General features: G+C 52.2%; 7 protein-coding genes across 9 annotated transcripts; 3 read left to right on the forward strand and 4 right to left on the reverse strand.

Moving 5' to 3' along the window:
* Positions 1-6130: 6130 nt before the first annotated feature.
* DEF8 (differentially expressed in FDCP 8 homolog) lies at positions 6131-15029 on the forward strand. 3 transcript variants are annotated; one of them, XM_065899579.1, is made up of 11 exons: positions 6131-6260; positions 6900-6997; positions 8348-8497; positions 9431-9572; positions 10874-11038; positions 11608-11735; positions 11864-11977; positions 12848-12928; positions 13483-13623; positions 13726-13835; positions 14927-15029. In XM_065899579.1, exons 1-11 carry the CDS (start codon positions 6137-6139, stop codon positions 15027-15029), a joined length of 1356 nt encoding a protein of 451 aa, XP_065755651.1. In that variant the 5' UTR covers positions 6131-6136. The 3 variants fall into 3 exon arrangements, with proteins under 3 accessions (XP_065755651.1, XP_065755650.1, XP_065755649.1); XM_065899578.1 differs by having other exon boundaries at positions 6137-6260; positions 13534-13623; XM_065899577.1 differs by having other exon boundaries at positions 6137-6260; positions 8378-8497.
* A 5527-nt stretch (positions 15030-20556) lies between these two features.
* Positions 20557-22188, reverse strand: LOC136140358 (tigger transposable element-derived protein 1-like). Its single transcript, XM_065898427.1, has one exon. The coding sequence runs from the start codon at positions 22186-22188 to the stop codon at positions 20557-20559; it is 1632 nt and encodes a 543-aa protein (XP_065754499.1).
* A 628-nt stretch (positions 22189-22816) lies between these two features.
* Positions 22817-42033, forward strand: LOC136140359 (mitochondrial inner membrane m-AAA protease component AFG3L1-like). The gene is given in 15 exon segments (XM_065898428.1): positions 22817-23503; positions 29989-30017; positions 30019-30049; positions 30616-30740; positions 31424-31694; positions 33844-33981; positions 34168-34312; positions 34315-34344; positions 35652-35759; positions 36382-36507; positions 39682-39792; positions 40723-40838; positions 41259-41456; positions 41538-41732; positions 41818-42033. Coding segments are annotated over 15 exon segments (2526 nt in total).
* Positions 42034-44926: 2893 nt separating this feature from the next.
* DBNDD1 (dysbindin domain containing 1) lies at positions 44927-51913 on the reverse strand. The gene is made up of 4 exons (XM_065899580.1): positions 51883-51913; positions 46120-46266; positions 45816-45956; positions 44927-45084 (listed from the first exon to the last, which is right to left on the reverse strand). Exons 1-4 carry the CDS (start codon positions 51911-51913, stop codon positions 44927-44929), a joined length of 477 nt encoding a protein of 158 aa, XP_065755652.1.
* Positions 51914-58273: 6360 nt separating this feature from the next.
* On the forward strand, positions 58274-70620 carry GAS8 (growth arrest specific 8). Its single transcript, XM_065899576.1, has 10 exons — positions 58274-58288; positions 60372-60569; positions 60854-61060; positions 62565-62619; positions 63249-63454; positions 63944-64111; positions 64453-64539; positions 66326-66535; positions 68128-68193; positions 70480-70620. Exons 1-10 carry the CDS (start codon positions 58274-58276, stop codon positions 70618-70620), a joined length of 1353 nt encoding a protein of 450 aa, XP_065755648.1.
* Positions 70621-71071: 451 nt separating this feature from the next.
* Positions 71072-97075, reverse strand: PRDM7 (PR/SET domain 7). The gene is made up of 23 exons (XM_065898429.1): positions 97007-97075; positions 96473-96596; positions 96042-96149; positions 94173-94222; positions 92195-92351; positions 91454-91555; positions 90967-91238; positions 90468-90535; positions 89145-89341; positions 86573-87433; positions 85162-85700; positions 84294-84386; positions 84128-84188; positions 80533-80685; positions 79432-79489; positions 76834-76915; positions 73541-73714; positions 73018-73199; positions 72164-72270; positions 71827-71941; positions 71614-71749; positions 71261-71521; positions 71072-71161 (listed from the first exon to the last, which is right to left on the reverse strand). The coding sequence occupies exons 1-23, from the start codon at positions 97073-97075 to the stop codon at positions 71072-71074; spliced, it is 4059 nt and encodes a 1352-aa protein (XP_065754501.1).
* LOC136141398 (large ribosomal subunit protein eL39-like) lies at positions 95641-95796 on the reverse strand. Its single transcript, XM_065899581.1, has one exon. The coding sequence runs from the start codon at positions 95794-95796 to the stop codon at positions 95641-95643; it is 156 nt and encodes a 51-aa protein (XP_065755653.1).
* Positions 97076-136140: the final 39065 nt, after the last annotated feature.

Consider the following 136140-nt stretch of genomic DNA (forward strand, 5'->3'; position numbering starts at 1 on the left):
CCCTTACAAGATCAGGAAGGAACCTTATCTTTTTTAAAAAATAGATTTTAGGGCTTCCCTGGTGGCGCAGCGGTTGAGAATCTGCCTGCCAATGCAGGGGACACGGGTTTGATCCCTGGTTTGGGAGGATCCCACATGCCGCCGAGCAACTAGGCCAGTGAGCCACAACTACCGAGCCCGCGCGTCTGGAGCCTGTGCTCCGCAACAAGAGAGGCCGCGATAGTGAGAGGCCCGCGCACTGCGATGAAGAGTGGTCCCAGCTTGCCACAACTAGAGATGAGCCCTTGCACAGAAACGAAGACCCAACACAGCAAAAATTAATTAATTAATTAATAAACTCCTACCCCCGACATCTTTAAAAAAAAAGATTTAAAAATATTTATTTATTTATTTAGGCTGTGCCGGGTCTTGGTTGTGGCATGAGGACTCCTAGTTGAGGCATGTGGGATCTAGTTCCCTGACCACGGATGGAGCGGGAGCCCCCTGCACCGGGAGCGCAGTCTTACCCACTGGACCACCACGGAAATCCCGGAACCCTATCTTTTAAGCAGCTGTCGTGGATGCCAGGAGAATGCTGCTCTTTGTGGTTAGGCAGGCGTTTCTGCCGATGGGGAGGTTTGATCGATGCGTAAATGCAGATACAGATGCACAGCGGGGCGAGAGCAGGCCAAAGGGCAGAGAAAATTTTTATGTTTAAAATTTTCTTGTCTTGCCATAAAACATGAATTTTATTTCACACCACCTTGAAGAGCTGGGACGAAGTGTCTGTCACCCATTTCCTGGAGCGGGAGGTGGAGGCCTCCGGGCGGGGGGCGGGACGCGCAGACTCCGCCTGTGCTGTGAGCCTCCGGGCCGCAGGAGGCAGCAGCGGGCGGGGCGGATACAGTGTATCGAGGGCGGCGGTGGATACGATGTAACGAGGCCGGCCGGCCGCACACAATGTAGCGAGGGCTGCGGCGGTCAGGTGAGGGGCGGAGCGGGCGCGGGCGGGGGTCCGGGTGGAGGAGACGAGGACGCTCGGGCCGCCGCGACCCGGAGCTCGGAGAGACCCCTCTCCCGACGCGGACCCCGCGGCGCAGGGGGCGAGGGACCCGCCCGAGGCCCCGGCCCGGGCGCAGAGCGGGATTCGGACCCGCGGGTCCTCACCTGGGGGCAGAGGGATTTGGAGACCTCAGCCGCGCCACCCACCCGAGCAGGGTTCGGCGGGGAAGGCGTCCCCCGGCAGATGATACCGTCACTGCTTCCGGCCGTCGACACTCTCTGTCTGTAGGATCCGTGAGGCCCGAGGGGTCGCCGTGGCTGTGCCGCCCTGCGCTGGGGCTGGACCACTCTGAGCCTCAGTTTTCTCATCTATGAAACGGGCGGAAGTGGTGGAAGAGACCTGCCCCTGTGCGGAGCCAGTTAGCGAGGGTCCCCAGAGTGTATGTTGTTGTTGTTGTGGGTGAAGGTGGGGGAGGCCCGTTTGGGGGCGGCGTCTCCCAGACGCCGGGGTGGCTGCCGCTAAGCTTCAGCCGCAGACAGTCCTTCAAGGGACAGTAACTGTGCCCCTGCGGGGTCCTGGCAGGCCTCCTTCCAGGTGTGAGCAGTTAGGATGTACCTTCGGCCCTGCGCCCTCCGGGGAGAAGTGCAGGGGCCTCTGGTGGCAGCCGGGGTGATAACAGGTCCTCTTGGTAGCCGTGCCTCCCCGAGAACAGGAGAGGCTGTCTCGGGCACATCTGAGCTTCAGCCCCATGTTCCTCGGGGCCCTGAGACGTCTTGGGCTTTGTTCTGAGCTTTCCTTTCATTGCAAAGACGTGGAGTCCGCAGCCCCCGTGAGAGGAGGTCTCTGGAGGAGGGTAGACAGTGCAGTAGCGGGTTTCGTGCATGCCTCTCAGTGCCCACCTTCCTGCGTGCTCCTCTCTGAGGCCAAGCCTGAATTCCGGGTGCAGAGCTCTCTGGGAGGTGAACCTGGTGGGGCGGTGAGGGTTGCTGTCACTTTCCTCAAAGTCAGCTGCCGCGCACTACATCTGCCAGGCAGGCCCCTGTGTCGGGACATCATCTGTCTGCCCTCGGCAGCTCCCCTCCCACACCCCCAAATACGATTCTCCAACTTGGCTGGAGAGAAACTGGGGCTGAGAGAAGTCAGGTGACCCCATCATTCACTCACCTGCAGCCTCTCTGCCAGGCTTGAGACTGGCACTGCCCATAAGGGGGTTAATGAGAGATGCTTTTTCCAGGAGAGCCTGTAGCCCAAGGAGGGCTGCTGGGAAGAGTGGAGGCGTTCCTGCCTTTGAGCTCCTCCGGCCATATTTTATTTTATTTATTTATTTCTTTTTCTAGGTAGGGCCTGAGAACCTGTGCTTTTTATTTATTTATCTTTTAAATTGAAGTACAGTTGATTTACAACGTTCTTTAAGTTTCTGGTGTACAGCAAAGTGATTCAGTTAAATATATAGATATAGATAGATAGATTCTGCTTCATATTCTTTTCCATTATGGTTTATTACAGGATGTGGAATCTAGTTCCCTGTGCTATACAGTAGGACCTTGTTGTTTATCCATTCTATATAGAATAGTTTGCATCTGCTAACCCCAAACGCTCAATCCAACCCCCCACTCCTTCCCCCTTGGCAACCACAAGTCTGTTCTCTATGTGAGTCTGTTTCTGTTTCATAGATAAGTTCATTTGTGTCATAGTTTAGATTCCATATATAAGTGATATCATCTGGTATTTGTCTTTCTCTTTCTGACTTATTTCACTTAGTGTGATAATCTCTAGGTCCATCCATGTTGCTACAAATGGCATTATTTCATTCTTTTTTTTTTGAGATTTAAAAGTGATTTCTTTATTTCCAGTTCCTACTGATTTCATTTCTCACATACACTCTTTAAGAAATAAAGGACGAAGTAGGAAATTAAAGTACATTAATAAAGACACAGCAGTGTTTACAACACACACCCATGTCATCACATCCTCTTGTTAAGTGCTGTATGTTTCCCATGCTCAGGCCTCACTGGACAAATTCCGTTTGTCTAAAACAGTAAACTGTCACCCTGTGGTCCAATAGATGGGTGAAAAAAAATACTTTTGCAATTCCCTGGGGACAGGACAGGGTTATACACTGGTTGAGCCACAGTATCCAGGCTGCACAGGTAAAGAGAGAAAGGGTGGGGTTGGGTGGGATGCCAGAAACCAGAGAGGTGAGGTGAAGGGATTACAGGAAATACCTCCTGAGGGAGGGAGTCTCCACTTTCAGACTTTTTAATTGGCGTAAAATTGCTTTACAATGTTGTGCTAGTTTCTGCTGTACAATGATGTGAATCAGCTGTATGTATACCTATATCCCCTCCCTCTCGGACCTCCCTTCCACCTCCCCCCTGCGTCCTACCCATGTAGGTCATCACAGAGCACTGAACTGAGCTCCCTGTGCTATACTGCAGGTTCCCACTAGCTATCTGTTTTACACACAGTAGTGTGTTTATGTCAAACCTAATCTCCCAATTCATCCTACCATTCCCTTCCCCTCCCCGTGTCCACACATCCATTCTGTATGTCTGCATCTCTATTCCTGCCCTACAAATAGGTTCATCTGTACCATTTTTCTAGATTCCACATATATGCGTTAATATACAATATTTCTTTTTCTCTTTCTGGCTTACTTTGCTCTGTATGACACACTCTAGGTCCATCCACATCTCTACAAATGACCCAATTTCACTCCTTTTTATGGCTAATATTCCATTACATATATGTACCACATCTTCTTTATCCATTCATCTGTCAGTGGGCATTTAGGTTGTTTCCGTGTGTTGGCTTCCGTGCATAGTGCCGCTGTGAACATAGGGATGCATGTATCTTTTTTTTGTGTGTGTGTGCTACGCGGGCCTCTCACTGCCGTGGCCTCTCCCTTTGCGGAGCACAGGCTCCGGACGCGCAGGCCCAGTGGCCATGGCTCATGGGCCCAGCCGCTCCTTTGCACGCGCGATCCCCCCAGACCGGGGCATGAACCCGCGCCCCCCGCATCGGCAGGCCCCAACCACCGCGCCACCAGGGAAGCCCGCCTCTGGCCATCTTTTAAAACGCTGGGAGGTTTCTGGGGTGAGACCCCAGGGGTGGCTCCTGATCCTCCAGTCTCTTGGGGGTGGGCTGATCATCAAGTGATGTCAGAGACAGTTTGCTCTGCAGCGACTGTGGGTTACAGGCTTTACTGTCACGCACAAGTGCTTAATCCTCACCCCCCTCCCACCCCGCCCCAGGAGGCAGGCATGCTCCCTTATTTATGGGCAAGAAAATGCTCTTCACTGGGCAAGGCAGCATTACATCAGGCCTGTCTGATTCTTAATAGTAACAGTGATAACGATAGGTTGCAGCTGGTGTTTATTTCTGGCCAAGGTAGTCAGAAGTTTGTACTGACTAATTTAATCTTGAACTCCGCCCAGTGGGTACTGTTATCATCCCCACTTGAAACATGAGAACTCAAAAGCACAGAAAGCCTTAGGCATTTGCCCAAGGTCACACAGCTGGAGCTGACAGCTGGGACTTGAATAGGGCCAATTTGTCTGCAGACCACAAGGCTGTTAGGGTGATCAGTCAGGATCTGTGTTGGCTGCAAGACAGAACTCCTCCCAGTAACAGTAGTTTAAACAGAAGTTTCTTTCTGTCTCACCTGAGTGAAGCCTGGCAGTGAGCAACTCAGGGCTTCCTCATCACTCTGGAAGAAGGGGTTAGTGAATATGGATCTCACTTGTTAGTGACAACTGGGTCTCCCCTGCGCTCTGGGGGCTTCCTAGGGCACTGTGGCCCAAGCTTGCCATCTTGGGTGGTGCTGGGCATCAGGGCCTGACCACCCTGTGTGAGCTGCCCAGAGACATCAGGTCATAAGGGAGACTGTGACTTGGGCCCATGGCATCTGTGTCCTGCCCTGTTTCGACCTAGGGGCAGCTAGTCAATGGGTGCCAGGTTCTACCAGGCTGGAGCTTCTCCACATCCCACCACAGAGACCAGAGAGGCAGGCGAGGTCCCTGGGCTGTGAGAGAGTCCCTGCCCAGGTGCAGGGCAGCAGGGGGCGGGGTGGGGTGGCCCTGGGCCATGCACTCTGGCTCAGTTCTCCTTTCATGGGGCGGAGGGCAGATAGGAGTCAGAGGATTGCCTTGTATAATAAATTATTTCAGACGGTAACCAGGTATAAGGAAAGCATAACCAACATCCATGCCCTTACTACAGAGTTTTAACAAACATCTGTCCAACCTTCTGTGAACTCATTTGGCCCTGAAGCAGAGAGAGGCTAAGGGATGTGGACCCGCTAGTTAAGTGGGGGGACCTGGGAGGCAAACCCCACCAAAGTCCCTTCCTCTGTCTCAGGAGCATCAGCCCTGTGTGTTCGCGGTTTGCTGAGCTCTGCGCAGGGGAAAGCAGTGCCAGGCTGTGGACCAGGCACTTCCTGCCTGTTTCCTTGGGTCCCGAGGTGTGGGGCTGGGCATGGGCTCTGGCCACATGGGGCATCAGTGCAGCGCCAGCCTGGGCCACACGGTGACTACACAGCGTTCGTGGGCTCTCCCTATGGGGCACCGGGAGGTGGGCCCTGCCAAGGCCACGCTGCAGGTGGCAGAGCAGGCCTGAGCCCTGGCATCGGCACTGACCCTTCTGCTGGGTGGGGGTGGGGGGGCGGGGAGGGCGGGTTCTGCATCCTCTGACTGGAAAGGAGCACCTTGGGTCCAGGGCCAGAAGGGAGGAACTGAGTCCCGGCAGGTGTGATCCTGGGAGCCGCACAGCTTTGGCGCCTCGGTGGACAGGGAGGGCGTGGCTCTACCAGGGCAAGTGAGGCAGGCGGGATCACAGGGGCCCGTGCTGGAGGTCTGACTGGGCACGCCCTTCTGGCCCTGCCTGCGCCATCAGCAGCTTGGACATCACTGCTCTTTGTGAGGGGGCTCCAGCAGTGGGTGCCGGGGTGAGGGGGCTCGGCTGGTTTGGGGAGGGTCTGAAGGGGGTGGCCGTGGTGTGGGGATGTTTGGCCTGGACCCTGCTGGGGAAGGGAGAGGGGCCAGGCCTCCCCTCCGAAGCTCCAGGCACTCAGAAAGGGGAGGGGACCGCAGCGAGCCCGGGAGCCGGACGCCCACCTCTGTCCCGCCCGGCCCGCCCGCCCACAGGTGGGGTGCTATGGAATATGACGAGAAGCTCGCCCGGTTCCGGCAGGTCCACCTCAATCCTTTCAACAAGCAGCTTGGGCCCTGGCAGCATGAACAGGGGCCTGGCAAGGAGGCCCTGCAGGTCGCTTCTGAAGGTGGGTGCTGGGGGCTGCTGTGCGGGTGGTCTGACCCCGTCACACCGGCCCCCCCTCTACAGGGTTCCTCCCGTGGACACGCGGGGGCCCCCCTCTTCTCTGCAGCACAACCCGCTTTCCATCTGTTGCATCCCCTGGGGAATGAACACTCCCCAGGGCAGGGATGTGTGCCTGTCTTGTCACTGCTGTGTCCCAGGGCCCAGCGCACAGCGGGTGCTCACTGGGAGAACGCTTGGGGCGTGAACTCAGCGCCAAGATCTGGAGGGTGAGAGGTCAGCAGGACGTGAGCCCCGAGACTGCGGATGGAGCCAGCGGGGTGCTGGGGGCCCCGGGGGTGTGTGTGTGCAGAGGTGGCCGGTGTCTACACGGGGTTTCACGTGTTCTGGTGTGTAGTGCTCCGGCGGCCCTTCTCGAGCCCGCAGATGTACACACGAGGCGTGGGCCTTAGAAATCGGCATGTTTCTGTAGTATTTACTGGTTTTGCATGGCACTCTCCTGTCTGCACAAGGATTCGGGTTCCTTTGCAAGTGCAAACAGGGCCGATGCCAGGGCAGGGCCCTGCTTCCCTCGCCTCCCGTGGGCTCCACGACTTCCTCCTGGGGGTGGCAGGCTGACTCGTCTCTCTGCCGCCCTCCCCAGAGGCCCTGCCCGAGCTGCCCCCGGGAGAGCCAGAGTTCCGCTGTCCTGAGCGTGTGATGGATCTAGGCCTGTCCGAGGACCACTTCGCCCGCCCTGTGGTAAGGTTCAGGGTCTGCGGGCGGGGAGGGGGACAAGGTGAGCCCCCAGAGCGCGAGGACCCGGCCATGTCCACCTCAGCAGGGGCTCCTGGGCCTGGAATCTGAGGCCCATGTGACACCTGGCTCCCACCCGCAAAACGTGTTTGCGGGCCTGTGGGGACGGGCTGGACCTGGGGTTGGGAGCCTGGGCTGCTGTTCTGAGCGCTGTTCCCTCCCCTCCCGGGTCCTGTGAAGCAAATGTGAGAGTCAATTCCACCTGCGGTCCCAGGGAGTCCTATAGTCATGCTGTAGGGTGAGGGAGAGGACGGGACCCTCACCCTGCCCACACCCGCTGCCCACTCAGCTAGGCAGGGCCACTCTTGTCTGTGCTATATTTTGTTCCATGGAAATCTTGCTGTTTCTTGTTTTTTTTTTTTTGTTGTTTGTTTGTTTTCTAATAAAAGGGCTCTAATAATTTTTTTTTAAAGTTTGAAAATCTTCCTGTTTTATGCAAACTATCTCCAACTTTTGAGAGAAACGTTATAGTAACATTCAAATATGATTCTTAAAAAATTCACCTGGAGACCCCAGTTCTCGTCTGCTGTTCACTTTTGTTGTTCATGTGGCCTTTGCGCTTTGCTGCTGCAGGTACCTATTTCATTTATGTGCTTTGTATCTTTATTATACCATTTCTGAGCCCCTCCTATGGGCCACACACTGGTTTCCAAGAGAGGTGTCACCTCCTCTTTGCCTGGAGGCTCAGTGTACTGGGGGGAGGAGCACGGCTCCTGAGGGCAGTGACACTGCTTTCCTGGGACAGGATCAGCCCCAGCTCTGAGCCCCGGCCTGTCTCCCTGCCCCTGAGTCTAGGGGCTTTGTTGGGCCCCGCCCCCGGTCCACCTGTGAGGTGCTGGGCCAGGGGCGGGTGGGTGCCCGGGGTGTCTATGAGCTTGGTGACCGAACCAGAGGCCACTTCCTCTCCTTGTCGACAGACGAGTGTCATTTCCCGGCTTTCCTCCAAGAGGAAGTTCTGTAGAAGTAAGTGAAATAGCATAGCCAGAAAAGCGATTGGATTTCTAAAAGAGGGAAGTGTGTTTCGAAAAACATCCTGAATTAGGTCTCCAGAGGCCCGTGGGTGGACAGGTCCAGAGAGGGGCAGGTGGTGTGGTGCGGCTCCTGCCTCTGCTGCCCGGGTTCCCGGGCCTTGAGCAGGTCCTCGGCCACCTGGGCCACCTGGGCGAGCAGGGCCAGGGAGGTCTTCTCTGGGCCCAACTGCCTATGAGGCTGGGCCTGGCCAAAAAGGAGAGCACGCAGGGGGCATCTGACCGTCACTGTCCCCAAACCCGCCACCTCCCGCCTCCACCCGAGCAGGGCCTGTTCCTGGCCTCTGACATCCAGCAGCTGCGGCAGGCCATCCAGGAGTGCAAGCAGGTGATCCTGGAGCTGCCGGAGCACTCGGAGAAGCAGAAGGACGCCGTGGTGAGGCTTATCCACCTCCGGCTGAAGCTCCAGGAGCTGAAGGTGGGTGCCGGCCGCCGCCCTCCAGGCAGCTGGAGCTGGGCTGGGGCACGCGCGTCCGGAGGCCGGGCCGCCTCTGGGGCAGCGGGGCTGAGGTTCCACCCTCCGCACCCGACTGGCCGAAGCTCCCCAGGCAGGCGGGAGAGAGATGGGCCGTCACCCCAGGTGCAGCATGTGTCTCTACTAGTCTGATGGTGATCACAGTCCTGAGTCATGTGTCCACCCACTGGAGCGAGTGGGTCAGTTAATCCCACCTTGAACCACGTGACCCAGAGCAGGGGCTGGTTTGCCGAAGGTGACAACAGAAGGGCTCATGGATCCTGGAAGCCAAACACCACAGGGGTCCATCATGTAGTCCTTGAGTCTGTGCCCTGTTTGGCTGGGGCCCCGCCGCATCCCTGCACTGGTTCCTGAGTCCCTGGGAATATAGAAAGTGGAATGTTCATTAGAATATAGGTAAGGCTATGGCACGAGCTAAGACACCCCCAGATACAGTGGCTTAAAGGAATTGGTTGTGTAGTTTTACTCATGTGGAAATGTTGTAGGTGGCCCAGGGCCCCTCTGGCAGCTCTTGGTATCGGAGACCTCAGGTCCTCCTTTTTCGGTGCTCTGCCAGTCCCTGGCAAGTCCACGACAGCCCCCCGCTGCCTCTGGGTCTGCACCCAGCCAGCAAAAACAGTGTGGGAAGGGCAGCGAAGGCCCTTTCACCCCTGCTCACGTGCCGCCGGGGCAGCACCTAGGTACAAAGGTAGTCTGTAATCTGGGTGGTCCCGGCCTGACCAATCACTGTGTTCTATTGTAAGGGAAGGGCTGTGGCACTGGGGTAAATTTCACAACCTCTGTTACACGTGGTTACCTGGGAGACGCAGTCAAGGGGCTCGTGTGACGGGAAAAGAGCTGCTGCCTGGCTCACCTGTGACCCCTCCCCGGCCCCAGGACCCCAGTGAGGATGAGCCCAACATCCGAGTCCTTCTCGAGCACCGATTCTACAAGGAGAAGAGCAAGAGTGTGAAGCAAACCTGTGACAAGTGTCACACCGTCATCTGGGGGCTCATTCAGACCTGGTACACCTGCACAGGTGGGCCGAGACCAGACTGCTCCTTCTGGCCTGGCACTCCAGGCCCCAGGGGAGGGGGAATTCTCTGCTGTGTTTTCGGTATTTACTGAGCCCTGTGGCGTGGGGGGGATGGGAGGTAGAGCAAGGGATGAAAGACCCAAATACCTGCCTTCACCAGGCTCACATCCACTAGCCATGCGTGGCTATTCGAATTTCAATTAATTAAGGTAAATAACTAGTTGCTCAGTGGTACCACGCACATTCCAAGTACACAATAGCCACATGAGGCTGGTGGCCAGCCATTGGACAGTGCAGACAGGACGTTTCCATCATTGCAGAAAATTGCATTGGAGGTGATGTCCTGGATGAGAAATCACATAAATGAATGAAATGGTATGTTAGACAATGGTGTGTTATGTAAGCAGCGACAAGGGGCTGCTCTGGGTGCCTTTTCACTTCTCACCTGGGCAGAGTGAGGTTGCCACGTGTGCGAAAAAGAATAAGGAAAGGGACTAGTATGTGTTGGGGAGGGGAATGGGTGCCACGTTAGGGTGAAATGAAAAGGCATGATGTGACACTTAATAAAAGACTTGGAGGTTGGGGGCAAACCAGGAGTATATCTAGGAAGGAACATTTCTTCAGGGGAGCTGTCTGTGCAAAGGCCCTGTGGTCAGTGTGTGTCCAGTGTCTTCGAGGAGGAGCAGAGAGCAGTGTGGCTGGAGCACTGTGTCAGGGAGGAGGCATGGTAGAGGTGGGCTCAGAGGTGGCTAGAGCCTTTTGCGTAAGTGCGCTGGGGCCACGGGTGAGTGCAGGACGTACTTAGGTTTTAACTCCGGCTGCTGAGCTGAGCGTGGCCTGAAGGAGGGAAAGTGATGGACTGTGACCAGGGTGGGGCATTCGGATGAGAAGGGGCCAAGTGCAGCCCTAGCTGAAGGACTGGGATGACGTCTCAGTAGGTGGAAAGATGGAGCCACTGAAACCTGAGCTGGGAAGACTGGGGTGGGATTGGTAAGGAAGAGCTGGATTCCACCCAGACAGCTTGGGTTTGAGCCCTTTACGCACCCAGATGGGAATGGCAGGTAGGCCCCTGGCCCTTTGAGTATGGAGTTGGGGGGAAAGGTCTGCACGTACCTTCAGGGCAAGACTTGGGTGGGGACTGAAGGGACCTTTGACATTTGGGAACCTGCCTTGGTGCCTGGAGAGGCTCTTGCGTTGGTCTGGGAATCGGAGTACAGGCCCCTGGGGGTCCCGGCAGCTGAAGGTCAGCCTGGGCTGCAGGGTGACCACCCTTCTAAGAGGCACGTTGTCGGGCCCCCAACCAGGGTGTTATTACCGCTGTCACAGCAAGTGTTTGAACCTCATCTCCAAGCCCTGCGTGCGGTCCAAAGTCAGCCACCAGGCCGAGTATGAGCTGAACATCTGCCCCGAGGCAGGGCTGGACAGCCAGGATTACCGCTGTGCTGAGTGCCGGGCACCCATCTCTCTGCGTGAGTGCCCCGGGGGAGAGCAGGGCACAGGGCGGAGGGGAGCTGCCTGGGCCAGGAGCCCTGCCGACAGCTGTATGAGAAACTTGGGTGCGTGCGATGGCTAAGGGTAGCGTGACTCCGGGGCACGAGTCCTGCTCCTTTCCTGGGGGAGCGACAAGGGGCTGCTCTGGGTGCCTTTTCACTTCCCACCCGGGCAGAGTGAGGTTGCCACGTGTGTCCCCTAGGAGTCCCTGCGGGGCTGGGCTGCACTCAGCCTCCCATGTGTGGCCCCATCGTCACAGAAAACCCACCTCGATGGGGAAATCCCGCAGCAGTCGCTCACAGGCTGTGTATCGGGCCTTCTTCCCAGAAACATACTGCCTCTGGCAGTCGCCTGGCGGGAGTCCTACTATTGTCCCATTTTTTTTACTGGTGAGAAACAGGGAAGCAGGGTGGCCTAGAAGACGATGAGTCGGGTGTGGAAGGTGGAACCCTTGGCCCCTCTGGTTCTCGTCCTGTGTGCCGTGGGCGCAGCTGGGGGAGGGACCTCGCAGGTCTCCCAGACTTTGTAATGCTTTCCCTCTCCACAGGGGGTGTGCCCAGCGAGGCCCGGCAGTGCGACTACACCGGCCAGTACTACTGCAGCCACTGCCACTGGAACGACCTGGCCGTCATCCCAGCGCGTGTGGTGCACAACTGGGACTTCGAGCCGCGCAAGGTGGGCGGGGAGCGCAGCGAGGTGGAGCGAGGGGCACGGCCCTGGGGTACAGCCCCCGCTGGCTGGAGATTGGGTGGGGAGGGGGCGTGGCCTGGGGCGTGGCGCCGGAAGTGTCCCCCCCCCCGCAGGTGTCCCGCGGCAGCATGCGCTACCTGGCGCTGATGGTGTCGAGGCCCGTGCTCCGGCTCCGGGAGATCAACCCTCTGCTGTTCAACTATGTGGAGGAGCTGGTGGAGATCCGGGTGAGGCTGGGGAGGGGGCGGGCGTGGGGCGACCCTGCTCCCCCTGGGGTGTGGTGGATCGGAGAGATGCCGCCTGCTTAGCTGGGCCCCGCCCCTGTCCTTTAAGTTAAAGTCGCTAAAGCAACTGTCCAGCCACAATATGAAATACAACACAGGGATCAGAGGCAATCTGAATTTTTCTAGTAGCCACATTAGAAAAAAATTAGAAGCAGGTGAAGTTCATTTCAGTGATGTAGTTTATCTAACCCAACCTATCGGTGTACATTATGGAGATACACTGCACTGTTACTCTTTCTTGCACTAGTCTTTGCGTCCCAGTGTGTATTCTCCACTTAACCACGTCTGTGCGCTCAGGTGCTGGACGCACCTGAGAGTGGTGGGGCCACTCTCTTTGCCATTCAGCAGGAGGCCGGGGTGGGGCACGGGCAGGTGAGGGTGCCTCAGGCTGGTGCTGAGAGGGGTGGGGCTTGAAGGGGAGCGGGCTGAGGCACGGCAGGCCGAGCTGCCGAGATCCCGGGCTGAGGAGGGGTTTGACTGGTCAGTCTCCATCGATGGAGGCAAGCTCAGATGCGCCTGAGGTATGTGTGCACGTGTGGAGCTGGGCTCGGGGGAGAGACTGCGGACGAAGGAACCTCAGGGTCCTCCTGCCTGGCCAAGAAGCTGTGTCTTGAAAACTTGAGCTTGGCTGGAGCGCTCAGATCCGGGGCTGTGCTGGGGGACGGGAAGGTACCTCCTGTCCCCTACTGACCCAGAGCGTAAGGTGACATGAGTTCCTACAGAGCCAGAGCAGGGCCAGCCCCTCCCCCACAGACACACCAGGCACAGCCCATGCCCCCACCAGGGATGCCCACCGGCCCCTCTCGTCCACAGAAGCTGCGCCAGGATATCTTGCTCATGAAGCCGTATTTCATCACCTGCAGGGAGGCCATGGCGGCACGCCTGCTCCTGCAGGTCAGCCCGCCTGCCCCGGGGGTGGGGGGAGGGGATCTGTCGGGGAGGGTGGGGGGGAACAGACCAGGGCCGTGGGGGGATGGCTTGATGCCTTGCGTGTGTTGTGCTGTTAGCAGAAGGTCTCCACACTGTCACCGGGAACACTAGGTCTGCCGTAAACAAACAGGCATTGTACCCACAAAAACCTGCTCTGATTCCATCCCCGTGAGGGGCGCTGAGAGGAGCGGGTCTCATCCTGCAGCCTTCATGGGAGTCTCCATGGAGTGGACCAGGCACGGGCCAGCCCAGGAAGGGCTGACCACGAAACACTTTTCAAGGCTTACCTGTTTATTTGTTCTACAAATACTCACTGGGTGCCTGCTGCCGGCAGACAGTGTCTGGATCCTGGGGGGCAGGGAGCAGAGCAGTGCCCTTCGGGTGGGCAGAAAAGAAAAGTAGGAAGCAGCGTGGCGGGGGTTGGCGAGGTGTGTGGATGAGATACAGTGGGGAAGGGGGCCCAGCTGCAGCGCGAGGGTGCTGGCCCGCCACCGGGGTCACGCTGGCTGGGCCTGCAGCTCCAGCACCGGCAGCACTTCGTGGAGAGCGACGAGATGTACTCCGTGCAGGACCTGCTGGACGCGCGCACGGGCCGCCTGGGCTGCTCGCTGGCGGACACCCACACGCTGTTCGCCAAGCACATCAAGCTGGACTGCGAGGTGGGCCCCCCCGCGGGCCAGGTGGGGAGGGCGGGAGGGGGGCTCTGGTGGACGTGCCCCCCACCCTGGGAGCGGGCACTGACCATCCCGCCTCGCCGCCAGCGGTGCCAGGCCAAGGGCTTTGTGTGTGAGCTCTGCAGAGAGGGTGACGTGCTCTTCCCCTTCGACAGCCACACGTCGGTGTGCGCCGACTGCTCCGCCGTCTTCCACAGGTTGGTGCTTGAGACCCTGACCCCCGACCCCTACGCTGACCCCCAACCCTCTCCGATAGACACGGGGAGAGGGAGGGAGGGAGACACTGGGGCTTGATCTTCGCCGCCGGGTTTCCGATCTCTTTCCCTTGATCCTGAGATGTGGACTTAGACCCTGATGGTGAGACTCAGCTGAAGTTCCGCTGGGAAGAAGCCCCCGTGGGCTGGGGAGGGGTGCGCAGCCCAGACCCCGCGGGTGCGCACGTATCCGGCTGGCTTCCCTCCTCCACCGGGACTGAGGTTTAGCTGAGGCCAGGGCTTCCTAAACTTCTTAGCTCGTGTGATTTTTTTTCAAACGTTCCCTAGACCACGAGAAATACCTAACATTTTTGTGTATTAAGTACTTAGGTTCAAACAACTTAAGCATTTATGTCCTAAAGACTTGTGGATGTTTGGAAGAAAGATATTTGAATTCGTCAAGCACAGTTACCAATAGGCGTGCGCCTGCTGGGTCCACACAGCTTCTCACACTGGGCTCAGATGGGACCCCGCCACCCGTTTCAGTCCACACTGGTTTTTCCTGGCACTTGGTGTTCCTCAGAGCCACCGCCGACCTCATAGGTCTGCAGAGCTGGGATTGCGGTTGCAGTGACTGTAGCAGAAGCTGTTGTTAAAACCGTGAGCTCCCTCGAGCTAGCAGTTTGCATGGTGTCTGTCCTGTCAAATACCGCTACGCCCCCTTCAAACATTTAAACTGCCGTGGGGACCGTGTGCACCTCCACAGAGCCCTGAGTGGAGGCTCTGCACGGCAGTGGGGACAGGTCGGGGGTCACTGAGCTCTGAGCAGAACCCTCCCTGTCACAGGGCCACAGGCAATAGGTGAGGAGCCGTTAGGAAGGGCCCGCACACAGGGACAGGACAGCAGGCCTGGCAGGCACACCTGGGTGCATCCTTCTGCACTGACCCTCTGGGAGAAACTCTGCTTCAGTTTCCCCGTCTGTCTGGGGGGATACTGGGACCTGACTTAAGGAGCTTGTGAAGACTTGGTGGTAGATGTCTACGTGCAGGGAGCCATGCCCCTTCCCGGGCTGACCCTGTCTCCCTGCCCCCAGGGACTGCTACTACGACAATTCCACCACGTGCCCTAGGTGTGCCCGCCTTACCTTGCGGAAGCAGTCACTCTTCCAGGAGCCTGGTCCAGACGTGGACGCCTAGAGCAACGGAACCCCTCGTGGGCCTGTCTGGGGCCCGCCCTGCCGGTCGTTGCCGAAGTCAAGGTGTTTCTTGTGCTCTGGAGACCCTAGGCTACAGCCCCTGGACCTCTCCTCAGCACCTCGGGGACGATGGTAAGCTCTGGGGGATGACTGGCCTCGTGGGGCATCACAAGGACCATCATCCCCTAGCGCTTACCGGGACTTGGGGCAGCCACGCCTGGCTGTTTTCCGGCTGCTGTGTGGGCCAGGATGTGCACCTCCTCCCCAAACTGCAGAGCTTTAAGGGGAGGGGAGTGGGAGAGGGATTCTTCTCATCTCCCCTTGGCCAAGAGCCCCCCACACCCTTGGGACCAAGGCTGCTGGGCCTGGGCCACCCTGGAAATCCTGGAGGGCTTCCGGGGAGTGGCCGACAAGACTGAGGATGCCAGCTGCACACACTCAGCCTTGGCCTGAGTTTTATCTGCGGTGGATGGTTTGGGTTCTACGTGGAGGCTCCCTCCCCCAGCCCCTTGTCTCTCTGGGGACCTCTGGTTGTCCCTGGCTGGGGCTGTTCATAACTATCTCCCAAGGGCCCTGCCCCTGCCTCCCACCAGGGTTCTCTCTCTGGGTCCTCCTCTGGCGGGCCAGTCCAAGGGTTACTGGCTTTTTCTACACAACGTGGAAGGAAGGGGCCATCTAGCTGTCACCGCTGGGTGGACTGGCCGCCGCTCCTGCCTTGGCCCAGCCCAGCTTACCCTGGTGTTCCAAGCTGGGGGGCTGGGGGTCCCACCCAGAGAGGCTGCCCTGCTTCCAGGTGTGGAGCAGGGACCGTGCCCCCGGGGGAGGTCAGGGTTAGGTGAGAGGGCTGGTGACAGTAGGCCTGGGACCCAGTGTGCCGAGGAGCCGCGTCCTGCCACCGCGGTGCCTGCCTGCAGAGGCCTCGGACACTCCGACCGGGGGCCTTCTGTTTGGAGGCCTGAGGTCTTTGCTCCAGCAGAGGGAGCCCGGGATGCAGGACTGACCCCCAGCTATCCAGCGGGGGAGCTGCGTTTGCTGGGACCCTTGGGAGACCCTGCCGTCCAGGGGAAGGCCCGTGGGAGGAGGACGTCTCAGGACACGGCTGCGCAGTTCTGCCCCCCTCCCTGCCCTGGAGTGTGCTGACTATTGACGCACAGGTGGGCGGTGGGCAGGGGGCACAGCCACCGGGGCGTCCATCACCTTTGGGAAGCCCGAGCAGAGGCTCGGCCAGCAGAAAGGAAAGGCCAGCCTAGTTAGCTGGTGGGCTGACGTGGGCGGTGGGTCAAGACAGCGCCACCCCCTCCTCACCCCGCTGCACCCCAGGGAAGCCCTGTCCGGTGGCTTTAGGCGATCCCCTCCTTCAGTGCTGAGCACAGTGGGAGGCTGGCCCCCATCGGGACCCCTTTCTTCTCGGGGTTGAGCGGGGGTTAAAGGCTAAGTGCCCTCTTCCTACACCCCAGACCTGCACACGTCTCACCGCAGCATCGCATTTCTGTCATAAGGATGTTGGCTGTCCCCGAATTTACCGTGTCATCAGCAGGCTATTCCAGCTACTATCACTGTGTCCACAAGAAACGTTAGTAGCTGCCATTTGTTGGGCAAAGTTGGCTTTTTTTTTTTTTTTTTTAAACTACCCCCGTTACCTCTGCCCCATCTGCCCCTTCTGGATGACACATTCTTTAAGCAGAATCGTGTGTGGGTCTTTCTGGGTCCAGCTCATGGCAGCAAGAACCCACCAAGGAACCAGTGAGCACGGGCAGGCCCTCCCAGGAGAGCTGTGTAATGGGCTGCAACCCGTCTCACTAAATCTGTGTTCTCCAGACCGTGGTGTGTGCGCTGAACTGGGGACAGGGCAGGGTTTGCTTGACATATGAATCAAACACCGGTTTAGCCACAGCCCACAGCCCTCCCCATCCAGCGGGGTCGTCTGTAATCTGGGCATCGTGCCTAGGCCTCAGTGTGCTGGCCCCTCTAAGAGGCACTAAAACACATCCCTGGTGGGGCTGTTTGGGTGCCAGGAAGCGCCGGGCACAGCCTGGCACACGGAGAATGCTCAGTGAGTAGAAGCTACGTCTTCTCTGCATAACCCTCCCGGTGGAAAGACTGTCTTCGTTAACGCACTGTGAGTAGTGCAGGCCCCAGGTCCAGCTCCTGGGAGCCTCTCGCGTCTTCACAAGCTGGACCCACTGACGGGGCCCTTGGACTTCAGGAGAACCCTACACCCCCTCCCAAATTACATTCAAACCTCTGTGTATGTACATTGCTCTAGAGATACGAGCCCTGGTTTTGACCAGGATCTCAGAGAAAACATCAGGAATGGGCTTGAGAAGGTGCCTTTGTCCAGCTACATCCAGACAGGCTGGTACACAGCAGCCCTATGGCCGAGGAGACCTGAGAGCTCGATGGGGGCACAGGCAGAGGGTGGGGGAAAGGCGTGTGAGGGGGTCCATGGGCCTGGTGCTGGCACCCCCAGCTTCAAACAGGTAAGGCTGCACGTGGGCATCACAGGACGCAGCCTCCACCCACCCCCTTCAGGTATAAGAGTACTTCCTTTTAACCTTTTAATTTTGACAAATTTAGGTTTACAGAAGTGTTGCAGAAACACTCCCAGGTACCCATCTCCTGGATTCCATAAATGTTAACATTTGCCCCATTTGCTTCATCCTTTGTCCACGCTCTTGTGAACCGTGTGGCAGTTAAGGTGCCCCTTTGCCTCTAAGTAACTCGTGTGTTACTCCCAAACAAGGACGCTGCCTTCCACGGCTGCAGTGTGGTCATAACATCAGGAAGTTGACATTGATTTGGGACCATAAAACCTACAACAAATCGTATTCAGATTTTGCCATTCAGTTGCCATGTCGTTTTAGCTTTTAATCTGGAAGGGTTCATGACACTGACATTGAAAAGCACAGGCTAGGGACGTCCCTGGTGGCGCAGTGGTTAAGAATCTGCCTGCCAATGCAGGGGACATGGGTTTGAGCCCTGGTCCGGGAAGCTCCCACATGCTGCGGAGCAACGAAGCCCATGCGCCACAACTACTGAGCCTGTGCTCTAGAGCCCGCGAGCCACAAGTACTGAGCCTGCGAGCCACAACTGCTGCTACTGTGGCAGCACAACAACTGAAGCCTGCGCGCCTAGAGCCCCTGCTCTGCAACAAGAGAAGCCACCGCATTGAGAAGCCCGCGCGCCGCGAGGAAGAGGAGCCCCCGCTCACCACAACTAGAGAAAGCCCACGTGCAGCGATGAAGACCCAACGCAGCCAAATAAATTAATTAAAAAAAAAAAAAGGAAAAGCACAGGCTAATTATTCTGAAGACTTTCCTTCAGTGTGGGTTTTTCTGATTGGATTTGGGCTTTGCACTTTTGGTGGGATTTTCACAGAAGTGATGCTGTGTCTGTAGTGTGTCATCTGTCCTACTCCTGGAGATGCTTTGGTCCCTCTGTCTCCTGTGTCCTTTTGACATGTTCCTGGCATTCTTTAGGCATTTGCTTCCTTTCCAGCGTAGCAAGGTATTCCAGGCTTATTCTGTAATTTCCCCAGTCCCAGCCCTGGAACCAGTCATGTTTCTGAGGAGCCCCAGAACCTTCTGGTGGAGCATGGCACTCAGGAAACAAGATGTGGTTGTTGGTTACACTCATGGCTGGGGTAGGAAATGGTAGCGCATGTCCATTTCCTTACTGGTCTATAAACATATTAAAAACCATGAGTTTACACTGATACTTCCAATTTCAAAACAACACAAGAGTCATTCTTCCCCTTTTTCATATTTGCAATTCCCTTGCTTGACAGTGAGACACCCGGCTCCATTATCCATAATATACTTATTTGCTCAATCCTAGAGTACACACAAAGCACCTTCGGCATTGCTCACCTATGCTGGTGAAAAACAAGGCTACTAACAAGCGTTTAATATTTGTTTAGGTTCTATTTTGTCTCTAGTCTGAGGGCATATAGTCAGAATAAGGTGTTTAAATTTTACTTGGGTGTTTCTCCCCCTTCGTTGTGGATACCCAATTCACGTGCAACACGGTTCCGTTCGTATACTCCACTGTTTTATTTCCCTACCCTTGTTTACTTTTGTTTGTGCAATATGTTAACATGGTTCCCCAATCAGAACTTCCCAAAAGGTACAACAGTTACATCCCCCCCCCCCCCCCCCCGCATAACCAATCTCTTTAGTCTCCGGTTTCTCCTTCCTGTGTTTCTTTTCGTACAAGAGTAAGATACGTGTGTATTTTATTTTCCCTTCTTTCTTCCACAAAAGGTAGCACACTCTACTCTTGCACGTTGCTTTTTTTCAATTAATAATATATCCTGGAAACCACATCAGCTGAGTTCTTCCTTATTCTACTATTATGGTAGCTATCACCATTTACAACTGTCTTACATTCCACCGTGTAGAAGTGCCATTTTATATGTGACTATTTCACTCGAGACTCTTCAGGCTGTTCCGTAGCTCCTGCAGTTACAAACAAGGCTGCAACAAATAATCTGTGCACATATATTTTCTTTTGTTGTCAGTGTATCTTTAGGGTATAATCCTAAAAGTGGGATTGCTAAATCAAAAGAAATATATTTTTCACTAGTGTTCAATGCCCCTTGGTAAGGGATGTGCAAACCTGCACTCTCACCAGCAATGAATGAGGGTGCCAGTAACGCCAGAGCCACACCAAGAGAATGTGCAGTCACACTTTTTGATCACTGCCGATCTGAATGAGAAATGGTATCTGTATAGCTTTCATTTGCATTTCTCTTGAGGTCAAGCTTATGTTTCAGGATCTAGTTTACTTATTTATGAATTCCGTTTTGCCCACTTTTCTATTGGATTTTTGGTATTCTCAATCTTTAACAGTCCTTCACTGATCAGGGATATTAGCCCATTATCTGTGAGAAATTTTCTTCCAGTGTGTCATCTGCCTTTGACCTTGTTTGTATTTTATCCTCATAGAAAAGTTTTGTTTTGTTACCTTTTCATATGGTTAAACTGATTAATCTTAAATTTCCTCTGGATTTTGAGTCCTAGAAAATCTTCCCAACACCCATGTCAAAGACATTCATCCATGTGTTTTGTAGTACTTGCATGGTTTCAATTTTTCCACTTAGATCCCTCATCTGTTTATTCTTGTGTATGCTGTGAGTTATGAATTAACTATCTTTTGCCAAATTTTAACCAGCTGTCCTGCACTATTAAAAAAAAAGCCTATCTGTATCTATTTCTGGACTTTCTATTGTATTCTACAGGTCTGAATACCTCCCTGATTCAATCAGAGAGCTTTTATAGTGTGCTTTAATGTCTACTGGAGATAGTCTCCTTGTAGTTTGTTTTAAATAACTTTTCCTGGATTTTCTTTCATTCAATCTTCTTAAAGCACATATTTAGGTAAAATTTTAATGCCAAAATTGATGCTCTTAAGTGTCAAAATGAAAATACCAGAAGCAGGGTTTCCAGGGATGTTAAACACCTGAAAGCAGAGGCTTGGCTGGGCCTCACCCAGGTCACCCTGTCACGTCTGGTCACGCACCGAGTCGCCTAGGAGAGCTGCTTTGAGCGCCACTCCTTCTCACTGTACAGGTCCCTGTAGCAGCTTATTGCATCGTTGATTGCTCTCGAAACTTTCAGGTTCCACGCATCATCAGGGCTGTTACTGGTAAGGACCTGCAAGCCGGCCTCGAAATGTGAGAAGGCTGCTGACAGCTCCCGTGTGGTTAGTTGGCGCAGGGCAGGTGCAGCCTCTTCACCCTCCTCCTCCTCTCCTGCCGGTTCCTGCTCCAGCTGCACCAGCTCCTCATTTGAGAGACCCTCCTCGTGGGACTGCAGCAGCTGGTCCACGTCAGCTTCTCCCACCTCTCCGAGGGCCACACTCTTGGCAAGGGTCACAATATTTTGTTGAAGCTGGGCAATGTTGTCTGTTTGGGAAACACTCTGGAACTGAACACACTCGGGCCAAATCTTCTTCCACACACTGTTCATTGTTGCTGGCCTGAGCTCCTCCCAAGCTATTGCAATGTTGTCCACGGCATCCATGATGCTGTACTTTCTCCAAAACTCCCTGATCTCAGCTGTATCGTCCCCATCTGTTGCTTCTAGGATGTGCTCAAAAGTCCTTCTCAGGTAATGAGCTTTGAAGGTAGAGGCCACACCTTGACCCATGGGCTGGATGGAGTCAGCTGTATTGTCATGAAGATATTCCACTCTTACATTATCAGACAGATCGCTCAAATTTACTGGGTGGCATGGCGCATTGTCTAAGATGAGCAGTGCTTTGTTGGTGAGATTATTTTGGGCACAGTATTTTTCAATGGCAGGGCAAAAAAAGTATGTGAACCACTCATGAAAGATGCTCCTGGTTGCCCAGGCCTTTTTATTGGAGCGCCAAATCACAGGCAAATTGGGCTTGGAGTACCCCTCCAGAGCCTTGGGGTTTTCTGAGTGGTACACCAATAAGGGCTTCAACTTAAAGTCCCCAGCTGCATTGCCGCCAAGCAGCAGCATCAAGCGGTCTTTGGATGATTTAAACCCGGGCTCAGCTTTCTCTTCTACCGAAATAAACGTTCTTTCAGGCATTCTTTTCCAATAAAGCCCTGTCTCATCTACATTAAACACTTGCTGGGGGGTGTACTCACCTTCCTGGATGATGCTTTTCAGGATTTCTGGATATACATCCTCCTTACCAGGAGCCGCGCTGCTCATCTTGAAGTGGGGCAAACAGTGGCGTTCCTTGAATCTCACAAACCACCCTTTACTTGCACTGAACTTTGCTGTTTGAGAGCGCTCCCCTCGTTCACGCTGTAAGTCATCAAACAAACTCTTAGCCTTCTCCTGAATAACGGTGACGCTCAGGGGCACGTTTCGCTGGCTCTGGTCTTCAAGCCACACACGCAACAACCGCTCCATCGTCTCCATGACTGCACTTCGGTGGCGAGTCAAACGGGAGGCTCTCAACGGAGTAGCTATTTGTGAACTCGCTTTGATTTTTTCTTTGTTATCTCGGATTGTCGCCACTGTAGAGACAGCAAGGCCTAAGGCCTTTGCGACCTGGCTGAGCTTTTCACCCACTTCAAACCGTCTTAACACTTCTAATTTCATGTCGAGGGTAATTGCTTTCCGTTCCCTCTTGGCTCTCGGGATGGCCGTCGCATTTCGGGGCCTTTTCCCAGGCATCTTTGCCTCCGGAATGTACTAAAAGAACAGCAGTCCCAGGTGCGAGAAAGCCTGTGGTTATTCTATGCCCCCTTGCAGAACTTGGGGACGAGAAAGTGGGGCTTCGAGGAGGCGCAGGCTGCCGTCCCTGGGGACGTGGAAGGGTCAGCACAGGCCGGCCCACGACACTGCCCAGTTTCAGGCCGGTTCATTCTGGGCTCCAGGGTGCCCAGCGTGGCCCTCTGGCGTCGATCAGAGCGTCCACTTCCCTGGACAGCACGCGTGGGTTTCCGTGACGCAGAAACAACTCCGTGAGCGGCAGTAGGCTGCACAACACACGCAGCCCCAGTGCCGTGCTTCCTCCCGGAACCGGTTCCCAGCGCGGCGCCGGGACCACCAGGAGCCCCCGGGCTGGGCCTGGCGGGCCGGCGTTCGCTCTTGTGAGCCGCTTCCCATGGAGGACCCCGGAAATACCTGTCCTTGGAGACGCCGGATTTAAAATAAATCTAAAGGCGCTGGATGTCCCCTCAGCACCTCGCCCGCGTCGGTCACCGCGGGCCAGGGCGGCGCGCAGGTTGAGATCCGCGTCAGGCCGTAGAGTAGACACCTAAGGAGAGGTCCCCGCGTCGTCGCCTTGGCCTCACCGCGCATGCGTCAGGCACCCGGAGGTCGGCTGGGGGTGTGGCGCCCTATGACCTATTCGCCGCTGAACTGGATGTTGCAGTGGCTGGTGGCGGCGGCCGGCAGCAGGGCGGTGGCCGTGCCGCTCGCCGTGCTGCAGGGATGTGGCGGTGGCCCACGAAGCGGCAGGACGGCTGGGGCAGGCGTGAGGGCCCTCGGAACCGCCCAGCAGGTGAGCGGGGAGGCGTTGCCCTCCGGTTCTGGGCGGCAGGGGCGGTGGCTGCGCTCGACGCGCGGTGACGCCATCCGGCTGCGCCGGCCGGCGCGGGGACCGGGTGTGGGAACCGGGACACCGAGTAGCGGGGGCGTGGCGGCGGCTACCACATCCCCCGGCCAGCGCGGGGGAGCGGGGTGCGGGAACCCGGGCACCGAGAGGCGGAGGCGCGGCGGCGGCGACCACACCCCCGGCCGGCTGGCCCCGGGGCTCCAGCCCATCCCCGCGGCTGAGCAGGCTGACGCTCGCCCGAACCGGTCTCCGTCTGTCCTCCGAGCCCCCGCCCTTTTCTTCGAAAGTTCCCGCTGCCTCTCAGCGCCCTGCCCACTGCCCGCGCGTCCTCATTCCGCTCTCCCAAGAGCCGCGTGCAGCGAACTGCGTTCAGGCCTCGCTCCGCTGCAAACCTACCGTGTCTCCTCGGGCGCCCGCTCCGACCGCGAGGTGGTTTCCTCCTGGGCTCAGCGGTGATATGACTTCTGCACTATCTCGCAGGGTTGCTCTCCGTTATGATGACGGACGTAAAAGAGTTTTGTCAAGTGTTACGTGGTTTTTATTCGAACAGCATTCGTCGAGTCCAGTTCTGCCACTCTAATCATAACTAACATTTTTTGAGGGCTTCCGTGCTAAGGGCTTTACGGGGACTGTCTCCTTTAAGTCTTATTATACCCGTCCTTTAGGTAGGAGCTGCTCTAACTCTGTTTTATAGGCCAGGAAACGTAAGGCCACAACTGGTCAGCATCTTCGCTTTTAGATACTCCTGTATTGTACGCCTTCCCGTGGGTTAGATACTCTGAAATACACCACATTTTAAGGTTTGTTTTTGTACATCCCAGGGAGCAGTGATCACATTGAATTCTTTTCTGAGAGACTAATGTGGAGACTCCGGATTTTGATCGGAGAAAGTTATCTTGGTTTTCAGACTATTGAAAGACAGAGAAGGGTTCCATGGGTTCATTTTCTGTCCTGTCTTCAGGAGTGAACTTTTCCCTCTCATCTGTTCATTTCGGAGCTGGTGCACGTCAATTTCAGGTTGTTTCCGCAATATCGGTGAAAGCAGAGCCTTTCACCTGTGGCCACGTGGCACTCAGCATTGCAGGGGGTTGTTCTAGTTGTTAACCGGGTGGAAGGCAGTAATTGACGGGGTGCAGCACAGGTGTGTCATGAATTCCATGGACCTCAGTGGCTTTAGTTATGAAGGGAGGAAGTTGCATGATCTTTGGGTTCCTTCCCAGGCTGAGCTGTTCTGTTCATCTGTGGAGTCTGCTAGCCAGGGCATGTCACAGGGAACAGGACAGGCAAGGGCTTTGCCCCATGAGCTGCTCTCCTTTGAGGGCTTGGTGACTTGTAGGCTGAGGGGGGCATGTGAAGGCTGGAGATGAAGTAGCAGACTGCCTTATAGTTAAAAGATGTGCCCTTTTAACTATAGTCAGCACTCCTCAAGGGGAAGCTTATGTTCTGGAAGTTTCTATGAGTTATTTTTTCATTCACTGAGCTTCCTACATTGTTCCTGCCACACAAGACAATAAATGTGTCGGTAGCATGTTAGGCGGTTATATGAGGTATGAAGGAAGAGGAAGCAGAACAAAGGAAGTAGGAAACGAAGAGAAGGGGTGGAGGAGGGTAAATGTCACGTTATCTTAGGCGGGGTAATCGACTTCTGAAGGAAGTGAGGATTGAGCTGCGGGCAGATTCACAGGCGCCTGGTGGGGTTGCACCTGTGTGCCAGGGTCACCTGATTTGTGATCTTACAAAGAAAGGGCCGTGGTATTTTGCTTGTTAAAGGGAGACTGTGGTATGCACAGCTTCACGTGTTGGCTTTGCATATCCAAACACCAAGAATGGATGGTAGACCCCTGTCTTTGAGAGCTGCATGTGACCTAATGTGGTCCCCTAACCAAATCAGAAAAAGACTAAATTATAAATTAAAATAAAGGAATTGGATATTTTCTCAAGTTTTGGAGGCCTGAAGATCATACTTTGTCCTTCTAGGGCTGGAGGCCGCCTGACAGTGAGACTGGGCACCAGAATCCTTGTCACACACCTCCAGCGCCCAGTGACCTTACCTCAGGCGCTCACCAGCGTCTCTGAACTTCTGCGTTCCCACCCCGCAGGGGGATGGCAGCACCTGCTTCCTCAGGGTGGGCACTGAAGAGCGGAGGAGGTGACCGAAGCACCTGACACCCAACCAGGGCCCAGGACCACCACCTTCTCTGCCCCTTTACCTAGACTTCCCCTCACAGTGACAGCCTTTGTGACATCAGGTTCTGGTCCCCTTGTGCGCGGTGACTTGCGACGGTGGGGAGGTGGCATTCACGGCGCAGAGGCTCCAGGAGCCTCATCACTGTTAACCGCCATGTCTCCTTCCTGAGCCTCCCTGTTTGGAGTTTTCCTTGATTTTAGTATCTTTCTCATAGCTTACCTTACTTTTTAGTGCTCTGTGGCCTTTGATAGGGATGTGTGAGTAATTTGGCTTACGAGCAAATTAATAATCACTAGGGAATGAGTTTGCTTTGGGGAATAGCCTGCCTCACCATGAAAGATGGCACGACTGAAATAACGCAAGTGTCGTCACCTGTGGATCCAGTTTCATTGTAAAAAAATATTGGGAACAACCCAAATCTTTGGTTAGGTTGGGGTTTTTTGAATACAGTTAGTAGTAGGTTAGTGAGTGTGCTTAGAGCTTGTTTTTTAGTATGGTGGCTTTTATTGTGCTCGTTTTTGCTGTAATGGCTTTTGACCTGTGATAGTGAAAAACCGAAATTGTCTCTAGTTCTGTCCTTAATTGATGTTAAGTATTGTTAGCAGCTTATGGTAAAAACTGTTGTTTTCCTCTTTGAGAACTATAGAAAATACAACGTCTAGGAAAAACATTTGCTTTCTTGACAAAAATACTGACCTGTGGCTGATCAAAGATAAATCATAATACTCTTTGCTTTTTAAAGTTCATATGATTTTAATGTTAGAATAATGTTTGTTTTTGAGGCTGTAAAAATTTCAGTGACTAAAATTGCCTCAGGCAGGAAGTGATTAGTTTTGTTTTGTTTTTTGACAGCTGTAGCTATAAAAATTCTTCATGGGGCTTCTCTGGTGGTGCAGTGGTTAAGAATCCGCCTGCCAGTGCAGGGGACACCGGTTCGAGCCCTGGTCCTGGAAGATCCCACATGCCGCGGAGGAAGTAACTCTGTGCGCCACAACTACTGAGCCTGTGCTCTAGAGCCCCGTGCTCCACACGAGAGAAGCCACCGCAATGAGGAGCCCGTGCACCGCAACAAAGAATAGCCCCACTCGCTGCAACTAGAGAAAGCCCGAGTGCAGCAACGAAGACCCAACGCAGCCAAAAATTAAAAATAAATAAATTTAAAAAAATTCTTCGTATACCTCTGCATTGCATTTAGTTTCTTCTTCTCCTGTTTGAATCATATTTTTAATGAGATAAAGCAGATAAAGGCCTTAGGTTTATACCCCAGCCCAAATCCTGGTCCCTTTGCGCCTGTAACTGCCGCTGTGAGAAGATGCCCCATCGGATTGCAGAGGAAGCTAATTCTCTTTCCCGTTCCAGTGCCTCCTGGGAATCTGCTTTCAGCAGTTGGCTCTGTGGAAGAGACAGACGTCAGTTTCCCAGTGGCTGTGTTCAAAACCACCCGAAGGTACCTGTCTTTCTCTTACCATCGTTGGCAGCATGAGGTCACAGGAACCGAGGCGAGTGTGGCTTCCTTGGTGTCCAGCATCATTGGGAGTGGGGACAGGGCGCGTGATGGCTCAGGAGGCCCGGACCTCTCGTTTTCTGGCTTCCATATTCAGTCACACTTAGCTCTCCCCATTTCTGGGTTACCTGCCCCACGTCTTTACAGTTTTGATCTATCGGTGTAGGTGGTGAAAGAGAAACTCTTCCAGTAGGAAGTTGCTGCTGGGTGAATCTTTGGCGATGCATGGGAACAAACCTTTCTTTCTGCGCATCTGAGGGCCGAGCTGAGTCTCACGTTTGGAAAGCAGAACAGAGACCTCGTGTAGACTGCAGTTAGTTTGGGGCACGTGTGCCCGCGGGGGTGGGCTGTGGGCTGTGCTCAATGCTTCTCGGGAGACCCTGTGTGCAGTGCAGAGCGGAAGGCAGTTAGGCCGTGGCAGCGCATGCCGGTCTCACCAAGCTGAAGTCAGGAAGAAAACTCGCTTCTCCCTGACTCTTCCTCTCCTGGGTTGACAGTATGGCTGCTTTTGTGAGTGTGGTGTGTGCTCTTAAAGTACCAGAACCTCATCATTTTGTCCCAGTGGGTTTGAGAAGTTCTTTAAGAGGAGTAGAAGAAACACAGACTTAGAAAACCAACAGCTCCAAAACAAAAACAAAAACGAAAACAAAATGGTAAAAGGGACATTTGACAAATCAGATTGTCAAAATTGTACATTTGAGAATTTTCTAATTCTTTAATTAAGTTAAGTAATTAATTTATTTTTGGACACACGTGCAGCATGTGGGATCCTAGTTCCCCGTCCACGGATTGAACCCTTGCCCCTTGCAGTGGAAGCACAGCGTCCTAACCACTGGACCGCCGGGGAATTCCCCACTGGAGGATTTTTTTTTTTTTTTTTTTTTTTTTTTTGCGGTACGTGGGCCTCTCACTGCCGCGGCCTCTCCCGCCGCGGAGCACAGACTCCGGACGCGCAGGCTCAGCGGCCATGGCCCACGGGCCCAGCCGCTCCGTGGCACGCGGGATCCTCCCAGACCGGGGCATGATCCCGTGTCCCCTGCATCGCCAGGCGGACCCTCAACCACTGCGCCACCAGGGAAGTCCAGGATTTTTTTTTTTAAAGCGTTCATTGATTTTGAGTTAGTCTGGGGAGGTGAGCGGCCAGTGGCCTGTGCGTGGGTGGGCCTGGTATTTCCTTCCCCTCACTCGTTTGTTGACATGGCCTCCCTCCCTCCCTTTGTCTTTGGGGCTCAGCACCTCCATAGCTTGTGTGGATCTGAAGCCTCGACAAATCTGCTTGTGAAGTTACAGCGTAGTTTGGTGATGTGGGTGGGTGAAGTGAATATTCAGTGGGTGTGTTTCTCCTGGGAAATGTCTCCTGCTCGGGTAGCCAGGAGCAAGAAGTGGAGCGGGGCCCATGAAAGCTCGTTGGGAGGAGTGCTTACATGATTCGCTACAAACGTCAGACTTCTTTGAAGGCTCGTGTTTTGTCCTTAATGTTTATGCACATCTTCCCTCTATCCTATAATACGTCTGGCTGTTCCTGGGATCATTCTGGCCTTCGGGCTTCCGTGGCTTTGCGTTGGGCTTGCTGCAGTGGGGCCGTGTACGTCGTGGGGCAGCTCGGGCTTTTATCCTAGAACTTGTGTGAATGTTGTGCTCAGGCCCTGCCTCTGCTGTTGTTGGCTGGCTGTGGATGGATTGCCTAGGGGAGAAAGTGATTTTTGTCTCAAGCCTCTGTGTGCCCACCTTTTCTTTACTCAGGGGAATGATTTTTTTTTTTTAAAATATTTATTTGGCTCTTAGTTGCGGCACGCGGGATCATCATCGCCGTGTGCTGGATCTTTCTTAGTTATGGCACTCGGGCTCCTTAGTTGTGGCACGCGAGCTCTTAGTTGTGGCATGTGGGATCTAGTTCCATGACCAGGGATCGAACCCGGGACCCCTGCATTGGGAGTGCGGAGTGTTAGCCACTCGACCACCAGGGAAGTCCCAGCAATCTGCATTTTAAAACAGCATTGTTTTTTTTCCTGGTTACAGATGTAATACATGCTTGCTGCAAAAAAATTGGGGGAAATAAATAAAAGTATAAAGAAAGAAATCACCATCTGCTAACTCAGGCTGGCCTTTTTTTTTGATCCTCCTGGCCAGTCTGAAAGCGGAGCTGCTCACTCTTTTACACCCTCTGTCTGACTGTCCCGTTGCACACTCCGGCAGTGGCGCACCGCGCTGGGGGAAGTGTGAGGGGTCAGCTGGGCAGGGGTCCCGCGGGGCAGGGAGGATGCGCCATGCCTTCGCCTCCATGAACCTGAGAGCTGGCGGGGCCTGGCTGGCTGGGGCTCCGCGTGCTGGCGGAGAAGCCAGGGCGGGCAGTCACCTGGAGTCCTGTTTGCCGTGGTTTCAGCTGTGTTACAGGCGTGTGCAGGAGTCGGGTGGTGGTGAGGTTCCATACTCAGGGTCGTGTCCTCGCCGTGCAATCCTCAGTCTTCCCGTTGTTTCCAGGAGGAGCTGTGGTGTTTCCAGTGGTTATGGTGGTGTTGACAGCGGGCCATGTCTGCAGCTCCCCAGACGGCTTGTGCCTTCTGGGCAGCGGGCTGTTTAGGCGACAGCAGCTAGCAGGCCTTGGCGCTGCACTTTCATTCTCGTCAGCACTGTTTTCTTGTGGTGCCTGCTGTCCGACCAGGGATTGAACCTGGAAAGCCCAGAATCCTAATCATTAGGCCACCAGGGAACTTCCCTCCTTTAGGATTTTTTTTTTTTTTTTCTTTTTTGCGGTACGCGGGCCTCTCACTGCTGTGGCCTCTCCCGCTGTGGAGCACAGGCTCTGGACGCGCAGGCTCAGCGGCCATGGCTCACGGGCCCAGCCGCGCCACGGCATGTGGGATCTTCCCGGACCGGGGCACGAACCCGCGTCCCCTGCATCGGCAGGCGGACTCTCAACCACTGCACCACCAGGGAAGCCCTCCTTTGGGATTTTTAAAGCCAGTTTGGGGGCTTAGTGCTCAGATGTACCACATTTTAATCCCTCTTCTTGCATTGGTTCCTGTTTATTAAAATAATCCCGGGCTAAAATTGTCCATGTTAGTAGGAAACAAAACCAAGACCTGTCCTGCGGAGTGTGAGCTGCCCTCGGAGAGAGGCGCAGCCCGTGTGTGTGAGGCTCGTCTGAGGAAGAGGCCCAGGGTTGCTATGCCATGTCCTGCCTGGGACCTCAGCTCTTCTGACTGCTCGTCTCTTTTCTAGGTGGACCGGCTGGAGGTCGTGAACAAACAGTGTTATTACTGCCCCTGGGACATCGTCTGAGGTGAGGGCTGGGTTCAAGGCCGGTGTCCTAGACGTAGGTTTTGGTTTTAGTGTAAGGTGTAGTTTTCTGGGAATTCCCTCGTGGTCCAGTGGTTAGGACTCTGAGCTCTCACTGCCAAGGGCGCAGGTTCAATCCCTGGTCGGGGAACTAAGATCCCGCAAGCCTCGTGGCCAAAAAAAGGTATAGTTTTCTGTTTTTTTTAGAGAAATGCCTTCCCCGGTTTCACTTTCCAGCACCCACTTGTGCTCGTTTGTTTTGGTGACACGACAGGAACAGTCTTCCAAGTAGCGCAGGACCCTCATAAAGCTATAACTGCTTCAGTTTTGCCGAGTAACACGTGCCAGCTGCCAGCTGAGATCTGGAAGGGGGAAGAATAACATGACGGAGGGAGGCGACGTCAGCTGTCGATGGGCATTTATACTTCGACCTCAGACCTAAGCCTGTGGTTTGGGGCCAGGACAGGTGGCCTGTCAGAGCTGCTCCGGGCTTTGCTGGGAGAGGCGCTGGGGAGGGGCGGCGGCTGTGGGGGGCACACCCTACAGTGCCTGGCGCCTTGGTCTCTGCAGAAGTTTGTGTGGTTCAACATCGGCAGCGTGCACACCTTCGAGCGCAACCTGGAGACCGCCCACTGGGAGCTGGGCATCGAGCTCGCGGAGCAGACGGCCGTGGTCTACACCACCGAGAGCGATGGGTGAGTGGGTGCAGCTGGGCCCGGTACTGGCCACGCAGCACTTCCTGCTGTACCCGCTCAGGCGTGTTACAGGCGTTCTCCGATAGTCACGGTGTCTGTGGTGGAAGATAAATTTGTTGGCTCTGTTTTTATTGAGGAAAGAATTGATCGGGGAAATGTTTAGCTAGGCAGCCTGAGGACTGTGCAGTGGGCCGGGAAGGGCTCAGCTGCGGGGAGGCTGTGCTGGGCCTGGAGGGGTTCTGAGGGAGGGGCCGCAGCTGCCCTGCCTGCCCCACAGGTGAAATCGAGCAGGTAGGTGTGCGTGGATGGGAGAAGCTGCAAATACAGGTTGGCACATTAAAAAACAAACTGTTGCGGCTTCCCTGGTGGCGCAGTGGTTGAGAGTCCGCCTGCCGATGCAGGGGACACGGGTTTGTGCCCCGGTCTGGGAAGATCCCACATGCCGTGGAGCCGCTGGGCCCGTGAGCCATGGCCGCTGAGCCTGCGCGTCTGGAGCCTGTGCTCCGGCGGGAGAGGTCGCAACAGTGAGGGGCCCGCGTACCGCAAAAAACACACACAAAAAACTGTTCCCTTTTGTGTAGCAAAACCAAGTTCTGGAGCCGTCCACTGTTCATGGCCTGGAGGCAGTGTTTCTGGCTTGTCTCTCAAGGGAACGTGACAGATGGTTTTCTTGGACTTTCTAGGTCTTTCTTGCGAAGGCTGGTGCCCACCTTTCTCCTGATCGGAAGCCTCCTCTATGTCGCGAGGAGGGGCCCGATGGGGGCTGGGCGTGGCAGGAGAGGAGGGGGCCTCTTTACCGTTGGCGAGACCACAGCCAAGATCATGAAGAACAACGTCGGCGTGCGCTTTGCAGACGTGGCTGGTTGCGAAGAAGCCAAGTTGGAGATCATGGAGTTTGTGAATTTCCTGAAGAATCCCAAGCAGTATCAGGACCTCGGGGCCAAAATTCCAAAGGTACTGATTGGAGAAAACACGATGCTCTGAGCTTCGCCCTGGTTCATTGTGGACGGAGCTGGGACAGCGTAGCCTTTGGTAATGACACTGTGTCTTATTAATCACAGTGGGGGGGCTTCCCTGGTGGCGCAGTGGTTGAGAGTCCGCCTGCCGATGCAGGGGACACGGGTTCGTGCCCCGGTCTGGGAAGATCCCACATGCCGCGGAGCGGCTGGGCCCGTGAACCATGGCCGCTGAGCCTGCGCGTCTGGAGCCTGTGCTCCGCAATGGGAGAGGCCACAGCAGTGAGAGGCCCGCATATCGCAAAAAAAATAAATAAATAAAATAAATAAATAAATAATCACAGTGGGGAGTGGAAACCGCATTTGCAGAGTAGTAAAGTGAAAATCCTCTTATCTGATCAGCTGTTTTAAACTATAAAACCGGAATCATAGGGACAGTGCACGCCCGCCTGGAGTGTGTTTATTTCACCTTCAAGTGCAAACATACGTCTTTGTTGGTGTGGTGTCTCGTTTAGAGCACAGGCCTTCCTTTGAGTTTGGCCCCAGTGATCAAATTCTCTGTTAAATATCTTGCACAAAGCACTTAACGTCTATAGTTTTGTTTCTTTAAAATGAACTGAGAACGTAGAAGCAATCTGAGTGCAGGATCCTATATTTTTATGACTTTTTCTTACTCTTTCAGTTTTCTGTTCATTCAATTTGACAGCATTTTTCTTTAACAGTTTGCTGTTATTACTTTATTATCTAAAGCCTTCAACTTTGTTTTTGAAAAAACAACTTTCTTTACCATTACTTATTATCAAAGTATATAATTAAAATAAGTACATGGAATTCCCTGGCGGTCTAGTGGTTAGGACTTGGGGCTTACCTTGCCATGGCCCGGGTTCAATCCCTGGTTGGGAAACTAAGATTCTGCAAGGAGTGTAGTGACAGGTGTGCGGTGTGGATGCAGGTTGGGGTGCTGTGCAGAGGATGTGGAGCTACGGTGATTCTGGCCACTCCGTCTACTTGCGGGTGCCTCTGGGCATCGACCTTTTTTTTTTTTTTTTTTTTTTTTTGGCATCGACCTTTTGAGGGCCCGGCTGAAGCTGTGAGTCCTTTTCCCAGAAAGGTTTGCGTCTCACACAGAATAGATTCACAGACCCCTCGAGGTGTCCCTGGGCCCTGGACCAGGCTCCGAGCTCTCGGGTGGCTGGAGCTCACCGCACTGACCTTCCTGGTGGCCCCATGCTTCCCCCAGCGTGCCCTGAACAACAGGAGAGCATGACTGACCGCTGGGGCTTTGTGGGCAGGAGGTCTGTGCTTCTGTCTGACCACCTGGTGAGAGCTGGCTGGAAAGCCGGGTGTGCGGGGCACAGAAGGCGCCCTGCCTTGAGGAGACCCTCTGCGAATCCGCATCCACGTTCACGGGGACGTGGGGCCCTGACGCCTTGTGGTTTTGAGTTTTGTGGCTCCCTCCTCCCTCCCTTTATGTATTTTAGTTTTGTCCTTAAAGACTTAAAAAAACAACCTTAGAGTCTCCTTTGAAATAAGTAGATATTAACCCACACCCTCGACTAGAAATGGAGCAATAGGAGCCCCGTTTAAATCTCTCCTCGTTTTTCACGTGTAATGGGAACCCCGAAAGGAGCACTGAGGTGTGTTTCTGGGGCGTGAATTATGAATTTCAACCTTAAGTAAGCGTAGAAAAAGGCAGGTTGTCGATCAGGAAGCACAGGTGCCAGTGACCACACACAGGTGCTGCCTTCACAGCTGCCGGTGGACGAGCTGGACAGAATCACGTGACCAGGTCTGGGGAGTGGGCTCTTGTTCGTCCTGGTGTGAGTTGGTGTGTTTCGTAGGGCAGTTTGGCAAAGACCGTTAAACATCAGACCGTGAGATCCAGCGAGCCCTGCCCTGGGAGCGTTGCCTGAAGAGATAACCTGCTCGGCTGGACTGGGGGTGTGGGGGGCTTTCCCACATCTGCAGCGTTTGAACGTTTCATGGTGAACGTGCGTTCATTTTACAAGCAGGAAGTATCACACCGAAAGCAAACCTTAGCCGACCTGCGTGGAGCAGGCCTAGAAAACGCCTGTTCAGTAGAACGTGACTGTCTCCTTGGCTCCGTCTGTGCCCTTTCAGAACCAGGCATTGCCTTTCTGTTTCAGGGAGCCATGCTCACTGGTCCTCCTGGTACCGGCAAAACGCTTCTCGCCAAGGCAACTGCAGGGGAGGCCAGTGTGCCCTTCATCACCGTGAACGGGTCCGAGTTCCTGGAAATGTTTGTCGGCGTCGGTCCAGCTCGGGTAGGTTGATGCGCCCTTGTCCTTGCCCTGGGCTTCGTGTGGGACCCTGGCAACAGGCGCAGAGCACAGATGTGCAGGGGGACCCGGGCGGGCAGGCAGAGCGGCTGAGATGAGAGTCGAGTGCCAGAGGCGAGGGCTTAGCTTGGTGAGCTCTTTAGTCCTGTGTTGGTACCAGTGGCAAAGCAGACCCTGCGTGGACTCCTGTTTCACGTCCGTGACGTGTATGCAATGGCCCGAAGAAATGCTCCCTGTGTCTTGTTCATTGAGGAGATTGACGCGATGGGCAGGAATTGCGGCCGTGGGCGCTTTGGGGGCCAGAGTGAGCAGGAGAACCCCTGAACCAGCTGCTCGTGGAGCTAGACGGTGAGCGGCTGCACGACCGTCCCCCAGGCCTTCCTCTGTGCGGGGCCTCCCCGGGCGAGAACCCCTGCTTGCTGTGATTTGAGGAAGGCTGTTTTTGGCACACACAGTGGAGGGAGCTGCCCTCAGAGCTCAGCGCAGGACGGGGCCGATACCCAGGCTCCTTCCGCGTTGGCCTCTGGCCCGGGCCGCCTCCTGCCCAGAGCCCCTCTCCGCTCTCCCCACTGGGGACCACTGCTCGGGGAGGTCCCAGCTCCGCGTGACAGCCCGGCAGCCCTGCCGAAGCTTCGCGGGAAGCGTCTAGGCGTTCTTACTAGTTTCCAAATTTGGAGAAGCTTTTGTTGGACCTTTGGCAGGTCTTGTCCTCGCTTTGGCTTTGGAGCTGTGTTGGGGTCCCCGATATGACCCCGGGTTTGGTGATTCACCGGGAGGACTCCATGTTTAGTTGGATTCAGGACCACGGTTGAGTGGGGAGCAGGTGCCTGGTGGCCAGGGAAGCTGGTCACAGCCTCTGGAGCCCTGGAGTCGCAGGATGCAGCTACTTCCGTGGCAGCGGGCTGGGTGACACTCGGGAGTGGGGTTTCCCCTGGGGGCTGGTCACGTGGCAGCCTCTGCCCAGCACGTGCTACGATCCCAGCCTCCCAGGAGGAAGGCAGGTGCTTCGCAGAAACCACACGTCTGCACGCACAGTTGAGGCGCAGGGAGCCCCTCTTATCAGGGAGCGGTCCTGAATCCCAGGTCCCAGAGGTGGCCGAGGGCCCCTGTGAGCAGGCCTTTCAGCAGATGAGTGCTGGGTGAGCTCAGGCCCTCGCCGCTCCGCCTGCCTTCCAGTCAGGCTCCCTGAGCCCAGCAAGCCGTCCAGGGCCTGGGTGGAGGGAGGTCTCTGCAGCGGCCCAGGGCTCCGACGGTGGAGGCTCTGCCCGGCCCCTGCAGCTCGCCGCGGGGTGTCAGAGGCTGGCCATGATAGACCAGTAATGAATTAGGATGGGCGTCCATGGCCTGAGGAACGTCTGGTCACCCACCAGTGCACGTGCGCCTCAGCACTGGGGGCCGCGGGGACCAGAGCCACTGGTTGCTTCCTGAGACGGGTCAGAGCTAGCCCTGGGCGTGAGTGTCCGCCCCACACTGAGCGGCCTGTGCAGTGGGCTGCGGGCCCGCAGGAGAAGCAGGCCCAGCGTGGGGCTTCTGGGGTGGGTGGCAGGGGTCCCGGGAAGACGGGGCCAGCTGCGCAGGGGAGGAGCCCTGGGAAGAGGAGAGACTCCTGCTGCCTGGGCCCCCTCCTTGGGCTCACCTGCTTCTCTCATGTCCAGGGTTCAGCTCTACCACGAGCGTCATGGTGCTGGCGGGCACCAACTGCCCCGACATCCTTGACCTGGCCCTGACGCGGCCCGGCCGGTTTGACCGTCAGATTTACATTGGTGAGTGTGCTGGTTGCCTGGGTGCTGAGGCTTGGCTTTTCCTTCCTTTGGGTTGAAAGTTGAGTTAGATCTTCAGCTGTGTATTTGGAGGAGATTTTGATCGGGGTCCTAAAGCCGTTAATACAGTGTTGTGAAAATGGTGGAGGTGCGTGGGTGCCCCCCACTTTGGGAAGAACAGGTGTACTTGGGGCTGGGGGAAGGTCACTGCAGTCCATGCAGGTGGGAGCGAGGTGACAGACTTGGATCCTTCAGCTTTTACTTTTTGTGCGCCGTTAGTGAGAGCAGCATTCACCCTGGCCCTTTCCACCGGTCAGGAGGTCCTGGGAATTTAGGACTTGAGTCCTGCACGGACACCCTGCTGCCAGGGCAGCCAGAGTTTTGCTTGTGGTTGGGTCCCTGTCCTGGGATGGATTTACGTGGGCCAGAGGCTCCACGGTCAGGAAGTTCTTTGATGCGTTGAAGAGTTGAACGTACGTGACCTGTGGGTCGTTCCTGCCGCGGGGAGCTCCCCGACCCGGGTCGGACAGCCAAGCATGCAGCACAGACACGCAGGGGAGGGCCCTTGCAGTGAAGTGGCTGCGGGTGGCCCCGCCCTGGCCCTCAGTGCCTCTCTCTCTGTTAGGCCCCCCTGACATCAAAGGCAGGTCGTCCATCTTCAGGGTCCACCTGCGTCCACTCAAGTTGGACGAGAGCCTCAGTGAGGACGCCCTGGCGAGGAAGCTTGTGGCCCTCACTCCAGGCTTCACAGGTGAGTGTGGCCAGGTGGGCCGTGTGGGTCTGGACGTGTCGTCGGTGGGTGGTATCTGGTTGTGCCACTTGGTCCTGGCATGTGCTACCCTTGTCTTTAGAACTTTTGAGTCTGATGGACATATCGGAGGCCTCAGAGATGATTAGCCCTAAGGCTGGCTTGTGCCTGTTTGAACTCCTGCCACCCCGGGAACATAGTGCAGTGACGTCTTGTCCCCTTGGCATGCTGCCCATTGAAGGGGTCATGGTTCAGCACTTCTCAAATTGGATGACAGACCTGAGTGTCCACGTCCAAGAAATTGAATAAACTCCAAGTAGGGATAAACCCAGAGACGTCCACGCTGAGATACAGTGTAATTCATGTTGGTCAGAGATAACGAGAGACTGTTGAAGCCAACCAGACAGAAGGGACACCTAGTGGGGACGGGTCTTCAGTAAGGTTAACAACCGATTCTTCTTGGAGACCATGAGGCCAGAAGGCTGTGGATCTGGCAAGACTGTTCTTCAATAGGGAAGGAGAAATAAAGGCATTCCTAGATTGTTTTTTAAAGTTGAGGGAACTTACTATATTTAAACCTGCCCTCCAGGAAATGCTGGAGTCCTCTGGGCTGAAATGAAAGGGCGCTGGCCAGTGACTCGAAGCTGTGTGGGGAAATAGCCCTGGGAGAGGCAACTGCATAGGTAAACGTAAAGGCCAGCATCCTGTGTGTTTTCGGTTTGCAGCTCCTCTGTTTTCCCTTTATGATTTAAAGGGCAGGTGCTTAAACCCAAAAAGACATGTCTGTGTTATTGGGCACACGACGTAAAAAAAAAAAAAAGTAACCTGTGAAGGTGGGAAGGGCTGTGTAGGAACAGAACCTTTGTACGTTGTTAAAGCTGGAAAGGGAAAAACTGATTCTAACCTCCCTGTGGAGCTGCCAGGAGACTGAAGAGCCAGCACAGTCTGTGCAGAGCAGAGATGGAAGACACACTTCCCTAATGCAGAACTGACTACGAAGCTCCAGCAGACAGAAGGGGGCTGCTGGCGCAAGGGTGGGCGTCGACCAGTAGAGTAGAACTGGGAGCCTAGATGTGCGCTTGTGCATCTCGGTCAGTTGTTGTTTTTTTAAATTCATTTTATTCATTTATTTTTGGCTGCGTTGGGTCTTCATTGCGTGCGGGCTTTCTCTAGTTGTGGCGAGCGGGGGCTACTCATTTTTTTTTTTTTTTTTCTTTTGCGATACACCGGCCTCTCACTGTTGTGGCCTCTCCTGTGGCGGAGCACAGGCTCCGGACGCGCAGGCTCAGCGGCCATGGCTCCCGGGCCCAGCCGCTCCGCGGCATGTGGGATCCTCCCGGACTGGGGCACGAACCCGTGTCCCCTGCATCGGCAGGCGGACTCTCAACCACTGTGCCACCAGGGAAGTCCTTGGTCAGTTGTTTCTGTCAAGGGTGTGAAGACCATTTGATGGGGAAAGAATAGTTTGTTCAATCAAATGCGCTGGGACGACGGTGTCCACAAGCAAAAGGACGAAACTAGACCTTAGACCACATGCAGCGGTCAAGTCAAAATGGATAAGAGACCTAAACTGTGGAGCTAGAACTATAAAGGTCTTAAAAGAAAATCTTCGTGACCTTGGATCTGGCAATGGTTTCTTAAAGCACAAGCAACAAGTGAGAAAACAAATTAGACTTTTCCAAAATTAAAATCTTTTGTGCGTCAAGGGACATTATTGAGGTGGTGAGAAGACAGCCCACAGAATGGAAGAAACTATTTGGAGATTATGCATCTGGTAGGGGTTTATAATCCAAAATATTTAAAGAACCCGATTTAAATATGGGAAAAGGATTTGAACATTTTTCCAAAGAAGGTCTGCAGGTGGCCAGAAAGCAGACGAGCAGGTGCTCAGCGATGGTAGGAAAACGCACATCAAAACCACAGTGTGGGGCTTCCCTGGTGGCGCAGTGGTTGAGAATCTGCCTGCCAATGCAGGGGACACGGGTTCAAGCCCTGGTCTGGGAAGATCCCACATGCCGCGGAGCAACTAGGCCCGTGAGCCACAATTACTGAACCTGCGCATCTGGAGCCTGTGCTCTGCAACAAGAGAGGCCGCGACAGTAAGAGGCCCGCGCATCGTGATGAAGAGTGGCCCCCACTTGCCGCAACTAGAGAAAGCTCTCACACAGAAACGAAGACCCAACATAGCCATAAATAAAATAAATAAATAATTAAAAAAAAAAAAAAAAAAAAAACCACAGTGTGGTGCCGCCTCACGCCCACCAGGATGGCCGTAAGAGGCAGATGCATGAGTCGCCAGGGCTGTAGGGAGGCGGCCGTGCTCACACGGTGCTGGTGGGGATGTAAGATCGTGTGGCCACGGGGATCCACCTGGCAGTTCTTCCAGAAGTGAAGGACAGTTACCGTATGACCCCGGTTCCACTCCTCGGTATCTAAGAGAATTGAAAACATTTGTTCACACAAAGGCTTTACACAGATGTTCACAGCAGCATAATTCATAATAGCCGAGAGGTAGAGGCCACCCGTGTCCAGCGGTGCGTGACCGGATAGATGTGTGTAGAGTGGGTACAGAGGGCCAGCTGTACTGGCCATGTTATATCAGGGGCTTGAGCGTCCGTGGAGTTTGCTATCTCCTGTGGAAGCCTCGGGGCAACTGTGCATGTGATGGAACCTCATTCAGCTGTGAAAAGGAATGAAATAACCAGTACACGCTACGATAGCGGATGAGCGTGAAAACACTGTGTCGAGTGAAAGAAGCACACAGAAGACCACCTGTCATGTGATTCCATTTATGTGAAACGTCCAGAAGAGGCAAATCCATAGAGATAGAAAGTAGGTTAGTGGTTGGCTGGGCATGTGTACAGGACCTAGCCACATACGTCACATCGGTGACGGAAACGTCTGAAATGAGATCAGCGCAATGGTCGCACATCTTGATAAACTTACCAAAAGTGTTTGAAAGGTACACTTAAAACGGATAGATTTTATGTTCAATAACTCATACCTCAGTAAATTGTTCAACCAAAATACTGGCTGAAAGCAACGGTGACTGACAGAGCAGGTCCCGTTTCCTTCCAGTCCTTGACCTACTTTAGCTCTGGTCCCTCTGCTGGAGATTTTCCTCTTAACAGTCCGCCCTGGGGCACTGATGGGACTGTTTCTCCTTTTCCGGGTCAGGTGCTGATATTTCTAATGTTTGCAACGAAGCGGCCTTGATCGCCACCCGCCACCTGAGTCCTTTTGTCCAGGAGAAGCGCTTGGAGCAGGCGGTTGAGAGGGTCGTCGGAGGCGAGCCGGGCAGTGCTGGGGGGCGGTTTCCAGCTCTGACCCACAGCGGGCCCACCCTGGGGCCCAGCTTCACTTCAGTGAGCTGCAGTGGTGGACAGTTTTCCAGACCAAAATCTGGGACTTGGGATCTGCCAGCAGCTTTTGTGCTCTTACTAGAGCAACATTTATAATTTCAAAGAGGTGTAACCTCCAGGGCGCTGTGTCAGACCCAGGTTCGGGTGCTGCCCGTGGCTGAGAGGCAGGTTTTTTGCGTGCTCCCCTGGGAAGCTTCAGCGTGGGGTAGAGGTCTCCCGAGTGCCCTCCTGGGAACGGAGGTCCGGGAGGTGTCCGTGTGGTCAGCAGCTGTCCTTCATGATCCCGCCCCACAGCTGTGAGAACCAGCCCGTCTCCAGACAGCAGGTTGGCAGGGCTGCTTTGTCTTTGCTTCACGTTTTATTGAAGTGTGGCGTGCACAGACAAGTGTCAGTGACCCAAGGCAGTCGCCACAGCTGCTCGACGCTGTCCTGGCGGCGCCGCTGAGCTGACCAGCCCTGAAGCTGAGCTCACGCGAGTCGTGGTGCCTTCTCTGTGCCCTGTTCCCTGCCTGCAACTGGGTGTAGGCGGCATAGAGAGCGCTCCTGGTCTCCCTGCGTCCGGCCTCACTGCCAGTCAGGTCACGGAGAGTAGCTAACCCCCTTGGCTACAAACGGGCCCCCAAAGGCACCTGCCGCTTGCACGGTGGGGCAGAAGACAGTGTAGCGTCTGGTGTGGAGGGACAGGCGCCCAGCAGGCCTGAGCGGTGTGCGTGGAGCGGACAGGCTGCGGGCCTGTCCTGGGCGGACGGAGGCCCTGAGCAGCCCCCAACACGCCCGCGGTGCAGAATGGGGCCTTGGCACCCACCTCTCAGCTGTCCGTTTGTCCTCTGCCTCTTGCCGTGAACTTGACTTGCAGGTCTCGAGAAGAAGATGCAGGTCCTACAGCCCAGCGAGAAGATGACGGTAGCCTACCGTGAGGCTGGCCACGCGGTGGTGGGCTGGTTCCTGGAGCATGCAGACGCCCTGCTCAAGGTTGGCCCATCCCCCTGCGCATCTGTGGTGTGGTTCAGGGCCCACTCCCCTCCCGGGGGTGCTGTGTGGGCACGGTGCATTCCAGGTGGCGGCCCTCCTCACTCTTTGAGGATGTAATGGTCTAGAATTTGTTACACGATTCCCTGAGGGGTGAGTGGGCAGAGAGGGGGGGTGCTGGTTCCAGGAGGGGTCTGGATGCTGGCCATCTGACACCTGGAGGTTCCACGTTAAACTCACCTCACTCTAAACTTTCCCCTGACGGCACGGCTCCTCCACAGCTTCCTGGGATGGCGGGACAGAGGGGGTTTCTGTGTTCATCCTTGGGGTGACCTGTCAGCGCTGGGGCCCAGGGCTTCCTCTCCTCCTTCGGGATACCCGGGGACCCTGGGGGTGACAGAGCGCGCCTGCCGTATCTGGCAGGTGTCCATCATCCCCCGGGGCAAGGGGCTCGGGTATGCCCAGTGCCTGCCCAGGGAGCAGTACCTGTACACGCGGGAGCAGCTCTTCGACCACACGTGCGCCATGCTGGGTGGCCGGGTGGCCGAGCAGCTGTTCTTGCACATCACCATGGGGGCCCAGGACGACCTGAGGAAGGTCGCCCAGAGTGCCTACGCCCAGGTAAGGTGGTGTCCGCGGGGGCTGGGAAGGGGGCTCAGGGCACCGTCCGCCAGGCTCACGCCCGCCCCTCGCCTGCCCCAGATTGTGCAGTTCGAGATGAGCGAGAAGCTGGGCCAGGTGTCCTTTGACCTCCCCCGGCCTGGCGAGGTGCTGGTGGAGAAGCCGTACAGCGAGGCCGCGGCCCAGCTCATCGACCAGGAGGCTTGGCGGCTGGTCAGCTCTGCGCACGCGCACACCCTGGACCTGTTGACGCGCTCCCGGGAGCGGGTGGACGAGGCGAGTGGGGCCGGCCCGTCCCCAGGGTCGGGGCGGGGGCTCTGCGGGGCGCCGAGCGGACGGCCTGACATGGTCCGGTGTGCAGGTGGGCAGGCGGCTGCTGGGGAAGGAGGTGCTGGAGCGTGCCGACATGGTGGAGCTGCTTGGGCCCCGACCCTTTGCGGAGAAGACCGCCTACGAGGAGCTCGTGGAGGGCACCGGTGGCCTGGAGGACACGTCCCTTCCCCAGGGGCTGAAGGGCTGGTGCTGGGGGCTGGAGGAGGGCGGCACGGAGTGCCCCCTGCAGGAGAGCCCAGCCTAGCGCCCCTGCCTGGAGAGCAGCCTCCGGAATCTCCAGAGAGCAAATTAAAACGCGTGATAATCACAAATGGGTGTTTTCAGGTCAGGGTCCTCTGAGCCCATGGGGATTCCAGCTCCCAGCACGTGCCCTTCCACCGAGGCGGGGGCTGGGACCCTGTTCCCGAGTCAGTGGAGGGCAGTGGCCGAAACTCACCTGCCCCCTGGGGGCCTGCGTGTAGGACCTCCCGGGCCTCCCCCAAGGTGGCTGGTGGGCTCATTTGCCGGGGACAGCTGCCCAGCGCAGGGACATCGGTGCTGGTCACCTCACCTGCCCTGGGGAGAGACGGAGAGGGGGCTTTTGGCCCAGTTCAGAAATCCTCAAGGTCTGGTGAGGTTCAGAATTGAGGAAAGGAGAATACTAGCCAGGCGCCAAGCGCGTAGCTGTTAGGGTGGTGGAAGACCAGTTAGTCCTTATGGAGGGGCCTCGCCACTTCCACAGGCGGGGTGTCTGTGGGGTCTGAGCCTGAGGGGTGCCCCAGCGGAGCCACCCCTGTTCTCAGGGTCGGGGCCTTGCCAACCCTGCGTCTCTGGGAAGCTGTGTTCCTCGTGGCCCGTGTTGTTAGGGTCCAGGACAGGGGGCTCTGGGTTGCTCCACGTGGTAGGACAGCCACCGGGGGCCGTAGCTAAGCTCTAGGGCTGAGCCTTCCATTCCCCGGTTGGTCCTGGAGCGAGACCAGGGCCCAGCCCCCGGGGAGTCGGGGTTAGTGGAAGTGGCCCCGCGGGTCCCCAGAACATGGCCAGGGCATAGGAGTCGTCAGAATTGTGACAGTAGCAGCAGCTGCTGCCTTGCGGTGGGTGATGCGGGCTGACTGCGAGAGCAGGGGCACCGCCCCACATGCCCGCCGCTGCTGTCCCAGCCACGGCCACACGCTGGGCCTCAGGGATGAAATTTTCCAAATCGTTTGGGATGTTTGCCTCAAAAATAGAGTTTCCAACTTGGGACAAACACTTTCAACTTTGTTGCTTGTGAAATGTGTATTGCTGAATTTCTGCCATCTCCGGGGTTCGCCCTGAGATGCAGCCTTGGACACTCAGTCTCCGTGTGTTGAGCTGCTTGGCGTCCTGCAGGGGCCTGTCCTGGGGCTTTTTCTGGTGGAGGTGGGGTGCACTCCTTGACCCCAGGAAGGACCCACGTTGTCCTGAGCCTGTTCCTTGGGAGACTGGGTGCAGCCCCTCCCCGGGTCCAGGGCACGCCCCTGGGGACAGCGCCCCTGCCTGCGTGCCCCGTGCCTGCACCCCCTCCAGTCTCCTCAGCGCCCCCTTCACCTCGCACCCTGTCTGGGCCATCGCCCCACCTGGGCTGAGGCTTGGCCAAGGATCTCGGGTTAGGGAGGCTCAGCCCCGCAGGAGGAACCGCCCGGCACGGGGCACGCGGCCTGCGTCTCATGGTGGTTAAAACGGTCAGAGTTTAGGCTTCATCCTTGGTCTTCTGCTCACAGGCGGACCCTGCCTGGCGGCTGCCTCCCCAGGAACCTGCCCCAGGCTGGGAAGAGCCTCTCGGGAGTACCTCTGCCTCTTCCAGCCTGGGCTTGTGGAGGCAGGGTCTTCGCTTCTTTAACGCCTCGAGAGCCAGGGCGCTTGGCCCTGAAATGTGACCCAAATAAGAGCCCAGGGCGTGTCACAGTGGAACCCCCAGTGGCTTTAGCTGGGGGAGGGCCAGAGCGTGGAGCTCCTGGAGGCCCCTAGAGCAGCCACCCCCGGCCCGCACGCCTGAGCTCCCACGTCAGCTGGAAAGGAAGAGAGTGGTCGGCGAGACTTAGGACAGGGTGCCGTTTTAATCCTGCTGTTTGGAAATGAGATCTGCAGAAGCCGTAGCGAGAAGGATGGGAACTCGGCCCGGGGGAAGACTGGGGGGCGGGGGGGCACGGCTGCCCTCACGGGATCCCTTTTAAGTGAAATTCTTGGTTGTGTCTGGAAGACACCTCCCTGTTGCTGCCCCTCACGTGCCCCTCCTGGCGCATAGGGCGACCCTTTTCCTGGCGGGATGTGCTGTAGCCACGCCCCGTGGGCCCAGCATGTGCCCAGGCCTGTTTTCCTTCCCCAGAAATGTTTCAGTGGAGAAGGGGTCAGGGCAGGTGGCCTTGGGGACTAAAAGCAAGCTTACACGTTTATTTTAAAACTGTTCTTGGACTCACTGTCTGACTGGAAGCCGGTTCCGTCCCTTAGTATGTAAGCAGCGTCCGGAGCAGCCGAGTCTGGCACCCCTGAATTGGGGGCCAGGCGCTGTGCCCAGGTCCCTTCACGTCCCCACGCCCCTCGGGCTGCTGCACGCGTGTGCGTGCCTGTGTGCGTGTGTCTGGTGGGCCGCGGGGACTGTCATTGCAAGGACCGGGGGAGGGCGAACCTCGCCTGCCCCTGCCCTGCTCGGCGGTCTGAGGCAGTCGTGACATATTTGGTGTTCCGAGCTCAGGAGGTGGGTCTGGCTCTCAGGCAGGGATCACGACAAGCAGGGTGTTAGGGTCTGGGGGCTCTGGTGCTGACACTTCCTGGGCGGCAGGAGGGGCGCAGGGTTGGAATCAAGGCGGTTAGGGCAGCAGGGTGTCCCGCGGGCTGGAGCTTGGCACTGCCGTTCAAGACTGGAGCCCCGAGACCCCCGGGGGGTTGCAGAGCGCCTCTCACGGGCAGATCCCTGCTCACCGCACCCCTAGCCGGGAGTCTGGTGACAGACAAGAATACCATTCCTACAGACAGAAGTCTCGTCTCATCCCTGGGCCTGGTCCCTGATCCAGCGACCAGGAAGAGCTGGACGTAAGGCCACTGGGCTGTGCTTACGCAGAGGCGCCATGTGGGGCGGGCAGCGTCCACGGGGCCACGGCCGCCCGGACCTGCCCCGCCTCGGCCCCGGGCCAGCCGGCCTAGTCCTCCTTGGGCCTCTCCACGGTGAGAAACGTGTCCACAACGGCAGGCTGCCGCTCGGGGTCACCAAAGGGCTGCTTCTCACGGTTCTGCTCGGCCCTGGTGCGTGTCCAGGAGGGGGAGCGCAGACAGCCGGCCCTGGGCAGCGGGTGTAGGCCTGGTGGGAACACAGGCTGGGGTCAGTGTGGCTTGGGGTCCCAGGTCACTCCTTCAGCTACTGGGCTGGGCCCGTGTGTGCCTCCAGCACGGCGTCGGGCCACACGTTGGGGTGCCCTGGGCACCAGCAATGTGTACACGTGGGTCTGGGTGCAGCCGGGCCAGGGGCTTTCCTGTTGTCCCCAGGCGGGTCCCCATGCAGCTGAGGCGCCCGCCCTGGGGGTGAGCCTGGCCCGGAGCAGGTGCCACTCCCTCCCTCCCCGACCCCCCCCCACCCCGGCCTGCATGGGCAGTGAGCCGGGAGCGGGGAAGGTCCCTGGGCCCCCATACCCCTGGCGGCTCCTGTGCCGTTTCTGCGGCCTGCGGGCTCCAGCCGCTTCCCGGGAACTGAGCTGAGGAGGGGCTAGGACTGGTGAACACCACCCACTTCGCGCTCTGCCTACTTGATATTAAACCCAAGTAGTGAATTCTGCTTTCAGTGGGACTGTGGCTGTGGCCTTACGTTGGCATTTGAAAAGTGAAATTAAGGAGGGGTAGAAAGATCCCTGAGAGCTGGCAGATAGGTGTGTGAAGTGCAGAAATGGTGAGTGAAATGGTGCCGTGTCGACAAACTCTTAAACACGCGTCAGAAAGGAAATCGTTTTCCAAAATGGGTCTCCAGGGAGCGGTGCTGGGTGGCCTGAGGCCCCAGGACCTCCCGCAACCCCCTCCAGACCCCGGCAGCAGCCCCACCTGCGGGCGAGTCGCTGGCCAGGTTCTCGTCATCCGAGTCGGCGAAGACCTCGGCCAGCTCCTGGTCGGACATGTCAGTCAGCTCGGTGAGGTCCAGGAGGTCGAAGTGCACCTCCAGGGACGAGACGCTGCTCAGGGGCTCTGGGGGCAGAGGGGCGTGTCAGCGGGGCCAGGTGAAGGCCAGTGCGGTGGGAACGAGGTGGGGCTGACCCATCCCCGGCACCTGCTCCCTGGGGCGCACCCGAGGCCCAGGGACCCGCCCCTGGTCCCAGGGAGCACGCTGGGGCAGGTGGGCTGTACTTACGCCGCCTCTCCGTGACCTGCAAGAGACCCGGTGCCGGTACTGGGACGCCCACCTCCTCCTCGGCCACAGGTGAGTAGCTGCTGGTCCCCGTCCCAGGAACGGGGGTGCCCAGGGCAGCCCTTGGCACCTCGACCTCCTTAACTACCCCTGCAACAGAGAGAGCGTTACCCGGGAGGGGACTGCGGTCTCCCACCGCCACCCCCAGGACGCAGGCTGGGAGGACTTGAGAACCTGGCCCATCGAGCCCTCCCTTGAGGCTGTGGGCAGGGATCGCAGTGGCCAGGGGTGACCTTGGGTCAGGAAGCCAGACAAGGGGCAGAGGGCTTCTCCGAGGATGCTGCCCTTCCCCGTAACCCTGATTTCCAGACCCTTTGCCCTGATTACGTGAGCAGGAATGACCACAGGTCTCGCGGGGACACTTGCTGGTCCTGTCGGAGACCTCAAGACACCAATACTGTCACCTGTCTCCACTTTCTGGTCCAACCTACGGTCGGGTGGGCGGTTCTGCATTTGCTTGCCCTTTGGCGCCCTTTAATCCAGAATGGCCCCGGCTCACGTGTCTGTCCCGTGTTGTGTTTGAATCCACATAACACGTTCTCACATGAAACGAGGACGGTGGCCACAGCAACCCCTCCCCACCGACCACGCCTCCGGACTGGGAATGTTACTCCAGGGTGTTTCCTATGCAATTCTTGTTTTTATGTAATGGCTCATTTCATGTAACTTTTTGTCGGGTGAGAGGCGAGGCCCCTTGGCGATCTGCTTGGTGGAGACTGTGCCACCCAGGGGCGGGCCCTCCACCCCACGGAGTGCTTGCTGTTACCAGGGCAGACTGCTCCATCCACACCTCCTACCAGCTCCTCCGGAGTGTTCCAGGGCCCTCTGCCCCACACAGCCAGGGGTCCCAGTCATCTGGCCGGCACGTGCCCTGAGGCAACGGGACCCCTGGCTCCCTGGCGTCCCCACTCCTGCTCTCTCCTGAGCCCCGCCCCCCGACAGAGACCCCACCTGCCCCCAGCTGACCCCCAGCTGAACCGGTGCTCAGTAAAGAGTGAGGAATGCCTTCCCGCTCCCTCATCAGTGTGGCCGCCCATCCCAGGGGTCCAGCGCCGAGAGCTGGGTGTGGACGAAGCCCCAGGAGCAGCTGCCAAAGGGGGGCCCAGCAGGGGGGCCCAGTGCCGACAGCTGCCAGTGAGGGCTGGGCCTGTGTGGCCAGCAGCCTGGCGGGCCGCGTGGGTTTGGAGGGTCCCCGGCTGGGTGGGATTTGCAGCTGCAGAGCTGGCTGGGTCGCCTCGCCCCTGGCTTCCAGGAGGGAACCGCTCCCTGGGAGGCGTGGCTGAGGGGAGGTGGGCCTGCCGACTGGCGGGGCCAGCCTGGCTCTGCCCTGTGCTGTGTCATCACTCAGGGCCCAGGGCTGGCCTGCTGGACTGGGGCTGGGGATCTGGTTTCCACCTTGCTGCCGCATTTGGAACGTGGTGTCTGAGCATCCTTGGAGGGTAGGGTTACACCCCCTGGTGTCCGGCCCGCCCAGCCCAGCAAGGACACGTTCCCGACCAGAGGGCACCAGAGCTGGGGGTGGGCGGGGAAGCTCTCCCGAACATCAGAACCCCTGCTGAGGGTCGAAGGCCCAGGAAGCCCTTGGGGACCTTTGCTCTGCGGGAGTGTTCTGCTTCCTCAAGGCGGGGCCGCACAGCGGCCGGGTCCCCCTCCCCAAGGGCGCACGCGTGCCTGGAGTGTCCTGCTCTGCTTCTACACGTGTCCCATCGTCCCATCGTGGTGGGTGCCTGGCTGGCTGGGGGCTGCAGCTAGGTGCTGCCATTTCTCTGGAGCCTCCCAGTGGGGCAGGTGGCTCTGGGTTAATAACAAGAATGACAGTGGCTCATGGTTTTCTGTGCCAGGCAGAGTTCCAGCAATATGTTTTCCAGCTAGTGTCACAACCAGCCACGAGGAAGGGACAGTGAGTCTTGGCCAGTAACACCGAGGGGTTCAGCTTGTCGAGCGGGAGCTCTCGGCCACCACCTGCTGGCCAGCAGAGGGAGGGGAGACCCTGACCTTGCGCCCACAGGGAAGCTAGGCCCTGACCGGGTGGAAGGGGACTTAGCGTAAAAGGTGGGGCAGAGGCGGGAGTCTCTGCTCATAATGGCCCTCTCTCACCTTATCTAGAAAAGAAAGCGCTCTTCACCTGTGCATCTGGCAGATTCCTGAGCCGGACTCGGATGGACAAAATAGGGGATTCCTGCCCTCTTCTGGTGGGGCAGGGCTGGGGAGCCCTGGGGGTTGTGGTCCCGGGGGAGCCCTGGGGACAGGTCTGAAGGAGGGTGGGAGCTGGGTGACAGCTGGGGAGACAGCACCATCAAAGGCCCTGAGGGGTGCGTGGCTGCCTCTGAGGCATGGCTGGGGTGGGTGAGGGCAGGGGGACACCGGTGGGGAGACATCTCTGGCTGCTCTCTGAGCTGGGAGGGTTCCGAGCTGAGTGGGACAGCCTCTACCTGCATGTTTGTGGGATGGGATGCAGTCCAGGTGGGAAAGAGGCAGTCCACAGGTGCAGAGATGGGGGCAGGGCAAGGAAGCAGGACCTCCTTCCCCATCCGGCCTTGGGTCAGGGGGCTGGGTATGCAGATACGCCTCATTATAGATCCTAGGATCCAGGGGTCCCAGACAGCCCAGGACAGACCTCCAGCCCCTACAGGCACAGTGGCCTTTTGTACTCATTGTAAGAAGCACATTTTATCAAATTTCAGCATCCCTGAAACAGCAAACCATCTAGTCGATGGTGTCACAGAGCCAATGGAAAATGGTAACGGTGAACTTTTAAAGTCACCTTATGTCTACTTTCTTATTCTTTTCATCTCCCTTTGGCAGTGGTCTGGTCTTTATTTTGTAAATCCTGGTGTCCTGGCCTGTGTCAAAGCTGTGTGGGAGAGGAAAAGCAGAAGATGCAACTTTTGGCGTCGAGGACACTGATCTTTTGGCTGGAAGGATGTGAAGGGAGCAGGACCTTTGCTTGGTCCTTGTGTACAGTAGGTGCACCATAAATGCTGGTTGAATGAACGAGCCCAAGACCCCACCCCAGAGTCACTAAGCGGCTGTGCTAGGAATCACCTGGGTCTGTCTGATACCCTCTCGATAAAGCCCTTGTAGGAAGAAGGGAGAAGTTCTTCACGAGTGAGACCCCCTGCTCTTCGTGGGGTGTGAAGCAGAGGAGTGACCGATCACACAGGCAGGCACAAGGGCAGGGGTCCTTGGCAGCCGGGCCAAGCCGTAGGCTGGGTGGGTTCAGCAGACCCCAGGGTTGCCCAGGCCAGGGCAAAGGTGAGCGGTGTTTTTGACGCCCCAGGGTCAGCAGTGGGCTAGCAGCCTGGCAGAGCCCCCAGTGAGGGAGTGAAGCCCCTGGCCCCTGCAGGGGGCCTGCTGCCCTGCCCTGTGGCAGCAGCACCCGCGTGGGGAGACTGGAACTGGGGGCCCAAGGCCTGGTATGAACGCATATGATAGTGTTACCCTGTGCTACGCTGCTGACCTATTTTCCAGCACATTCGTGCCAAGAACTTGGCCCAAATCTCAAGTTCCCTGCTGTGTGCCCAGGGTTTTGCCCCCAGCATGGAGGAGGTGCTCTGCACATACCCAACGCGAATGAGTGAAATAATGAATAGCGTAGAAACCAGCATGGCTGCAGGGAGGGAGCGACGGGCATCGCCCCCGTTTCCCCAGCCCCTGTCCCTGGAGCCAGTGCTCCTCCTCGGAGCATTTTGAGGATGCCGGGTGGGCCCCATCTAGGCTCAGCCCCTGCAGGGCAGGGCCCAGGCCCCTCTCTCCCAGTCGGACAGACTTGGAGGTAGGTGGGCTAGAGACTTGGTCTCCCAAAGGCACCTTCGGGAAGTGCACCCCGTCCTCTCCCCTCCACGTCTGTGCATTTTGATATTAAGAAATTACTGTTAATTCGTTTAGGTGCAGAAATGCTGTTTTAATTATAAAAACCTTATCTTTTAGAGGTAATTTCAGAGATACTTAAGGATCAAACAATATCTCTAGGTTGGCTACAAATTACTACTGAAGGAAGGTGGGTGCAGGCGGTGAGGGGCGGGGTGGGGGGGGACTTTACCATACTGTTGTCTCTACTTGTGTGTGTGCCCCTCTCTCCAGAGTAAGTTCCAAAAAGTCAGCGAACTCAGAAAATGACAGTCACAGCTACCCACGCGTGACGCCCCCATGTGGGCAGGACGTGGCTACGGGGTAAGAAGCGTGTGAAGCCCACCTCCCGCTGCTGTGGCCCAGCCCCACCACGGTGCCTGCGCAGAGGAGGTTCCTGGAGCACTGAATGAGTTAGGTCTCGGGCTCCAGTAAGTGACGTTCAGAAACTGAAGGGTCGTTAAGCTCCCTGCCCTCTGCTCCCTCTCTGTGCAGGCAAGGGGGGGCCTCCACTGAGAGAAGGGGACACGGAGCTCAGAGGGGCCTGGCTGCTTTGCCGGCATCCCCAGCCCTTGCTCTCCAAACCTGCCCCATGAAATCCTCGCAAAGCCGCCACCCGGAAGCCCCGGGGTCCTCGTACTGCCAATGGGAAGAAAAAGCTGGATCCCTGCCACAAACGACAAAACAAAGAAAACCCACACCCACTAGCCCCTGAGTGTCTCGGGTGGTGCTCGGAGGGAGCGTGACATGGGCCCCTAGACAGCCGTCTGGAATGCACCTGCCCAACTCGGCCTGCAGACAGAGCAGTAGGTGGACCCACTGCTTCAGGACACTTCCAGGGCCAGCATTTTGGTCTCTGGAGCAGGCCACTGGTGTGGCTAGGGGACCCCCAGCGGACCCCTATGTGGTCAGGGAGTGGCTCCCTGGTATGGGACCTCCAGGGAACCCCGGGTGCATCTGGGGCCTGGCCGGGTGGGTGGAGGAGCCCGGCAGCTTGCATCCAAGTTCCGAGGCCGATGGCACAGGAAACCCCTCCTGAAAGGTTCCTGGGAGGTTCCTAGGAACCTGTCCTAGGAAAGGTTTCCCTCCCACCAGGCCAGGGCCAGAGTAGGGCCAGACTCCTAGGGAAGAGGCCCCCGGTACACCTCTACCGTCCCGACAGCTGGCAGGGGCCGTGAGGAGGGGTCACTCCGTGCACACCAGCCCTCCCAGATGTGTAAGCTCCTGGGCCTCGCCCCGGCAGCCAGCAACCCCTGCCGGCGTGGGAGCCCCCGCAGGCGGAGCCAGGTGCACCCCCCCCACACACCCGCTCCGAGCCCCTATCTCAGCCTGGTGCCCCGAGGATCCCGGCCGCGGCCTCCCCGCCCTACCCCCAGGGAGGCTCGGCTGGGCCGAACAAAGCACACGCGCAGCTAGGAGGGCAGCATCCCCCCCCACGCCTCGCTGACCTGGATCCCGACTCTGGCCCTGGCACGCCCCATCTTCCAGATCCCCGGCTCCGCTGGGAGGGGGCTCAGGACCAAGCTCTGGGCCAACCACTCAGGAGCGCGCCAGACACCGCTGCCCGGGTCGGGAGCGCGGAGGACGAGGGGGCGGGGACGCGGTCCGTGCGCCCCCCGCCCAGCGCTGGGGCCGTTCCGGGCGGTGCCCCCGCTCGTCTTCCCGGGCGCGGCGCACTAGGCTCCCCCCCGCTTCGGCCCGGCGCAGGGGGACTCGGAGCTGCCGGTGGGTCTTCACAGCCCCGGGGCGTGGCCGATGTGTGGGCCCAGGGGGAAGGGGCTGCGGGCCGCTGCGGGGAAGGCGCAGCTCGTGGGCTCCCGGGGGCTGGGGCCCCCGGGGGGCTGGGGCCGCACTCACCTCCCGGGCTGGCGCCCTCCGGGGGCTCCATGCGGCCGGCAGGGCCAGGGAGGGGCGCACGCGGCGGCGTCGTCACCCGGCCCGGGCGCCCCTGCAGCTGCGGCGGCGACTCGGCCCCGGCTCCCGGCGCAGCGCATTGGGGCAGCAGCCGGGGGGCCGCGGCGGCGGGGAGGAGCCCGCGGGGCGGGGCGCGCAGCTGCTCCGGGGCCCTGTTCCCCCACCCCCCCACCCCGTTCTCCTTCCCTGGCCCCGCAGCACAGGTGCGGCCCCGCCCCGCCCCGCGCGCGCCCCCTGCCGGCCCCTGCCCCTGAGGACCCCTCCCACGCGGAGACTACCCCCTCCTGCAGAGCCACCCCGACCTGGCCGCGTCCCCCAACGCTGGCCCGGCCTCTGCGGCCCCTGCGCGCGCCCTCATTCAGCAGCCGCGCCGACTTCCGTCCGTTCACCCCCGCAAATTTGTGGGGCGCCAACTACGTGCCGGCGCTCTGCGGGGTATGGAGGGGCGGGCCTAACACCCTAGGGCCCTTAAGCCAAGAATTGCAGAGTGTGATAAATGCTGTGGAGAGACAGGGCGAGGGGGCGGGGTGGGGGGCGGCGAGAGCGTCTAAGGGCTAGGCTGGGGGCAGGGGCGGGGGGGGGGCGGTAAGGGAGGTCAGGAGAAGGAGGCGGGCAGAGAGGGGGCCCCGGAAGGAAGGCAGGCAGGATCTGGGCGTGCTGAGAGCACCAAACGGTTCGATGGAGCCCCACTTCCAGACACTGGACCCTGCACGAGGCCCTGGAATGCAGCTTTGTGCCAGGCCCTTGGTGCATTAATTCTCCCGGGGAATCCTTAGAAGACGGGATCCTGAGTTTCCAGGTGAAGCTGAACACAGGGTAGGCAGCCGACCAGGGTGCCACAGCCGGGCGCTGGAAGCCGGAAGATCCAAATGCAAGCCCATGGTCTGCACAAAGACGAAACAAACCAAAGAAAACCGTCAGGGAGACAGTTTGTTCCCAGCTGGGCGTGGAAAAATCCGCAGAGGAGGGAGGTGAGTATGAACTTGGTGTTTGCAGGAAAGCACCCTCCTAAAGGCAGGTTGTCCATACAGCTTCAGCCAACAAAGGGCCTCACCACCTAGTCCAGCTCCAGTCACACGGAGCCCATGGCCTTTGAAACTGTCAGTCAGTGAGGCAGGCTAATAGTTCCCATTTTTCTTTAGTTTACAAAACAAACAAAAACAAAAACTGCTAAAATGATCTCATGGCCCACGAGGACAAGCCACTGCAGTTTGCACTCTGTGCCACTCCAAGAGGCAGGTCAGCCCCCTGGGGACAAAGCTGAGCTACAGGGTGGGTGGTGGGGACATAAGGAGGTCAGGACAGTAGGTGGGCACTGGCTGCTCAGACTCAGCTGAGGTGGAAGTTTGTATTGTCTCAAAATGGTCAGAGCAGTATTTCTGATTCCCTGTGTCTTCCAGAACCTTCTGCCCCCGTCAAGACATTCCCTGTCTGTGCCCCTTCTGCTCGAACCTGGGCAAGCTTGTGGCTGCTCTGGCCAATGGACTGTGGCAGGTTGATGCCATGTGACTTCCAAGGCTGGGTCTTAAGTAGGATTCACCTCTTTCCGAAGGCTCCCCTGGAACCCGGCCACTCTGTGTGAGAAAGCCCAGGCCATTTGAGGGGCCACTTGAGTGTTTTCTGGCCCACAATAGCCAATGAACCAGAGATAAGGTCTCAGCCAGTAGCCAGGCGTGAGAGCCTGCCTTTGAGCCACCCCCAGGGGGTAATATGTGGAACCAAGGTGGGCTGTCCCCACCGAGTCCCAGCCAAGTTGCAGATTCATGGGCAAAACAGATGTCACTGTATTTCATTTGGGGGCAAGCTGTCACACAGCCATAGTAACTGTAACAGTATTGGTGTTTATTAATTATCCCCATTTGGCATATGAATAAATGGATACAGACGGAGTCTTGTCAAGGGCATCCTAGCTGGTAAACAGCAGGTGATCTGACTTCAGAGGCCAGTGCTTATTTTTAACTTTTCATTAAAAACATTTTCATGGGGGGCTTCCCTGGTGGCGCAGTGGTTGAGAGTCCGCCTGCCGATGCAGGGGACACGGGTTCGTGCCCCGGTCTGGGAGGATCCCACATGCCGCAGAGCGGCTGGGCCCGTGAGCCATGGCCGCCGAGCCTGCGCGTCCAGAGCCTGTGCTCCGCAACGGGAGAGGCCACAGCAGTGAGAGGCCCGCGTACAGCCAAGAAATAAACAAACAAAAAAACATTTTCGTGTAAATCAACTATACTTCAATTAAAAAATAAAATTAAACTAAAATAAAAAAGGAGAAAATCCATTTTCAAACAAAAGTAGAGAGAATAGCACAGTTAACCTACATGAACAGTCATCCAGATTCAGCGATTACCAACTCGTGGCTGATCCTGATTTTTCTGTACTTTCAATGCCTCCCTCCATTGCTGGGTTGTTTTGAAGCAAATCCTATATATGTTATGTCATTTCATTTGTAAATACTTCACTGTTTATCTCTAAAAGAGAGTCTAGTCTTCTTAAGCACTGTGTTATCCTAACATCCAGGCCTCCATCGAGTTGCTGCTGTGGTCTGAGGCAGTTTACCTGGATGAGCAGGTACGTGGGTGTTAGGAAGAGCCAGGTATTAGACATAGGTCAGTGAGTTTGTATGTATTAACATTTGGTCTTTGACTTTACAGGAAACTCAGATGCCATTTATCTGGATTTCCGAGATGCACAGCTTGATGCTGAATAAAAGTATCTCAAGCCATCCATGTGAAGAAAAAGCTCTTTTCTAAAAATCTGAACTCAAATATGAAAAGCACAGGTCGCTGTGGGTCTTACTGGGAGCCCAGAGAGCTGGCAGCAAGGCCTCCCTGAACTATGCATCTCTGCAGTGCACACTGATAAACCATGCTGTGCTGTTGATTTGTGACAGATGAATATCCTGTCTCATTATCCTGAGCTAACCCTCCTATTTTTGCCCTTTTTGTTGAAAGGGATTATTGTTAATGCATTTATTTAATTCAGGACTCCCAGCCAGACTTCTAAAGCAAAAAGCCAGTCAGCGTGAGGCACCTAGCGTATTGGGTCTGCAAAGTGAGTGTTAAATAATTATCATTACTCCATTGTGCTACCCAGCTGCACTGTCTCACCTGCCAAAACCGCTCTGGGAGGACCCCACCTTAGGGGAGAAGACCCTTATCAGGCCAGAGGTTTCTGACACAGAGGCTCAGGCTCTTGTCTGCCCAGGCACGGTGACACCACCAGACCTCACAAAGGCCTCAGGGCTACTATACATAAATCACGGCTCTGTACAATACAGTCCCTCCAAAGGGCTGTTCCTTTCCAGGAACGATCAGGGCTTGGGTGGGCAAACAGGAAACCCCCCCAGGCTCGTCTCTGTGGCTCTCACATGCATGCCCCTGTGTGGGTGCCTGAGCCTAAGCAAGCCCAGCTACGGAGGCACCTTTGTCTCCCACCTGAGCCTTGTTTCATCATTCACACCCTGCTCCCAAGGAAGCTCTCCAGGGAGAGAAGATTCTTCTCCATCCCCAAACTGATGGAAAAACATGACCTCTTGCAAAACCACTATTTCAGAAGATGCTAAAGTTGAGAGTGTAGAAAAAAGACAACAAATGGTGTGTAAGGACAGCACTTTGCATGTAGGTAATTGGGTGGTAGGAGGGATCGCAAATTCGCTTTGGAAATCTTAAAGTGGTTAGCAGTTTTCAGAGCAAGAGCTTCGGAAAGGAACCCGATGACTTTTTTTTTTTTTTTTCTGCAGTGCGTGTCTGGAAACCTCTGGCAAAGGTTTCTAGTTTTTCCTCATCACAAGGACAAGGCCTCTTCAGACAGACCAGTTAGTTTTTCCGAAGGGGAGATTTGCTGATTTCAAAACTTTGGACCCAGCTGGAACATGTTCTCTTCCCTACTTTTGTTTCTTCTGAGGGTTTGTGGAAACCCAGCTATCTTCCAGCCTCAGGTGGGAGGAATCTTCAAAGATGGGCGGGGGTGGGGGTGGGATGGGGTGGGGTGGGGTGGGGTGGGCCCAGGGGCAGAGCCTCAGCCTGAATTTGAATCTAATTTGGAAAACGTAGCGGTGCATATCTTTCCGGCACCTCCCGTTACTCACTCACTGCAATTATGCATGGTAGGACCCGTACGCACGTACAGTAAGTAAGAAGTGGATGGAAACAGTTCCTCTCACCTCCATGGAGCTTAAGTTCTAGTGGGGAAGACCCGCAATAAACAAGACACGTCCCGCAACGAACGCGTTCACGGGCGTCGTGGAAATCTAGCTTGTGCATGACGCCCAGCTGCGGCCCAAACCCAGTGACTCAGCCCAGCGCGTTGCTAGGGACGCGCTCCCGCCGTTGCCAGGCTGTGACCCCTCGGGCGGACTCTCGCGAGGGTCCTCGAGACTTCGCGCGGAACCTAGCAGCGGTTGCCTGGAGACCGCGCAGCCCGGGCTGGGCTGGCGCGTTGGTCTGCCGGTCGCGGCCGGCGGGACTCTGGAGCCATGGTGAGGAGGGGTGGGGGTCTGGTAGGGTCCGCGCCGGGTACCTGGGGCTCGGGGGCCGGCCCTGCGCGCAGGAAGACCCGGGACGGGAGGCCTGGAGCTCTGGGGTCCCGGAACTGAGGGCTTGGCGCTCTCGAGGAGTCCTCGCAGGGAGGGCCCAGGGTGCTGCGGACCCTGGATCCCGGACCCCGCACGCACCTGGAGCTGAGAGACCTGGGCTCTCCAGGATCCTGTGCTCACAGGGGTGGGTGGTCAGAGAGCACCCGCCTCCCCCGCCCCCGAGACCCAGGGCCCGGTGTGCACGGCGTCCAGAGCAGAGAACTTGGATCGAGGGGCTTTCCTACCTGGAATGGAAGGCTCATTGATGAGATCCTTGGGACCTAGGGTCTCACCTGGCAGGGGCCTGGGAGACACAGGTGCTCCATTCTCTGGGGTCGAGAGCCCGGGGCATACCAGGGTGGTCGGAGGACCCTGTACACCGGAGGGTCTTGACAGCGTGTCCAGTGCCCGTGGAGTCCTTCGGGGCAGAGCTTCAGGGTAGAGGAACTGCTGTTTCCTTGGAGAGCCCGCGAGGAGTGAGGCCGGTACTGAGCAGGGCACGGCGGCAGCTTGCTGCCTCTGGGGCTCTCCATCCCGGCCCCTCTCTGTGGTAGGGCTCACAGCTGCGCCCCCCCACCTCCGCCATGATGTAGGGGCTGTCGGTAACTCAGTTTCCAGGCAGATGCGGCCATCAGCTGTGGGAGGCAGGGAGGATGCCTGTGTGTGCGGGAGCCCCAGGGGCTCTACCAGGCGGCAGCCGCTGGCTGACTGTCCCTGATGCTGGGTGGTGACAAACCTTCAGGCTCTTCTGATGGGGTGGACTTATTGGAGTAGAGGGATTGGAAAGAGGGCATTGTATTAGGAGTGAAGATTTCTGTGGATGGGTCTTTTGAAAGTCAACTGGAAAAGGACCACCAGAATACATCTACTTTTACTAGCTTGTGGGACTATAGGGTGATTTTCCTTTTTTTCTTTACGTTTTGTAAGATTTCCACAAAAACTTTCTTTGTAGTAAAAATGTTACTGAGTCACGTAGATGCGCGTACACACAAGCATGGGCCACAGAAACTTGGGAGAAGTAAAGGCGGAAGGATAAGGAAATTGTCCATCTGCTGAGCGGCCCTCCGGAAGGGAGTGAGGGTGGAAGGTCTCGTCTGGCACCTTGTTGAAGTTGTTAAAAGCGGCCTCGCCCCATTGACAGAGCCCACAGTGAGCACCACAGTCTGCTCCAGCTCCCTCCACCAGGGTTCTCTGAGGTTTTGTGTTTTGAGGGGAGGAACCCTCATCTTGCCAGCTTTGATTGTTGCTGTGGGCACTTCTCCCTCCACTCACTGAACAGCTTATTGCAGTTTTCTTTATGGTGCTTGCCAAGCATTACAGCCAGTGTGGTAACATTGGACAGTGTGGTACTGGGGAATCTTCCTTTTTGAGGCCGAGTAGATTTTGCATCCACACCAAGGAGGTCTCTGCTATATACTAAGGAACAAGTTTCCCTCCCTCCCTTTCTCAGGGAAAACAATATTCTCTTCTGAGAAGGCAGATTTCTCCTTGCTGCTCCAAAGGTATCAACAGAATGTGCCTGTGGTTAACGGTGGGGAACCTTAGGGCAGAGTGATGTGGTCTGGGTGGAAGCAGGATACAGCGGGCAGTCAGATGGACGTTCCAGAACAGGAATTCCTCTCCCAAGCGGCCCCAGGAGGGAATCAGCCAGCCAGAAGGTGAACTCTAACTCAACCATCTATTCTTCAACCAAAGGCGCCCAAAAAGAAAGGGAAGAAAGGGAAAGCCAAAGGTACCCCGATTGTTGATGGTCTCGCTCCGGAGGACATGAGCAAGGAACAGGTGAGCGGGCTGGCCTGAGTCGCGGACCAGCGCTGAGTTGGGGTGGGATGGGTTTGCTACTCCGCGCTTCTCCTAGGAGCCTCTTTCAGACCGCTGCCCCCGCTTCCGCGTGCACCTCCCCTCTGCCTGGCTCCTGCTGCCCTGCCCACACGTGGATACGCCCCTCCCACGCCTGCACGCCCAAGCACAGCACGTGTTGTAAAACAACGCGGTACAGGCACATGGGTGAACTTTTTTATGGGGTAGTAGGAATTTGGAAGGAAATGTCTTTCTGATATAAAAGCTGTTTTAAGTTTTCTGGGTTTTCTTTCATTCTTATCTTTTGTAGGCACCTGATGCTTACAGAGCTGTTATCATAGTACATACACCTATAGCATTCTCATTTGTTATCATAGTACATACACCTATAGCATTCTCATTTGTTATCATAGTACATACACCTATAGCATTCTCATTTGTTATCATAGTACATACACCTATAGCATTCTCATTTGTTATCATAGTACATACACCTATAGCATTCTCATTTGTTTTATTTACCATTAAACATTGTGAATTATTTTTGGCCACTTGTTCATTTTGATGAACTTAAGGGCTAGAGAACATGGTTCTATAATTCCAATTTCAATTACAAGGCTCCTGAAACCTGTAACGTGTGCAAACTGTGAGAGCAGGTGTGGTCTGGGAGCATCTGACATGCACTCCTGTGAGCGTTAATGACCCTTACTTACTTTTGATGGTTTTAAGATAAGGAAATGAAAGGTGACTGAAACAGGCATAAGACCTGAAGCTGGAGAGCTGGGCCGAGGCCCTTGAACAGCGGTGGAGAGCCTTTGTGTCACAGGCTGTGTCCGCAGAGGGTGGTGGGTCAGGTTGCGCTTTGGAAAGGTCCCCAGGCTGCCGCGTGAACGGCTTACCCACTGCGCTGCCTCTGCCGTCAGGCTTTTTCTTGGCTCCCCATTTTCTCCTGTCCGGTGGGGACAGAACTGTGACATGGCAGTGGCCAGTCTGCAGAGCAGAGCCTTGCTGTCTGGTGTTCCAGGCGTGGACACCTGGGAAGCTTCCAGGGCCCAGGCAGGAGTGAGAGACTCAGGGCAGCTGCGGCCAGTTCGCTGCGTGTTAACCTGTGGGCCCTGGGCTCCAGAGCTGTTTGTTTGCTGATTTTTGAAGAGAAGCTTGAAATCTAGATAGTTATAAGAAATCTAGATATCGAGTGATGGAACGTCCAGCATGAGCCGGTCAGAGTCGGGAGGAGCCTGGCTTAGATCCTTTGTCTGACTGACACAGTAGACCCCACTGTAGACCTCCCTCCTGGGGAGCCCAGCCCCGTCCCGGCGGCCCTGTTTTGTTTTTTTTTTCCTTTAACCTATTTGCAGATTTGCATTTGGCTCCGGACCAAACCATCTTGACTGTTTCGGGTTTACTGGTTTTGTGTACTTTTTGCTTAACGTGTATCTTTAAAGGTGAGAGGTTTTTTACATTGTTTTGTGAACGTATTTACATCATTCTCATATCTTTGTGTTGTTGGGCCATATAACCTTCTAGCTGATATACTCTAATTTCTCAACCATTCTCCTATTTATTTTTTTATTGGCCGTGCTGTGTGCCTAGCGGGATCTTAGTTCCCCGACCAGGGATTGAACCCGGGCCCCGGCAGTGAGAGCGCGAAGTCCTTATCATGGGACCGCCAGGGAATTCCCAACCATTCTCCTACTTAAAAGCATCTTAGATCATTTCCTTTTTAATCCTTTTGCTGTTGTAATAATGGTGTAGCTAATATCTTTAAGCGGAAAGCTCCTGTGTTCTTTTGAGAAGTTTCTTTAGTGTGAATCCCCAGGAAGGAATAAAAGCATATAATCATTTTATGACTCTTGGCCAAATACAAGAGATTTCTGCTGTTTGCTGAACGTTCCCTGTCCCGGAGCCTTCCCAGCCTCCTACTTTAACTTCTCACTGTTAGCTCTGATTTACTCCGAGGTGAGAGCAGCCCCTCCCTCTTTCTTCCTGGCCTTTCTCCGTGCACCCTCCCCTGGCGGCAGGTGGCCCGCCCCGGCCGCCTCACTGGCCCTGTTCTGCCTGCCAGGTGGTGGAACACATTGGCCGCATCCGGGAGGAGCTGGACCGTGAGCGGGTCGAGCGCAACTACTTCCAGCTGGAGCGGGACAGGATCCACACTTTCTGGGAGATCACGCGGAGGCAGCTGGAGGAGAAGAAGGCTGAGCTGAGGAACAAAGACCGGGAGATGGAGGAGGCCGAGGAGAGGCACCAGGTGGAGATCAAGGTGCGTGGGGCTGGCCTGTCCCCATGGGAGCTGCCACATGGGCAGAGGAGCCGGACCGGGAGTCACAGCCCTTTGTGTCCTTGACGTGGGGAACTGAGGGTATTTTTTATGTGTGTGCAGGTGGCATGTGTGTGTAGGTGAGCAGGTGTGTGCAGGTGGGCAGGTGTGTGCAGGTGGGCATGTGCGTGCAGGTGAGCCCGTGCAGGTGAGGTGTGTGCAGGTGGGCGTGTGCGTGCAGGTGAGCGGGCAGAGTAGGTGAGTGGCGGTACTCCCCCCGCCTGCAGGTCTATAAGCAGAAGGTGAAGCACTTGCTGTACGAGCACCAGAACAGCTTGATGGAGATGAAGGCGGAGGGCACCGTGGTCATGAAGCTGGCGCAGGAGGAGCGCCGCGCGCAGGAGGGTGCCCTGTGCAGGGACATGCGGGCGCTGCAGGTGGAGCTGAAGGAGCAGGAGCTGGCCGGCGAGCTGGTGCTGAAGAACCTGAGGCTGGTAGGTGCTGGCGTGCTGTGAGCGCCTCGGGATGCACTCCAGCTGGGAATTCATGTTTCTGTATATTAAATCCTGCATTTTGGCAATTAAATATTAAACAACAGTGGCAGCAGCATGCAGCCAAACAAGCCCTGTTTGGGGTCCAGACACAGAATTCTGTCTCAGGCTTGAGCAACAGGTTGGCTTCCCAAGAGGGAAATCCAGCTCAGGGTCCCTCTCCGCATACTGCTGACCTCTGACCCCAGAGACGCGCGCGCGCGGCCCCTGAAGTGAGCTGTGCTCTCAAGTGCCTCGCTGACCTTTGAGACCCTTTGGTCCTTTCGGAGGGAGGCGGCGGGGTTCCAGGTGGAGGTTGGAACTCCTTCTTAAGCGCCGGGCGCGGTTCTGATCTCCGGGGACACAGAGGATGGGGCTGACAAAATGCCTGCCCACGCACGGCTGATGGTCTAGAATGGAGAGGCTGCCCCTGAGACAGAAGACAAAATAAACTGTCAAACCTGTGTCGCAGGTCTGCAGGCATTAGTGCTACAGGAAGGTGCTGGGAACCAGGGTGGTTGCATTGTTCTACGCGTTCTGGGAATTCATTGAGAAGGTGATACTTGGGCAAGGGTGGGGGGAAGGCAGGGCTGGGGGAGACCAGGCCCTGAGAAGGGCTGGGGATGGACCAGTGCCACGGTCCCCAGGAGTGAGGAAAGAGGGGTCTGGGAGACAGGACTGAGTCGGGGGCCTCTGGAGGACGTGGGCAAAGGGAGGATGTGTCCAACTTTGGTTTTCAAAGGTTGTTCCTGGCTGTGGGTTGAAAGACTTTGTCAGTGCACTTGCCTCTGTGTATGTCTGGAGGCGGCCCAGCCTCAACTGAATCTGGAAATAAATCAGTAACTCTGCAGACTTTGCCGTGAAGCTTGAGCGAGCTGAAGTCTTGGACGCTTGAGGGCGGTCTGGTCTTTCTGACAGAAGCACAGAGTGGGCTGCCTTCCAACAAGTACAGCGGTGTGGGCTCTCTGCTTAATGCGGGGCCTTGGGCGTGGAGTAGGTACAAGGTCAGAGTGCCGCTCTGAGTAAAAACACTGCTCTAGAGTCTAATTTAAACTTTTTATTCAGAATTTATAACTGTCTATTAAAATAATTTGTAACGGTGTTCTAAGCCGAAGCCGGTTAGCCGACAGCGGGGACCCGGCAGCTCTGTGTGGGTCTGGCCCCTGCTGTCCAGCCTCTGGGCAGGGTGGGAAGGGCTGGGCACGGCCAGGGGCCGGGATGTCTGTCAGCATTCTCTGCAGCTCCGAGGTGAGCTGCGCTGAGGGAAGTCCATTATCAAGTGTGGAATTTACCAAACCTTCTTATTCCGGGCTGGGTCCATGAGCTCGGAGGTGGGGGGCCCAGCAGAATCAGCACAGGTTTACTGAGCCGGGCTTTCCTTGCCAGTGAGGCGAGGGGCCGGGCTGAGGGGCCGGCGTCTGTCCCGTCCCGTCTGACCTCCAGTGACCGGCCACTTCCGCCTCTGCAGAAACACGCCGAGGAGATCACCAAGATACGCAAGGACTTTGAGCGGCAGGTGCGAGGTCAGCATCTCCCGCGCTCTGTGTAAGACGGCCCCAGAGCCCCTCCCATCAGGAAGGGACTGCCCAACAGCGCTTGCTAACCGCGCACATAAACCAGTTAAAACAGCTCAGACGTGCAAAGCGAGGCTGGTGGACTCTTCAGGATCCCAGAACACCCTATTCCATGAGAGGTGGGAGGCTGTGAGGACCACCCAGTACCCGCCCACACCCTCAGGCACGAAGCGGCACCTAGAAGCAGACGGTAGTTATCCAGCCTCGTGGGCAGCGTCCAGGTCTCCCGGCCTGCGGAGGCTCCAGCCTCGGAAGTCTGTTTGGTTTACTGATAGAGCCCGTAGTCTGGCTGGCTGGCCGTGGTTAGAGCCCTTTGGGACCGGGTGACACTCGGCTGCTGGGATCCCTGAGGCAGGGATTGATTAGCAATGCCTGCGACGGGCAAGGAGGGCAGGCTGGTGTGTGCGCTGGTGCCACAGAGCAGGAGCAGCTCCCCGCCCCGTCCTGCTGTCCGCAGAGCTTGTTGGTGAGGCCTTCGTCCTGGTGGGTGTTCTCGGCCCTGGGCACAGCTGCCATCTCTTCTCGTAGCCACAGGGCCAGCATTCTGCTTAGCTGCTGTGTGTGCCGCTGCCTTTCAGAAATCGAGGCCAAGTACGACAAGAAGGTCAGGATGCTTAGGGATGAGCTTGACCTGCGCAGGAAGACAGAGATCCACGAGGTGGAGGAGAGGAAGAACGGCCAGATCAGCATGCTTATGCAGCGCCACGAGGAGGCCTTCACGGACATCAGGAACTATTACAACGAAATCACCCTCAACAACCTGGCTCTCATCAACTCCCTCAAGGTGCTGCCGGAGTGCCCAGCCCCCTTGGGCCGACACCCCTGCTTGTAGCAGCATTTGACCCTGCCCTTTAGCTGCCCTTGATCGAAGCTCACGAGTTGTGTCGCCCGCTACAGCCGTGGCTGCGGTCCGGCTGTTGCCCTAACCCTCGTGTGGCAGGGAAGTGATACACCTGTATGCACTGGGATATGTCAAAGGTCAGGTGGAAGCACAGGGGCGTCATCGTCACCCAAGTGCTGGCAGCCGTGGAGGATGTCCTCTGGGGGTCATGAGCAAAGTGTAATCTCTCAATTTGCACGGAGGCTGAGGTACTAGAAAATTCAGAATAAGTTAAAACTGTGAAAAAATACTGTGTGTTTACCCAGAAAACAGATGTAGGTCCTCACGGTGCCGGCAGGACCATTCTCTGCAGGCGGGGGAGCTCGCGGCCCGCGCCCTGCAGACCGCAGCCCCTGGTCCTGCCTGCCGACCCCCTACCCCTCGTGCCCACAGGAGCAGATGGAGGTCATGCGGAAGAAGGAGAGGCACCTGGAGAAGGAGATGATGGAGGTGTCCGCGCAGAACAGGCTTCTGGCAGACCCCCTGCAGAAGGCTCGGGACGAGATGAGCGAGATGCAGAAGCAGCTCGGGGGCTACGAGAGGGACAAGCAGATCCTGCTGGTGGGTTTCTGCCCGATTCCTGGCCCTCCCTGGCACCTCCTCCTGGGTGTGGAAGGGCAGGAAGGTGTCTCCTGAGGACCACAGCGGAGCCTGGCCCTCGGGGCAGGAAGGGCAGGGGCGCTGAGCTCCTCCTTCCTGGGCCTGGTGGCCCTGGGGCACGTGAGGCTGGCACCTGTTCTGGGAGATGGGTGGCCCCGGTGGGCTGCCCCGGCGGCTCAGCCCCTCAGGCCTGGGAGCTGGTTCCCTCTGACGCTCACCTGGCCTGGCTGTTGCTCGGGAGCTGCATTGTGTGGGTGCCTGAGTCGGGAGTGCTCCCTCCTTCACCCCCATTTTCTCTCCAGTGCACGAAAGCCCGTCTGAAAGTCACCGAGAAGGAGCTGAAGAGCCTGCAGTGGGAGCACGAGGTTCTGGAGCAGCGCTTCATCCAGGCGAGCTCCCGGGGCGCCTGGGTGCCGGGCTGGGCGCCCGGCTCCGGCAGCTGGAGGTCCCGTGGCCCTCCTCGTTCTGCGCGGCTCTCGGTGGGCGGCCGGCCTGGGTCTCAGAGGGCGGTCAGTGGTGGGGAGCGGGTGGTGCCCACAGCTGTCCCCTGGGGCTCTCCTCTGAAGCGTGGAGGTGGCCTGGCCCCTTGAAGGAAGGGCTTTCTTCATCTGTGTGTGTGTTTCTAAGTCCCAAATCTTTATGTGTGCATTGTAAGCAAGCCTGTGGGTGCAAACATGAGGGCCCTGGGGCTGTGCGCTGGTCCTCACAAGTGGTCAGAGCTTCCTGACTCTCCTCCCACACTCTTGTGTGTCCTGGTGTAGGGACACCGCTTCCCAGAAGTGAGGGCGTCTGGAGCGCCCGTGTTCTCGTCTCAGCCTGTGTGCCGTCTCTCCGATCGGGTCACATTTGAAATCTCTGTTTCAGTCCTTTGCTGTTACAAGCATCCTTTTAAGTTCGTCTTTGTGCAACTGTGTATCCCTTTCAGGGAAGTCGATTCCTAGCAGGGGAACTGCTGGGCGAGAAGGTTCACGTTCAGGGTGCAGATAGTCTGCCGGGAGGGATGTTCAGAGTTGTGACCCCACCCACGGTGCCCAAGGGGCCACTTCCGCGGGCACCAGGTCTTCGCTGATGTGATTGGGTGGCAGGCAGGCGTCTCACTGCACGTGCTTTTCTGCAGAGATGGCCCTCCCTGCCTGCAGGTCCCGGGGTCTGGCCCTGGGCCTGGCCGAGGGCAGAGCCGCGCCCTCTGTGTGAGCCGTTAGCACAGCTACCGCCGCAGACTGACAGTGGAAAGGACATCCCGTAAGCGGTCAGAGCAAGAGTCACCCTCAAGGAGCCTCCGAGGGTCGCGGAGGCTGATGGCAGCTGCGGGGAGGGTCCGTAGGCAACCAGGGAGACGCGGCTCCCCGCTGCAAGGTGGCGTGAGTGGGGAGGGGACTCTACCACCTTCTCTTCTGTCTGCATGTCGTCTGCGGCAGGGGAGGCAGGCAGCGCCCCTAAGAAACCAGACTCGTCACGTTTTAAAGAGCAGAGGACAGGGACTGGATTGAAGCACATCTTGAGAATACCATCCTGTAGTTAGAAAGACACGGTCCTACAGGGTTTCAGCACAGCCCTCTCCTCTTCCTAGCAGTGATGTGTGTTTTTATGGCAGTGCAGAACATTCTGGAAGGAGTCCCAGCAAATGCTCAGATGGTGGCCTCTGGGAAGTGGGGTTGAGGAGTGTTTACTTTTTCCTTTTTACACCCCTACTCAGTCTTGATTGTTTAATGGTGCACAGTTAAAAGTTAAAGGAGATGAAAAGGACACTGTCCTTGGTGGACAGGTGGGTGGCTCCAGTGCTCGCTCTAGACCTGTGTTCCAGGGTCTGGGGCTGGCAGAGGGAGTGGACCTCCAAGGGGCCCCCACCCCAACACTGCTGAGTCTGAGGCCCTGGACCTCACGGGGATGATCAGGTCCCAAGCCTGCTGCCCAGACCCAGGGCAGGGGGTGTATGCAGCTCGTACTAGGGTCCCTGTGGCTTCCTGAGACACCTTCCCAGAGGTGTTTCCTCCTGCCGCCCATGATGTGGACAGCCGCACACCTCTAATTCGGTCACAGAGTGGGGCTCAGGCAACGTAGAAGGTTCAGACCCACCTGCCCGTGGCCGGGCGCTGGTGAAGGTGCTGTGCCGTGGCCTCGGGGCAGAGCCGGGAGGGCCTTCTTGCCAGTGAGAAGCCCGGGCCCACCCCACAGGTGCAGCAGGAGCGGGACGGGCTGTACCGGAAGTTCACCGCAGCCATCCTGGAGGTGCAGCAGAAGGTGGGCCTCAGGAACCTCGTCTTGGAGCGCAAGGTACAGGCCCTGGCCGCCACGGTGGAGAAGAAGGAGGTGCAGTTCAACGAGGTGCTGGCGGCCTCCAACCTGGACCCCGCGGCCCTGACCCTCGTGTCCCGCAAGCTGGAGGTCAGTCCCAGGGGCCCCCGGGGAGGGGCTTCCGGTGGCCTGGCCTCCGGTCGGGGCTCCTGTCTTGTGCTCCAGCCTCCGTCCCTCAGTGGAGAGTCTCAGTTCACCTCGGGGAGGGGCTGTTGTGGTTTGCTGGCCCGAGCGCCCAGGCCTGTGTGAGCCATCGGGCTCCCCAAGTTCCCGGGCTCTGCCCTGGTGTCTCTGAGGCCTTCCCCGGCCCCTCCTTAGCCTCTCGGCACCTTCGAGCCCGAGTCCACTGCCCACTCCAGCTTAGCCTCTCAGCCAAGGCCACGGCCGCCGTCCGCCTGGGACACTGAGATGTGCTGGTTGAGGCCGTGGCAGGGGGAATGCAGGGCCGTGGGTGGCCTTTGTGATGGCTGCTGGGAAGGCTTCCCAGAGGGAGTCACATCTGAACGGAGGCTGGAGCGTCTGTTCACTCGAGAGTCTGCAGTCGTGTGTGGCTTTCCTCTGGGCTGGGGCTGTCCTGGGCATGGGGCACAGCAGTAAAAAGACAGACGAGGCCTTGGTGCCCACAAGCCAGCAGGGTGAGCTGAGGACTCAGGATGGCACTTGCCACTGCCGCTGGCTCAGCAGGCAGAAGCCCTGATGCCCCTGGCGGTGACCTTACCTGGAAATGGCCTTGTCCCTCTGCTCCCTGACCTGGGTGGGACGTGCCACAGAAGAAAACGGGTGATGATGGACAAGGGGTCTTTGGTGCTGCTAGGGAAGCGTGGCCTGGCTCTGGGATCCTGGCCAGTTGGGTGGCCTGTAGCCGCCAGGCCTGAGGTGGCCCCAGGTACGGTTTCCTCGGGGGTCTAGGAGACGGGCACAGACCACAGCTGGCCTCCGTGACTCCACGGAAGGTCCTTCCATGCTGGCGGGCCCTGTCTGCCCCTACTCTTCGTTCACACAGAAGCAGATCTCCTGGGTTACAGGCCTCAGATGGCAACAGGAGGGCAGGAGAGGGTGGGCAGGGCTGACAGGATGACTCGTCACCAGTGGAGGAGGGGGCTGGGGTCCGAGGTGACGTCGTGCCCAAGGTTCTGGCTGAGACCAGGTGTTTGCTCACAGGGGAGCGATGGCCCTGGCTCAGTGGGTGGCAGTGTCTGGAGGACCCAAGTTACCTAGGCTCGGTTCTCGGGGCTGGGGTAGTGCCGACTCATGGTGGGGCCTTGTCTGGGCCGGCATCACCATGGTCCCGAGTCTGGGGGCTCGTCTCTCTTCTTGTCCCTCTTGTGTGTGGGTCACAAAGGGGAGGAGGGCTTTCCTGCTCTCCTCTTGGGAAGCACAGCCGGTCTTGCAGCTGGGCCAGCGACCCAGTGCTGCCAGCGACCAGGGTGAGGGGATAAAAACTCGGCCTGTCCATGGCAGTCACCATGGCTGTGCCTGGGGGCCAGGGCAGGGCAGGTGGGGAATCGAGGGGGTTTTCCCTGGGATGGCGTTGGCAGCCGGGGTGGCCCCAGAAGCAGGCCAGGCTGCCCCTTCTCACCCTCTGGGCAGCTTCCTTATGGAGACGCAGATCTGTCTCCGTTGGAGACCTTTCCACACCAGCCGCTCCCCGTGTGGACGTCCTGACACCTTCCTTTCCTCAGGACGTTCTGGAATCGAAGAACAGCACCATCAAGGACTTGCAGTACGAGCTGGCCCGGGTCTGCAAGGTGCGAGGAGACCCCCCCCCACCCATGTTCTGCCAGCTGCCCGGGGCTCCACACCCCTCCCTCAGGCCCCTTCCTCACCCAGGACCCCACCTGCTCTTTACCTTTGGGTGCTGACACAGTCTGAGGCTGTCTGCGCCCGCCCAGGGTCACTTGGCCTGCAGGTGGCCTGGAGTGCATCCGCATGGCTCCGACGCTGTCCTGGTGTACCTGATGGGGCCTGCCCAGTGCACGCGTGGCGTCCTGTCCAGCAGGCTGTCCCTGTGTCCGTCCGGCCCTTGCTCCGGTGCCATGGCGCTAGCCTGGCCTCCGGGGCGGTTTGGGGGGGGGGGGCCTCTGCTCCCTCAGAGTCACGCCCACGTCTTCCAAGCACGTCTTCCAAGGCCTTTCTGAGCCTGGTGAAAGCCACACAGAGGCCTCCTGCAGCTGGGGAGTGCAGTGCCCTGACCCTGGTGCCGTCTGTGCCTGCACCCAGCGTCCCCAGCTCTGTGGCCGAGCCCGCAGCCCTGTCAGTGCTTGGCCCGTGGGGACGCAGACACAGTCCTGCCTGCAGACGCGCTTCCCGAGAGCGAGCACCCCGCGCGCGCGACTCAGATGCGAGCCCTGGGCTGTGGAGCCCCAGCATGAAGGCAGTGCCCGTCATGGGCACTGGGCTCTGTGGTGACCAAGTCCCCTGGGCCTTCCCTGCCCACGGGGCCCTCCCCAGGTGCTCTGGGAACCCCTGATACTTATATGCATTCTTGGGGGAATTTCCATAACCCACATCTGACTGTGGGGAGGGCTGAACCCCAGAGGTGGGTGAGGGCCAGGGCCCAGCCCGAGTCGTGCTGGAGCCCGGCCCTGGCTCACCCTTTGCTCTCAGCTCCCAGCACCTCGTCTTGCCGATGCCGGGGACAAGGAGCCCCTTTGAGCTTTTGTTCTGCGTCAGGCCAGGCTCTGAGCACGTAGCATGCATCAGCTCTTCAAACGCTTGCAACCGTCTGGCGAAATGTGCCCTTTTAAAAACATCTGCTTTTAAAGGATGGGGGCACAGAAACCCTGTCTGCGTTGGCCCTGCCAGCGCTGTTGCCCAGATCTCGGCATTTCTGGGATGGGGGAAGGGAATAGATGCCGGTAGACAAGGCAGGGGGGTCATCCCTGAGAAGGCAGGGATGCTGAGCCTGAGTGAGAAATGCTTGCAAGGGACCAGGAACTGAAACCACAGTCCTGCTCTGCGTGCACACCCTCTTGTCTCCCCAGCCGTGAAACAGGGATGGTGGGGGCATCTTCCATTGTGGGTTACCCGAGGTCCCGCACATGAAGTGGTTGGGTAGTGCCCGATAAAAGTTCTCAGACTCGGGCCAGAGTTGTTCTCGACAGAAGGAAAGCCTCTGGTTGTCTTCCAGCTGAGCCAGGAGGTGTCTGTGCATGGCCATCACCACCGGCTCATCTGGACCCACTCTTCTGGGGAGGTGGAAACTCAGCTACATAAGATCCCTGGGCAAGTCACTTGGCTTAAAAGGATGGCCCCTTCCGTGGGGCCTTTGATTGGTTTGGCCTTGAGGACTCCAAACACTGGGGTTTGTCCTGCTTATAATAATCATAATCGTACCCCGGGTGCATTATGTCTTCCCAAAAGCTTAAAATGCATGTTTGCAGCCACTAACCACCAAGCAAATGATCTCCTTAAGACTGGAATATTGAAAAAGACGTGGGGAATGACGGACTTAAAAAATGTGAACCTGAAGTCTTGACCTGTGAATCCCAGAGAGTCAGGAAAACAAAAACAAAAACCCAAACAGAATCAGCAAAAGCTGTGAGCGGCACTAATGCCTTAAAATTTTGGTATCTCTCAGGCTAAGAGTCTGATCAAAAGGGGGGACTGTTAAAGAGAAACAACAGGTCCTAAACAGAGTCACTTATGTGAACCCTACCAAGACTTAATACCTAATTGAAGTTTTAGCCTCTCCCTAGAGTGGAAATTTAAACCCATCAGCAGTGGGAGGTGATCTGCCTAAGACCCCCTGCCTCCCCGAAGGGAAGGTGCCCACTCTTTTAACTTCCTTGTCCCACTCTCCTGTGCCCATAAAAGCCTCCATTTTGTACAGCTCCTCGGAGCACCCTTCCGCTTACTAGATTGGATGCTGCCATGAGTAAAGCCAATTAGATTCTCACATTTAAATAAGTGTGTGAAGGTCTGGGTCTGGTGTAGTGAGCACCTGGTAAAGGCTAGCTCTCCACGGGGCTGGGTGGGCCTGAGCGAGGGTCAGCCCCGGCTACCCCTCCCCTGAAGTCTCTGTGTCCCCACAGGCCCACAATGACTTGCTGCGTACCTATGAGGCGAAGCTCCTGGCCTTTGGGGTCCCCCTGGACAACGTGGGCTTCAAGCCCCTGGAGACGGCCGTGACGCTGGGCCAGGGCCCCGCAGGACTCGTGGGCACCCCAACGTAGCCCCTGCCCGGGGCCACTGCCCGGATGACACCCACCTCACGCACCGAGGACAGCAGGTATTTGTTTTGTAGACGTGCGTTGTCAGCAAATGAAGGTTTTCATGAGTGCTGCGTGTCCTGTTGCGCGGCTGTGTGGAGAGGCGCCCCCAGGGCCCACGGTGCCGTCCGGCCCCTTCCCCGAGCCCACCAGCTCTGTGTGCACACCCGCCCCCATCCCACCTGGGGCTGGGCAGCTCCAGCCGAGCGTGCCTAGTGGCCGCAGCCGCCTCACAGATGCCAGCAGCAACTTTATTGAAGCCTGAGTGACAGCTGCCACTGGGAAATCGGGGCCAGAACGTCCCCGGGAAGTGTGACCCTGGTGCCCGTGAGCAACAAGCCTGCCCTGCTGGTCGCGGCGGCTCAGCCTGCCGTGGTGACGGGTCCGGGCTCGCAGGCCGCCTGCCGGTCAGCCGCTAGCTCCCTCGGTATGTGGTATAAGACCACGGGCTCAGCAGCAGCGGCACGTGGAACTTGTGGGTCTCGTTTGTGACGGTGAAAACAACCTGCGGGCAGAGGGGACACCGGGAGAGCCAGGGGCCAGCATGGAGCGCGCTCAGCCTGGCCTCAGTGCTGCCATGGACTCAGCAGCCCAGACGGCTGACCTGGGGCTGCAGTTGGGGGGCAGGAGCCCCAGGGCCAGCTGGGGGGCGGTAGGTGTGGCTGGGTCCTCCCCAGAGAAAGCGCTCTATCTGAGGGGCCCTGGGCCTGCAGGTTCCCAAGGGGTCCCGCCCGAACAGGTCAACTGAAGGGGGAGAGTGAGCTGGACGGGGCTCGGGTGAACCTGTCCGCAGGGGCTGAGTCAGCCTGACCCCGGAGCAGGGCAGGGACGGGCGTGACGTGGTCAAGCCCAGCACCCCTTTCTTCTGGGAGCCCAAAGCAGGTGCGAGGTGGTGGAGGCGCAGGGCCAGCCTGCGGGTCACGGTGAGTCATGGGCCTCCACCCGTCTGGCCCTCACCTCCACGTACGGGTAGAAGCTCTCCTGGCCCCTCTTCTGCCAGTAGCCCTCAGTGTCGAAGGACAGCTTGTAGGTGCCCGCCTTCATCTGGCCTGGCAGCAGGAGCCCAGGGCAGCGGCCGTCAGGGTCCGTGTAGCTGGGGAGAGAAAGGGGGGGCACTGCAGAGGGGGCTGAGGAGCCCCCGGCCTGGGTCCCCCAGGGCTGCGTGCCCACCGGCCTCCGATGTCCCGGCAGCCTGACTGGAACTCGGGTGAGCGGGCCTGGGCGGCTCTGGAGCAGGACAGCCTCCAGGACCTGGGGCTCTGGAGCAGCCCAGGGACACTGCGCACTGTTTGAGCAATCACAGAGAAGCAGAAGGGAGAAAATTCCCACAATCTACCCCGTGAGCAATAATCGCTTTATATCTGGCATGTGTACTTTTCAGACTTTCTCTATGCGTAAATATGCTCGTTTACAAACTTTAAGAATGGGTTGTACTAGTCACACTGTATTATAACGTGCACTTTTTGTTTAATATACTGCGCGTGGCTTTCTGGTTCAGTAACTGTACCCAAGTCGCCGTCCGCGTGGTGGCCTGTTTCCAGCGGCACCAGTGGAGGCTCTGAGGGCCTCTGCTCCCTCGGAGCCCCTGGCACCTGCAGCCATGCTCGCAAGCGTCTGCGCTGTGATCAGAAAGGGTGGCATTTACCAGCGCAGTTTAGGGGGTGTGGCTGGGAGTGGGTCTGTACGCCCCCCCGCCCTGGACTCCGTGTGTTCCTCCAAGCGCAGACGGGGCCTGGACCCCCGGCTTTTCTGAAGGGCTCCATACCCTCAGGCCTGGCACCTTTGGGGTCCAGCCTACCAGCCCACACCAGCGGGAGGGTTGGGGGAAACTGCTCACAGGCTGACCCATGACACCTGCCAGTCTGGGCTGGGCGTCCCCCAGCAGAGCCTGGGCCTGGGGCAGGGGTAGCACTGCCAGGCAGCAGACACCTCCTGCTGCCCCAGCCGTCCCCCTTCGCCCCCCAGTCTAGGAAGGGGGTGCCTGTGGTGTCTGCACACAGGGTGCAGTGAGAATACAGAGAACGTCCAGTGCCCGCCTGCTGCCCCGCACAGGTCCCCCGTCAGTCAGTGACAACCAGGCCTTTCAAGGTCCCACCTCAGGCCTCGGCTGGCCCAGCCTGCAGGAAGAGACACATCCCTCTTCCCCCTGCAGCGGGCACTTGGGCTGTGAGCTGTCCCAGCACGTTCTGTGGCCCTGACCAGAACTACACAGCCTGTTGAAAGCGCGGCCCCGAGAGTCTGCAGGGGGACTGTCCGGCTGTGGCGAGCCCTGCTCCCTGCCCTCCAGGCCTGCACCCCTTGCCCTGGCGTGGGGCGGGGAGGTGATCTGGACTCGAATCCTGCCCCAGACCGCCGTCCTACCTTTTCCTCAGCTCGGTCCACTGCTGGCCATGGTCTTCGAGCCTGGACAGACGGAGGCAGAGGCCCTCGGCCGGAAGCCCTGAGGCAGTGTCCAGTACGTGGGTGGTCAGCAGGCTGCTGCCCGGCTCCATACCTCTGCCCTGGGCCACGAGAGGGACAGGGAAGCTGCCTTGTGTCCACACCTGCCGGTGGTATGAGGCAGCGGAGTCGGTGTAAACAGCCCCGGGGGACAAAGTCCCAAACTGCCCCTGGGCCCTGGGTGAGGAGCTGCGGGTGGACTTGCCGAGCAGCCCGCGCAGGCTGCGGTGACACGCTGCCATGCAGGTCGCTGACCTGTCCCCCTCCTCCCCCAGCAGCCCCCTCCCCCCAGCACTGAAGGGGCCTCCACATCCAGGGGCCTCTCCCTCAGTCACTGCCGGCTGTGGGTGGCCACACGGGGTTCTTCTCCCGGAACTCAGCTCTGTCCCCTTAGCCCCAGGTGGAGGAGAGTTCAGGGGCTCCGAGTTCGGGCCTGTCCCCCTACCTCCGGGGAGCCCAGGTGTCGCTGGAGTGTCCGCAGCCGCAGGGCGACCCCGGAGCTCATGCCGGGCCGGACTGGGGGCTGGCGAGGTGGCGACACCACGCTGCCACCCCCAGAACCTCCCCGGGCCCCTCCCAGGCCCCGGGGGCCACGTGTCTGACCAAACTCGGGGCGGAGCTACAGGGAGGGGTGAGGCCGGTCTGGTTCGCAGCGGCTTCACCTCGGTGCCCACCTGGAGGGGCCCAGGGGCCTTCACGGGGTGGAGGGGGCGGGAGGGGTGGGCAATCGGGGTGCACAGACCTTTGGGGCCGTGGAGGCTCCTCCCGGCCCGGAAGTGGAGCGGCCCTGGGGTCGGGGCGGGGCTCGGGGACGTTGGGGTTGAGTGAGGGGCGGGACCGGACGGGGAGGGGCGCGGGGAGGGGGTGGGGCTCTGGCGGGGCGGGTAGGTCCAGCCAAGGTCCACTTCGGCCGCTGGGCGGCGCAGGGCGAGCCTGACGACCCCCGGGAGCCCCTGAACCGGTGTAGCTTGTTTTCTTCCCTGGGAAGGTCGGGATTTGATGGTCGCCCCGACAGACCACGTGGTGGTGCCTCAGGCGGGACCGATGGCCCGTGTGGTCACACTGCCCGCCCCTCCTCCTACCCGCTCTGGCCCTCGACCCCCAAGGAGCAGGGGCCCTGCACACTGACAGGGTAGGGTCTGGGCTATTCAGAAATGAGGAAACGAGACAAGGCTGAGTCGACGGGCACGAGTCCATCATTGTTTCGCAATAGTCCATGATGTACACACGAAACCAACTGTCTGTAATGTATAAATAAAGATAAGGGCGTTCTGTGTTGAAAATCTGGGTGACTTTGCCTGGCGGGTTGGATTGCTGTGGATGTGGAGTCCTTTTTCTTGTTGCTCAGGAGCCTTTTCTGATTGTTTGGACAGCGAGTGTGGCCAGTCTGTGCGTTGAGGACCACACCCCTCTGAGGTGGGGGAGGGGCCCTTCTAGCGGCCCTTGGGCGTTGGTTACAGCGCTTTGCAGGCAATCAGGAAGCGTCTGTCTGAGATTTAAATGCATGTGGCGTTTGGCAGGGCTCACGTTTTCAGGGGGTGGCCCCAAAGAGACACACGCCTGTTCTGGTAAACGCCCATGGGGACGGGACCAGAAACAACCGGACTGTCCCCACGGGGGACAGTTAAATACATGAAGTCTGCCACACGCAGCAACCGTGCAGCCCAGTGAAAAGAGTGAGGCCCACTTGTGTGTAAGGTGGATGGTCTCGGGGCGGGAGGCATGCATAGCTTCGTGGTTCTAAATCCACAGTAGCTTTCAGCCCATTACAAGGGCAAGCTCACTTATCACCATCAGAAGCTCAGGGTGCAGCTATTAGAATCCCCTTTCTACAGAGGAGGAAACTGAGGCACAGAGAGGCCATGTACTGGAATATTTTCTAGTGTGGTACACAAAAGACTGACGATACCAGGTCCACCTCTGGGACAAGCAGTGTCGACAAGCATTAATTATTTTCATTCTGTAACCTTTCTTCGTACACTTAAAGTCTCAAATGTCAAGCTGACAAAAACAGCAATCAAACCTTTTTTGGAGAGTGCCCATTCACCCCCTTCGTCCTTCTCTGCCCCGAGAGAAAACCTAGTTCTGGGAGAGCGCAGGGCAGGGCAGGGCGTCGTCACAGCTCCTTCTGGGGCCTCGTTAGGGCCCCCTCCCCAGGCTGCAGGCTTCACCTGGAACCTTCCCTGTGCCTCTGGGAGGGCAGTGGGTTGACTAAGAGTAGCCATGGGGGTCCAGCCTAATAGGCCCAGTGCCAGCCATGCCGTGCTCGCCGCGTGACCCCGAGCTGTGACCCTGCTGCCAGGAGGGGGAACAAAGTGCGGGTCTACCTGCTGGGCCTCTTGTAAATAGAGACCAGACACAGGCCTTGAGCTCCTCCCTCCTCCCCACTCCTTTCTGCCCAGGTGAGTGTGATGCTTGAGTTGGAGCATTCCACCCCCCCACCCCCCCTGCCCCGCTCCTTCCCTGGCACCGGGAGGACAGACACAGGCCCTAAGAAGGACACACACTGAGGAGGAAAGAAGCTGCATCCCTGGAGTTGCTGCTGGGCCACCTGGCAGGTGGGTGGGGCCTTTCGCGTCTGGATTGTGTTAAGTGCAGTGATTTTAAAGCACTCGCGTTGATTTTTCCAGGTGGGTAGCCCAAAGCGTTTCCGCTTCAGGGAGTTGAGATCATGCAGGTAAAACGTATAACTACACACAGGGTGCTCAGTACCTTGGAATTGACCGTTCTTCCCGGGTGGCCGAGACGCTGAGCAGCAACGAGGGTCGCCCGTCCTCCTGTCCCAGGGAGAAGGCAGCCGGTCGGGCCGCCGTCTGGGTCTGTGCTGGTGCTGGGAGGTCCCCGCCCTACCCTGAGCCCCTGGAGAGGCCCACGTGGGACCAGCCTCTGGGGCCCCGCTGAGGCACTGCAGCTGCGCTATGACACCAAGGGTGCCCGAGCCCCTGCCCCTACTCCACGCCCCACCCCGGGAATCCTTCCAGGCCGCTGTGGCGGGAATTTGTGGTCAGAACTCAGCAGAAGGGCCATGAGGGCAGCTGGGACCTTCCTCCACTGAGGAAATATTGAACATCGCCAGGTACACTGAGGCGACACAGGTGACAAGGGGAAGGCCATTTCACATGGTGCTATGAGCTGAGAAGGCCACCTGATGGGCGGTGCCAGAGGGTGACAGGCGCTGGAGGTCAGGGGGCCTGCCGGCAGGCTGAGGAAGGCGAAGCCAGGGGTGGGGGTCACAGGAGGGGCGCATTTGGCCCCCGGTAGCATTTCAGCTCCCCAAGGACCTGGGTTATTGTCTGTTTCGTCAAGGCTGTTCCCGTGCCTGGGATAGGACCTGGCCAGAGGTAGGTGCTACATCGATATCCCTTGAATGAATGGACAGAAGGAGTGTGCAGGTACGCAAGGGCAGAGATGTCAGGCTGCAGAGCGGGAGTTAAGTAGATGAAGAGGGCAGACGTGAAAGAAGAGAGCGCGGGAGAGAGAGCGGTACGGTTTCCAGGCCCTGCTTCCCAGCCCTCGCCGGGCTCTCCTCCACCTCCAGCCTGTCTGCACTCTGTTTCTTTACGGGAAGCCGCCTCTGTCCTTCACTCACCCACGTGTCCTGCGCTGCACGTCTCCAAAGCAGCTCCGAGTCTGTTCCCGCCACACCCCCTGTGCCCGAAGCCTCCTTACTCTTAAGCCGGGGCATCAGAGAGCTCTGGCCAGAGATGAGGCCCCTTCCCTGCCCCGGGACAACCGCACCTTGTCTGTGTCGTGGACTCTGCTTTCTGCACCTGTGTGCCCGTTCGGGTCACTGCCAGGTCCAGGATTGGCTGCCCTCGCCCTGGGACAGGGAGCATTTGCGGGTCAGTGCGTCCCAGGGGGTTCTAATGTTCCGCCAGGCTGAGGACCCCTGGCCTGCATCATGACACTGCTGCTCAGCAGCGACACGTGGGCCACCGTAGAACGTAGTTCACGAGGCATCCGCTGGCCTCAGCTGGACTTCGAGGTCGGGCTGAGGATGGGAGGGTTGGTGCTGCTGGTGCCTGTGATTGCGGCTGCGACCACAAGCCTTCAGCTTGGGGGTTGCCGGCACACAGGCACGTGGTGGTCAGCGCGGGGACCACAGGTGCCGCCAGAGAGCAGATGCACCAAATGTGGGGGGCCTCCCCTCCACTAAGTGACTGGCTTCCCGGGTGCTGTCTTGTCAGGCACACCTCAGGGCTCATGCGGGCTCGCCACTCAGCAGAGAAGCAGACTTTGATAAATTCATACCGCCCCCTTCCAAAACTGACCCAGGAGGAGACTTCCCCTGGATTGAGATCTGATCAACGTATTCCCAGTCCCAGCACCAAACTGGGGGGTCCTGGGACCCCTTCAGTTATGTGGTCACCACTTCCGGGGTCAGGATGCCAGGAATGTTTTCCGGCTTCACCAGGGGATGTGGTCTAATTTTGTGGCAGGCAGAGCCACTGCGTTTTGCCAGTTAGAGGAGGGGTCTTGTGGGTACAGTTCTGATTTCCTCCAGGGATCCCTCAGGGCTCACTGTGCCCGGGGCTCACCGTCAGCCTGTGTGTGCCAGCAGGACCCCGCCTGCAGCAGCCACCTCTTCTGACTGGTTGGTCCATGTGCCGGTTGGTCTGGGGTCTGTTCTCGTGGGTTGAGTGTCTGTTCTGAGTGGTTGGTGTCTTCTTCTTTATTTAACTGATATATTTTTTTATTGACGTAGAGTTGATTTACAATGTTGTGTTAGTTTCTGCTGCACAGCAAAGTGAATCAGTTATACATATGTATACATTCTTTTTTAAAAAGAATCTTTTCCATTATGCTTTACCGTAGGGTATTGAATGCAGTTCTCTGTGCTGTACAGTAGGACCACGTTGTTTATCCATTCTGTATATAGAAGCTTACCTCTGCTCACCCCAACCTCCCACTCCATCCCTCCCCCAGCCCCCATCCCCTTGGCAAACACCAGTCTGTTCTCTGTGTCCGTGAGTCTGTTTCTGTTTCGTAGGTGGGTTCATTTGTGTCGTGTATACGTTCCCCATGTGAATGAGTCCGTGCAGCATTTGTGTTTCTCTGTATGACTGACTTCACTGAGTGTGACAGTGTCCAGGTCCGTCCATGTCGCCGCAGATGGCCCGATTTCATTCTTTTTTATGGCTGAGCAGTACTCCATTGTATATATGTACCACATCTTCTTTATTCCTTCGTCTGTTGGTGGACATTTAGGTTGCTTCCATGTGTTGGCTATTGTGAATGGTACTGCTATGAACATAGGGGTGCATGTATCTTTTTGAATTATAGTTTTGTCTGGACATATGCCCAGGAGTGGGATCGCTGGATCATGTGGTAGTTCTATTTTAGTTTTCTGAGGAACCTCCGTACTGTTCTCCGTAGGGGCTGCACCAGTTTACATTCCCACCAACAGTGTAGGAGGGTTCCCTTCTCTCCACACCCTCTCCAGCATTTATTATTTGTAGAGTTTTTAAGGACAGCCATTCTGACCGGTGTGAGGTGGTACCTCATTGCAATTTTGATACGCATTTCTCTAATAATTAGCGATGTTGAGCATCTTTTCATGTATTCTTCTTCTTCCTTTTCTTTTTAAAAAATATTTACTTATTTATTTGGCGGCGCGCGGGATCCGCGTTGCCACGTGCGGGATCTTTGTTAGAGCAGGCAGGATCTTACGTCGTGGTATGCAAGATCTAGTTCCCTGACCAGGGATCAGACCCGGACCCCATGCATTGGGAGCTCAGCGTCTTAACCAGTGGACCACCAGGGAAGTCCCCTGTATGTCTTCTTCAGAGGAATGTCTGTTTAGGTCTTCTGCCCATTTTTTGATTGGGTTATTTGTTTTGTTTTTTTGTTGCTGAGTTGTATGAGCTGTTTGTACATTTTGGAAGTTGAGCCCTTGTAGGTCGCATCGTTTGCAAATATTTTCTCCCATTGTGTAGGTTGTCTTTTCGTTTTGTTTATGGTTTCCTTTGCTGTGCAAAAGCTTGTAAGTTTGATTAGGTCCTATTTGGGTTTTTTGTTTGTATGTTTGTTTCTATTGCCTTGGGAGGCTGACCTAAGAAAACATTGGTATGATTTATGTCAGAGAACGTTTTCCCTACGTTCTCTTCTAGGAGTTTTATGGCGTCATGTCTTATGTTTACGTCTTTACCGCTGGTGCCTGTTCTGATTGGGTGGTGTCTGTGCCTCACCAGCTGGGACAAATGTAGATTTGATTGCATCACTGGGTGGCCCCTCCTGACCCCTGGCCTGTCACTCCAGCCCAGCGGTGGGCACACCGATGGTTCCCCTCTGCTGGTGGATGGTGAACGTGTTGTGATGTGGCACTGAGGGGCTTGCCTTAGGGTGTAGGCAGTGGCCACGTTGTTCGTATCCTTATCGCCATCTGCAGAGGTTCCTGTGGGGACAAAGGGGAGAAGAGTTGATGGTGTCAACAGCTAACAACCAGCACGACCAAACAAATTAATATAAAATCTAAAATTAAGGACTTCCCTGGTGGTGCAGTACTTAAGAATCCACCTGCCAGTGCAGGGGACACGGGTTCGAGCCCTGGTCTGGGAAGATCCCACACACTGCAGAGCAACTACGCCCATGCACTACAACTACTGAGCCTGTGCTCTACGGCCCGCGAGCCACAACTACTGAGCCCACGGGCCACAACTCCTGAAGCTTGTGCACCTAGAGCCCGCGCACCGCAACAAAGAGCGGCCCCTGCTCGCTGCAGCTAGAGAAAGGCTGCGCACGGCAACAAAGACCCAAGGCAGCCAAAAATAAATAAATAAATAGTAAATAAATGTATTTAAAAAGACTCTAAAATTAAACGTCTTCGCTTTTTAGTCTACTCACTATGCAGATAACAAAGCTGCATCAGGTGATGTAAGTGGCAGCTCAAATACTTCACCAAAGTCTTATAACTATTTCCAAATGATTTGTTTACTTTCTCGGAAATCTTCACGTCATCCTTTGATGTGACTGTCACTATAGGAACCCTGTGCGCCATCAACTTCAGGGGCTGAGAAACTGTTAGGTGGCTGAGGGGAGGGCCGTCTTTTATATCCCATCTTTCCATCTGTCGCACTGCTCTCGGGTCCCTTCTGTCCAACCTTTTCCCCTACCGTTGTCAGGGGAGTCCTGTCTGGACCCTGGCCACGCTGCGGGAGCTGGGGCTGAGAACATAAACCAGAGGGAGAGAAGTGGTGAGGCTGGGCCGACGGGTTCGGGGCAGTGTGTCCTGGTTGCTAGAACCAAGCCTCTGGTGTCTGGTCCACGGAGAGGACCCCAAATGGCTTTGCGCGTCAGGAGGGCGATCCGAGCACAGCCTGCGCTGCCTGGTGAGTGGCGTGGAGGCCCAGGAGGAAGCGTTAGTGGCTGCTGGTCGCAGGCCAGGAGGGGACAGAGCACATCCTCTCACAGCTCCCTTTGCTACGAAATGCCCGGTACCTCCGGTGAACCTCAGCGTCCATCCCCAGGTGTCGGCCGGAAACGATGGGTGTATGGACACGGCAGTGCTGCCTGTGGTGCCTCGTGAGACCAACAGAAGCTTCCAGACAAGCAACGGCTGGGGCGCCGCCAGGTCTGCGAGTAGGCTGGCGCCTGGGGAGGGAGAGCCGGAGGGAGTCCTGCTGGCCCCGGGATCAGGAGCAGTCAGTCAGGTTGCTGCTTTCAGGGGCATGAATTGGGAGCATGAAGGGAATGGGGCCAGAGCAGCCGTGGGGGAGGGTCTGTGAGCAGCAGGGACACGGCAGGGGTGCGGCCGCCAGCGGGCGACCCCGGACAACAGCAGCCCCACGATCCCCGAAGGGCCCCCGTGCTTTGTGGCCCCCCGAGCCCCCCAGCCCCATTGCTGTGGAGCAGGGTCTCTGCTGCTTGAAACCACAAAAACCTTTGCGGTCCTGGAGCTGGCCCCCGCTCATGTCAGGGGGAACCTTCAGGGCAGTAAGAGTTTCCTTGATATTCGTACTTCAGTTTCCCAGAGTCTTCATATTTTCCCTGATTTTGCTGCCGTGTGTCCCTGAAACCCTCTGTTGTCTCAAGGGGTGGACTTCCTCCATCACAGACCCCTCAAAGGCCTCCCGCCGGGTGAACGTGGGCTTGTCACTCGGCTGCATAGTCTCCGCGGGGCCCCTTGTCCCACTCTTGCTGTCCCCAAGCTGGGTCTAGAGAAGGCCCGTCCCAGTGAGAACTTTCTGGCTTTATCATCTCTCGTCCCAACGACCAGGGAGTCTTCCAGCCTCGGAAAGATCACTCAGGGTTTCCTGCTTCAGTGCTCACGGCAGAGAGCTTGCGTCCTCACAGGAAACACTGCAGCTGCGCGTGACCCATGACCACGCTCCCAGGGACGGACCACGAGGGGTGATGGGTGAGCTCCTGCACCACTTGCCTGAAGGCACTTTGCCTCCCAGCCCCTTCCTTCTCCCCACTCGGGGGCGGAGTGTGGGCCTGGCCACGAACTCGCTTTGACTGTGGGTGAGGGCGTCCTGGAGTGAGAGCAGGGAGGGGGACCTGGGTCCCCAGTGAGGCCACCCAGTGAAGTGAGGCTTCGTCTGGGCCTCAGCTGGGCTCGGAGGGTATGGCCGAGGGTCTGCTGGACGGGACACCACATGTAGAGGGCCCTCAGCCTCATACGGATGACAGCAGTGACTGTGCTGAGAACTTCCCGTGCCAACCCAACAGCAGGGGAAGTGGAGGCTCCAGGGCTTCGTGGTAACTAAGTGCAGAGCAGGGACTTGACCGAGCTGACCTGGTGGCTTGGATCCTGCACGCTTAACACTGGAGTGACAGGACCTGCTTGTTCTCTCTGCTCAGCCCTTCTCGCCACCTTCTCCTCCACCCCACACCCTTATTTTTGCTGCAAGAGTCATGCCTCTCTCTTTATTATGTATCTTTGCAGCTAATATTTGTGGTAGAAAATGTCTACTCCGCCATCGGAAGCCGGCATCTCATGGAATCCTCAGCCTCTTCCACGACCGTAGAGCTGGTTCCTGACACCCAGCTCTGCCCACCTCCACCTCTGCAACTCTCATGTGTGGTACCTGCTCAAAAAATGTTTCATGGCCTTCCCTGGTGGCGCAGTGGTCGAGAGTCCGCCTGCCGATGCAGGGGACACAGGTTCGTGCCCCGGTCCGGGAGGATCCCACATGCCGCGGAGCGGCTGGGCCCGTGAGCCATGGCCGCTGAGCCTGCGCGTCCGGAGCCTGTGCTCCGCAATGGGAGAGGCCACAGCAGTGAGAGGCCCGCGTAGTGCAACAACAAAAAAAAAGTTTCTTGAATAACTTCAGAACTCAGTGGTTGTCTGACATTATTTGGAAAAGGAGTGGCCGCCCCTATTGCCAGCACCCCTGAAACCCCGCAGGAGACACAACCTAGTGTGGTCCCTTCTCTCGCCTGGGGGAGCGTCACACCAGCCGCCCTGTCTTCCTGCCTGTAACAAACACACCCTAAGGAGGCTCGCTGGCCCCTGGGCCAGTGATGCTGTAAAAACCCGGCCTTGTCCTTGTGAGATTTGGTGTGAAGACAACGCAGAAACAGAACCAGCAAAGAAGGATCCTGGTCAGGAGTAAATCCCTCTCCATAGTGACCCTGTGAGACCCAAGCACTCCCTCTGCTAAGCCTGCTCCGACTGTTTGGGAAGGGGCCCTTGTGACTGTCCGGGCGGCGGGTGGGAGGGATAACCCAGTCTCTCTTCTGCCTCCTGAGACAAAGGTGGGCATCGGGGAAACAGCCACATCTCCGGCGGGGGTCCAGAGCGGGTGTCCCGAAAGGACAGGGCCTAGCCGTCCGGTGAGGCCAGGTCTTGTCCACACCGCACTGACCTGCTGGAGGGTCTTGGGTTTCCTGGCATCCAGCACTCCCACCGCCAACCCCAGCCTGCAGCGTCTCGGGAGCCCCTCGCTGGCAGCCCCCCCGGGGGAAGAAAGCCACACAACCACGGAGAAGGAGGATAAGCACACAGGACAGGTGAGACCAGCACTGAGTGGCCCATGTCCCCTCTGCTCCCCAGGGAGCACCCCAGCCCCGGGCCAGCCATGGCCTTTGTCCTCTTCGGCAGTGTCTTTGCCGTTAATAGTCCCAGATACCTTCCTCTGGAGGGGAAGACACAGTGACCGCGGGAGGGGTGAGGGCGGGGTGTGCTTTAGCCCTAAACCCGGGAAGCTGCAGAACTTCCTTGAGCCCCGAATTCACCACATGGGTAAACCTGCAGCAAGCCAGGCCAAGATCTGGACAGATTCTCTCTGGAAACACTTTTCATGTCCAACAAGAGAAGATCTGTTAAACCCCCGTCCGACCCCGGGACGTGGGGCACGTCGTAACCATGGAAACTGAAGGGAAGGCGTTTGAGAGGCTTCTTCTTCGGTGTCTCCCCCAGTGGCCCCTGAAGGTACTGCACCCGGAGGAGAAGCGCTCGCTCTTGTCTCCTCACTTTGGGCCAGGCGGTGCCCACCCCTCACAGCCCCTGCTGCCCGCCTGCTTCTGAGTTGCATGGAAACCTACCGGTCACGAGGCCAAAGCGGGCTCGTCTTGGTGAGCAAAAACAGAGGCCGGTGACAAGGTAAGATGGGGGCTCAAAAGATTTCGTAGAAGAAAAACGTGCACGAGTGTTCCTGTGTGTGTGCGCGTGTGTCTGTGTGTGGTGACCAGATGCTGTATTAATTGGTGTTGCCTATACAATTATGAGTGGCTTTTGTTTTCTGTATTTTCTAAATTTCTTTTTTTTCTAAACACCTGCATATTACGAGAAAAAGAACAAAGCTGTTGACATCAAGCACAAGAGCTTGCAAAATAAGATCTTAAAGTACATATTTCAGAATGTTACAGGAGTTTTCTCTGGGTGATAGATGAACGGCCTCCTCCTTTTGAAAACGAACTTAAGAAAACCTCTTTGGTAAGTTTTCAGGGGCCTGAGCTTTGAGGATAGCGTCTGTGGGTGACACCCTCCCCACAGGCAGCTCTGCCTCAGGTACTGGCTGGGCTAGTGGCCGACCAGGCGGAGTCTGGCAGCCGAAGACCAGTTTACCCTCTTGTGCTCCGCGCTCACCTGCCCAGCTAGGGTCCCGGTAGAGCAGCAGGCAGGTGGGGCTGGCACAGCCATGGGGCCACTGCGGTCAGAGCGGCACATGTGATGGAGGCTGCTGGTGTCCCGTGTGGCCATCCAGGGCACCCGCAGTGTCAGGTGGAGGCCCTGCAGGCGTCCCGAGCCGAGCCCAGCACGTGTCAGGCGGCGCACATTCCTCCGAGCCCCCCTTCAGCACGCAGCTGCCCGTGGCGGGAGGGTGTATAAGCCGCCAGCCCCCTTGCTAGAGGTGAGCCGAGACTGGGTGAGAGGCCGGAGTGCCTGTTTGCGCCTGAACTGTGGGGTCGCACACCATCGCCGCCACCACACAGGTCATCCATCTTCTGTGCAGGCCGCGGATGATGGGGGCCAGGGACTCGGGGCGTCTTGGGGGCTGGCGGCCTCACCAGGAATGGAGTTTATTGCCAGAGGGGAGGGGAGGGGAGGGGAGGGGAGGGGGCAGGCCTTGAACTGCTCAGCCTTGCAGGGGATTCTAGGGCCACCTCTGGTGGGAGGTGCAGGTGAGAAGCCCCTGGAAGTTTCTGGGGCCCCTCCCCCACAGTATTTCAGTCGAAGCCCCTCTGCCGGCATCACCCCCAACTCCGTCCCTCCCGTGGCCGCTGCCGAGAGCCGCAGAAGTTGGAAAGTTTATGGTGCTTCTCTTCCCATAGGGAAACAAAGCCACAGACACACAGATTCCCTTAAAAAAGCATGAAAGAAAGGAGCCAATAATAGTGGATGTTTGTTATTGACATCCACATGGTTCACGTAGAGACGCTTCACAAGGCTGCACGGGAAGGGGGACTAAGGGCCGTTGTTCGCAGTCATGGGGTCTGGGCTCCCCGCTTCGGCCTTCCTGAACCCATTGTGGTGGGAACAGGGCTGGGCCAAGTTAGGGCTCCCTCAGGGGCAGGGAGGTTGTTCAGAGAGGAGAGGATGGGGCCTCCTTTCTGTACCAGAACTCAGTTCTGGGTCTAAGCACAGCGTGGCCTCCTGGAGCTGTCAGTATCCTCACCTACCCAGCGGGAGAGGCTTCGTGCCACCTCGTCCTCACGTGCAGCCTGTGCACCTGCGCTGCTGGCTCCACGGGAGCCCTGAGCTCCCGGGGCCTCGGGGCCATTAGCTGTGAGCCCACACTGTGCGGGCCTGCTCTGCTCACAGCGTGCCCCATTCTCCACCAGACTTCTCTTAGAAAAAGTGAGTTGAAGGATAAAATATTCAACAGTCAAGAATTTCAAGGTGGTGACACCGTTGCACTGAAGCACACAGGCCCAGGTGCACGGCACGTGCGTTAGAGAAGCTGCGGTGTGGGCTTCGAGGACACTGTGTGCAGGGGGGCAGGAGAGGTTCCGAGATTCACGGGTGGTCCGGTTCCTGCAGGCGCGGCTCCAGACTCCGTTCTCAGCAGGTGTGGGCGAGGGCCGCCTTTCCCAGGTGACTGTGTGTAGAGGGGCTCTGGGGCTGCCCAGGCTCAGCGGGAAGGGCAGCGGTGGGAAGGGAGGTTGCCCGCACTTAGCATCCTGACCTCTCACCTCCTCCTTAGTCAGGGCAGCTAAGTCTGCAGGTGAAGCAGCTGTGTCTGACCAGTGCCTGAGTGGCCCCTTCTTTGTCCGGCTCTAAAGACCTGGAAGACGTGGGCAGGGAGAGAATAACAAAGGGCGGGGCTTGCCCTCTCAGCCAGCCTCTGTGCCAGATTCTGCCTGTGCTTATCCATCAAACCAAAAGGCTGGCGCTCCCATCCCATTTTATAGATTAGAAAAGAGGCACAGAGAGGTTGAGCACCTTGCCATAGGTCACACAGCTGGTGAGGGCAGAGCTGAGAATTGACCCACTATGGTTGGATCTGGAGTCCACATGCTGTGCTGGCCCTGAGGCGACAGCAAAGAGAGAGCGAGGGAGACCAGATACCCCAGATTGAGCCAGGCACACAGGCATGCACCCACACATGCACGAGGCCTTCACCTTTGAGGCTACAGAAGTCAGAGGAAACCAGAGAGGAATGAGGAGAGGCCAAGGGAGAATGCCCTTCCAGGGGTTCAGTTCCTACGGAGACCGGGGCTGCGAGTATGCGTTCTCTGTGGCCCTCTTGGACCCCACTGCTTTCAGTGATAAGGGGGGAATGAGGTACACAGTCTGGGCTTCAGATTTGTATGGAGACAAAATTTATTAAAACAGGAGTCCAAAAAACCATGAAGGGGATTGGTATGAACATCTCCAGGGCAATTAAGAAACCCTCTGCTGTTTATCTACCTTCTCTCTTATCATGAAAGCAGAGGATCTACTGAACCAGTTATTTCTGTGCTCATCACACTCTTAGGGAATGTAAGGGGTCATAGACTTCCTTTGAAGCTCCCTCAGAGCCGAGGTATGTGGTGGCTACATTTATCCTCCCGTGGCTAAGATGTGGTTTATTGATAATGACTCCCTCACCGTCCCTGCAAACATAGGGCTTCTCCCCTGTGTGTGTCCTCTGGTGTCTGATGAGACTTGACTTACAACTGAAGTCTCGTCCACACTCCCCGCAAACATAGGGCTTCTCCCCTGTGTGTGTCCTCTGGTGTGTGATGAGACTTGACTTAAAACTGAAGTCTCGCCCACACTCCCCACAAACATAGGGCTTCTCCCCTGTGTGTGTCCTCTGGTGTGTGATGAGATTTGACTTACGACTGAAGCCTCGTCCACACTCCCCGCAAACATAGGGCTTCTCCCCTGTGTGTGTCCTCTGGTGTGTGATGAGACTTGACTTAAAACTGAAGTCTCGCCCACACTCCCCACAAACATAGGGCTTCTCCCCTGTTTGTGTCCTCTGGTGCTTGGTGAGACTAGACCTATCCTTGGAGCCTTGCCCAGAGCCTCTGTACTTGACTTTTACAACTCTTGATACTCCTGCCCCTATGAGTAATTTGCCTGTGGCCTCTGGGTTCACTTTCTGGCCTGTGCTGGACCCTGCCTCCATCATTCTCTCATGTGCCCTAGAGCTCCCCATTTGTCCTTTGGGAGAGGAGGAAAAGGCCCTTGAAATCCTCCCCAGCCTTATCCTTTTCAGCAAAGGTTTGGACCTTTCCTGGACCTCTTGAAAATCAGGTTTGTTACTCCAGCTGTGTGGATCAGAATATTGCTGCTGCCGATTTTGATAGCCTGGGCAGGGATCCTCTGGTTGGATGCGGTCTCTTGCAGATGTTCTCGGGAGGACCTGAGACGGGTGACTGCATTCCACGTGTTGGCTGAGGATTTTCTGACTGGAGAAGGCCAGAGAGCAGGAGCCACATGGAGGGATCTTGGGCTTTGGGTCTGCTGAAAGAGGAAACTTCTGGTCAGGTAGATGGTTTGTCTCCGGTAAGGCCTGAACCACTAATCATCTCAGTGTTGACAGCGCAAGCTCTGTCTCCCAACAAGTGTGCCTTTACAGTCTACTTTTCCATTCCATTTTTACTCACTCTGTCTTCTTCAGAAATCCAGAAAGCCCGTATCAAGGGCCTCTTCTACCTGTGGCCCTGACTAGGGACCTTCAAGTAGCATCAGGGGCAGTGTCACTCCTTATAAGAGGTGGAACTGCAGTGACTTTTGCCCACATAGGAGTATCTGAAAAGTCCTATCACTTTGTGACAGAGGGGCCACAGGTATTCTATCCTGTTGGGAGAGAACACTCTTGATGATAGGTGGAATCGCCCCGAGTGACTTCCTACGAGGGGAAAGAATTTATTAAGTTAGGGGCACTCATCCTGGAGATCTCCAGATGTGGAAGGCAGGGTAGGGTAGTGGTTAGGGCACCTGTGAGGAAAGCTGGATTTGAGGCTCCTCATTCACAGAGACATATTAGTTGAGCAGCCATTGTGTCTGAATCTCTGTGAGGAAGTGGGATTCAGACTGGACAAGACCGAGTGGTCCAGGTCCCACTGACTAACGGACTCTGGCTCCTGATGCCCCAATTAGGTCATGAATTGCTTCTCTCTCAGTTTTCCATAAAGTGGAAAATGAAATTACGTCCTTCCTCAGAAAGCCTCACGAGTATTCACACCTCATTGATTTCAGTCAGGCTTAGTCCGTTTAAAATGCAGTAGGAAGTCCTGTTTAAAAATACACCCCAGCTCCTGCCCTTCTTCAGCCAGTCCGCTCTCCCCTCTCACCTGGTGATGAACTGACCTCTGAGCGGATTCCCCACTGCTATCTCTTTCCAGAAAATGAGCCAAAGCATCATCTTAGAGCAGAGAACATGCCCCCTGCAGCTGAAAACCGCACGGTTGTTTCACGTCACCCAGGGGGACCCCCATGTCTGTGCGTGGAGCACAGGCCCTGAGGCCTCCGTGTTCTGTCCAGCCTGCTTCCTCTCCCTCGGTGCTCCCTTCTTTGGCCACCTGCATGGCCTCCCTTTCCTGCCCTGGTGCTGCGGCACTGGCCGTTCCCCTGCCTGGAACACTTTGCCCACAAATGCTGTCTCTGGAGAGCGCCACGCCCCACCCCTCCACTCACAGTGACCCAAGGCACTTTTTCTGGGCTGCTTTTCCTCAGAGCACTAATTGCTGTCTGGTATGAGGCACGTGCTGCTCTAGGGCAGTGATTCTGACCGTCCTGTTCAATCTCTATTTCCAGTTCGTGGAGCCCTGTCTGGCACAGTGTATGAACTCATGTGACAACGAACCGAAGTGGTGACTGAATGCAAATCAGCATGTACACATATCATCTAGAAATATGGAGGAGATGAAGAAGAAATGGCTAAAGGTGAGAGAGCTGGTGGGTGCTCGAAAACTTGTTTTTTTCCTCTAAGCCTTTCAGCCCTATATGATGTTATATATTTTTTGCATGAGGGATTAAAAAAACTAGAAGAAAAAAATTTTAATATAAAAAGTTTCCCTAAGAGTCAAAGGCTTATGGATCAATTTCTGAAGCATCTTAATTGAAACTTTGCTGACTCCAGACTGGAGTTTACCCTGATGGAGAGCCAGACCATGAAAGCTCCCCAGGAGTGCTTCTTGCTTTGCGTTGGAAGAGCGCTGGCACCCACCTCTGCCCGCCGCCACGAGCTGGCTCTTCCACCCGCTGCCCCGCGGGATGCCGAGCTCCTGGCTGTACTCGTCCCCGTACCAGACCAGCAGTTCACAGCCCGGCCTGACCACCCGGCAGGTCCGGTAGAAGATCTGCCTGTGATACTGGAAGGCCACCAGGTTCTGCTCTTCCTCATCCCGGGCACAGTTCACATACCTGGCGTTGGGGCAGAGAAAGGGACAGAAAGCGCAGGCGATGGGTTCCCTCCACCTGTCAGACCCGAGCCAGCTTCTTGCCGTTGCGGCCTGGTGCTGGCCCAGCTGCTGCCGCTGCTGCGTGGGAACCTGCTGCTCACGCCTTCGAGCTTTTCCTGTGAATCCCTATCTCCAGATGCTGTTGCCCATCCAGGCCAGATTGCTTTTCTCTCCTTACCTACTTATCTGTTTTCCAAAGCCCAATTCCAGACCTGTCTCCACCTGGATTGGCCGTAAAACTGGTGACCTCTAAACTCTCAATGAAGTTCTGTTTTTATTCCACAGAACTTGGTGCTTCTAGTTTAGCACAGATCCCTCAGCACTCAGCCCCAGCCTATGTTCTCTCGAGAGGCCTGTCTCCAGTCTCCCCACGTGCATCCAGGGGCCCCCATTCACTTGCCTCCCCCAGGTTCCTGTAGAAACTTGGAGAGCTCTCTGACTTAGCTCGAAACACAGAACAATAGTAGTTTATTCATTTTCTGCCTCCCCTGATGAAAGGAGGGGACCTTAGAGAAAGGGGCTGCTCACAACCATCCTGCAGTCTGTTTGTCTCCTGGCTTCAGAACCCAGTTCTCACTGGAAGCAAGGCTGGGAAGGTGGCTGCCCTCACAGACTAAAGGTACCTCCCGTTAGGCTATGGTGGTGCTGTGCACTTCTTGAAAAATAGGAAAATTATGATTAAATGTTCCTAAAATCAATTGCTTAATGTCTGTCTGCAGTGTGTCCTCCGTAAGGACATGGGTGATGTGATCTGTTTAAGTAATGGACTCCATTTTCTAAACTGGAGCATAATAGTAAGTGCTTGATAAGTGTTAATTAGGTAAATAAGTGTCCCTGGTGAATCTAGACTCCTCAAGTTGTTTTCAAGTACCCCAGTTTTCTTGAGCACAGAGACGTATTTTGAGGACACATACTATATTTTTAGTTCCTTTTTTCTGACGTCTCTTGAAATGAAAGAGCATTGTATGGAGAAAAAAGAGGGACAGAAGATGTAAAAACCATTGAGGGGGGCAGTCTGAGAAGGAAAGGGACATGGGCTTGAGAGAGATGAGTGTCCTCTCTGGAACCTGGAAACCTACTGGACTTACCTCATCCAGTTGGCCCAGGACGTGTCCTTTCCATCCACATACTCGTAGCAGTTTCTCCCTTTGGTGATCTGAGTGTCAGAAAAAGAAGTTAAAGCCTTTTTTCTTTCTTTTTTTTTTTTTTTTTTTTTGGTGGGAGGTGATAGAAGAATTATTTCACTCTGCTGTCATCAATGCTCTTCAGCCTACATGGATGCAACTGCCAATCGTGACCACGCAATAAGCTCCTTAATCACCATCCTCACGTCTGAGTCTATTTATCCGCTCAGGCCAAGGGCCCCGCACGGGAGGAGCCGCTTCTTTGTGCCTGTACCACCGTGCTCCCACCTGGCCTCTGATCTTTAAGTAGAAGTTCCGTGTTCATGCAAAGTGCACTCAGTACACAGAGCTAACCGTGTTGCCCCCATCCATGTCCTAGCATGTTGAACGTGAGGCCCCCCCACCCCATCCACAGAAGGGATGTGGAGGCCAGAGGACAGGGGAAGAGGTGGGTGTTTCTCACCAGCCAGGAGTATCCACTGTTGGCGGCCTCTTCATCTTCTGTGATCTGGCCCTCATAGGGGCCAAAGTGCAGACCCAACGGCAGATCGGATGCCTCGTTCCATACTCCAAGCCCAGCCTCAGGGATGCCTGATGGTCTGATACTTAATCCGGGGGGCAGAGTGAGGGCTGAGCGGTTGGGATGCCCCTTCTCCACTGCACTGTCCTTTACAAATGAAGGGGCCCCGTGAGCAGCACAGCTGTCAATGAAGAAGTTCTGGCACTTCTCACAATCTGGAGGCGAGAGCGACAGGGATTAGGGAAGATACAGTGCGTGTTCCTGGTTGTAAAGACCTTCAGAAAGAACCGGGGCGCTCATGTCATTTGGCCTCAATCCTGTACCCCAAGTCACTAGACAAAGGGGATGATCTGGGGACTAAATGCTAAGGTGAGGTTATTGTAGCAAGACATAACAGCCTTCTCTGTAATGGGCCAGTGGGGTCACTCACAGAGGTAGTCGTCATCCTGGGGCTCGCTGACCTCTTGGTACACGTGGCCCTTTCTTTCTCGTAGGCTATACATCTTCACTTCAATCTGCTTTGCTCTGCGTTCTAAGTTGGAGAAGAGTAGGTAAGCAAGGTTGGTGGGGTCTGGAGTGTTGGTCCCTGTTTTATCAGAAAATGTGAAATCCCCTTCCATCAAATCATCGCCTGTCCTTGTGTATACTTTGTTTCCCCCCCGTTTAGCTACTGGTTCAGACAGACCGAGGCTCCGCACTGACTACAGACGCCCAGTTCAATGTTAGCTTCCTGTTCTTCCCATTATTAGGTTTAACTTCCCAGCCTTTCTACTTAGAAGATGGTTCATTGACACATTTACTCATTCAGAAAATATTGGTTAAGGCACATTACATGTTAGGCATTGAGCAGAGGCCCTAACTAAGAAAGCATGGTCACTATTATCACAGATGGATTTTTGAACAACGTGTATGTGTCCGTACTTTTATAATTAATTTAATGTTTTCAAACACTATACGAGTTATGTATCCTTATGTTTACTTTAGAGATTAGCAATCAGGACCTCAGAAGACATGTAAGATTTTCCCAAGGCCCCAGTGCTAACTTCAGGTCTCAGATCAGTCCAGCCTAAACCCACGCCTACCCCAAGTCCACCCCACACACCTAGGCCATACTAATCAGCGTTTCTAGAAGAATTAGAGGGACTAAAGCCCCCAAGTTATTTTCTCTCACCCAGCTTTTGTCTAGTGTGCCATGCAGAGGTGCTTGCTGCTCCGGGAGGGGGCGCTGGGCTCCGGGCCTGCGCAGGGCCACTTGCCTTCTGCAGTTGCGCTGCTCCTGGCAATTTCTTCAAACTAGATTCATTACTTAATGGCATCGGGGGCACTGCCTTCAACGGGAGAGTCACATAGTGAAAGACAACATGTATTTCTTTAGTTCTTTAGGGCTTATGAAGTGTTTTCACATGCATGACTTTAGTTAATACTCCAACAACCCTTGGAAATACCCGGGGCGGGTGGAGTCTGAACACTAGAGCGTAAATAAAGGGCCTAAGTGGGTAGTGAATCAAGACTAGAACCCATATCTTAAGGTTCCTTCCCTTCAACTTGCTCTCAAATTTCTCCAGAAAAGTGAGAGCGAGTCAGGGAGAATAATTGGGAAGAATCAACAAAGCCTGGGAAAGAAGCAGGGGGTAAGGGCTTATAGAAAAAAAGGGGGGGTCTTTTATTAATTAGTGGACCTCTGATGGACGAAGAAATGTGGAAAAGTACAGAGGGGACAAAACACTTCTGGAAAATGAGGTGACAGAGCAGTGAGATCGGGAAGAGAACAAAGAAATGGTACGGCAGAAACTTATCTAGACAATAAAGAAAATGATGCTGAACGTTGCAGGTTGCCATATCCTAGAGAGAATGTTTGGAATCAGTAGCTGGTTCCCATCGATTCTGCTTGAATAAGGCTGTACGACTAGCTAGTTCTCCTCAGTTTCCTGAACCATAAATTGGTATACATGCTAATTCTTAACGTCACAGTGGACATGAAATTTAATAACATTCACCAAATTGTTTTGTGAGCTACTGATATGTAGTACAGTGTGAACGTGAGAGTCCAGCCCTGCTATCAATTCACCCCCTCAACTGTCTCCCTATTTGAAATCTAGCTCACAGATACTATCTTCAGCACTCCTTGACCCTCTTACTTCTAGGTGAATGTTTAAATGTGGAGTCACGCATTCAGAAAACCTCCAGGGGGCCCTCAGGGGCCTTGAGCTGGGCCTGGGCCTTCTGAGAAGAAACGGGTATGGAGCAGGCTCTCAAAGCTTGCAACGCAGGGGCAGGCTAAGCAAATGATTCCAAACGTGACAGTTGCCTAATTAGAGCCCGGAGGAAGGAGCTGTTACTTCCTCCTGCAAGAATGAGCATTTGAAATCAGTTCCAGAGGGATGAGTTTCTGTTGAAACGCGGGTAACCTATATGAAGTCCTAAAGTTATTTTCTTATTTGTCGTTTTCAGTGATCAAACTTGAAGCTAGTCAGGGCTGGGAGCTGCTTCCTCTTATTAGAGTAGCAGGCTCTGAGGTTGGGGGTCCATCTCCTTCTTCGTCTCGGACAATCCACTCTACAAATTGCCTACAGATCTGTAAGCTTCCCTTAGTCAGATGGTCTTAGCATGTCACTCACTTTGGCGTAGCAGAAAAGAACTGTGGTTGAAATCACCCGTCAGGTGAATGATATAAAGATGTATGTATGAATAAGACAGTGTAAACTTTATAAAACTATGGAAGTTCTACTCAGCTTGTAAGTGTTTTAGAGAAGGAGCTTTGGATGAGATTGCACTACCAGTGATACTGTGATCTCAGGCATATACTCAAACACTCCTTTACCTCGGTTTCTTGATCTATTCAATATAAATGGTGATAGTTACACTACCTGTAGGTACTACAGGATTGTTTTAAGGTTTAAAGTGTGTTTATTCATGTAAAGTGCTTAAAATAGAGCCTGAAGTATTATGAAAATAACGTGAAAATAGAACAACCTACTACTGTTGCTATTCTTATTAACTATAAAAATGATGATGATATCAGACATTGTGCTAAAGAATCATGAAAGGAAGCAGCAGTTTCTAGGATACTCTGTGTATTCTCCTATTCTTACCTGTGATTGGATCCATGAGGAAGGTTTTCTTGTCAACAGGATTTGGGAAATACTTACCTTCTGGTGTTTACTGTGCTCCACTCTGAAGGCCACCCAAGAAGGTTTAACTAAAAGATGATGAGAAATCAGTGTTTTGGTTGGTAAATGTTTCCAAACTCTGGGCATCTGAATTAAGGACACAGAATTCTGAACCAGAGAGTGACAAGTGCAAGGATTACCAAAGGGGGAATGGAAAATGATTTCTGTATCATCAATGCCTATGCTTCCAGTGGGAGCATCACAGTTTCCTTAAAATTAAAAAAAAAAAATAGACATAAACCTCATCTGTGCTTCATCCTATGTTCATAAAGTATCTAATACATTTACTTCATGACAAAAATACTCAACAAAGTAGGAGTAGAAGGAAGTTACCTCAATATAATAAAGGTCATATATGAAGAGTCCACCTCTAACATCATACTGATTGGTGGAAAAAGTGATCTCTTCTAAGATCAGGAAAAACAGGAAAGGATGCCCACTCTCACCACTTCTATTCAACATAGTACTAGAAGTCCTAGCCAGGGAATTAGATAAGAAAAGGAATCAAAAGGCTTGCAATTTGGAAAGAAAGAAGTAAAATTAGGTTTGTTCACAGATGACATGATTTTATGTGTAGAAAATCTCTAATATTCCACAGAAAACACTGTTAGAACTAAAAAAAGAATTTAGCAAAGTTGCCGGATACAAAATCAACACTCAAAAATCTTTCTATGCACTCGGGACTTCCCTGGTGGCGCAGTGGTTAAGAATCCACCTGCCAATGCAAGGGACACGGGTTCGAGCCCTGGTCCGGGAAGATCCCACATGCCGCAGAGCAACTAAGCTCGTGTGCCACAACTACTGAGCCCGCATGGTGAAACTACCAAAGCCTGCGCGCCTAGAGCCCGTGTTCCACAACAAGAGAAGCCACTGCAACGAGGAGCCCACGCACTGCAAAGAAGAGAGCCCCCTCTCGCCGCAATTAGAGAAACCCCGCATGCAGCAACGAAGACCCAACGCAGCCAAAAAAAAAAAGAGAGAGAAAACTATTGAGAATTATACTGGAAAACCTATACATCCACCTCCATTCAGTCTTATGTCACCATTCTGCCACAACCACTGCGGGTCTTTTAATTTCTGTTTCAAAATTCAAAAACAAAATAAAAACAAACAAAAAACTAACCAAGACAATGAGGCCACCTGCCAGCCCTTACTCCTTTGGTGATGAATTTGGTACCTCTTATTCACATTCAAATTTTTATACATTTACGGCCTTTTAATGTGCCTATAAACAATATATATATATATTTTCCAACAAAAGGTCTCATATTTATTACTGAGCCAAAGCACTAATGCAGAAACACTGACACAAGGAGAAAAATCATTTTTTCCCAATAAAACAAATGGATGCATTTGTCCAGATAGTAGTGATGCTTTCAGAGTGATATGGTAAGATGCAAGTGACCTTCCACAGCATAAATACATGTGCCACCTCATGGGTGGCTCCCTATAGACCCAGCTTGGTTCTTCTCCAGTGTCTTCTCTTGGAGCTGTACCTGGTTTTATTACCAGTTTTCATTTGAGTCCACTGGGGAATGGGACAATTCTCCTTTGGTTTCTGGCCCAGGAATCGCTCGATCGTGAAAGTCTTGTGAGAAGACATGGTGAGGAGCAGAGTCAACCGCACGTCGGATGGCAGAGAAGGGGAGGCTAATTATTTTACATATTTAAAAACTTTATATGGATAGTCTCTTACTGTATAATATTCTGTTTTGCATCTTGCTTGTTGGGTGAAAAATTATGGGTTTTTTTTTTTTTTTTTTTTTTTTGCTAATGCCTGAGACGCAGCTGAGACCCAAACCCAGGTTGTTTTCAGGAAGACACCTCTAAATCTTCCTGGCCCCTCACCTTGCTGCCTTGGAGTCCATTCTTCATCAGAATCCTCAGGGTCACCCACCTGGGCTTTGATGGCCTGCCTGCGGTGACACATGAAAGCTGGCCGAGGGGCTCTGAGACCTGCAAAGGAGCAAAATCTTGGTTCCAAAAGGGAAGAGCTGGAAGGAGGAACAAAGCCCAGAGGCGATGGAAAGTGCCACAGAGTCAGTGTGACTTGGCAGGATGGGCTGGGAGAGTCTGGAACCAGGCAAGGGGTGAGCTCTGCGCTGCCAGGGCCAGGCCCACACTGAATACAGAAGAACACACATTTCCTGCAGGTTGGTCTCCACACGGAAGGCGACTGTGAGCAGATGAAGCCATCTCAGAGACAGCCAAGCTAACACTGAGACCGAAGACCTGGTTCACGCTTCCCAGGCTCCCAGGCACCCGGCGTTTCCCGTTACCTATAGTAATCAGTGCTTCATAGTTCTTTTTCACATTCCTATATCGGACTTTTTCCCACTCTCCCATCTCTGTCCATTCTTCCTTGGAGAAGTATATGGAAATGTCTTTGAAAGCATCTTTGGCCTAGAGAGAATAATCGATTTCATCAGTGACTTACTAATCTAAGTCAGAACTTAGAGCTGGGCCCTCTCCTCCACCTTGTGCAGGGTGTAGCCTGAGGCCGCTGGGTGGTCTCTGTGAGACAAGGATGAAGGTTTTCCTTCCCGACCGTGTCCTGCTTAACTGAGCAAACACTGAGCATTTTCCTAACTCTCCCTGGACACACAGCAGTTGACGATGCTCTAGTGTCCTGTCCCCCCCACCCCGCCCCGCCCCACCATCTTAGACAGGACCGGGCGCCCCCATCCTGTGTACCTTCACAGAGAAGGTCACCCAGCGGTGCGGGCCAGGAGTCTGCGGCCCTCCAGGGACCGGCTCCTTGTCCCTCCCGTAGAGCCGGCCTAGAGCCAGGCTCTGCCTCCTCCACCGCTCACCGTGGGCCTCCACGCTGTTCTCCCAGCATCTCCCTCAGTGCTGTCCTCCGGCCACCTGTCGGTGCTCATGGGCCTGGGACCGCCTCGAGGCCAAGGTGCCTGTGGAAGGGGAAGGTGCTGAGGTAGCCCAGGCCCCTGCCCAGAGCTAGGTCTGTGTTCCTCGGCTGGGGTGTCCCGAGCAGGAAGGTGTGAGGACCCCGGCAAGGATTAGAGGGTGTGGAGGGTATTGATGGGGTGGACGGATCCTCGCCAGCCACGACAGTCCAGCCTAACGTGAACTAGATTCGGTTTCTTTGGTCCCCCTGAGGAAAGGCACTGGGAGGGCTGTGTCTGTGGGTGCCTGAGGGAGTCCTGAGGAGACCTGGAAGCCCCGGACTGCTGGGCTGGGGTCAGGTTGACAACCAGGGCTCTCTTCCAGCGAGGGACAGGGACTGTTTCTCCAAGAAGGGCTTTGGGGATCTCCACCTGGGGACTCCGGAAAAATCTGAGCAAAACGTGCGTTCTATGTCTAAGGGACAGATCGCTCAGCCTGAGGAGATTTGGGTCACTCTGGCTAAGGGAATTGGGGTTCCTCAGACCCGAGGGGATTCAGGGTCCCTTAGGCTGATGGTATCTGGCGTCTCTTGGCTGAAGGGATGTAGAAGGCGCAGGTTGAGAGAACTTGGGACCTTTGAGCCTGAGGAAATCGGGGCCCTCTCCTTAAGGGGCTTTAGGTTCTCCCACACTGAGGGTGCCTGGGGTCTTTGAGGATGAAGGGGTTAAGAGTTCCCGGGCTGAGGGGAGTCAGTGCCTCTGAGGGTAGGGAAATTTGGCCTCTCTGCGGGTGCTATTTTTAGGGCGCCTAACCTCTAGGGGTTACTCCAGGTATTTGGGGGGGTCTAAGCATCAGGGGATTTGGTGTTTCTGTGGGTGAAGGGACTTTGGGTCCCTGAGGCTGAGGAGATGTGAGGTCCCTCAGGTTAGGACCCGGGGTCCCTCCAAGCTGACGGGATTTGGAGCCCCTCAGGGTGAGGGGATCTGGGGCCTCCCAGCCTGGAATTTGAAGGCCTCGGGCTGAGGGTTTATAAGGGTTTCGCAGTTCCCGTCAGTCTCCCCGCTGTCCCCTCGCAGGGCCCACCCCGGCCCGGCGCGCGCTCCGGCTTCTGCAGCTTCGCGAACTCCTGAGGTGAGGCGAAGCGAAGGGCGCGGAGCCGGCTTGTAAAGCCCCGTCAGGTGCAAGCCACCAATCGGTGCTGCGACAGAAGCGGTCCCGCCAATAGGCGGCCGGGAGGGTGCGGAGCGCGCAGAAGGTCCCGCCCCACCGCTCGGGGATTGGCTGCTCTGGGTCCCGCGCGTGTCTGAAAGGAAGCCTCCAGCGCGCAGGAGCAGCTTCGCGGTTTTCCCTGACTGGTTTTTCTGCGCGCCGTCAGGCAGCCCGTCTTAGTCCTGGAGCCTCAAGCGGGCGGTGGGTCTTTAGGGTGGCCGTGGCCGTCCAGTGCCCCGAACAAGGGTCTTTCCTCCACCGGACTGTAGTCGTGCTCCCGAACTCTCTCCTAGGCCCACCTGTTCCCGTCCTTGTAAAATCCAGTTTTGGCAAGAACTGTTTGGGATGAGTATTGCTTTATTCAGGGGAAAACTAGGTAATTAACTAAAATCTGATGAGACACAAAATAAACAACATACGGTCAAAGATTTAAACGCAACAAATGGAATGATAAGTATATTAGAAAAAACACTGGGAGAATTTTAAATCTCAAAGTAGAAGTGGCACTTAGGAGTAATCTGTATGTTTAAGCAATGTAGGTCTAAAAAGGCTTCAGAAATGAGATATAAATAAAACCGAAAAGCCCTGCAAGTGTTTTCCGTTAAAGTGAGGCATCAAATTCGAGGACAATGGATCTGCAGAGGGGGCTTCACAAGATAAAATGGGGAGAGTGTTTCTGCCCCTTACCTAGCTTTGGTCACAGAAACGTAACGTGATTTCCATGTGTTGGAAGCAAGACAACTGACTGTAGTATTATTGTCAAGGTGGGACCACGAGTGCTGGTTGGGGGTCTGGATGGAGAGATGTTACCAGAAAACTGGGTTTGCCTCTTGGTGGGTGTCGAGCCAAAAGATACAACCCAGCCAAAGATTGGGAGAAGGAGGGATTTATTACTTGCAGCAAGTAAGGAGAACACCAGGGATCTTGTCAAAACAGTGTCTCCCCAAACCCCCAAACTGGGGAAGTTTTAAGCTATGGGTACATGCGTGTTCATGGAGGGCCTTGGGCAGTAGGCAGAGTCCAAGCTTTAGATGATTGAAGTCTTGAGGGTCAGAAGCGGTCACCATCGGCCACCCTTAGGTTACATTTTATCTGGCGTTGATAGATGATGTAGATATAGATATCTATTCTTTTTCAGATTCTTTCCCCTTATAGGTTATTACAAAACATTGAGTGTAGTTCCCTGTGCTATCCAGTAGGTCCTCGTTGATGATCTATTTTATACATAGCAGTGTGTATGTGTTAATCCCAGACTCTTAATTTATCCCTCCCCCTGCCTTTCCCCCTTGGTAACAATAAGTTATAAGATTTTATATTCCTCAGAAATGGGGGAGCTGAAAGAGAGGTATCATTTTCAATGGAAAAGCATTCAAAAGAAGATTGAAGCTTCAGCCAAGATTATTAGATGTACAGCCTTGGAAAAAAATCACTTAATTTCTGTAAAGTTGAGCTGACAAGACTATTGCCCAGATTCTATTTTTATCTCCCAGGAATTTTTCATGGGCTTTGCCGGTGACAAACCCCTCCTCTGCCTTTTGTCCCATTCCTCATTCTTGGGGCGCTGTGGGTGCAGACCCCTCTTCTGTAACTGCTTCGTGCTGAGTTGGGAGTCCTCATACCCGGGGGGCGGGGAGGGGCAGAACTTCTCCCCAGCAGCCTCCAGGTGAGGTTGATTGTCCCCAGGCCTCCTGCCTCCCTGCTCGTCCGCCTGAGCACCGGCATTGGAAGTGTTATAGATTCTAATGACCTTTAAGGGTCCAGGAAAGAGATGCGTAGAGACGCTGGGGGGGGGGGGCGGTTTTACCCCGCCCCACATTTGTTCGGCCACCTTAGGCTGACGGTTTCTGCCAGCCTAGATGCTCTGACCGGCTGTCTGCGCTTTCTTCAATTAGGCCCCTGAATTAACGTGCAAACAGCGCCAGGTGTCAGAGTCCTGCCCGCTCAACTCCCAGACAGTCCAGGGCCGGTGGTGATCCAGGACCATGACGGCCACTGAGTCAACGGCCTTTTGAAGTAGCCAGGAGTCCAGCCGGTCTTATTGGCCGCCGTCACCGCGGTGTCTGTAGGCTTTTCTATGGTGACAGCGTGATATACGGTTCCCCCGCCAAGCTTATTAGCTCCCCTCTGGGTGCCGTAAGTCCTGCAAGCAGTAGTCTGCTCTTTTGGGGCACACTCTTGTTGTTTTCTGAGAGAAGCTCCAGGTCAAGTGATGGTCACACGAGTCGTCATGGGGCCCCGTTGCCCCCGGTTGTCTCTCTGGAGGTTGGAGTTGGAGGGCCTCCTCACCCGAGGTCAGTGTGCCCACGGAGCGACCCCTGCAACTTCAGGGCATGGTGGGTGGTTAGGATCACCACGTGGGGTCCTTTTCCCTTAGGAGGGAGCTGGATTTGCGGGCTGCTGATTTCCAGGTTTTTAGATACCGCCAGTATCCTGGCTGGACGGAGCGGCGGGCCAAGCCCATGGTGACCGTAGTTTATCCTACCTGGAGGGCATTCTTGCGTTGTTCCATTTCAAGTGGTCCCGGTTTTTGCACTAACACTCCAAGGGCGATTCACATTCTATGGGGATGTAACGTTCAAAGGGTTTAGCTAAATTAGGGAGTTCCAGGGTGAGTGTCTGAATTGACTGCTCTTTCCATTCTTGAAAGGCCGCTTCTGGATTCTATTCGAAAGGATCATCGTCTTTTCCTTTCAGTGCTTCATATAGAGGCCCAGCTAGTAGACTGTAGTTAGGGATCCAGAAGCAGCAAACCCCGGCCTCCCCAGGACCTGCCCTAAGCTGTCTTCAAGTTTTAGAAGGGGGTAAGGCTGCAAATGGGTTCTTCCCTTTCCTGGGATGGGCTTCTCCGACCTTCTGTGAGAATGAAGCCCAGGCAGGTCACCTTAGTCTGTGAGATTTAAGCCTTTTTCTTCGACACCTTCTATCCTTTATTGGCTAGGTAGTTCAGGGGCCTCCTTAGTAGGGCTGGCGATCAGAATGTCGTCTGCATATTGAAGGAGGGTTCCCTTTTGCAGAGGTAGAACTTTTAGGTGTTTAGCTAACGTTTCTCCAAAGATGGTGTGGGAATTTTTGAACCCTTGGGGCAGGACGGCCCAGCAGTATTGTTTTTGTTGTATGTTGAGTCCTGCCACTCACAAGCCAAGATTTCTTGTGACTCTGGGACTAATGGTATACAGAAGAAGGCATCATTGAAGTCTAATACAGAATACCATGTCCTGGTGGATGGTAGAATGACCAGCAGGGTGTAGGAATTAGGAACTACTGGATGTATATCCTCGGTGGCTTCATTGTCCTGACATCCTTTACCAGGTCCCCAGCAGCCCACGGGGCTCTCGTGGTCAGGCCCCTCCCAGGATACAGAGCTCCCCTGGACAGGTACCCCGGCAGGGCTGGGCTCACAGGAACCGTGCACATAGCTCTCATTGCAGAGCACCCCCAGCTCACCTGTCGCTCAGAGCTGACACAGAGCACCTCAGAGCGGGACTTGAACTAACAAACAGCAGCTCCGACAGGTCTGTGACACTGGGCATCACTCTGTGCGGCCTCCCTCCGCCTGGTCTTCCAGAGACTTCCACTGCAGCTGCGGCACCAGGCCCTGTCTCCACCCACCACCCCTCCTCTCCCTGACTCCTGGATTCCTCTCATTAGGAGAGGGTCTTCTTGAAGTTGTCTCCCACTCACGGGCCAGATAAAATGATTAGAAAACAAGCCAGAGCTGCAGCCCCTTGTCTATCCTGACTCTCAGGAGCCCACACCTGTTCCTTGGACCTGGCTGGTTCAGCAAGGTCCATTTTCTGCAACTGTGAGCCCCTGAGGGGTGATTATTGGCTGGCCTGGGAAGCCTGACCGTGCCGGCCAGCCCTCCCCAGGTGTGCCTGGGTTGAGGTCAATATAAACACCGCTCCAGGCAGCAAGAGCCCCTGCAGCTGTGCCTGACGCCATATTCTCTGACCCGTCAGCGGTGTCGGGGCTGGGCTGGTGGGTGGGAGTGAGGGGCCACGGCTTTGGGGGTGGCCCGGTGTGAGTGGGGCTCTGCTGGACTTTCTGCAGGAGTTGCCAAGCTGCCACCTGCTAAAGAAGAGGATGTGTCACCCGTAACTGCCACTGGAATTTCTCCCCGGGCAGAGGTGAGGAAGGAAAAAAGCAGTGGGGGCCTGGACAGGAGGGGTATCTCAGGCAGGGAAATGGAAAGCTTCCAGAAGAGTGCCCGGGGCCAGGACCATCCTGGCTGGCCTGCAGGCACCAAGTCGGCAGGCATGCTGTCGCTGGGGTGGCTCCACGGCCCTTCCTGTAGGCTTTCAAGTCCTTGTACATATTCAGGTGTTTTACCTGGGAAGGGTGGGAACAGTTCAGCAGCAGCTGGCCTGGGGCTCAGCTCACGTTTACTCACAGACGCCTCGGCACGGTACCCCAGCTTTGCAATGAGGACGCTCCTTGCGGGGTGGGGGGCTGCTGGCTGCATGGGAGACGATTCCCCACCTCTGACCAACTTCAGAATTGTTTACCGCTGGAGCAAGTACCCTGATAGGGTTTTCATCTGTATAACTGGTGGGTTCTGTTTTTTTTTTTTTTCTTTTTTGGTTCAAGGTAGCTTTATTCCTCTTTTTTGTATTTATAGATATAAGCCTGGAAATAATTCATTCATATAAATACGTGTATATGAAGGGAATAACTTTTTTTCTGTTTTTTAAAATTTTATTTATTTTAATTTTTGAATTTTATTTTATTTTTTATACAGCAGGTTCTTATTGGTTATCTATTTTATACATATAAATGTATACATGTCAATCCCAATCTCCCAACTCCTCCCACCACCCACCCCCACGGCTTTATCCTCCCGGTGTCCATACGTTTGTTCTCTACATCTGTGTCTCTATTTCTGCCCTGCAAACCGGTTCATTTGTACCATTTTCCTAGGTTCCACATATATGCATTAATATAATCAAAGTGTTTTTCTCTTTCTGACTTACTTCACTCTGTATGACAGTGTCTAGATCCATCGACATCTCTACAAATGACCCAATTTCATTCCTCTTTATGGCTGAGTAATATTCCATTTTATATATGTACCACATCTTTATCCATTCATCTGTCTGTGGACATTTAGGTTGCTTCCATTACCTGGCTATTGTAAATAGTGCTGCAATGAACATTGTGGTGAATGTGTCTTTTTGATTTATGGTTTTCTCTGGGTATATGTCCAGTAGTGGGATTGCTGGATCATATGGTAATTCTATTTTTGGTTTTTTAAGGAACCTCCATACTGTTTTCCATAGTGACTGTATCAATTTACATTCCCACCAACAGTGCAGGAGTGTTCCCTTTTCTCCACACCCTCTCCAGCAATTGTTGTTTGTAGATTTTCTGATGATGCCCATTCTAACTGGTGTGAGGTGATACCTCATTGTACTTTTGATTTGCATTTCTCTAATAATTAGTGATGTTGAGCAGCTTTTCATGTGCATCTTGGCCATCTCTATGTCTTCTTGGAAGAAATGTCTATTTAGATCTTCTGCCCATTTTTGTTTTGGCTTGTTTGTTTTTTTAATATTGAGCTGCCTGAGCTGTTTGTATATATTGGAGATTAATCCTTTGTCCATTGATTCATTTGCAAATATTTTCTCCCATTCTGAGGGTTGTCTTTTCATCTTGTTTGTAGTTTCCATTGCTTTGCAAAAGATTTTACGTTTCATTAGGTCCCATTTGTTTAGTTTTCTTTTTTATGGCATTACTCTAGGAGGTGGGTCAAAAAAGATCTTGCTGTGATTTATGTCAGAGTATTCTTCCTATGTTTTCCTCTAAGAGTTTTATACTGTCCAGTCTTACATTAACGTCTCTAATCCATTTTGAGTTTATATTTGTGTATGGTGTTAGGGAGTGTTCTAATTACATTCTTTTACATGTCGTTGTCCATTTCTCCCAGCACCACTGATTGAAGACACTGTCTTTTCTCCATTGTATAGTCTTGCCTCCTGTGTCATAGATTAGTTGACCATAGGTGTGTAGGTTTATCTCTGGACTTTCTTTCTTTCTTTTTTTTTCCTTTTACACCTTTATTGGAGTATAATTACTTTACAATGGAGTGTTAGTTTCTGCTGTATAACAAAGTGAATCAATTATACGTATACATACATCACCATATCCCCTCCTTCTTGCATCTCCCTCCCACCCTCCATATCCCACCCCTTTAGGTGGTCACAAAGCACCGAGCTGATCTCCCTGTGCTATGTGGCTGCTTCCCAGTAGCTATCGATGTTACATTTGGTAATGTATATATGTCCATGCCACTCTCTCACTTCGTCCCAGCTTACCCTTCCCCCTCCCCGTGTCCTCAAGTCCTTTCTCTACGTCTGTGTCCTTAATCCTGTCCTGCCCCTAGGTTCTTCATAAACTTTTTTTTTCTTTAGATTCCGTATATCTCTGTTAGCATACGGTATTTGTTTTTCTCTTTCTGACTTACTTCACCGGGTAGGACAGACTCTAAGTCCATCCACCTCACTACAAATAACTCAGTTTTGTTTCTTTTTATGGCTGAGTGATATTCCATTGTATATATGTGCCAAATCTTCTTTATCCATTCATCTGTCGATGGACACTTAGGTTGCTTCCATGTCCTGGCTATTGTAATAGAGCTGCAATGAACATTGTTGTACATAACTCTTTTTGAATTATGGTTTTCTCAGGGTAAATGCCCAGTAGTTGGATTGCTGGGTCGTATGGTACTTCTATGTTTAGTTTTTTAAGGAACATGTATACTGTTCTCCCTAGTGTCTGTATCAATTTACATTCCCAGCAACAGTGCAAGAGCGTTGCCTTTTCTCCAGTAAATGCCTCTGCAGCATTTATTGTTTGTAGATTTTTGGATGATGGCCATTCTGACTGCTGGGAGGCGATACCTCATTGTAGTTTTGATTTGCATTCCTCTAATGATTAGTGATGTTGAACATCCTTTCATGTGTTTGTTGGCAATCTGTATAACTTCTTTGGAGAAATGTCTATTTAGGTCTTCTGCCCATTTTTGGATTGGGTTGTTTGTTTTTGTGATATTGAGCTACATGAGCTGCTTGTAAATTTTAGAGATGAATCCTTTGTCATTTGCTTCATTTGAAAACATTTTCTCCCATTCTGAGGGTTGTATTTTCGTCTTGTTTATGTTTTCCTTTGCTGTGCAAAAGTTTTGAAGTTTCATTAGGTCCCATTTGTTTATTTTTGTTTTTATTTCCACTTCTCTAGGAGGTGGGTTCAAAAAGATCTTGCTGTGATTTATGTCAGAGTGTTCTGCCTATGTTTTCCTCTAAGAGTTTTATAGTGTCTGGTCTTACATTTAGATCTCTAATCCATTTTGAGTTTATTTTTGTGTATGGTGTTATGGAGTGTTCTAATTTCATTCTTTTACGTGTAGTTGTCCAGTTTTCCCAGCACCACTTACTGAAGAGACTGTCTTTTATCCATTGTATATCTTTGCCTCCTTTGTCATAGATGAGTTAGCCATAGGTATGTAGGTTTATCTCTGGGCTTTCTATCCTGTTCAATTGATCTATATTTCTGTTTTTTGTGCCAGTACCATATAGTGTTGATTACTGTAGCTTTGTAGGATAGTCTGAAGTCAGGAAGTCTGATTCCTCCGGCTCTTTTAATTTCCCTCAAGACTGCTTTGGCTATTCGGGGTCTTTTGTGTCTCCATACAAATTTTAAGACTTTTTTGTTCTAGTTCTGTAGAAAAAGCCACTGGTAATTTGATAGGGATTGCATTGAATCTGTAGATTGCTTTGGGTACTATAGTCATTTTCACAATATTGATTTTTCTAATCCAAGAACATCATTTATACCTCCATCTGTTTATATCATCTTTGATTTCTTTCAGCAGTGTCTTATAGTTTTCTGAGTACAGGTCTTTTACCTCCTCAGGTAGGTTCATTCCTACATTTTTTATTCTTTTTGTTGCAATAGTGAATGGGATTGTTTCCTTAATTTCTCTTTCTGATCTTTCATTGTTAGTGTATAGGAATGCAAGAGATATCTGTGCATTAATTTTGTATCCTGCAACTTTACCAAATTCATTGATTAGCTCTAGTAGTTTTCTGGTGGCATCTTTAGGATTCACTATGTGTAGTATCATGTCACTTGCAAACAGTGATAATTTTACTTCTTCTTTTCCAATTTGTATTCCTTTTATTTCTTTTTCTTCTCTGATTGCTGTGTCTAGGACTTCCAAAACTATGTTGAGTAATAGTGGTGAGAGTGGACATCCTTGTCTTGTTGCTGATCTCAGAGGAAATGCTTTTAGTTTTTCACCATTGAGAATGATGTTTGCTGTGGGTTTGTCATATACGGCCTTTACTATGTTGAAGTAGATTCCCTCTATGCCCACTTTTTGGAGACTTTTTATCATAAATCGGTGTTGAATTTTTTCAAAAGCTTTTCCTGCATCTATTGGGATGATCATATTTTTATTCTACAATTTGTTAATATGGTGTATTACATTGATTGATTTGTGTATATTGAATAATTCTTGCATCCCTGGGATAAACCCCAGCTGATCATGGTGTATGGTCCTTTTAATGTGTTGTTCAATTCTGTTTCCTAGTATTTTGTTGAGGATTTCTACATCTATATTAATCAGTGATATTGGTCTCTAATTTTCTTTTTCTGTAGTATCTTTGGTTTTGGTATCAGGATGATGGTGGCCTCATAGAATGAGTTTGGGAGCGTTCCTTCCCCTGAAAATTTCTGAAGAGTTTGAGAAGATTGGGTGTTAGCTCTTGTCTAAATGTTTGATAGAATTCACCTCTGATGCCATCCGGTTCTGGACTTTTGTTTGTTGGAAGATTTTTAATCACAGTTTCAATTTCATTACTTGTGATTGGTCTGTTCATATTTTCTATTTCTTCCTTGTTCAGTCTTGGAAGGTTATACCTTTCTAAGAATTTGTCCATTTCTTCCAGATTGTCCATTTTATTGGCATAGAGTTGCTTGTAGTAGTCTCTTAGGATGCTTTGTATTTCTGTGGTGTCTGTTACAACTTCTCCTTTTTCATTTCTAATTTTATTGATTTGAGTCCTCTCCCTCTTTTTCTTGAGTCTGGCTAAAGTTTTATCATTTTTGTTTATCTTCTCAAAGAACCAGCTTTTAGTTTTATTGACCTTTGCTATTGTTTTTATTTCACTTATTTCTGCTCTGATCTTTATGATCTCTTTCCTTCTATTAACTTTGGGTTTTGTTCTTCTTTCTCTAGTTCCTTTAGGTGTAAGGTTAGATTGTTTATTTGAGATTTCTCTGGTTTCTTGAGGTAGGCTTTTATTGCTATAAACTTCCCTCTTAGAACTGTTGTTGCTGCATCCCATAGGTTTTGGATCATCGTGTTTTTGTTGTCATTTGTCTCTAGATAGTTTTTGATTTCCTTTTTTATTTCTTCAGTGACCTCTTGGTTATTTAGTAACGTATTGTGTAGCCTCCATATGTTTGTGTTTTTTACGCTATTTTCCCTGTAATTGATATCTAATATCATAACATTGTGGTCGGAACAGCTGCTTGATATGATTTCAGTTTTCTTAAATTTACTGAGGCTTTATTTGTGACCCAAGATGTGATCTATCCCAGAGAATGTTCCGTGTGCCGTTGAGAAGAACGTGTAATCTACTGTTTTTGGATGGAATGTCCTATAAATATCCATTAAATCTATCTGGTCTATTGTGTCATTTAAAGCTTGTGTTTCCTTATTAATTTTCTGTCTGGATGATCTCCATTGGTGTAAGTGAGGTGTTAAAGTCCCCCGCTATTTTGGTGTTACTGTCGATTTCCTCTTTTATAGCTGTTAGCAGTTGCCTTACGTATTGAGGTGCTCCTATGTTGGGTACATATATATTTATAATTGTTATATCTTCTTGGATTGATCCCTTGATCACTATGTAGTGTCCTTCCTTGTCTCTTGTAACATTCTTTATTTTAAAATCTATTTTATCTGATAAGAGTATTGCTACTCCAGCTTTCTTTTGATTTTCATTTGCATGGAATATATTTTTCCATCCCCTCACTTTCAGTCTGTATGTGTCCCTAGGTCTGAAATGGTTCTCTTGTAGACAGCATATATATGGGTCTTGTTTTTGTATCAATTCAGCGAGCCTGTGTCTTTTGGTTGGAGCATTTAATCCATTCACGTTTAAGGTAATTATCGATATGTATGTTCCTAATACTATTTTCTTAATTGTTATGGGTTTGTCTTGGTGGGTCCTTTTCTTCTCTTGTGTTTCCCACTTAGAGAAGCTCCTTTAGCACTTGTTGTAGAGCTGGTTTGGTGGTGCTGAATTCTCTTAGCTTTTGCTTGTCTGTAAAGCCTTTGATTTCTCCGTCAAATCTGAATGAGATACTTGCTGGGTGGAGTACTATTGGTGGTAGGTTCTTCTCTTTCATCACTTCAAAAATTTATTTATTTATTTATTTATTTAACATCTTTATTGGGGTATAATTGCTTTACAATGGTGTGCTAGTTTCTGCTTTATAACAAAGTGAATCAGTTATACATATACGTATGTTCCCATATGTCTTCCCTGCATCTCCCTCCCTCCCACTCTCCCTATCCCACCCCTCCAGGCTGTCACAAAGCACCGAGCTAATATCCCTGTGCCATGCGGCTGCTTCCCACTAGCTATCTACCTTACTACATTTGTTAGTGTGTATATGTCCATGACTCTCTCTCGCCCTGTCAAAGCTCACCCTTCCCCCTCCCCATATCCTCAAGTCCATTCTCCAGTAGGTCTGCGTCCTTATTCCTGTCTTTACCCCTAGGTTCTTCATGACTTTTTTTCCCCCTTAAATTCCATATATATGTGTTAGCATACGGTCTTTGTCTTTTTCTTTCTGACTTACTTCACTCTGTATGACAGACTCTAGGTCTATCCATCTCATTACAAACAGCTCAATTTCGTTTCTTTTTAAGGCTGAGTAATATTCCATTGTATATATGTGCCACATCTTCTTTATCCATTCATCCGTTGATGGGCGCTTAGGTTGTTTCCATCTCCGGGCTATTGTAAATAGAGCTGCGATGAACATTTTGGTACATGACTCTTTTCGAATTTTGGTTTTCTCAGGGTATATGCCCAGTAGTGGGATTGCTGGGTCATATGGTAATTCTACTTGTAGTTTTTTAAGGAACCTCCATACTGTTCTCCATAGTGGCTGAACCAATTCACATTCCCACCAGCAGTGCAAGAGTGTTCCCTTTTCTCCACACCCTCTCCAGCATTTATTGTTTCTAGATTTTTTGACGATGGCCATTCTGACTGGTGTGAGATGATATCTCATTGTAGTTTTGATTTGCATTTCTCTAATGATTAATGATGTTGAGCATTCTTTCATGTGTTTGTTGGCATTCTGTATATCTTCTTTGGAGAAATGTCTATTTAGGTCTTCTGCCCATTTTTGGATTGGGTTGTTTGTTTTTTTGTTATTGAGCTGCGTAAGCTGCTTGTAAATTTTGGAGATTAATCCTTTGTCAGTTGCTTCATTTGCAAATATTTTCTCCCATTCTGAGGGTTGTCTTTTGGTCTTGTTTATGGTTTCCTTTGCTGTGCAAAAGCTTTGAAGTTTCATGAGGTCCCATTTGTTTATTTTTGTTTTTTATTTCCATTACTCTAGGAGGTGGGTCAGAAAGGATCTTGCTCTGATTTATGTCATAGAGTGTTCTGCCTATGTTTTCCTCTAAGAGTTTGATAGTTTCTGGCCTTACATTTAGGTCTTTAATCCATTTTGAGCTTATTTTTGTCATCACTTTAAATTTATCATGCCACTCCCTTCTGGCTTGTAGATTTTCTGCTGAGAAATCAGCTGTTAACCTTATGGGAGTCCTGTTGTATGTTATTTGTCATTTTTCCCGTGTTGCTTTCAATAATTTTTCTTTGTCTTTAATTTTTGTCAGTTTGATTACTGTGTGTCTCGGCATTTTTCTCCTTTGGTTTATTCTGCCTGGGACTCTCTGCACTTCGTGGACTTCGGTGGCTATTTCTTTTCCCATGCTAGGGAAGTTTTCGACTATAATCCCTTCAAATATTTTCTCGAGTCCTTTCTCTCTCTCTTCTCCATCTGGGACCCCTATAATGCGAATGTTGTTGCATTTAGTGTTGTCCCAGAGGTCTCTTAAGGTGTCTTCATTTATTTTCATTCTTTTTCTTTATTCTGTTCCATGGCAGTGATTTCCACCTTTCTGTCTTCCAGGTCACTTATCCGTTCTTCTGCCACAGTTATTCTGCTACTTTATACCTTTTAGTATATTTTTCATTTCAGTTATTGTATTGTTCACCTCTGTTTGTTTGTTCTTTAATTCTTCTAGGTCTTTGTTAAGCATTTCTTGCATCTTCTCGATCTTTGCCTCCATTCTTTTTCCAAGGTCTTGGATCATCTTCACTATCATTATTCCGAATTCTTTTACTGGAAGGTTGCCTATCCCCACCTCATTTCGTTGTTTTTTCTGGGAATTTATCTTTTTCCTTGATCTGGTATAAAGTCTTCTGCCTTTTCATTTTCTCTATCTTTCTGTGAATGTGGTTTTCCTTCCACAGGCTGCAGAGTTGTATTTCTTCTTACTTCTGCTGTCTGCTCTCCAATGATTGAGTCTATCTTAGAGGCTTGTGCAAGCTTCCTTATGGGAGGGACTGGTGGTGGGTAGAGCTGGTTGTTGCTCTGGTGGGCAGAGCTTTAATCTGCTCGTCTGTGGATTAAATAAAAGTTTAATAAAAAGTTTAATCCGCTTGTCTGCTGATGCGTGGGGCTGGGTTCCCTCCCTGTTGGTTGTTTGGCCTGAGGCGACCCAGCACTGGAGCCTACCTTGATCTTGGTGGGGCTAATGGTGGACTCTGGGAGGGCTCACGCCAAGGAGTATTTCTCAGAACTTCTGCTGCCAGGGTCGTTGTCCCCATGGTGAGCCACAGCCACTCCCCGCCTCTGCAGGAGACCCTGTAAAACTAGCAGCTAGGTATGGTCATTCGCCTACGGGGTGACTGCTCCTTCCCCTGGGTCCTGATGTGCACACGACTTTGTGTATGCCCTCCAAGAGTGGAGTCTCTGTTGAGACTCTGAGTCTGAGTGCAGTTGAGACTCTGAGACTCGGAGTGGAGTCGCACAGACTCTGGGTCCTGTGAAGCTTCGATGCTTTGTGGTTCTAGAAATTCTATAGGAGACGGTCCACAGCAGGTGAAGCTAATGCTGTCAGTAGAGGTGGTGAAGCCAAAGATGTGCAGTTCCGACTAGAGGTGCTGATGTACATACAGGACAAAATCATCTCGTGTGAATGTAGTTCAGGCACGTTTAAGACGAATGCAGTCATGTTAGTGCCTAACATCTTCTATCTTGTGCCTCTCCTCAGGGAACCCCTCCTCAGTTCCTGAGGCTCCCGTAAGTCATGAACAGGGGAATGGAGAGTGGGCTCTGTCCAGTCTGGGCCCTGCGTTACCCTGTGTGTATCTTAGGATACTTCGTATTTCTGTGGTGGCTGTTGCAACATCATCTCTTTCATTTCTGATTTATTTGGGCCCTCTCTTTTTTTTTTTTTTTTTAAAAAAAATACTACTGTTGTCTTTTATTCTTTACAGAAGTTTAAGGAGTGTTTGATCTACTACCCTTACTCTGTGTATACTTTTTGCCATGAGATTTTTACTTTTGTTTGTTTTCTTGTTACTATCAATAATTAGTGAGACTTCTTTTAAGCTACATTCAACATTGCTTATAAAGCTGCTATATTAGTGATGACAGAGCTTTAACGGAAGTCGTGTTCTGGTTGTAAATTAGAATGCAATGTGCCAGCAAATAGCCCCTTAAGTTTATGTCTCATTACTTCTTGTTCTTTTTTTAATTTAATTTTAATCAGTGCAAATTTGATTAAAATGTTTTGTTTGTTCTAGGTGTGCAAGATGTGGTTCTTTTACACATATACGTGTATCTATACTTCTTCAGACCGTTTTCTCATGTAGGTTGTGACACAATGTTGAGTAGTCTTCTCTTGGTATTCCGTAGGTCTTTGGTGATTATATATTTCCCATGTGTTTCTATATCTATGTTAACCCCAATGTCCTAATGTATCCAGTCCTCACACCTTTCCATTTGGTGAACCATAACTTTGTTTAATGAATCTGTGATTGCCTTTCTCTGTGGAAATATCTTCATTGTTATCAATTTTTAACTAACACCTATAAGTGATATTATAGGATATGTGTCTTTTGCTGTCTGACTTAGTACAATTTGCCTGATTACCTCTAGAATCATCTGCGGTGCTGCAAATGGCATTGTTGCATTTTTTCTCCTAGCTAATATTCCATCTGTACATATACCAGTTCTTCTTTGTCCACTCACCTCTTGATGGACTTTTTGGTTGCCTCCATGTCTTGGCTATTGTAATACTGCTGCACTGCACATTTGCCTGCCTGTGTCTTTCCAATTCTGTCTTCTTATGTTACAGGCCCAGGAGTGGGCCTCCTGTATCATATGGTATCTCAGGGTTTACCTTTTAAATGCACCACGATTCTCTTCTCATTAGTGGCTCTTTCCAGGTTACATGCCACTTAAAGTTGAGGGTATGCATTTCTCCACAACACCTTCAGCATTTATTGTTTGTAGTTTTCTTGCTGATGGATATTCTGACTGGTGTGAGCTGATGCCTCTTCGTGGTTGAATTTGCATGTGACTGATAATCCGTTAAAATTGAGCTTTAAGGCATGTCCTTTTTATTTTTCAAACTGTGATTACAGCTTACTTCTTCAAAGTGTTTTCTTAAAGTATGTGTCACATTTTGAAATTTATTGGCCATTACCTCCCTCAAGACATTTTGAGGGCAGTTTTCATTTACAGCCCTGCAGTACTTGTTCACATGAAGTGACCATTAGCACAGGCTTTAAAGCTGCTTTTGCAGGTAACGGCCAGAGTGCGGCAGCCTTTCTTCGTTCCCCATGCTGGTACTAGGGAAACAGACCTTCTGGCCAGTGGTCTTCCTTGGTTATAAATTAGAGTGCAATGTGCCCGGATAAACCCCCAAATGCTGATGTCTTCTTACTTTTGTTTGTTTTTTAAATTTAATTTATATTTTTATTGGAGTAATATTCCATTGTGTATCTGGACCGCTTCTTGGTGCATTCCTCTGTCGATGGACGTTTTCGTTGCTTCCAAGTGTTGGCTATATTAAATATTGCTGGAGTGCAAGATTGCCAGCCTGTGACTTTTTGATTCTCATTTTCTCAGGTGATAGGCCCAGTAGTGGGTGTGACTGATTGACTATTAGCTCAATGTTTACCTTTTCAAAGCACCTCCATTGTGTTTTCATTAGTGGCTCTTACCACATCCCCTTAGTCCCCTTAGAACCGAGGGTACGAATTTCTCCACAATCCCTTCAGCATTTATAGTTTGCAGCATTTTTGCTAATGGCCAGTCTGACTGCTGTGACCTGATAGGTATTTGTAATTTGGGTTTGCATGTCTTTAAAAATTCCTAAAATTCATCATTTTCCACGCCTTTTTCTTTTCTGTTAAAAATAAAGTGTGAGTACAATATATCTCTTGAAATTGTCTTCTTGGAAGGTTGCCCTCTTTTGAATTTTTGGTTGATATTCGACCTCAGGGTTTTTTTGGAGGGCAGATGTCATTGCAGAACTGCAAGTTTGGTGAATATTAATGACCATTAGCACTGGGTTTAAAGCTGCTGTTGTGGGAAACGGCTACAAGGAGGCAGCATTTCTCCATTCCCAAATCTGGGTACTAGGGCGGCAGAGCCTTTCTGGAAGTCGTGGTCCTAGGTTGTAAGTTAGAATGGAATGTGCCAGGAGGAACGGCCATAAGTTTATGTCTCATTACATCTTGGTTTTTAAAATTTATTTAATCGGGGTAATGATTAGATATTGTTCAGATGTACACAATCTGGTTCATTTGTACAATATATATGTCTATTCATGTTCAGATCCTCTTCCCATGTAAAATATTACAGTGTTCCGTAGACCTCCCTTGCTATATGGTCGGTCTTTTGGATATATGTTTATTATATGTATTTGTATACGTATGGTAACGCTAATCTTAATTTATCCATTCCGCCCACCTTTCCTTTTAGATAAGCATACTTAATTTCTAAGTCTGTGAGTGTCTTTCTCTGTGGAAATATGTTCATTTGTGTTAGTTATTAGATAACGCCTATAAGTGATATCATAGGATATAGGTCTTTTGCTTTCTGACTTACCTCATATTCTGTGCTTATCTCCAAGCTCATCTATGGCGCCTCACATAGCAGTGTTTCATTGTTTTCCATGTCTAATATGCTATTGTGAGCGTGGACCACTTCTTCTTCATCCATACATATGTTGATGGACATTTTGGTGGCTTCACTGTCTTGGTTATTGTGAATAAGGCTGCAGTGCAGCTTTTGAAGCTCGGGTCTCCTCGATTCTGGTCTTCTCAGGTGAGAGGCCCAGTGATGTGACTGCTGGATTGAATGGTACCTCAATTTTTACTTTTAATTGTAGCTCCTTTCTGTTCTCATTATTGGCTGTTACCACTTTACATTTCACAAGCAGCTAGAGGGTACAGAGTTCTCTAAATCCCCTTCAGAATTTATTGTTTGTAGACCTTTTGCTGATGGTCAGTCGACTGGTGTGATTTGAAACTTTTTGTTGATTAGATTTGCATGAGTGTAATAATTCCTGAGTTTGAGCTTTCACCCATTTTCCTTTTTTTTAAAAAGAGAGTGAGTCAGACTTACCTCTTCATACTATCGTCTTGAAAAATTTGCCAGTTTTGAATTTTATTGTCCATTCCCTACCTCAGCACAGTTGTTTAGGGCAGGTGTCCTTTACAGCCCTGAGTCCCTGTGAATGTTAAGAGACCATTAGCTGTGGGCTTAACGCCGCTCTTGCGGAAAACGGCCACAAGGCAGCAGAATTTCTACATTTCCAACTCTGGGTTTTTGGGCAGCAGAGCCTTCCTGGAAATCGTGTTAGTAGGCTGCAAATTAGAGTGGAATGTGCCAGGGCACATCCCCAAGAGCTTATATCTCCTTACTTCTTGTTTGTTTTATAAATTTAATTTTTATTAATTATCAGAGCAAAGTTGATAAAAATATTTTGTTTCTCCTAGGTGTACAGAATCTGGTTCATTATACCAATGTATCTGTCGTTTATCTTTGGATTCTTTACCGTGTAGGTTATTACAGAGTGTTGCCTAGACCTCTCTTGGTATTCCATAGGTATTTTGTGATTATGTATTTCATATGTATTAGTACATGTCTGTTAACCCCCATATCCTAATTTACACATTCCTTACACTTTTCCATTTGGTTAAACATAATTTTTTTTCTTAATCCATGCTTTTCCTTCTCTTGGAAATAAGTTCATAGTATCAACTTTTAGGTAACACCTAGAAGTGATGTCATAGGATATCTGTCTTTCACTTTCTTTCTTTCTTCAGGTTGGGCGATTATCTCTAGGTCCTTATATGGTGGTGCAAACGGCACTGTTTCATTGTTTTCCATGGCTAATATTCCATTGTGTACATGGACCACTTCCTCTTTGTGCATTTTTCTGTTGATGGACATTTTGGTTTCTTCCAAGTCTTGGCTATGTTAAATGTTCCTGCAGTGCAGGATTGCCAGCCTGTGTCTTTTCCATTCTGCTCTGCTCAGGTGATAGGCGCATCAAAGGACCCACCAGATCACATGGTAGCTCAGTTTTTACCCTTAAACGCACCTCCATTATGTTCTCACTACTGGCTGTTACCAGTTTACATCCCCCCAGCAGCTGGAGGGTACATAGTTCCCTGAAACCCCTTCAGCATTTATTCCTTGTAGGCTTTTTGCTGAAGAACATTCTGACGGCTGTGAGGTGAGCATTTCTGTCATTGGATTTGCATGGCTTTATTCATTGCTGATGTTGTGCATTTTCAATTCCCTTTTATTTTAAAGAGAAAAAAAAAAAGAAAAGACAAAATGTGCGTAAAATATGCCTCTTGACATCGTCTTCTTGAAATGTTGACGTCTTTTGAATTTTCTGGTCGATTTACCACCCCAGGACATTTTTTGATGGCAGGTGTCATTTACAGGCCTGCAATTATTTTGAATATTAAGTGACCATTACCGCTGTTGTGTGAAATGACCAGAAGGCGGCAGCACTTCTCCGTAGCAAATCTGTTTACTAGGGCACCAGAGCCATAATGGAAATTGTGTTGTAGGTTGTAAATTAGAACGCAATGTGCCAGGAAAAGCCCCTTAAGATTATGTCTCATTACTTCTTTTTTTTTTTTTAAACATCTTTATTGGGGTATAATTGCTTTACAATGGTGTGTTAGTTTCTGCTTTATAACAAAGTGAATCAGTTATACATATACATATGTTCCCATATGTCTTCCCTCTTGCGTCTCCCTCCCTCCCACTCTCCCTATCCCACCCCTCCAGGCTGTCACAAAGCACCGAGCTAATATCCCTGTGCCATGCGGCTGCTTCCCACTAGCTATCTACCTTACTACGTTTGTTAGTGTGTATATGTCCATGACTCTCTCTCGCCCTGTCAAAGCTCACCCTTCCCCCTCCCCATATCCTCAAGTCCGTTCTCCAGTAGGTCTGCGTCTTTATTCCTGTCTTACCCCTAGGTTCTTCATGACATTTTTTTCCCCTTAAATTCCATATATATGTGTTAGCATACGGTCTTTGTCTTTTTCTTTCTGACTTACTTCACTCTGTATGACAGACTCTAGGTCTATCCATCTCATTACAAATAGCTCAATTTCATTTCTTTTTAAGGCTGAGTAATATTCCATTGTATATATGTGCCACATCTTCTTTATCCATTCATCCGTTGATGGGCGCTTAGGTTGTTTCCATCTCCGGGCTATTGTAAATAGAGCTGCGATGAACATTTTGGTACATGACTCTTTTCGAATTTTGGTTTTCTCAGGGTATATGCCCAGTAGTGGGATTGCTGGGTCATATGGTAATTCTACTTGTAGTTTTTTAAGGAACCTCCATACTGTTCTCCATAGTGGCTGAACCAATTCACATTCCCACCAGCAGTGCAAGAGTGTTCCCTTTTCTCCACACCCTCTCCAGCATTTATTGTTTCTAGATTTTTTGACGATGGCCATTCTGACTGGTGTGAGATGATATCTCATTGTAGTTTTGATTTGCATTTCTCTAATGATTAATGATGTTGAGCATTCTTTCATGTGTTTGTTGGCATTCTGTATGTCTTCTTTGGAGAAATGTCTATTTAGGTCTTCTGCCCATTTTTGGATTGGGTTGTTTGTTTTTTTGTTATTGAGCTGCGTAAGCTGCTTGTAAATTTTGGAGATTAATCCTTTGTCAGTTGCTTCATTTGCAAATATTTTCTCCCATTCTGAGGGTTGTCTTTTGGTCTTGTTTATGGTTTCCTTTGCTGTGCAAAAGCTTTGAAGTTTCATGAGGTCCCATTTGTTTATTTTTGTTTTTTATTTCCATTACTCTAGGAGGTGGGTCAGAAAGGATCTTGCTCTGATTTATGTCATAGAGTGTTCTGCCTATGTTTTCCTCTAAGAGTTTGATAGTTTCTGGCCTTACATTTAGGTCTTTAATTCATTTTGAGCTTATTTTTGTGTATGGTGTTAGGGAGTGATCTAATCTCATACTTTTACATGTACCTGTCCAGTTTTCCCAGCACCATTTATTGAAGAGGCTGTCCTTTCTTCACTGTACAGTCCTGCCACCTTTATCAAAGATAAGGTGTCCATATGTGCATGGGTTTATCTTTGGGTTTTCTATCCTGTTCCATTGATTTATCTTTCTGTTTTTGTGCCAGTACCATACTGTCTTGATTACTGTAGCTTTGTAGTATAGTCTGAAGTCAGGGAGCCTGATTCCTCCAGCTCCTTTTCTCGTTCTCAAGATTGCTTTGGCTATTTGGGGTCTTTTGTGTTTCCATACAAATTGCAAAATTTTTTGTTCTAGTTCTGTGAAAAATGCCAGTGGTAGTTTGATAGGGATTGCATTGAATCTGTAGATTGCTTTGGGTAGTAGAGTCATTTTTACAATGTTGATTCTTCCCATCCAGGAACATGGTATATCTCTCCATCTATCTGTGTCATCTTTAATTTCTTTCATCAGTGTCTTATAATTTTCTGCATACAGGTCTTTCTTCTCCTTAGGTAGGTTTATTCCTAGATATTTTATTCTTTTTGTTGCAATGGTAAATGGGAGTGTTTTCTTGATTTCACTTTCAGATTTTTCATCATTAGTATATAGGAATGCCAGATATTTCTGTGCATTAATTTTGTATCCTGCTACTTTACCAAATTCATTGATTAGCTCTAGTAGTTTTCTGGTAGCATCTTTCGGATTCTCTATGTATAGTACCATGTCATCTGCAAACAGTGACAGCTTTACTTCTTCTTTTCCGATTTGGATTCCTTTTTTTCCCTTTTCTTCTCTGATTGCTGTGGCTAAAACTTCCAAAACTATGTTGAATAAGAGTGGTGAGAGTGGGCAACCTTGTCTCATTCCTGATCTTAGTGGAAATGCTTTCAGTTTTTCACCATTGAGGATGATGTTTGCTGTGGGCTTGTCATATATGGCCTTTATTATGTTGAGGAAAGTTCCCTCTATGCCTACTTTCTGCAGGGTTTTTATCATAAATGGGTGTTGAATTTTGTCAAAAGCTTTCTCTGCATCTATTGAGATGATCATATGGTTTTTCTCCTTCAATTTGTTAATATGGTTTATCACATTGATAGATTTCCGTATATTGAAGAATCCTTGCATTCCTGGAATAAACCCCACTTGATCATGGTGTATGATCCTTTTAATGTGCTGTTGGATTCTGTTTGCTAGTATTTTGTTGAGGATTTTTGCATCTATGTTCATCAGTGATATTGGCCCGTAGTTTTCTTTCTTTGTGACATCCTTGTCTGGTTTTGGTATCAAGGTGATGGTGGCCTCGTAGAAGGAATTTGGGAGTGTTCCTCCCTCTGCTATATTTTGGAAGAGTTCGAGAAGGATAGGTGTTAGCTCTTCTCTAAACGTTTGATAGAATTCACCTGTGAAGCCATCTGGTCCTGGGCTTTTGTTTGTTGGAAGATTTTTAATCACAGTTTCAATTTCAGTGCTTGTGATTGGTCTGTTCATATTTTCTATTTCTTCCTGATTCAGTCTTGGCAGGTTGTGCATTTCTAAGAATTTGTCCATTTCTTCCAGATTGTCCATTTTATTGCCATAGAGTTGCTTGTAGTAATCTCTCATGATTTTTTGTATTTCTGCAGTGTCAGTTGTTACTTCTCCTTTTTCATTTCTAATTCTATTGATTTGAGTCTTCTCCCTTTTTTTCTTGATGAGTCTGGCTAGTGGTTTATCTATATTGTTTATCTTCTCAGAGAACCAGCTTTTAGTTTTATTGATCTTTGCTATCGTTTCCTTCATTTCTTTTTCATTTATTTCTGATCTGATTTTTATGATTTCTTTCCTTCTGCTAGCTTTGGGGTTTTTTTGTTCTTCTTTCTCTAATTGCTTGAGGTGCAAGGTTAGGTTGGTTATTCGAGATGTTTCCTGCTTCTTAAGGTGGGCTCGTATTGCTATAAACTTCCCCCTTAGAACTGCTTTTGCTGCATCCCATAGGTTTTGGGTCGTTGTGTCTCCATTGTCATTTGTTTCTAGGTATTTTTTTATTTCCTCTTTGATTTCTTCAGTGATCACTTCATTATTAAGTAGTGTATTGTTTAGCCTCCATGTGTTTGTATTTTTTACAGATCTTTTCCTGTAATTGATATCTAGTCTCATGGCGTTGTGGTCAGAAAAGATACTTGATACAATTTCAATTTTCTTAAATTTACCAAGGCTTGATTTGTGATCCAAGATATGATTTATCCTGGAGAATGTTCCATGAGCACTTGAGAAAAATGTGTATTCTGTTGTTTTTGGATGGAGTGTCCTATAAATATCAATTAAGTCCATCTTGTTTAATGTATCATTTAAAGCTTGTGTTCCCTTATTTATTTTCATTTTGGATGATCTGTCCATGGGTGAAAGTGGGGTGTTAAAGTCCCCTAGTATGAATGTGTTACTGTCGATCTCCCCTTTTATGGCTGTTAGTATTTGCCTTATGTATTGAGGTGCTCCTATGTTGGGTGCATAAATATTTACAATTGTTATATCTTCTTCTTGGATCGATCCCTTGATCATTATGTAGTGTCCTTCTTTGTCTCCTTTAATAGTCCTTATTTTAAAGTCTATTTTGTCTGATATGAGAATTGCTACTCCAGCTTTCTTTTGGTTTCCATTTGCATGGAATATCTTTTTCCATCCCCTTACTTTCAGTCTGTATGTGTCTCTAGGTCTGAAGTGGGTCTCTTGTAGACAGCATATATAAGGGTCTTGTTTTTGTATCCATTCAGCCAATCTGTGTCTTTTGGTGGGAGCATTTAGTCCATTTACATTTAAGGTAATTATCGATATGTATGTTCCTATTCCCATTTTCTATATTGTTTTGGGTTCGTTATTATAGGTCTTTTCCTTCTCTTGTGTTTCTTGTCTAGAGAAGTTCCTTTAGCATTTGTTGTAAAGCTGGTTTGGTGGTGCTGAACTCTCTCAGCTTTTGCTTGTCTGTAAAGGTTTTAATTTCTCCATCAAATCTGAATGAGATCCTTGCTGGGTAGAGTAGTCTTGGTTGCAGGTTTTTCTCCTTCATCACTTTCAGTATGTCCTGCCATTCCCTTCTGGCTTGTAGGGTTTCTGCTGAGAGATCAGCTGTTAACCTTATGGGGATTCCCTTGTGTGTTATTTGTTGTTTTTCCCTTGCTGCTTTTAATATGCTTTCTTTGTATTTAATTTTTGACAGTTTGATTAATATGTGTCTTGGGGTGTTTCTCCTTGGATTTTTCCTGTATGGGACTCTCTGTGCTTCGTGGACTTGATTAACTATTTCCTTTCCCATATTAGGGAAGTTTTCAACTATAATCTCTTCAAATATTTTCTCAGTCCCTTTCTTTTTCTCTTCTTCTTCTGGAACTCCTATAATTCGAATGTTGGTGCGTTTAATGTTGTCCCAGAGGTCTCTGAGACTGTCCTCAGTTCTTTTCATTCTTTTTTCTGCTCTGCAGTAGTTATTTCCACTATTTTATCTTCCAGGTCACTTACCTGCTCTTCTGCCTCAGTTATTCTGCTATTGATCCCATCTAGAGTACTTTTAATTTCATTTATTGCGTTCATCGTTGCTTGTTTCATCTTTAGTTCTTGTAGGTCCTTGTTAACTGTTTCTTGCATTTTGTCCATTCTACTTCCAAGATTTCGGATCATCCTTACTATCAGTATTCTGAATTTTTTTCAGGTAGACTGCCTATTTCCTCTTCATTTGTTAGGTCTGGTGCATTTTTATCTTGCTCCTTCATTTGCTGTGTGTTTTTCTGTCTTCTCATTTTGCTTATCTTACTGTGTTTGGGGTCTCCTTTTTGCAGGGTGCGCGTTCGTAGTTCCCGTTGTTTTTGATGTCTGTCTCCAGTGGCTAAGGTTGTTTCAGTGGGTTGTGTAGGCTTCTTGGTGGAGGGGACTAGTGCCTGTGTTGTGGTGGATGAGGCTGGATCTTGTCTCTCTAGTGGGCAGGTTCACGTCTGGTGGTGTGTTTTGGGGTGTCTGTGGCCTTATTATGATTTTAGGCAGCCTCTCTGCTAATGGGTGGGGTTGTGTTCCTGTTTTGCTAGTTGTTTGGCATAGGTTGTCCAGCACTGTGGCTTGCTGGTCATTGAGTGAAGCTGGGTGCTGGTGTTAAGATGGAGGTCTCTGCGAGATTTCTGCCGTTTAATATTATGTAGAGCTGGGAGGTCTCTTGTTGACCAGTGTCCTGAAATTGGCTCTCCTACCTCAGAGGCAGAGCCCTGACTCCTGGCTGGAGCACCAAGAGCCTTTCTTCCACACGGCTCAGAATAAAAGGGAGAAAAAGTAGAGAGAATTAGTAGAAGTATGAGGAAAGAAAGAAGGAAAGGAGGAAAGGAAGGAAGAAAGAAGCAAAGAAGGAAAGAAAGGAGGGAGGGAGGGAGGAAGGAAGGAAGGAAGGAGGGAAAGAAGGAAAAAAGACAGAAAGAAAGAAGATACAGTAAAAATAAAATAAAGTATAATATAGTTATTGAATTAAAAAATATTTAGAAAAAAAAAAGGGATGGATAGAACCTTAGGACAAATGTTGGAAGCAAAGCTATACAGAGAAAATCTTACACAGAAGCATACACATACACCTTCACAGAAAGAGGTAAAGGGGGAAAAATCATAAATCTTGCTCTCAGAGACCACCTCCTCAATTTGGGGTGATTCGTCGTCTAAAGGAGGGAAGGAAGGAAGGAAAGAAAGAAAGAAAGAACGAAGGTAAAGTATAATAAAGTTATTACAATTAGATATTATTAAGAAAAAAAATTTTTTTAAAAAACCATGGACGAATAGAGCCCGAGGACAAATAGTGGAAGCAAGAGTATACAGACAAGATCTCACACAGAAGCATACACGTACACATTCACAAAAAGAGGAAAAGGGAAAAATATCATAGATCTCGCTCCTAAATTCCCCCTCTTCAATTTGGGATCATTCCTTGTCTATTCAGGTATTCCACAGATGCAGGGTACATCAAGTTGGTTGTGGAGCTTTAATCCGCTGCTTCTGTGGCTGCTGGGAGAGATTTCCCTTTCTCTTCTTTGTTCTCACAGCTCACAGGAGCTCAGCTTTGGATTTGGCCCTGCCTCTGCGTGTAGGTCGCTGGAGGGCGTCTGTTTTTTGCTCAGACAGGACGGGGTTAAAGGAGCCGCTGATTTGGGGGCTCCGGCTCACTCAGGCCGGGGGTGGGGGGGGGGGGGGAAGGAGGGGCACTGCGTGCGGGGCGGGCCTGCGGCGGCAGAGGCGGCGTGACGTTGCGGCAGAGGCCGGCGTGACGTTGCACCAGCCTGAGGCCCGCCGTGCGTTGTCCCGGGGAAGTTGTCCCTGGATCCCAGGAACCTGGCAGTGGCGGGCTGCACAGGCTCCGCGGAAGAGGGGTGTGGAGAGTGACCTGTGCTCGCACACAGGCCCCTTGGTGGCGGCAGCAGCAGCCTTAGCGTCTCCCGCCCGTCTCTGGGGTCCGCGCTTTTAGCCGCGGCTCGCGCCCGTCTCTGGAGTTCCTTTAAGCAGCGCTCTTAAACCCCTCTCCTCGCGCACCAGGAAACAAAGAGGGAAGAAAAAGTCTCTTGCCTCTTCGGCAGGTGCAGGCTTTTCCCCGAACTCCCTCCCGGCTAGTCGTGGTGCACTAACCCCTTCAGGCTATGTTGAAGCCGCCAACCCCAGTCCTCTCCCTGCGGTCCGTCCAAAACCGAAACCCGAGCCTCAGCTCGCAGCCCCGCCCGCCCCGGCGGGTGAGCAGACAAGCCTCTCGGGCTGGTGAGTGCCGGTCGGCACCGATCCTCTGTGCGGGAATCTCCCCGCTTTGCCCTCCGCACCCGTCACTGTGCACTATTCCGCGGTCCCGAAGCTCCCCCCTCCGCCTCCCGCAGTCTCCGCCCGCGGAGGGGCTTCCTAGTGTGTGGAAACTTTTCCTCCTTCACAGCTCCCTCCCACTGGTGCAGGTGCCGTCCTTATTCTTTTGTCTCTGTTTTTTCTTTTTTTCTTTTGCCCTACCCAGGTATGTGGGGAGTTTCTTGCCTTTTGGGAGGTCTGAGGTCTTCTGCCAGCGTTCAGTAGGTGTTCTGTAGGAGTTGTTCCACGTGTAGATGTATTTCTGGTGTATCTGTGGGGAGGAATGTGATCTCCGCGTCTTACTCTTTCGCCATCTTCAAGGTCCCCCCTCTCATTACTTCTTCTTCGTTTCTTTAATTTGATTTTTATTCTTTATCACAGCAAATTAGATTACAATGTTTTGTTTGTTCTAGGTGTGCAAGATGTGGTTCTTTTACACATATACATATGTGTATTCTTCTTCAGATCTTTTTCCCATGTAGGTTATGACACAATGTTGAGTAGTCTTCTCTTGGTATTCCGTAGGTCTTTGGTGATTATATATTTCACATGTGTTTGTATATCTCTGTTAACCCCAATATCGTAATGTACCCAATCCTCACACCTTTCCATTTGGTGAAACATAAGTTGGTTTAATGAATCTGTGATTGCCTTTCTCTCTGGAAATATCTTCATTGGTATCAATTTTTAGGTAACACCCATAAGTGATATGACAGGATATGTGTCTTTCACTTTCTCACTTACTACCAGTTGCATGATTACCTCTAGATTCCTCTATGGTCCTGCAAATGGCATTGTTTCATTTTTTTCCTTGGCTAATATTCCATCTGTACATGTACCAGTTCTTCTTTGTCCACTCATCTCTTGATGGACGTTTTGGTTGCTTCCATGTCTTGGCTATTGTAATACTTCTACGGTGCAGATTTGCCTGCCTGTGTCTTTCCAATTCTGTCTTCTTAGGATATAGCCCGAGAAGTGGGCCTCGTGGATCATATAGTAGCTCAAGATTTACCTTTTAAAGGCACCTCAATTCTGTTCCCATTAGTGGCTCTTACCAGGTTACGTCCCACTTCAAACTGAGGGTATGCATTTCTCCAAAACGTCTTCAGCATCGATCATTTGTAGTTTTTTTGCTGATGGTTATTCTGAGTGGTGTGAGCTGATACCTCTTTGTGGTGAGATTTGCATGTGTCTCATACTCCCTTGAAATTGAGCTTTCAGGCATGTCCTTTTATTTTTCAAACTGTTATTAAAGGTGACTTCTTCAAATTGTTTCCTTGAAACATGTGCCACATTTTGAAATTTTTTGGCCTTTACCTGCCTCAAGACATTTTAAGGGCAGGTTTCATTTGCAGCCCTGCAGTACTTGTGCATATGAAGTGCCCCTTAGCACAGATTTCAAAGCTTCTGTTGCAGGTATCGCCCAGAGGACGGCAGCATTTCTGCGTTCCCCGCTCTGGTACCGAGGGAAACAGACCTTTCTGCCACTGGTGTTCCTCAGTTATAAATGCGAGTGGAATGTGCCCGGATAAACCCACCAAAGCTGATGTCTCCTTATTTTGTTTGTTTTTGAAATTTGATTTATATTTTTTAGTGGGGTAATATTCCATTCTGTACACGGACCACTTCTTCTTTGTGCATTCCTCTGTTGATGGACATTTTCCTTGCTTCCAAGTGTTGCCTATGGTAAATATTGCTGGAGTGCAGGATTGCCAGCCTGTGACTTTTGATTCTCATTTTCTCAGGTGATGGGCCCAGCAGTGGGTATGATTCATTGACTGGTAGCTCAGTGTTTACCTTTTCAAAGTACCTGCATTGTGTTTTCGTTAGTGGATCTTGCCACGTCCCGATTAACACCGAAGGTACGCATTTTTCCACAACCCATTCAGCATGTATTGTTTTTAGAATGTTTGCTCATGGCCATTGTGACAGGTGTGAGCTGATAGGTTTTTGTAATTTGGATTTGCATGTCTTTAATAATTGCTAATATTCAGCATTTCCCCACACCTTTCTCTTTTATTTAGAAAGAAAAGTGTGAGTACAATATACCTCTTGAGATTGTCTTCTTGGAAGGTTGCCCTCTTTTGAATTTTGTGGTCGACTTTCGACCCCAGTAGTTTTTTGGACAGCCGGTGTCATTTACAGGCCTGCAATGATTGTGAATATTTAGTGACCATTAGCCCTGGGTTTAAAGCTGGTGTTGTGGGAAACGGCCACAAGGTGGCAGCATTTCTCCATTCCCAAATCTGTTTACTAGGGCAGCACAGCCTTTCTGGAAGTCCTGTTACTAGGCTGTAAATTAGAATGGAGTGTGCCAGGAAAAAGCCCCTGAAGTTTATGTCTCATTACTTCTTGTTCGTTGTTTTAATTGTTTTAATCGGGGTAATGATTAGAATACAGTTTGTCCTAGGTGTACATAATCTGGTTCATTCGTACATCATATATATCTATTCATGTACAGATCCTTTTCCCATGTAAAGGATTACAGAGTGTTCTGTACACCTCCCTTCCTATGTGCTCGGGCTTTTTGATATATGTACTTAATCTGTATTTGTATAGGTATGGTAAACCTAATCTTAATTTATCCATTGCCACCACCTTTCCTTTTAGATAAGCATAGTTTGTTTTCTAAGTCTCTGTGTGTCTTTCTCTGTGGAAATATGTCCATTTTTGTCAGTTGTTAGGGAACATCTATAAGTGATGTCATAGGATATATGTCTTTTGCTTTCCAACATACCTCATGTTCTGTGATTATTTCTAGGCTCATCCATGGTGCCTCAAAGAGCAGTGTTTCATTGTTTTCCATGGCTTATATTCCATTGTGTACATGGACCACTTCTTTATCCTTTCATCTGTTGATGGACATTTAGGTTGCTTCCATGTCTTGGCTATTGTGAGTAAGGCTGCAGTGCAGCTTTTGCAGCCTCTGTCTTCTGGATTCTGGTCTTCTCAGGTGAGAGGCCCAGCGGTGGGCCTGCTGCATCGAATGGTAGCTCAACTTTTACGTTTATACACACCTCCTTTCTGTTCTATTGGCTGTTACCACTTTACATCTCACCAGCAGCTAGAGGGTACACAGTTCTCTAAGAGCCCTTCAGAATTTATTATTTGTAGACTTTTTGTTGATGGTCAGTCGACTGTGTGAGTTGAAACCTTTTGTAGATTAGACTTGCATGAGTGTAATCATTCCTGAGTTTCAGCTTTTATTCATTTTCCTTTTTTTAAAAGACAGTGAGTAAAACTTACGTCTTCATATTATCTTCTTGAAAAATTTGCCTGTTTTGAATTTTGTTGGCCATTCCCTACCTCAGCACAACTTTTTAGGGCAGGTGTCCTTTACAGACCTGAGTCCTTGTGAATGTTAAGTGACCATTAGCTGTGGGTTTAAAGCCGCTCTTGCGGGAAACGGCCACAAGGTGGCAGCATTTCTACATTTCCAGCTCTGGGTTTTTGGGCAGCAGAGCCTTCCTGGAAATCGTGTTAATAGGCTGCAAATTAGAGTGGAATGTGCCATCGCAAACACCCAAGAGCTTATATCTCCTTACTTGTTGTTTGTTTTCTTAATTTAATTTTTATTAGGTATCAGAGCAAATTTGGTAAAAATGTTGTTTCTCCTAGGTGTACAGAATCTGGTTCATCATATCAATGTATCTGTCTATTCATCTTTGGGTCCTTTCCTGTGTAGGTTATTACAGAGTGTTGAGTAGACCTCTCTTGGTATTCCATACGTATTTAGTGATTATATATTTCATATGTCTTAGTACATGTCTGTTAACCCCCATATCGTAATTCATTCCTTCCTTACACCTTTCCAATTGGTTAAACGTAATTTTATTTTCTTAGTCCATGCATTTCCTTCTCTTGGAAATAAGTTCATGGGGTATCAATTTTTAGGTAACACCTACAAGTGATGTCATAGGATATCTGTCTTTCAGTTTCTTTCTTACTTCAAGTTGGGTGATTATCTCTAGTTCTTTATATGGTGGTGCAAACGGCACTATTTCATTGTTTTCCATGGCTCATATTCCATTGTGTACATGGACCACTTCCTCTTGGTGCATTTTTCTGTTCGTGGACATTTTGGTTTCTTCCAAGTCTTGGCTATGTTAAATGTTCCTGTAGTGCAGTTTTGACAGCCTGTGTCTTTTACATTCGGGTGTGCTCAGGTGATAGGCGCATCAAAGGACCTAGCAGATCACATGGTAGCTCAATTTTTACCTTTAAACGCACCTACATTATTTTCTCAGTACTGACTGTTACCAGTTTACATCCCCCCAGCAACTAGAGGGTACACAGTTCTCTCAAACCACATCAGCATTTATTCTTTGTAGACTTTTTGCTGATGGTCAGTCGACTGGTGTGAGTTGAAACCTTTTTGTAGATTACATTTGCATGAGTCTAGTAATTCCTGAGGTTGAGCTTCTATCCATTTTCCTTTTTTTAACAAGAGAGTAAGTCAAACTTACCGCTTCATACTACCTTCTTGAAAATTTTGCCTTTTTTGAGTTTTTTTGGCCATCCCTCACCTCAGTACATTTTTTGAGGGCAGGTGTCCTTTACAGCCCTGAGTCCTTGTGAATGTTAAGTGGCCATTAGCTGTGGGTTTAAAGACGCTCTTGCGGGAAACGGCCACAAGGCGGCAGCATTTCTACATTTCCAACTCTGGGTTTTCGGGCAATAGAGCTTTCCTGGAAATCGTGTTAGTAGGCTGCAAATTAGAGTGGAATGTGCCAGGGCACACCCCCAAGAGCTTATATCTCCTTACCTCTTGTTTGTTTTTTAAATTTAATTTTTATTTATTATCAGAGCAAATTTGATAAAATTGTTGTGTTTGTTCTAGGTGTACAGAATCTGGTTCATTATATCTATGTATCTATCTATTCATCTTTGGTTCCTTTCCCGTGTAAGTTATTACAGAGTGATGAGCTCAATTTTTAACTTTAAACGCACTGCCATTCTCTTCTCACTACTGGCTGTTACCAGATTACATCCCAGCAGCAGCTAGAGGATGCACAGTTCTCTAAAACCCTTTCAGCATTCATGTTTTGTAGACTATTTTGCTGATTATCATCCCGACGGTGGTAAGGTGAACGTTTTTGTAGATGGCATTTGCATGGCTTCATTAGTTCCTCATATTGAGCATTATTCCGTGCATTTTTTTAAACAAAAAAAGACAAAATGTGTGCAAAATATGCCTCTTGACATTGTCCTTCTGAAATGTTGACGTCTTTTGAAATTTCTGGTCGATTTACGACCCCAGGAATTTTTTGAGGCCCGTCCTTTACAGTGCTGCACATATTTTGAATATTAAGTGACCATTACCTCTTGGTTTAAAGCTGCTGTTGTGTGAAACAGCCACAAGGCGGCAGCATTTCTCCTTTACCAAATCTGGTTACCAGGGCAACAGAGCCTTGATGGAAGTCCTGTTCTAGGTTGAAAATTAGAATGGAATGTGCCAGGAAAAATTCCTTTAAGTTTATGTCTCATTATTTCTTGTTCATATTTTTAATTTAATTTTTATCGCAGCAAATTTGATTACAATGTTTTTTTTTTTGTTCTAGGTGTGCAAGATGTGGTTCTTTCACACATATACATATATCTGTTCTTCTTCGGAGCCTTTTCCCAGGTAGGTTATGACACAATGTTGAGTAGTCTTCTCTTGGTATTCCGTAGGTCTTTGGTGATTATATATTTCACATGTGTTTGTATATCTCTGTTAATCCCAATATCGTAATGTATCCAATCCTCACACCTTTCGATTTGGGGAACCATAAGTTTGTTCAGTGAATCTGTGATTGCCTTTCTCTGTGGAAATATCTTCATTGTTATCAATTTTTAGGTAACACCTATAGGTGATATACGTTAGGTGTGTTTCACTTTCTCACTTACTACAAGTTGCATGATTACCTCTAGACTCATCTATGGTGCTGCAGATGGCATTGTTTCATTTTTTTCCCGAGCTAATATTCCATCTCTACATGTAACAGTTCCTCTTTGTCCACTCATCTGTTGATGGACTTTTGGTTGCTTCTTGGCTATTGTAACACTACTGCAGTGCAGATTTGCCTGCCTGTGTCTTTCCAATTATGTCTTCTTATGTTATAGGCCCAGGAGTGGGCCTGCTGGATCATATAGTAGCTCAATGTTTACCTTTTAAAGGCACCTCCACTCTGTTCCCTTTAGTGGCTCTTACCAGGTTACGTCCCACTTCAAATTAAGGGTGTACATTTCTCCACAACCTCTTCAGCGTTGATCGTTTGTAGTTTCTTTCCTGATGGTTATTCTGAATGGTGTGAGCGGATACCTCTGTGTGGTAGGATTTGCATGTGTCTGATAATCCTTTGAAATTGAGCTTTCAGGCATGTCCTTTTATTTTTCAAACGGTTATTACAGCTTAGTTCTTCAAATGGTTTTCTGGAAATATGTGCCACATTTTGAAATACTTTGGCCTTTACCTCCCTCAAGACATCATGAGGGCAGGTTTCCTTTACAGCCCTGCAGGACTTGTTCATATGAAGTGACAATTAGCATAGGTTTTAAAGCTGCTTTTGCAGGTAATGGCCAGAGGGTGGAGCATTTCGTAATTCTATGAAATGTAAGTGAACACACAATATATATTTTTTCTTTTAAATTTCCATTGTTACTTTTTTAAAGTACAATTATAATTGAAGTTCTTTGTAACAAGTGAAATTTAAAAAATTAAAGGAAAAGATAATATTTTACCACTTGCCATCCTTTCCCATTTACTGAAACGAGCCAGCATAATGTGTAGATTTCTCATTTTATCCAGGTGTTCTATACATCTGGAATATCATGCTTCTCACTGTAGAAAAACAGATTTAGCTTTCACACTTTTTATAGACTACATAACAGTCCATAGAACAGAAGTACCCACTATTTCAGACTTAGCTTTTTGAGGGACACTGAGGTTACTTTCTGTTTTATTTTGTTGTTCTTTTTTTGGGGGGGGTAGGAGTTTATTATTTATTTATTTATTTTTGTTGTGTTGGGTCTGAGTTTCCGTGTGAGGGCTTTCTCTAGTTGTGGCAAGTGGGGTCCACTCTTCATCTCGGTGCGCGGGCCTCTCACTATCGCGGCCTCTCTTGTTGCGGAGCACAGGCTCCAGATGCGAGGGCTCACTGGTTGTGGCTTATGGGCCTAGTTGCTCCACGGCATGTGGGATCCTCCCAGACCAGGGCTCGAACCTGTGTCCCCTGCTTAGCAGGCAGATTCTAACCACTGCACCACCAGGGAAGCCCCCTGTTTTGTTGTTCTGCTAGTTTGTTTTAACCCAAGAAAATATTTTTTTAAATACAAAAAAACAAAATTAAGCTAGGGGTAAGGATTAGGGTTTAGGGTAAGGTTTAGGGTTAGGATATGGGTTAGGATTATTATACGGCTTAGACTATGGTTTAGGGTTAGGGTTATGGTACGGGTTAGTGTTAGGGTACAGTTTAGGGTATGGCTATGGTTTAGTGTTAGGGTACGGGTTACGGTATGGGTTAGTGTTAGGGTATGGGTTAGGATTAGGGTACGGTTTACGTTCAGGGTTATGGTTAGGTTTAGTGTATGGATTAGTGTTAGGTACGGGTTAGGGTAAGGGTTAGGGTTAGGGTTAGTGTTAAGGAACGGGTACAGTTAGGGTTATGGTACGGTTTAGGGAAAGGGTTAGGATACGGGGTAGGGTTAGGATAAAGTTTAGTGTATGGCTATGTGTTACTGTTAGGGTACATGTTAGCGTACAGGTTAGTGTTCTTGTACAGCTTAGGGTAAGGGTTAGGGAACGGGTACGGTCTCAGGTAAAGGTTAGGGTACGGTAGTGGGATAGGGTTAGGGTACGTGTTAGGGTGAGACTTCTTTGTAGTGCAGATTTGAATTTCCCGCTTGCTTGGTTGGCCAAAAAGTGTGTATGTGTTTTATCCTGAATATATTCAGGAAAAAACGCATATGCACTTTTTGGCCAACTGCATCATTGTCGAAGTTCTGCTGCTTTTCATGTGATTTAAAGGCGACTCCAATCGACCTCTCGAAATCAGTTTCTTGCAATTCTGCCTTGCTTTCGAATCCTCTTCTTTGCCTTAACTCAATATATTTTTAACCGATAGTTGTCGTTTATGACTCTGCAGGTTTGTGAACTGCAGTGCCCCTGAGCTCCATTTTTCAACTCCCTTTTCTGTGAGCTGGCCACAAAACTGCAGGATTGCTTCAGGCCCTATTCTAGTTCTGGGGTGGCAGGGTAAGCCTTTGGTTAATTCTTCTTCACGATGGGAAATTAGAGTGAAATGTGCCCGACCAGACACCTACACCGAATATCTCATTTGCTCCCCCTGTTTCCTTTCATTCTCCGCACAACTTGCACACTGTGAGAAATAGGAAGTTAAAGGCGCTGACTCTCCAAGTGGAGAGGTTGTTAGTAAAGAGGCTGGAATGGTGAACCCGAGCACCAGGAGAGGAAAAATGACGTGCATTTTAGAAACCTTTCCCGATCGCACGGTGGACCATCCTCTGGCTTTCCCATGTATGTTTTAGCTGTAGGAAGATTCCCTTAAACCTGGAGAGTTGAGACCCATGGAATGGGTAGCACGCAGTATTACTTTAAAGGTCTGCATTAGCTCACCCAGCCGCACCAATCCTCTCAGTCCCAAGTGTCCAGCCTTATGTCTCACCTGGCTGTGGATGTAGATGTGGTCAATCCAGGTTGCATCACAACCCCTGAACGAATTTTGTAAGAATTTCTCTCTCTTTTGCTGTCTTTGTTTTTTTTTTTTTTTTTTTTTTTTTTTGCGGTACGCGGCCCTCTCACTGCTGCGGCCTCTCCTGTTGCGGAGCACAGGCTCCGGACGCGCAGGCCCAGCGGCCATGGCTCACGGGCCCGGCCGCTCCGCGGCACGTGGGATCTTCCTGGACCGGGGCACGAACCCGCGTCCCCCGCATTGGCAGGCGGACTCTCAACCACTGCGCCACCAGGGAAGCCCCTGTGTTTTGTTTTTGAAATTTATTTTTATAATGGGGTTTAGCTGATTTTCACTGCTGCGTTTATGCCGCTCTACACACCCTTGATTCCCTTACGAAGACATATGAATACATAGGTTTTAAGATTCTTACTAGTCAGATATATTCTTCTGCGGTGAATAGGGGGTGTTGAATCCAGTTCGTTGAGCAAGGAGTAGGTCTTGTCTATTACGTATTTGGCTTATGGAACCGTATCTGACCTAATTTAAACTCTGGTTTTATGCATCACCCCAACTCACCTGTCCCCTTAAGCAGGCATAAGTTGTTTTCTAAATGTGAGACTCTGTTCTGTCTCGTAAATCAGATCATGTGTAGCCATGTGTACATTCCCTCTATTAGTGATATGTTATGACAAGTTCCTTTTTCTGTGGGACTTCTTTTACTTAGAATCATCGTACGAAAATCCGCTTATTATGCTGCTATGGACATGATGACATTGATTTCATGGCTGAGTTATATTTCATTGTACGTAAGTACCACAATTTCTTTATCAATTTTTCTCTTTCGGGGATATTTAAGTTGTACAATAGTCGAGGTTTTTGTAAACACAGCAGCCCTAAACTTTGGGCTGGCTGTGTCTTGTTGATTTTTAGTTTTCCCAAGATATAGGGCCATGAGAGGAAGTGCCCTAGGCTCTGTAGCTTTGTTTTGTAGATGTTTCAGGAAACACTATACACTTTTCCAGAGTGGCTGTTGGCAATTTACATCCCGCCCATCAGCATGACATGGCTCCCTGTTCTCCATGGCCTGTCCTGCCTTTCTGGTTCTTACACTTTTTTCGGATGGCCCTTTTGACCGGTGGGAAGTGAGACTTCATTGTAGTGCGGATTTCCATTGCACGCTTGCTTGGTTGGCCAAAAAGGGCGTATGCGTTTTTTCCTGAATATATTCAGGAGAAAACGCATACGCCCTTTTCGGCCAAGTGCATCATTGCCGAAGATCTGCCGCTTTTCATATGCTTTAAATGAAATTCCAATCTACCTCCTGAAATCTGTTTCCTGCAATTGTGCCTTGCTTTCAAGTCCTCTTCGCAGCCTTACCTCAATATATTTTTGGACGATAGCTGTCCTTTATAACTCTGCAGGTTTGTGAATTGCAGTGACCCTGAGCTCCTTTTTTCAACTCGCTTTTTGTGAGCTGGCCGCAAATCAACAGGATTGCTTCAGGCCCTATTCTGGTTCCAGCACGGCACGCTGAGCCTTTGGTTAATTCTTCTTCTTGGTGGGAAATTAGAGTGAAATGTGCCCATCCAAACAACTACAGCTAGTGTCTCATTGGTTCTCCCTATTCCCGTTCATCCTCCGCAGAAATTGCAAACTGTGCCAAACAGGAGGTTAAAGGCACTGACTCTCCAAGTGGGGAGAGTGTTAGTAAAACGTCTGGAATGGCGAACCCGAGTACAAGGTGACGAAAAATGGGATGCGTTTTAGAAACGTTGCCGGATCACACGGTGGACCATTCTCTGGGTTTCCCATGCATGTTTTAGCTTTAGGAATAATCCCTTAAACCTGGAGAGTTTTGACCAATGGAATGGGTAACATGCAGGATTACCTCAAAGGGTCTGCATTGGCTCACCGAACCTCACCAATTCTCTCAGCCCCAAGTGTCCAGCCTTATGTCTCACCCAGCTGTGGGTGTAGATGTGGTAAATCCAGTTTTCATCACAAGCCCTGAACGAATTATTTAAGAATTTCTCTCTCTCTCACTGTCTTTGTGTTTTGTTTTGAAATTTATTTTTATAATGGGGTTTAGCTGATTTTCACTGCTGTATGTACGCATCTCTACACACACTTGATTGTCTTATGGAGACATATAAATACATAGATTTTAAGATTCTTACTAGTCAGATATATTCCTCTGCGGTGAATAGGGGTGTTGAGTCCACTTCGTTGAGCAAGGAGTAGGTGTTGTCTATTACATACTTGGCTTATGGAACGGTATCTGTGCTAATTTCAATCTCTGGATTTATGCAGCACCCCAACTCACCTTTCCCCTTAAGCAAGCATAAGTTTGTTTTCTAAATGTGAGACTCTGTTCTGTTTTGTAATTCAGTTCATGTGTAGCCAAGTTTCCATTCCCTCTATAAGTGATATCTTATGATAAGTTTCTTTTTCTGTGTGACTTATTTCCTTAGAATCATCGTACCTAAATCCATTCATTATGCTCCTACGGGCCTGATGACATTGATTTCATTGCTGAGTGATATTCCATTGTACGTATGTACGAACACTTCTTTATCCATTTTTCTCTTTCCAGCATATTTAATTTGTACCGTAGTCGAGGCTCTGGTAAACAGAGCAGCCCTAAACTTTCGGGTGGTTGTTTCTTGTTATTTTAATTTTCCTGAGCTATAGGGCTATAAGTGGGTTTAGGGTTAGGGTTAGGGTTAGGGAACAGGTACGGTTTAGGATACGACAACGGTTTAGGGTTAGCGTACGTGTTAGGATAGGGGTTAGTGTTAGTGTATGGTTTAGGATTAGGGTACAGGTTAGGGTAATGCTTCGGGTTAGGGTTACGGTTAGGGAACGGGTATGCTTTAGGGTACAGTTTAGGGTACCACAACGTTTTAGTGTTAGCATAAGTGTTAAGGTACGGGTTAGTGTATGGGTTAGAATGAGGGTACTTGTTAGGGTGAGGCTTTGGGTTAGGGTTAGGGTTACAGAATGGGTACGATTTAGGGTACAGGTTAGCGTACAATGGTTCAGGGTTAGCGTATGTGTTAGGGTACGTGTTAGTATTAGTGTACGGGTTAGGATGAGGGTACAGGTAGGGTTAGGCTTGGGTAAGGGTTAGGGTTGGGGTTAGAGTTAGGGTTAGGGAAAGGGTATGGTTTAGGGTACAGGGTAGGGTATGTCAAAGGTTTAAGGTTGACGTACGTCTTAGGGTATGGGATAGTGTTAGTGTACGGGATAGGATTTGGGTACAGGTTAGGGTAAGGCTTCGGGCAAGGGACAGGTTTAGGCTAGGGTTAGGGTTAGGGAATGGGGACGGTTTAGGATAGAGGTTAGGGTACGACAATGGTTTAGGATTAGCGTACATGTTAGGGAATGGGATAGTGTTAGTGTATGGGTCAGGATTAGGGTACGGGTTAGGGTAAGGCTTCGGGTAACGGTTAGGGCTGGGGTAGGGTAAGGGGACAGTTTAGGGTACAGGTGAGGGTATGATAACGGTGTAGGGGTGGAGTAGGTGATAGAGTACGGGTTAGTGTTAAAGTATGGGTTAGGATTAGGGGACGGGTTAGGGTAAGGCTTCGGTTAAGGGTTAGGGTTAGGGTTATGGAACGGGGACGGTTTAGGGTGTAGGTTAGGGTACAACAGCAGTTTAGCGTTAGCATATGTGTTAGGGTATGGCTTAGTGTACGGGTTAGGATTAGGGGGCGGGTTAGGGTAAGGCAGCAGGTAAGTGTTATGGTTATGGTTAGGGAACGGGGAAG

The sequence above is a fragment of the Phocoena phocoena genome, chromosome 20 (genome assembly GCF_963924675.1).
Source record: "Phocoena phocoena chromosome 20, mPhoPho1.1, whole genome shotgun sequence".
NCBI lineage: Eukaryota > Metazoa > Chordata > Mammalia > Artiodactyla > Phocoenidae > Phocoena > Phocoena phocoena.

What these genes read in the sequence shown, in the direction of transcription:
- GAS8 (XM_065899576.1), top strand. An exon ending in TGCTGAAGAACCTGAGGCTG is followed by an intron (nt 61,061 to 62,564) that starts GTAGGTGCTGGC and finishes CCGCCTCTGCAG; the next exon opens with AAACACGCCGAGGAGATCAC. An exon ending in CTTTGAGCGGCAGGTGCGAG is followed by an intron (nt 62,620 to 63,248) that starts GTCAGCATCTCC and finishes GCTGCCTTTCAG; the next exon opens with AAATCGAGGCCAAGTACGAC.
- PRDM7 (XM_065898429.1), bottom strand. Translation starts at nt 97,075, where the DNA reads ATGAGCACCGACAGGTGGCCGGAGGACAGCACTGAGGGAGATGCTGGG. An exon ending in CGCCGCCTGACACGTGCTGG is followed by an intron (nt 84,189 to 84,293) that starts GCTCGGCTCGGG and finishes CTCTGACCGCAG; the next exon opens with TGGCCCCATGGCTGTGCCAG. An exon ending in GACGCTGAGGTTCACCGGAG is followed by an intron (nt 79,490 to 80,532) that starts GTACCGGGCATT and finishes TTGTCCCCACAG; the next exon opens with GAACCTCTGCAGATGGCGAT.
- LOC136141398 (XM_065899581.1), bottom strand. Translation starts at nt 95,796, where the DNA reads ATGTCTTCTCACAAGACTTTCACGATCGAGCGATTCCTGGGCCAGAAA.
- LOC136140358 (XM_065898427.1), bottom strand. Translation starts at nt 22,188, where the DNA reads ATGCCTGGGAAAAGGCCCCGAAATGCGACGGCCATCCCGAGAGCCAAG.
- DBNDD1 (XM_065899580.1), bottom strand. Translation starts at nt 51,913, where the DNA reads ATGGAGCCCCCGGAGGGCGCCAGCCCGGGAG. An exon ending in GGAGGGCGCCAGCCCGGGAG is followed by an intron (nt 46,267 to 51,882) that starts GTGAGTGCGGCC and finishes TCTCTGTTGCAG; the next exon opens with GGGTAGTTAAGGAGGTCGAG. An exon ending in GGCCAGCGACTCGCCCGCAG is followed by an intron (nt 45,085 to 45,815) that starts GTGGGGCTGCTG and finishes TGTTCCCACCAG; the next exon opens with GCCTACACCCGCTGCCCAGG.
- DEF8 (XM_065899579.1), top strand. Translation starts at nt 6,137, where the DNA reads ATGGAATATGACGAGAAGCTCGCCCGGTTCCGGCAGGTCCACCTCAAT. An exon ending in CCTGCAGGTCGCTTCTGAAG is followed by an intron (nt 6,261 to 6,899) that starts GTGGGTGCTGGG and finishes CGCCCTCCCCAG; the next exon opens with AGGCCCTGCCCGAGCTGCCC. An exon ending in AGGAGCTGGTGGAGATCCGG is followed by an intron (nt 11,978 to 12,847) that starts GTGAGGCTGGGG and finishes TCTCGTCCACAG; the next exon opens with AAGCTGCGCCAGGATATCTT.